General features: G+C 47.9%; 3 protein-coding genes across 3 annotated transcripts; 2 read left to right on the top strand and 1 right to left on the bottom strand.

Moving 5' to 3' along the window:
- Nucleotides 1–5,839: 5,839 nt before the first annotated feature.
- On the top strand, nt 5,840–7,218 carry LOC126035559 (DNA excision repair protein ERCC-1-like). Its single transcript, XM_049794202.1, has 5 exons — nt 5,840–5,851; nt 6,300–6,688; nt 6,772–6,871; nt 6,965–7,036; nt 7,144–7,218. The coding sequence occupies exons 1-5, from the start codon at nt 5,840–5,842 to the stop codon at nt 7,216–7,218; spliced, it is 648 nt and encodes a 215-aa protein (XP_049650159.1).
- A 3,505-nt stretch (nt 7,219–10,723) lies between these two features.
- LOC126035558 (relA-associated inhibitor-like) lies at nt 10,724–19,011 on the top strand. Its single transcript, XM_049794201.1, has 12 exons — nt 10,724–10,792; nt 10,921–10,987; nt 11,079–11,477; nt 13,199–13,297; nt 14,060–14,157; nt 14,275–14,638; nt 14,905–15,347; nt 16,206–16,343; nt 16,537–16,670; nt 17,311–17,477; nt 18,288–18,487; nt 18,973–19,011. The coding sequence occupies exons 1-12, from the start codon at nt 10,724–10,726 to the stop codon at nt 19,009–19,011; spliced, it is 2,217 nt and encodes a 738-aa protein (XP_049650158.1).
- A 13,837-nt stretch (nt 19,012–32,848) lies between these two features.
- Nucleotides 32,849–89,795, bottom strand: LOC126035262 (leucine-rich repeat and fibronectin type III domain-containing protein 1-like protein). Its single transcript, XM_049793638.1, has 3 exons — nt 89,569–89,795; nt 54,733–56,127; nt 32,849–33,734 (listed from the first exon to the last, which is right to left on the bottom strand). The coding sequence occupies exons 1-3, from the start codon at nt 89,694–89,696 to the stop codon at nt 33,224–33,226; spliced, it is 2,034 nt and encodes a 677-aa protein (XP_049649595.1). The 5' UTR covers nt 89,697–89,795; the 3' UTR covers nt 32,849–33,223.
- Between the last annotated feature and the right edge of the window lie 15,285 nt (nt 89,796–105,080).

The raw sequence follows: 105,080 nt of genomic DNA, 5'->3' as shown, positions 1-105,080 counted from the left end.
ATTGCTGCACCATCTAGGATGTTCCAGATGATGATGGTCGTACAAATCGAGCGGGAGTCCATCGTGGGCCTGTATCTGTGGAAACACAAGCATAACCTCACCCCCACGTTATTAATGGAAATGGACCTTCCCATTGCCCTGTTTCTAGATTCTTAACTAAAACCATGACCTTACCCCTAATTTTGGCTTTAGCTAACTTTTCTTGTGGAGAGAGATTCCCTACTCCCCCTTTTTGTGTTTCGTCAATTAACACCTGCTGTATTGCCCTTTGCAAATATCTATGAACACAAATAAACACAGTAAAAACAACATTATACCTAATAAAAGACACAAGAATAAAAGAAACTCCGATTTTTAACAAAGATACAAACCAACTCCTAAGTCCCCATCCCGCAGCTAAATGCTCTAAGCCGAAATGACAGCTTTCTTAATTGCGTTAAAGCTCTTGACAAACTGCAGTGATGACAAATGGGACAAAGTTGACCACTAGCTCTCATTGTCTTCCTTATCCCCTGGGTTGTCTGTTTTGGTGTTCCTCCCATTCACAGTGGCTGAAGATTTCCACGGTTTTACCCAGCGAGCTGGTACCCACTTTGGTCCAGAATCTGTAATGACACACATATATTCTCTACTGGTTACTTGTACTTCTGCTGGGCCCATCCACTGTCCCGTGTTCAAATCCTTATACATTACTTTAATTCCTGTTGTTTTTACTGTTGATAAATCATTGCTCAAGGCACTGCTATGAATTACCATGGGAGGGTTATCAGCGTTGCCTGCCAACCGCAAAAAATTGAGTACATATAAAACTTTCCAATTTCTTTCTTGTGGGGAGAGACCTATTTGCCCCGTTTTTTGTTTAGCTAACAGTCCTTTAATTACCTGATGTGCCCTTTCGATAATACTGTAAAAGCAAACTTCTCTTGATCTTCAGGATGTAACGGTATAGTAAAAAACCAATCTTTTAGATCAATAATCGAAATGTTCCAATCTACTGGAATCATTACCGGGGAGGGCAATCCAGGTTGTAAGGCTCCCATATCATGCATTACTGCATAGATAACACGTAGATCGTGCAACAAATGCCATTTCCCATTTTTCTTTGGGATGGTAAAAATTGGGGTATTTCATGGGCTAGTAGAGGGAACTATATGTCCTGCCTCTAGCTGCTCTTGTACTAACTCTTGAATCTTGGACAGCTTTTCTGCATTGAGCGGCCACTGATCAACCCATACCGGTGTTTCAGTTTTCCATCTCAGTTTTAGGATTGGCTGTCCTTCAATGGCCGTGATTAAAAACCCTGAGTTGTCAGCCTCGCACCCAGTTGACTCAAGATATCCCACCCAATCAATGCGATAGGAACGTTCAAAACGTATGGTCGTGTTTTCACCTCAGAGCCATCAGAAAAACAGAAATTTAAATGCTCTTTGCTCACACTAGTGGATTGCATCCCACCAATTCCATAAATCCCTTCAGTGGTGTGTATTAGCTGCCATTCATTAGGCCATTTACTTCTGGGAATTACGGTAACATCTGCTTCCGTATCAATGATCATTTTTAAAACAATGGTTTCGGTTTTTGGTCCCATAATTCTCACTGTCTCCTCTGGTTTTGACTTTTGAATATTTAAGGCCAATAGCACTGCAGGTGAACCAGAGGATCCAAAACCTGTATCTCCTCACAAAAGTTCGCCAGATTTTGGTACTCGGGATTCAAACAGAGCTAACTGTGTTATGCATGCACCTTTTGCAATATTCACGGGTGGCGTTATTGTTTGGACCATGATCATGATCACACCAGTGTAATCAGCATCAATTACTCCTGGTAAGACAAAAATCCCCTGTCGAGATGTTGATGATCGCCCCAACAATATCGCACATAATCCATGACCAAGAGGTCCTTTCATGTTTGATGGAATGCAATGCACCTTTGTGTCCAATAAAGTTACTTCTACTGCTGTTGCCACGTCCACTCCGGCACTTCCTGCTGTGGCGGAGGGGACGCTGTCCAGACACCTTGTATTTGTGTCGTAGCGCACGAGGATCTCGCGCTCAGTTGGGAGTTTCCCAAAACTCTGCTGCTGACATGATACTTCGATTTACATTCTTTAGTCACGTGGCCTCTTTTCCCACATCAATCGCATGGTGTTTCACCAGAGACTTTACCATAAACTTTATATTGCGCCTTAAAATGCCCTGGCTTTCCACAATTAAAACATTTCTTTTCTCCTGGCCTTTCCCCGCTTTTTGTTTGTAGCAGAGGTCGCATTGCTGTGGCAAATGCAGAAGCAAAAAGAGCAGCTTTCCCTTGTTCACCCATACGGTCACAAGCTTCTAACATCTCACTAACAGTAACACCTCGAGGTAACGTGCACAATACTCGCTTTGTTTTCGCATTTGCATTTTCAAATGCCAACTGATCAAGCAACTTAACCTTCATGTTACTATCAAGATCTGCGTGAGATTCCAATGCGGTATGCAGTCTGTCTATAAACTGAGCAAACGGTTCAGATTCTCCCTGTCGAATATTAACATAGGAAGGAGAAAATTTTCCTTGCTCGGGTATGCTTTGGAGAGCTTTAAATGCCAATTCCTGTGATTGCATTAAAACTTGAGTATCAAATTGAGCTTGCCAAGCAGCGTTTGAAAATGGTCCAGAGCCCATCAGCATTTGAGCAGTACATTGAGATAAGGGATCATTTTGTTGATGTCCCCTATTTTCTGCCTCTGCATCATCGCAGAGTTCCTGCCACCTATGGAAAAAATATAACTGTTGTGACGGTGACAACAAGGTTTTAGCAAACATTCATGAGTCATGTGGAGTTAAGGTTGACCCAGAAAATATATGGGACAAAACTGCCTGTGTAAAAGGAGATTTTAAACCATACTGAGCAATTGCAACCTTTGCTTCTTTTATGATTTTCCAATCAAATGGAACCCATTGATTAGGTCCACCCCCAGCCCCAGCAATAACTGGAAACGCTGTGGGAGCTGTTATGATTTCTCCCTCAATTAAGGCATCGCGAATAATTCCCCACCATCTATTCCGGGGGTCCGTTGTTTCTGGAAAGGTGGGGATCGGTTCCCTGGGAGGTGCAGAAGGCAGAGGTATAGGTGCAGGACAAGAAGGGGGCAGAGGTAAAAAAGGGTTTGAAGGAGGAGGAGTAGGAAGGGGGGTGGGGGGGGAAGAGGAGGAGGGAGTGCATCAAAGGATATGGCTGGCGGTTTTTCTCACTTCGCAGCAGCCTCCAACTGTGCCAGCTTTTCTATTACTGACTGCAACTGCTGTGAAGTGAGCTCCGGCCCCTCTTCATGCTCTTGAGACGACCCAGGCGTAGATGGAGGCAATGCAGGGTATATGCTAGGTATAATTTGTTCATGTTGAACGGTGGTATCTGGGGGCTGTTTTCTTGTAGGTGGATTTTTACTCGCTTCCTGATTCTCTAGGGTTTCCTTTAAGCGTACAGTTAGGGAGGCTTGGGAACTGTCAGATGGCTGATAAATATCGGCAGTCCCAGGGAATGGAACAGAAGTCAAGGGCACAGGAGCAGGCGGACAAGCTCCAGGGAAGCCAAAAGTCTCTCTCGCTGCATTATGTTTTTCTCCCCGCTTTTCCCTTTTGCTTGTGGTTGGAGAGAGAGCAGCAAAAGCAGCCGCAGCCGCTTTACGATATGCTTTCATTTCTTGCAGAGTTGTCTTAATTAATTTCCATAAAGTTGCAAGACCTTTAATTTCTTTAGACCCGTCACTAATTTCATCCCATAGGGAAGTTCCGATAGCTTTCCAGGTACTAAGCTCAAAAGCTGTACCCACACTAATTAAAAGGTTTCTGTCCTTGCTCCATTGTAGAAGACGCTTTAAACAAGCTTTATCATATTTTTTGCCTCTGAGAGTATATTTTGGAGGAGCTTAACTACCGCTTCTTCTTTGGAAAGCATAGACCCCATCTCCTCCCCTGACTGCTCACCTCCTTTATGGGTGAGTCCTCACCTCGACGGACGAAAAAATGACAGCGCTGTCTTATCTGCCTCTATGGGCACACCAGCCGGGGCAGCCGATCTTTCAGTCGGGATCCTCCCGTCTTCCTCTTATCCTGCCGTTCGTTCTCCAAACGTAGCGCAGAATTTGGGGGTTCCTGTTCGGGCGCCAATTGCGGGAGCATAATCATGGACTCAACGACAGATCAATATGATCATAGTTGAAGACTCTTTACTAGAGCTTCAGACATCATTTTATACATTGGTTATATCTGTACATGCGCTTAGCTATTTTACTATTGGTTACACACATTATTCACGCACTGTCTACGCGCCTAGTTACACTTAATGATTGGTTATATCAACACTGTACACGCACATAAACATAGGACATAATTGGTTATACTAACTAAAACACGCGAAACTTGTCTCAGTCTAATCGGTCAAGATAAACTGCCGAATTGAGGTTCTTTGTGCCAAGTTCCCTTTATCGTGGAATGCGCACCTGTGTTCTTCTAATTGGCATCTTTCTTTTTTTTGTCGTCTTGTTTATTCTGTTCAAGGCCTTCTAAAGGTGTCTGGAATGCTCTTGTGACCGTTAGCTAAATATGTGTCCACACCTCACTCTCCTCGTCTCTCTGTCCCCATGTGGTGGGTTGACCCTGGCTGGATGCCAGGTGCCCACCAAAGCCGCTCTATCACTCCCCCTCCTCAGCTGGACGGGGGAGAGAAAAATATAACGAAAGGCTCGTGGGTCAAGATAAGGGCAGTTTAATAAAATGATAGCAAAGGTTGCGCGCGAAAGCAAAGAAAAAACAAATGATGTTACTCTCTACTTCCCATCAGCAGGCGATGTCTGGCCACTTCCTGGGAAGCAGGGCTCCAGTACGCGTAGTGCTTGCTCCGGAAGACAAAAAATGCCCCCCACTCCGTCTCCCTTCACTTAGCTTTTATATCTGAGCTGACGTCATATGGTATGGAATATCTGTTTGGTTAGTTTAGGTCAGCTGTCCTGGTTATGTCCCGTCCCAAGATCTTGCCCTGCCCCAGCCTGCCATTGAGGGGAGGGCAAAAATGTTGGAGAGACAGCCTTGATGCTGTGCCAGCACTGCTCAGCAGTAGCCAAAACACTGGTGTGTTATCAACACCTTTCTAGCTACAGAGCTGCAGAGCACAGTGCTATGAGGGCTGCTATAGGGAGTACTAACTCCATCTCAGCCAGACCCAATACACCCCACCATCCCTGTCCTTGTGTTAAAGAATTTTAGTCATGGGTTTCTCTAGGTTTGCTTTATTAACAACTCAGAGTTGGGCCACCACTGCAGTGAATGGCGAAGGATAACTCAAAAACGCCTTCTATATATGTGATTTTACAAAACATTATGCAATTGATGTCTTGTCAAAAGTTCTTGGTGTTTTTCCATGAACTCTCAGTTCTCTATTCTCCAGTGGTTTCAAAAGTCCAATACGTTTTCCTGTCTCAACTGATTCTTATTGTCTCATCTCGGTTCTTATGAAGTTAGCGGTCATAGGCAGAAGGTCTCTGGTCACCACAGTCACTTATCTTCTTACACATCAAAGATCACCTTTGAATTTCTGAGAATCACTCAGGTAGTTTTATTACTTCATCTTACTCTGAAGTTAATCACTTTTATCTTTTCTTATGTCTTAGGTCTAAGACGTATGATCCTTTTTCTGTTGATTCAGCTTGACTGGATTTTAAGCCAGCTATGGTGAGGGCTACACAAGGGACAAACAAGCAACTTATGCATATTGTTTTATAAGCACCTGCATTCTATTAATCACATCTAAAACAATCTCTAATCATTAGTTATATGTCTGATATGAATAGTCTTAGAAACAATGAGGCTTAAGGCCTAATTCCCTTTACACCTTGTCCCTCTGTGCCCTCCATCCCTGTCCCCTCTGTCCCCGTCCCCTCGCTCTCCCCGTCCCTCTGTCCCCTCACTCTCCTCGTCTCTCTGTCCCCACCATCCCTGTCCCCTTACTGTCCTTGTCCCTCTGTGCCCTCCATCCCCATCCCCTCCATCCCCTCACTCTCACTGTCCCCTTACTGTCCTTGTCCTTCTGTCCCCTCCGTCCCTGTCCCCTTGCTCTCCCCATCCCTCTGTCCACTCCGTCCCCTTGCTGACCTTGTCCCTCTGTCCCCTCCATCCCTGTCCCCTCACTCTCCTACTCTCTGTCCCCACCATCCCTGTCCCCTTACAGTCCTTGTCCCTCCGTCCCCTCGCTCTCCTTGTCCCTCCGTCCCCTCGCTCTCCCTGTCCCTCATCCCTCTGTCCCTGTCCCCTCACTGTCCCAGTCCCTCTGTCCCCTCCATCCCTCTGTCCCCTCACTCTCCTCACCCCTCTGTCCCCTCCATCCCCTCACTCTCCCAGTCCCTCTGTCCCCTCCATTCCTGTCCCCTCACTCTCCCTTGTCCCTCTGTCCCCGTCTCTTCACTCTCCTGTTCACCTCCATCCCCTCTGATCCCTGTCCCCTCGCTCTTTGGGCTCCTCTGCCCCCATCTTCTCACTCTCCTGTCCCCTCCATCCCTTCCCATCCCTGTCCCCTCCCTCTCCTTGTCACCTCTCGTCCCCGTCCCCTCCTTTTCCTGTCCCCTCTGTCCCTGCAGAAGGACCCGCACCAGGCACTGAAGGAGCTGGCGAAGATCTGCATCCTGGCTGACTGCACCCTCCTGGTAGCCTGGAGGTAGGGACTGTCCCTGCATCACCCTTAGGGGTCCCCACTGTCACCTGTGGGTGGCCCTCCCCCACTCCCCGTGCCCTCCCCAGCCCCAAGGAGGCTGGGAGGTACCTGGAGACCTACAAGGCCTATGAGCAGAAGCCACCTGACCTGCTGAAGGAGCGGGTGGAGCAGGATTTCCTCTCCTGGGTGAGCTACGCATCCCCCCTCCCTGCCACCCCAATTTGGGGACCTTGGGGACCCCGAGGGTCCCCCGACACCCCCCACCCTGGTCACTCCCAGATGACAGACTGCCTGACCAGCATCAAGTTGGTGAACAAGATGGACGCGCTGAGTCTCCTCACCACCTTTGGGGTGAGTCACCCCTGGGGACGTGCCACCCTGGGGCACACTGGGGATGGGTCCCCAAGACCCTCGCTCACCCCCCCTGTGAGCCCCTCACCCTCCTTCCCGTCCTGCAGTTGCTGGCAGCTGTGGTGGACGTCTCCAGGGAGGATCTGTCCCTCTGCCCCGGTGTCGGACCCCAGAAGGTGTGAGCAATGAGGGGACATGGGGGACACAGCCCCTTGCCCCCCTCACACCTCCCCTTGTGTCCATGTGTGTGTATGTCCCCTCCTCCAGGCCAAGTGGCTCTTCGATGTCCATGAGCCCTTCCTCAAGGTCCCCAAATGAGCCACCACCCCCAAAATCTCCGGTTTTATAATAAATGGCATTTATTGGTGACACGGCTTCAGGGGGGGACGGGGACGATGACATGTGGGTCACTCCAGCTGTTCTCCCTTGTGCTGCTGCTGCTTCTTTTTGGGCACCTCTGGCCCTTTGGGGGCCACCCTGACATCTGGGGGGGGTCCCAGCCTGTGCTCCCCCCCCTCACCGGGTGCCGCCCTCCCCAGGGTTGACACCTCGGGTGCCTCCGGCGTCTCCATCATCATCATCTTCTTCCTCTTGGCTGGCAGTGGGTCGGGCACCGGGATAGTCACTGGCATGCCGGGGGGGCCCAAAGCTCTCGGTGATGGTGAGGCAGCCACGGGTGTGTGTGGGTGTGTGTGTGTGCAGGTTAGGTGGCTGGTGGGGGAGTTGGGAGCCAGGAGGAGGGTGCTGCCAGCCCCCCCGGGACCCCCCTGCAGCCTGTAGAGCTGCTTGTCACTGTCCCGGGGGGCTGGAGCTGCCTGAAGCTGTCCAGCAGCACTGTGCAGCCCTCCAGGCTGTAGGGACCGGGGGGGGGGGGGGGGGGGGGGGGGAACGGAACGGGACAACGACGACGGACGGGATGGGGACATGGCTGCTGGCACTGCCACCCCCCCATGGTGCCTTGCGACCCCCTCGATGGCACCACTGCCTCCCTGTCGCCCCCCTCTCATGGTGCTGCCACCTCCCTGAGCCCACCCTGATGTCACCAGCCCTGCCACCCCCCATACCCCCCCTCAATGGCACTGTGACCCCCCCCCAGTTGTCACTGCCCCCCCCATACCCTCCCAATGGCACTGTCAGCTCCTTGTGACCCCCCCCATGGCACGAGCCCTATCATACCCCCTGTACCCCCCAGTTGTCACTGCCACCCCATGTCCCCCCTGATGCCACCAGCCCTGTCACCCCCCTGTGCCCCCCAAATGTCATTGTGTTGTCATCCCCCCCCAGCTGACCTCTTGGGGCAGAAGTCGGCGGGGGCACGGATGAACCACAGTTCAGTGCTGGGACCCCCCAGGGTCGGCCCCTGCAGTCCCGGGGGGGGTGTGGGGTGTGAAGGGGCCACCGCCTCGAACTTGGGGAGAGGGGGGGGGCACTGGAACCGCACCGGCCCTGGGGACAGCCGGGTCATGGGCTGGGGGGGGGGGCTACGCTGCGACCCCCTCAACCCCCTCCTGTCCCCCATGTGCCCCCCCCAGCCCCCTATGTCCCCCGTGTTCCCTCCAGCTCCCCCGACCCCGTGTGCTCCCAGCCCCCTCTTGTGCCCCACGTCCCCCCGTCCCCTCTAGCCCCCCCACATCCCCCTGCCCCCCCATGTCGCCCCTGTCCCCTCTAGCCCCCCCCGACCCCATATGCCACCCACAACCCCTGCCTCCCCAGTTCCCCCACGCCGCCCCATATGTCCAAGATATCCCTCTGCCCCCCCATATCCCCCCACGTGCCCCCCCCGAGATCCCCCCGCTCACCCTCCATGCCGCCGCGTGCACGGCGTGACCCCGGCCCCGCCCCCTGGGCGCGTCCACCCAGCCGCTCCGCGCGGGAGCGCCCCCTCCCCCATCCCCCATCCCCGCGGGGCAGTTAGTGCGGTCCAGCGGCGGGAACGGGGGGCGGGCTTTAAAGTGGGGCTACGCCTTCGTCCCGCCCTTTAATGGGCGAGGCCTGAAACCCGTCGGCTTTTAAAGATGCAGAGACCCTCCGCGACCCCGCGGGGACATTGAGGGGGTCCGGGGGGATCAGGGTCACCCGGGCGTCGGGAATACCGGGACGGGACGGGACGGGACGGGACGGGACGGGACGGGGTGGGGGGTCAGGCCCAGACTACAGCTCCCGGTGTGCACCGGGACCCACCCGACCGGCCGGGACGGGGCGGGAGCGGGGCTGGGAGGCGCCGGGAGGCGCCGGCGCTGCAGGTACTGGGGACGGGGGGAGCCCCGGGGCTCTGCACCCACCAACCCACCCCCGTGAGCCCCCGCGTAGGATCTGACACTCCCCCCCGCGTGTGGCCCCCCCCGTGGGATCTAACCCCTCCCCCCGTGGGATCTGACCCCTTCTCGTGGGATCCCCCACTCGTGGGACCCGCCCCCCCCCCCCCAGCACCCTGGGGCGCAGGGTGCGGCCCCCCCCCCCTCCCCGCTCAGCTCCCTCCCCCGCGTGACCCAGCGCTCTGGAATTGGGCGTAGAGGCCGCGGGGACGCGGGTGCGCCACCAGCACCCACCGGCACCCCGACCTGCACCCCGCTAGGTACTGACTCCCCCCGTGGGGCTGGGGAGGGGTTGGACCCCTAAGTCTGTTTTGGGGTGATGGGGGTGCATGGGGAGCACCCTTGGGTACCCGGATGCTGGGGTCTGGTTTGGGGTGCTGAGTGGGGGGGGACAGCACACTTGGGTGCTCGGACGCTGGGGTCCAGTTTGGGGTGCTGAGTGGGGGGGGAGAAGCACCTTTGGGTGCCCTCCTGGATGCCTGGGTCGAGTTCAGAGTGCTGGGAGTGTTGGGGAGCACCCTTGGGTGCACAGCTCTGATTTGGGGTGCTGGGGGGGGGAAGCACCCTTGGGCACTTGGGATGGCTGGGTCCAGTTTGGGGTGCTTGGGGAGGGGGCGGGGAGCACCCTTGGGTGCCTGGGTCCGATTCGGGGTGCTGCGGGGGTTGGGGAGCACCCTTGGGTGCCTGGACACTGGGGTCTGGCTCGGGGTGCTCAGGATGGGGAGCACCTTCAGGTATCTGTATACCTGGGTCTGATTGGGGGTGCTGGGTTTGGGGGGAGCACCCATGGGTGCCCGAACACCTGGGTGCTTTCCCAGCTCCCCTCCTGTCTCGCTGCCCAACCCGGGGCGAGCTGGGGCTTGTCCCCTGTCTCCCCGAGGGCAAGGGCTGGGTGGGGCCGCTTGGGTGGGGCCATGGCCCTGGGTGGGGGGACAGGGTGCCCCTCTGACACCCCAAATCCCGCCCCCCCCATGCTGGCATTGGGGCACCCATAGTGGGGGGTCCCCCTTTCTGTGGGGGGCAGACCTTCCTCCACCCTGTTCCCCATGCTGAGTGACCCCAATGAAAAGGGGGGGTCCTGCCACCCCCCCCTTTAGCAGGGGGGTGCATCACCTCCCCCATTGCACCCACCAGGGCTCTGCCCCGGGGGGGGGGGGGGTTCGGGCAGCACCCTGTTCCTTGTGATGGATTAATTACCAGTAATTATGATGATGATCCCCGAAAGGCGAACGGGTCCCAACATGTCTCCGCTCCCCACATTCCCAGGGGATTGGGGTGCAGGGTGGGGGCACAGGGTGGAGATGGAGGGGTGCCCCCCCCATGGAAGAGGGGGGGTGCCCACCCATTGCCCCCCCCCCCCAAAGGTGGCAAGATGGCAAGTGAGCAGCTGCGCAGCGCCCAGGACCTGCTGGATCTCACCTTCCAGTGTGAGTGTGGGGCAGTGGGGAGGGGGGGATGGACACGGACCCTTTTGGGGTGCAGCCTGATCCATGTGTCCCCCCCTTGTCCCCCCCCCAGCCTTGGCCATGCAGCACATGGACTTGAAGCAACTGGAGCTGGACACGGCAGTGGCCAAAGTGGACGAGCTCTCCCGGCAGCTCGAATCCCTCTGGACCGATGGTCCTGGACCCCCCAAAGTAGGATCTGGGACTTGGGGGGGGGGGCACCCCATTGGTCCCCCCCACACCCTAATACCCAACCTGCCCCCTCCACCCCTCCCCATCCCCAGGAGACGTACAGCCCCAGCCGAACCCGCTCGCCCCTCGGCCGGAGGAGCCTGGCACTGGAGAATCTGGAGATGTTGGGGGACCTGCTGGGTCGCCCTGGTTCCCCCCGGACCCCCCATTATCTCCCGGGGGAGGATCGGGCCCCTTCACCCCGACCCAAGGTGCTGGCAGTGCCCTACAAGGGGTTGGCACTGCTCAGCCTGGGGGGTCGAGCCTCCTCCCCTCGTCCCCATCGCCCCTACGAATTCTTGGGGCTCGGGGGGTCCCCCAGACCGGGTGAGGGACCTGTGTTCTTCCCTGAGCGGGCACCCTCACTCCGACCCCCTGTGCCCCCCCCTTACGAGGTGCACGGGCTGTACCCCTCCGTCAGCAGCCCCGCTGTCACCTTCCGGGTGCAGGGTAAGGCCACCGCGGTGGTGGTGGTGGGGTACACACAGTGGGGACAGTCCCTGGGGTGGGGGGTGCTGGTGTCCCTGTCTTGGGGTGCTCCTGTTCCTCTTTGGGAAATCCCGCTGTGAGATACTGCTCCGTCCTGGGGTGTCCCTGAGCCACCTGAGTTGTCCCCATCCCTGGCTGTCCCCATCCCTGGGTGTCCCCCAAATCCATCCTGGGGTGTCTCCATCCCTGGGTGTCCCCAATCCATTCTGAGGTGTCCCCATCCCTGGATGTCCCCCATCCATCCTGGGGTGTCCGTATCCCAAAGTGTACCCATGCCTGTGTGTCCCCAATCCATCCTGGGTTGTCCCCATGCCTGGGTGTCCCCAAGCCTCGGTGTCCCCCAGTCCATCCTGCATTGTCCGCATCCCTGGGTATCCTCAGTCCATCCTGGAGTGACCCCATCCTGGGGTGTCCCCCAATCCATCCTGGCGTGTCCCCAATCCATCCCTGGCTGTCCCCTTCCCGGGGTGTCCCCAATCTGTCCTGGCTTGTCCCCATCCCGGGGTGTCCCCCAATCCATCCTGGGGTGTCCCCATCCCTGGGTGTCCCCGATCCGTCCTGTGGTGTCCCTATCCTGGGGTGTCTCCGATCCATCCTGGGGTGTCCCCATCCCTGGGTGTCCCCGATCCATCCTGTGGTGTCCCTATCCTGGTGTGTCCCCAATCCATCCTGGGTTGTCCCCATGCCTGGGTGTCCCCAAGCCTCAGTGTCCCCCAATCCATCCTGTGGTGTCCCCATCCCTGGGTATCCTCAGTCCATCCTGGAATGACCCCATCCTGGGGTGTCCCCCAATACATCCCTGGGTGTCCCCATGCCTGTGGTGTCCCCAATCCATCCTGCGGTGTCCCCATCCCTGGCTTGTCCCCAATCCGTCCTGGCATGTCCCCAATCCATCCCGGGGTGTCCCCATCCCTGAGCGTTCTTCAGTCCATCCTGGGGTGTCCCCATCCTGGGGTGTCCCCATTCCTGCATGTTCCCAATCTGTCCTGACTTGTCCCCATGCCTGTGGTGTCCCCAATCCATCTTGGCGTGTCCCCATCCCTGGCTGTCCCCAATCCATCGTGGGCTGTCCCCATCCCTGGGTGTCCCCGATGCATCTTGGGATGTCCCCTAATCCATCCTGCGGTGACCCCATCCCTGGGTGTTCCCCAGTTCATCCTGGGGTGTCCCCATCCCTGGGTGTCTCCGATCCATCCTGGGGTGTCCCCATCCCTGGGTGTCCCCGATCCATCCTGGTGTGTCCCCATCCTGCGGTGTCCCCATCCCTGAGTATTCTCTAGTTCATCCATGGGTGTTCCCATCCTGGCGTGTCCCCATCCCTGAGCGTTCTCCAATCCATCCTGGCATGTCCCCATCCTGGGTTGTCCCCATCCCTGGGTGTCCCCCAATCCATCCTGGAGTGTCCCCATCCTGGTGTGCTCCTGTCTCTATCCCAGGATGACCTCATTATGGGGTATCCCTCATCTTGGTGTGTCCCCAAGCTGTCCCAGGGTGCTTCTGTCCCCATCCTGTGCTGTCCCCATCCTGGGGTGTCCCCCAACCCTGTCACTGAGTGCTCCTGCCCCCTCCTGAGGTCCTCCCATCCATCCCCCAATTTGAGGACCTTGGGCAGGGGGGGTGGGGGGTGACTGGGCCATGTTGGGGGGGTCCCCTCAGCCCCCATCCCTGTGTGTCCCCCCCAGATGACCTCGTGATCAAGCGGCGGCCACAGAAGAGCTGGAATGAGTCTGACCTGGACGTAGCTTATGAGAAAAAAACCCCCAGCTCGGGGACCTATGACCGTGAGCTGGGGGAGCTGGGGAGGGGGGCACATGGGGGGGCTGAGGGGCACTGGGGGTGGCTTGGGGAAGCCAGGGCTGCCACCTGAAGTGGCTTGGGACCTATGACCGTGAGCTGGGGGAGCTGGGGAGGGGGGCACATGGGGGGGCTGAGGGGCACTGGGAGTGGCTTGGGGAAGCCAGGGCTGCCACCTGAAGTGGCTTGGGAGTATTAAGGAAGGTTTGGGGGTGGGGTGGACATTTTGAGGGGCTGGGGGGGATAGAGTTTCCAGTGGGGATGGGGGGGTCACGAGGCAGCTTCTGGGGTGTCCAGGGGCAGGTTGGCCCTGGGGCGGCAGATCAGGAGGGTCTGGGGCTGCTGGTTGGGGTACAGCGAGCTGGGGGTGGTGGTCCAGGGGTGCTGGGGGGCTTGGGGGGGCACCATGGGGGGGGTGGGGTCTGGGGCTGTTGGTTTGGGTGCTGAGGGGTGGGCAGGGCTTGGGGGGGAGGTTTAGGACTTTTAGTGGTGTCCAGGGCTTGGGGAGCACCATGTGAGGGTCTGGGGCTGTTGGTTTGGCTGCTGAGGGGGGTCTGGGGCTGTTGGGGGGGTTTAGGGCTTTTGGGGGGGTCTTGGTCTGCTGGGGGAGGGGAGTCCAAAGTTGCCAGGCTGGGTGTGGGGTACTGGGCGCTGAGTGTCGGAGTGCTTCTGGGGTGGGGGTCCTGTCCCGTTCCCCCCCGTCCCCCCGACCCCGGCACAGCACTGAGGTCTGTCGTCCCCCCTCCCAGGCACCGGTGAGGGGCAGCCAGGGCTGCGGCCGTCCCTGGGGCTGGCACTGGCACCCTGGAGGGAGTCGAGCCTGGATGGGGCCAGCGGGCAGAACAAGGTGACCACTCGGGGGTGGGCGTCCGGCCACTGTCCCCAGCCCTGGTGCCTGACGCCGGGGTAGATGGACAGATGGGCTGGCTCCCTCCCCGATGCCTTGTTCACCCCCCTCCTCCAGGATGGTGCCTACGGGGGGCACAGTGCCACGCTACCCCGTAACTGCAAGGTGTCCCCGCTGACGGGCGAGTGGCGGGCAGAGGCAGCCTTTCGACGCTCCGGACCCGGCACCCTGCCCCACAGCTGGCACTTCTCCCAGCAGCCCATCTCCCGCATCCCCGTGCCCCCCCAGGGCGGGCGACCCCCCTGCCACAAACCTTTGCCCCTTTCCATGATCTTCAAGCTGCAAAACGCTTTTTGGGAGCAAGGGGTCAGCGGTCCCCGGGGGCTTCCCCTGGTCCCCCCTGCCGGTCCCTGTGCACCCCAAAAGCAGCCCCAGCTCTGGGCACTACCCCAGGCCCCCCTGGCACTGACCGGGGGTGAAGGTGAGGTGCCCGGGGGGTGGGGTCCGGGGGGGGGTCCGGGGTGGGGAGACATAGGGGTTATTGGGGGGGGTGTGTCTGTGGGCAGCAGGATGTGGGTTTGGGGGGGACCAGGGGGCTGCAGCATGAGGGGTACAGAACTTGGGGGGGGGGGGGCAATGGGGCTGCAGCATGCTGAGATGGGGGGGTTGGGGGGGTCCATGGGGTTCCTGTGTGCTGACCCACCCAGGGTGGCGGGTTATGGTGCTGACCCCAGCCCCCCCTGACAGGATCTGGGCGCCCCGTGCCCCCTGAGACCATCCCGCTGGAGGGGGAGCCAGAACTGGAGCGGCTGCTTCAGGGTGGGGAGGCTGAGTGGTTGGAGCGGCCGCTCAGCCCCACACGGCTGCAGCCCCTGCTGCCCCCTGAGGCCCAGCGGGTCCCCGAGTTTGAGGAGTTGGCACGGGTGCTGGCCGAGGTGCCGCGACCCCTCAAGCGCCGCGGTTCCATGGAGCAAAGCCTGGGACCCGTGCTACCACCCACCCGTACCCGCCAGTACCAGCAGCTCATCACCCACCTCCTGCACCGCCCGCCCCGCCGTGATGAGCCCTTGGCTCCTGGTGACACCGGTGCCTCATCCGACCTGCCACCCCCTGCTCCAGCGGCTCCTGAGGCTCGGCCACCCCGCCACAGCCCCCCACCGCAGTCCCCCAGCAGCCCAGCACCCGCTCCAGTAAGTATCTGCAGTTCCCGGGGTGCCACGGTGTCCCTTGGAGCCCCTTGAGGTGCCACGAGGTGCCTGGCATCCCTTGGAGCCTCCTGAGGTGCCACATGGTGCCTGGTGCCCCTTGGAGCCCCCAGGGGTGCCAGGCAGTGGTTGCTGTCCCCAGGGGTTGTTCAGCCTGGGGAAGAGAAGCCTCTGGGGAGGCCTTATTGCAGCCTTTCAACGTATAAAGAGGGCTTATAAGAGAGACACGGAAAGACTTTTTACCAAGGCCTGTAGTGGCAGGACAAGGGGCAACAGTTTTAGACTGAAAGAGGCTAGGTTTGACCATAAGAAAGAAATTTTTTTATGAGAGTGGTGAGACACAGGAACAGGTTGCCCAAAGAAACTGGATGCTCCATCATTGGAAGTGTTCAAGGTCGGGTTAGATGGGACTTTGGGCAACATGGTATACTGAAATGTCCTTGCCCGTGGCAGGGGGATTGGACTAGATGATCTTTAAAGGTCCCTTCCAACCCAAACCATTCTATGATTCTATGAAATGGCAAGCAGTGCCCGGTGCCACCAGACGTGCCCTGCAGGTGGCACTGCGGTCCCCATGGGTGCACTGTGGTGCCAACCAGTGTCCCAGGAGGTGTCCCCAAGGTCCCTCGGGTGCTCCAGAGCACTGGGTGCACTGGGATGTGTCCCCAGAGTCCCCTGAGTGCTGAAGAGCACTGGGTGCCCCTGGAGGTGTCCCCAAGGTCCCCCGGGTGCTGAAGAGCATTGGGTGCTCTGGGAGGTGTCCCCAGGGTCCCCTGGGTGCCGTACAGCACCAGGTGCCTTGTCGGTGTCCCCCAGCCCCCCCTGACCCCCTGGCTGCCACAGGAGCTGCGCTCGGCCCTGCGCGACCCCTCCTCGCCCCGCAGGCACCCCGGGGCCCGTGTGCGCCTCAACCCCTTGGTGCTGTTGCTGGATGCGGCCCTGACTGGGGAGCTGGACGTGGTGCAGCAGGCAGTGGCTGAGGTGGGACGGGACAGCGGGGACAGGGTGGCAGGGACAAAGGCTGGGGTGGCGAGGGCTGGGGGACAGGGGGATGGGGGACAGAGTGACAAGGAGAGCAATGTGCCTGGTGCTCAGGGGTGGCAGGGGGGTGTCGGGGAATGGCAGTGGGGGTGGCAGAGGGTAGCGGTGTGGGGACAGGTGTGCGTGTCCCCAGCTGAATGACCCCAGCCAGCCCAATGACGAAGGCATCACAGCACTGCACAACGCCATCTGCAGCGCCAACTACGGCATTGTTGACTTCCTCATCGCCAGCGGGGCCAACGTCAACTCCCCCGACAGCCATGGCTGGTGGGACAGGGACAGGGACCTATCGACATGGTGATGGGGGGATGGGGGACCTCACAGCTGCAGCTGGTGGGACGGGGACCCACCAACATGGTGATGGGGGGACAAGGGACCCCACAGCTGTGGCTGATGGGATGGGGACGGGGACCCACTGACATGGGGTGGGGGCATGGGGGATCCCCAGGCACAGCTGGTGGGACAGGGGGTGGGACTTGGGGACCCCACAGACATGGAGGGGTGGGGACACCTGGGACCCCCAGACCCCCAGAGCCAGAGGAGGTGGGGACAGGTACTCCAAGGACCCCCAAAGCTATGGGGAACAGGGATGAGGACCCCACCCCCCCAGAGCCTGGGGTGATTGGGGATGGGGAGAGAGGGGGACAGGAACCCCAATAACCCCCCAACAACCCTGGGTGAGCAGGGACAGGGATGGGGACCCCAGTTACCCCCAACAGTCCTTGGTGACTGGGGACAGGGAGGGATGGGGGATCCTGATCCCCCTGTGACCGAGGGACGAGGACAGGCACAGGGGCTCCCTCATCCCTAGGACACTGGGGGGGTGTGGGTGGGTCGCAGGGGAACCCATCCTCTGCCCCCCCCCCCCCCAAAAAAAAAAAAAATTCCCCCATCCCAACGGTGCCAGGACGCCACTGCACTGCGCAGCCTCGTGCAATGACACGAGGGTGTGTGTGGCCCTGGTGCGCCACGGAGCCGCCATCTTTGCCACCACCACCAGTGACGGCAGCCTGGCTGTGGAGAAGTGTGACCCGTACCGGGAGGGCTATGCTGACTGCTACAACTACCTTACTGGTACCAGGGCATGGGGGGGAACTGGGAGTATATGGGGATGTGTGGGGTGGTATGGGTTCTGGGACAGGGTACTGGGCACATATGGGTACTGGAAGGGCATGGTACTGAGCAGGTATGGTTACTGGTGGGGTGTGGGTACTGGGAGGGGGGTACTGGAGTGGTATGGGTACTGGGAGAAGGAATATGAGGACTGGGAGGGGATTCTGGGGTAATATGGCTACTGGGAGGGGGTACTGGGCATGTATGGGTACTGGGAGGGGGTACTGGGCAGGTTATGGGTACTGGGAGGTGGTACTGAGAGGGTATAGGTGTTGGGAGGGGATATTGGGGGTATATGGGTACTGGGAGGGGGTTCTGGGCAGGTTATGGGTACTGGGAGGTGGTACTGAGAGGGTATAGGTGTTGGGAGGGGATATTGGGGGTATATGGGTACTGGGAGGGGGTACTGGGGTGGTATGGGTACTGGGAGGGGGTATTGCAGGTATACAGGTACAGGGAGGAGATACTGGGGTGGTGTGTGTACTGGGAAGGGGTATTGGGGCTATACAGGTACTGGGAGCGGGCGCTGAGAGGAGATATGGGGAGGATATGGATACTGGGAAGGGGTACTGGGAGGGGTACAGATATTGGGAGGGGATACCAGGATGGGGGCGGGTTCAGGGTAGGAGGGTGCCGGGGGTGCAGTGCCATGGGGGTGCTGGGGGGGTTACGGGCTGCTGGGGGGGGTTCAGGGCAACAGGGTGCTGGGGGTGTAGTGCCACGGGGCATGTTTGGGAGTGGTTCAGGGTGCTGACATCCATGTCCCGGCAGAGGTGGAGCAGAGCATGGGGGTGCTGAACAGCGGGGTGGTGTATGCGCTGTGGGACTACAGCGCCGAATTTGGGGATGAGCTGTCCTTCCGCGAGGGCGAGCCTGTCACTGTCCTGCGCCGCCAGCCCCAGGAGGAGCTCAACTGGTGGTGGGGGTCCCTCTATGGCCATGAGGGCTACATCCCCCGGAACTACTTTGGGGTGAGGGGGGGTGCCACAGCACCCACGGCCCCGGGGGGGGGGGGGGGTGTGTGTCCCACAGCCACTCCATAGCCTCAGGGGGGTACCCGTAGCACCCATGGCCCTGAGGGGGACCCGCAGCACCCACATCCCTCAGGGGGTCCCACAGGGCCCATGGCCCCAGGGGGGTCCACAGCCCCCACAGCCACCCCACAGCCCTGGGGGAGCACCCACAGCACCCATGGCCACCCCACAGCCCATGGGGGTACCCGCACCCACAGCCCCAAGGGTGACCCACATCCCTCAGGGGGTCCCACAGCACCCATGGCCCCGGGGTGACCCAGAGCACCCATGGCCACCCCACAGCCATGGGGGGGGTCCCACAGCACCCATGGTCCCCACAGCCCTGAGGGCAGATTTCATGTCCTCCCTGGCTCCTCCATGGCTTGTGGTCCTGGGGGGCTGAGGGGGGGCACCCTCCCCCTGACGCCCTCCCCCTCCCCCAGCTCTTCCCTAGGGTGTGGCCACAGCGGAAGAAGGTCTGAGGGGGGGCCCTAAGGATATGGGGGGGCCCTGAGCCGGCCCCCCCCAGCTGCTCGGATGTATGGGTCCCCCTTGCCAGCGGGCACCTCTTTGGCTGCCACCCATCCCATCCCCCCCCATCCGAGCAAGGCACCAGGGTGCTGCCTCTTCCTCCCCCCCGGTGTCATGTATCCCCCCGGCTGGTGACAGTGGGTGCCACCCCAAGGTATTGGCTTTTCTGGGGAGTAAAGAGCCTTCGGCTACACCTGGTTGGTTCTGTCCTCTGCATCACAGGGGGGTGGGTGGGGGCTGTGGGGACTGAGGGTGACATGGGTGGGGACACCCTGCATCAGATGGGGGGGGTGACATGGATGGGGACACTTTATTTGGGACCAGAGTGGGGGACACGGGGGGGGGGGGATGCCCTGCTTGGGACCGTAGGGGTGACATGGATGGGTACACTCTACTCAGGACTGGGAGGGGGTGACACAGGTGGGGACACCCTGAATCAGACTGGGAAGGGGTGACATGAGTGGGGACACCCTGCTTGGGACCAGAGAGGTGACACAGGTGGGTGCCATGGGCAGGCAGGTACTGAGCCATCCCCAGGGAAGCGGGTCTCCATCACACCTAATGGTGACCACCAGCCCTCCAAATGTCCCCTCCTTCCTCCCCCCAGCTTTTATAGCTGAGCATGAGGCCACATGGTCTGGGATGCCCCTTCTTTAATCCTGGCTGCTTTTAGGTAATTTAACTGCAACCTGTCATGAAAAGATGGTGTGGTGGGTTGACCCTGGCTGGACTCCAGGTGCCCACCAAAGCCATTCTATCACTCCTCAGCTGGACAGGGGAGAGAAAATATAACAAAGGGTTTGTGGGTCAAGATAAGGACAGGAGAGATCATTCACCAATTACTGTCACGGGCAAAACAGACTCAACTTGGGGAAAATTAACTCAATTTATTACCAATCAACCAGAGTAGGGTAATGAGAAATAAAAGCAAATCTCAGAACACCTTCCCTCCACCCCTCACTTCTTCCCGGGCACAACTTCACTCCCGGATTCTCTACCTACCCCCCCTCCAGCAGCACAGGGGGACGGGGAACGGGGTTTATGGTCAGTTCATCACACATTGCCTCTGCTGCTTCATCCTTCTCAGGGGCAGCACTCATCACACTCTTCCCCTGCTCCAGCGTGGGGTCCCTCCCACAGGAGACAGTCCTCCACAAACATCTCCAACATGGGTCCTTCCCACAGGCTGCAGTTCTTCACAAACTGCTCCAGCATGGGTCCTTTCCACGGTGTGCAGTCCTTCAGGAGCACACTGCTCCAGCATGGGTCCCCCACGGGGTCACAAGTCCTGCCAGAAAACCTGCTCTGTGGGCTCCTCTCTCCACAGATCTGCAGGTCCTGCCAGGAGCCTGCTCCAGCATGGGCTTCCCACAGGGTCACAGCCTCCTTCAGGCACCCACCTGCTCCAGCGTGGGGTCCTCCATGGGCTGCAGGTGGATATCTGCTCCACCGTGGACCTCCCTGGACTGCAGGGGGACAGCCTGCCTCACTGTGGTCTTCACCACAGGCTGCAGGGGAATCTCTGCTCTGGTGCCTGGAGTATCTCCTCCCCTCCTTCTTCACTGACCTTGGTGTCTGCAGGTGTGATGGGTTAACCCTGGCTGAACACCAGGTGCCCACCAAAGCCGTTCTATCACTCCCCCATCCTCAGCTGGATAGGGGAGAGAAAATATAACAAAAGGCTCGCGGGTCGAGATAAGGACAGGAGAGATCATTCACTATTACCGTCACGGGCAAAACAGACTCAATTTGCAAAATTAACTCAATTTATTACAAATCAACCAGAGCAAGGTAATGAGAAGTAAAATGAAATCTCAGAACACCTTCCCACCACCCCTCCCTTCTTCCCGGGCACAACTACCCTCCTGGATTTCACCACCAAGCCCCCCCAGCGGCACAGGGGGACAGGGATGGGGTTTATGGTCATCACACGTTATTTTCTGCCGCTTCACCTCCTCAGGACGAGGGCTGATCACACTCTTCCCCTGCTCCAGCGTGGGGTCCCACCCACGGGAGACAGTCCTCCACGAACTCCTCCAACGTGGGCCATTCCCACGGGCTGCAGTTCTTCACGAACTGCTCCAGCATGGGTCCATTCCACGGTGTGCAGTCCTTCAGGAGCACACTGCTCCAGCGCGGGTCCCCCACGGGGTCACAAGTCCTGCCAGAAAACCTGCTCCGTGGGCTCCTCTCTCCACAGATCCGCAGGTCCTGCCAGGAGCCTGCTCCAGCGCGGGGTTCCCACGGGGTCACAGCCTCCTTCGGGAACCCACCTGCTCCGGCGTGGGGTCCTCCACGGGCTACAGGTGGAGATCTGCTCCACCGTGGACCTCCCTGGACTGCAGGGGGACAGCCTGCCTCACCAGGGTCTTCACCACGGGCTGCAGGGGAATCTTCGCTCCGGCGCCTGGAGCATCTCCTCCCCCTCCTTCTTCACTGACCTTGGTGTCCGCAGGCTTGTTTCTCTTACATGTTCTCACTCCTCACTCCGGCGGCAGTTTTCTCCCCGTCCCAACTTTTTTCCTTCTTAAAAATGTTATCACAGAGGCGTTACCACTATCACTGATTGGCTCGGCCTTGGCCGGCGGCGGGTCCGTCTCAGAGCCGGCTAATATGGGCTCGCTCTCTCTCGAACACAGGGGAAGCTTCCAGCAGTTTCTTACAGAAGCCACCCCTGTAACCCCCCCCCCGCTACCAAAACCTTGCCAAACAAAACCAATACAGCAGGGTTGTTTCTCTTTCTTACATGTTCTCACTCCTCTCTCCGGCTGCTGTTTCTGTGTGTGTCCCAGCAATTTTTTTTTTTTTTTCTTTCTTAAATATGTTATCACAGAGGCGCTACCACATTGGCTCAGCCTTGGCTGGTGGCAGGTCCGTCTTAGAGCCGGCTGGTATTGGCTCTGTTGGACACAGGGGAAGCTTCCAGCAGCTTCTCACAGAAGCCATCCCTGTAACCTCCCCCCCCCGCTACCAAAACCTTGCCACACAAAGCCAATACAGATGGTCGAGCCTTCGATTGGCATTTTGTCTGTAGAGACTGTCGAGTTTTGAATCTGAGGGTTTGGCATCCAAGTGACAAATAGAGTATTTATGGGTTGGACTTTTAATATATCCATGCCTAATATATTTAAGGGCCTGAGCACTGCTGTGGGTCTTCGCGTTCTTCGATTCGACAGGGTTAACTTTATCCTAGCTTCTGGGAGCTCTTGTCTTTTTCTGGCAATTCCTTGTTAGATTGTAGGGTTTAGGGTTATTCCATGCGGGGTCCAGACGATAGAACACCAATATGATGATTAAAGTCGCCAGTTTATTGAGCCTAGCTGATCATTCTTATACAATTCTCTAAGTTGCTTAGAAGCTTTGATTGGCTGCTGCATGCAAGCATTTGGTGTCCACGCGCACAAACATAAAATGTGATTGGTTATATCGACACTGTCCACACGTATAAACATAAGATACAGTTAGTTATACTCACTCTGTACACGCGCATAAACACAGGACATAATTGGCTATATTAACTAGAACATGCGAAACTTGTCTCAGTCCAATTGGCCAAGATAAGCCCCCGAATTGAGGTTGTTTGTGCCAAGTTCCCTTTATCGTGGAATGTGCACCTGTGTTTTTCTAATTGGGATCTTTCTTTTTCTGTCTTCTTGTTTATTCTGTTCAAGGCCTTCTAAAGGCGTCTGGAATGCTCTTGCGACCATGAGCTACTTTCAGGCCCAGTAACTAAGTTCCATATAATTGACCCTATGTTAGATAAACCCTTTCTCAAGGTTTCTGGATGAAGCCAGGATCATCCTTCGCTTTAATCATCGATAATGAGACTCTTCTGGTTATGAGTAAAAAGAATATCTATTGGTCGCCACTCATGGTATACGAGGGCTTTTACTACTATTAATTCCAAAAATTTTGATCACATGGGAAGGGTCATTGGATCTGCCTGGGCCAGCAGCTGGGATTTCCTCCCTCATTTCACCTTAGTTGGGCATTCCTCCCTTAGTTTCTTATGATTCTGACCTGCCTTTGCCCTTTGGGACCATCCTTACCCACTCTTCCTTCTGATGGACTGCCATCTCAGGGGTTCCTGTAAAGGCCGTCCGATTCTGCAGCCCTTGAGCCATCGTGGTCTTCCAGTTGTGGCTTCCACCACGTCACACTGGGGCCAGGCTCAGTATCCACCCATGCAGCCCAAGGAGGGGGAAGGTTATAGCCCCATGGTCTGTCCAGTCATCTCACAGAACAGATTATTGAAGATAATTGAAATATTCTACTTCACTTCTATTCCATTCTATCCCATTTCTATTCTATTCTATTCCATTCCATTCCATTCCATCTCATCTTCTTTTATCCCATCCCATGCTATGCTATTCTGTTCTGTTCCATCCCATCTCATTCTCTTCCATCTCATCTTTTATTCTATCCCATCCCATCCCATCCCATCTCATTCTATTCTATTCTATTCTATCCCATCTCATGCTATGCTATGCTATGCTATTCTATTATCTCATGCTATTCTATTCTCCTGGGCACAGTGTGCTGGCCCTCCAGAGAAGCAGGGCTTGCTGGTGGCCAGGAGGGCTGGAGCTGCTGCTGGGACACTGGAGTGCAGCCCTCGCATGGTCCCTGCTCGGGGACAGCAGGAGCCCTCTCACCAGGGCCAGTGAGGCCATGCCAGCCCTGCTGATTCTGGATGCCTTTGCTGACACGAGTCCCCTGCTGATGGCAGGGACAAGAGTCCTGGCAAGGGGGAAGCTCATTACCTTGTCTTTGATGGTGGTCAGACGCAGCAAGGAGAAGATCACATCTTCCCAATGGAGCCATGGTGCTTTAGCCTTTAGCATTGACCTGCCTAAACAGCTGGGGACACACGGAAGAGTCAGTAAGGCACAGCAGCTTTGCCAGCAAGCTTACCAAATGGCCCTGAGATCTGCTTGCAAGATGGCAGGACAGAAGCAGTCAAGATTTCTGAAAGGTGTCAGGAACAGCTTCTTGCTCCAGGCACTGGAGGGGCCAGCCATGGTGATGCACAAATGGATCAGCTCTTCACTAACAGGGCAGACGTGGCTTTGGGACATGGTAATCAATGGTGGCTTTGGCTGTGGAGACCACAAAACAGCAGGGTTCAAGATCCTGAAAGCAGGGAGGAAGGAGAGCAGCAGAGAAGAGGTCCTGGACTTCAGGAGAGCAGTCAGCTTCTGCAGCAAAATGACAGCTGGGATGCTACGGGGAGCAGCTGTGAGGAGCAAAGGAGGTCAGGAAGAGAAGCAGATGTCTGTGTGCAGAGGGATGAAGCCCACCACAACTCTCCTTACTTTTTTGATTATGCATGAATTCATGGAGCAAAGAAACAGCATCAGAAGCCGTACAGCTTATTTGTTTCTTGGAAGATCGGAAAAGGAGACGTCCCAGCAGCTGTCCCAGGATTGGGATCTGGATGTCTCCATAGCAGACAGGGCCTTAAATGTCTCATCCAAAGCAGTGCCAAGTCTGGGTGAGGGAGGCAGAACAGCAGAAGAGTTGAGGGCAGGCAGCTGGTGCCAAAGTCCTGAACCCAAGAGCGTGTCCAGGGCTGGATCCCTGGTGAGTCAGGGCTTTGCAGGGCCATGCCGGCCACGGCTCCCAAAGCAGCTAGCTGGGCAGCAGCCCCACATGGAGAGAGCTGCAGGCTGCTCTGGTGTGCAGGGAGGGGGAGATGGCCTGGCTGGAGGGTGCCTGGCTCCTTACCTTCAGTGTGGAATTGTTGGCCAGCAAAAGGCTCAGAACCTTAATCCTCCCCATGGCCCTCTCCCACACAGCTGCTCTCAGAGTTGGTGAAGTTCAGCAGCATCTGGGAAGAGAGAAGCTGCTGGTGTGCCCACATCACCTCCAGCAGAAGCAGCACTGCTCAGCTCCCAGGCTGGACTCTCACAGTCAATCAAGGCTTCCTGGGATCTTGAGCAAAGCCTGTAGTGGGGTCCCTGCCCCTAGGGTCCCTTGCAGGCTTAGGACAAATCCCCTGGGCCAACCTTGTGGCCAGGCAGGAAGGCAGATGCCACCCTCTGCAGGCACTGTGCTCCAGAAGAGCCTGCTGGGCAGCCCCTGGTTACCCAAGGGAGGTGGGCACCCTCCCTGCAGTGTGCTCTCTCTGCATGGCACTGGGGTGGGGACCATCCACTCAAGAGTGGATACCCCCTTCCCCCCAGGGTGAGGAACAGCCCCTGTGAAGCCCCCCCTTTCACATGCCAGACCTGCAAGATATTCTGCAGCTCCTCACTGACTCTAGAGGCAGGACAGCTGAGCACCATTGTCTCCAGCATGGTGTCCATGGCTTGCAGGGTTTGCAAGGAGGACAAAGAGTTGTGGCAGTGATTCTGCTGTCCTTCCCACCCCCAGGAGACTGGTCTGAACTCCCAGCGCCAAGGGAGGACTCCCATGGTGCCTCGCGGTGCCCAGGAGAGACCCAGGGGCAGACAGTCTGCTGTGTGCAGAGCAGCCTGTGGCGTTGGACGTGGCCAGGCCCATGGGAAGGGCACAAATGGACAAGGGTGGGAAAGCAAAACTGAGCCCCTGCCCTGCCTTGGATCTCTGGTCATATCGCAGCACAGGGTGGCCAGGGAGCAGCTCAGAGGGACTGGGGGCTCCTGTAGCTCACCCAGCCCTTACCTGAACATAGAGGTAAGTGTCCAGGCTCCTCATTTCCTCTTCTGGAGGAAGCAGGAAGACACTTGTGAAGCAGGTGTGTAGGAAGATGTTCTCTTTGCCCTCCAGCACCGTCTCCACTGAGCTGCAAATAGAGAGAGGGGCCAGTCAGACACTGATGGTGGGAGCAGTGCCTCAAGGCCTTGTGCAGGTGGACACAGACCTCTGGGGCAGGGGTCCCCAGGAGGGATGGGCAGGTACCTCAATTTGGCGATGGCAAGTATGGCTTGCTGCTGCACTGCCGTGCACAGCTGGTCCCTGGGCTCCTCTTCCAGCAGCACCTGCAGAGCACAACCGGGATGGGACCTGGCAGCTGCCAGCACCCAGTGCCACCAGACCCAAGCCCTGCCCAACGGTTGTCCTCAGAGGGTGCTGGGGGGCCTTGCCCCCTTTCCCAGAGCCGCCAGGTGTCCCCTCACCTTGATATTCTCTGCCAGCTCCTATCTGTGGCAGAAGACATCCAGGCGCTGTGACAAGGTATAGTACTTGATGCTTGTACACAAGTTGCAAATGGACTTCAGGAACTTCATCTTCTGGCCCTCCTCCTGGCAGCCAGGGGACAGAGAGGCAAACAGGGAGCATGAGAGTTGGGGACACACAGCCAGCGGGACTGGAGCACTGGGGGTGCAGTGCTGTGTGGGAGGCCTGGGAGAAGCAGCTCTGCCCAGCCAGCACACCTCCAGCAGCCCGGCAGCAGAGCCCCTGTCAGCCGACTCCAGCACAGCCATGTTCGAAATGGCCGTGGTTACCTTTTCTGGGCTGCTGACAAAGGCCTGGATGACGTCCACGATTTCCTGTTCCTCTTCATACATGGGTAACCAGCTGATACCTAATAAAGGAGGAGAGCAGGGAGGGCTGTAGAGAGAGTCCAGCGGCAGGAGAGAGCAGAGGAAGGAGCTCTGCCCTCCATCCAGCCCCGTGCCCGGTCCCCTGGCGCAGTCTTCCCATGCGTGTCAGGGCTGGAGAGTGCAGGGCAGACAGGCTGTGATGCTGGAGCACAGTGCGGCGGGGAAAGGCCCCAGTGCACCAGGCTGAGGAACTGGCTTGCAGAGAGGCAGGAAAGGTCCCCATCCCACAGCATCGCTGCCTGCTGCCAGCCCAGCTGCCTCTCTCTGCCTGTGGCCCGGAGCAGGAGCTGGGTTCCCTCTGCTCTCTCCCTCCTTGGGAGAGGCTGTACTGGGGCCAGCTCCCAGCTGCTTGGGTCATTCAGGCAGCATCATGCCCACCACCCATGGGACCTGCGCTGCCAGCATGCCGGGGAAATGTGAATCTGACATCGAGCAGGGTGCGCTCGCTGGCCCCAGCCCTGCCCAGAGCATCAGGGCACCTCACTCACCGGTCAGCAGCAGCTGGACCATGCACAGCTCGTTGGGCTCTGGTGGAGAACTGCTCTCCTGGGGAGCCCCGTCCTCCTCCCAGGCCACACTGGGGGGGTCTCTGCGCCATCCTGTGGGACAGAGGGAAGGGATGGGCAAGGGGGAAGCTTTGGTGAAACGCCTTGGCCTCACCAGGGCTGCCAGGGGTGGCGGGGAAAGATATGGGCTGTGCTCGGGGGCTCCTTGCCGGCTCTGTGCTCCTGGCCTGTCCCATCGCTGTCCTGCTGGACACTGCAGGCTGGGGGCCACAACCGTGCTGATCACAGGCAGCGCAGTGGGGGGGTCCCACTGTGACCCACCACCCGGGCAGGGAGGGCCAGGGATTCCCCGGGGGGGGGGGGGGCACAGGGCCAGCTCAGCCCTGGGCACCTGGGGGCTCTTGGGGTGCCTCCAGGCCCCCCTTTGCCCTTGTCCCCTCAGGACCTCCCTGTTGCCTTCCGGCGTGTCCCAGAGCCCCATGTTCAGACACCCTGGCATGCCCCCAGGACATCCCTTCCCTTTCAGCACATTGCCGAGCCCTGCCTCTCCCCCTCAACAACATTAAATGTGTAAGATTCACTCTTATGCCAGCTCTCCTTCCCCAGGCTGTGGTGCCATCTCCCAGCTTCTGCTGCTCTGCAGGTCTCTGGGGAAGCCCTCATCACCACTGCGAGCTCCTCAAGTGGAAAGAGCTCAAACACCTGGTGCAGACACAGCAGACATGGAGGATTGGAGAGTGCTTGGTGAGGACAAGCCCCAGGACCTGGGGACCCTGGCCCATCTGGGCCTTGCAGTGGGATGGAGGGGTCTCAGCACCCCTTGGACCCTTCTGCCTGTGGCGCTCTCTCAAACTTACTCCCACAGAGCTCCTGGCTGGGAGACAGGAATGGCCTGGGGGGGACAGGGAATGAGGGGTGCCAGGAGGAGGGACTGCTCTGGCCAACTGGGGAGGCTCCGTGACATGCCCATACCCTTGTGCTCTCTCTCTCCAGCTGGTGCAGGACAGGAGCAGGGCTGAAGAATACTTGAGCCAGAGCCTGCCATACCTGGAGGATGCTCAGGCCACCTTGTGAGAGGTGGCAGTGAGGTTCATCAGTGAGCCACAGCCCCCAGGGTCCCTCTTTTGGCAGAGCTCCAGCTGCCCCACGCAGGGCCTTGGCCTCCCTCTCCTACCCCTGCCCACACAGGTGGGCTTGGTGGCCGCCTTGCGCAGTCCCACCCCCCTTGGCTACTGGCCTTCCCTGGGCTCAGCCCTGGTAAGGGGGAGGATGGTGTGCAGCTGAGGCAGCAGGGCTGGGGCTGTGCTGCTGGGAGCATGCTGGGGAGCGGGAGGTCTGACAGTGCTCTGTGCCTAGGGCTTGCTGCGTGGCCCCTGAAGGACCAAAGCAGGGAGAAGCTGGCTGAGATCTGCAGGGGTGAGTAGTGAGCATGGTCTGGAGGGGATGCCTGGGGGTCTCTGCAGACACGGGGCATCATCTCGGCTCTGTTTCTTTTGGTTGCAGTCCTTCAGCCCATGGAAAAAGACAGCGAACTCTCCATCTGTTCCCTGGCAGTTCAGACCATCCTCATACTGAACTCTCCAAGGGTGCAGCAGACATCGGGATGCAGCCTGTGAGCACTGTGCTGTGGGTGCTGCTGAGCCAGGCAGAGGTGCAGTTTTCCTTGGGAAAGAGGCTGTATTTTTAATAAAGCTGGAACAACAAGCCCAAACCCGTGGTATCCTTCAGCTGTGTCACGTGCTGAGCAGACAGTGTCATCCCTAGCCTGTCCTGCTGCCTGCAGGACAGCTCGCCCCTCAGCATGCCCTGGCCCCAGGCTTGTTTTACAAGTTTACCCCTCGGCAAGGCTTTCCCCAGAAGAAGCTGTGTTTGTTCACCCCCTGGGGAAGTCTTTTCTTTAGGGAGGCAGAGGGCAAAGGGGAAATGGCAGCCCCTGAAGGAATCAGGATTGCCCAGAGAGCTGCCTGACGCCCACACTTGCCAGTAGCCCTCCAGAAGTTCTCCTTTGCTTGAGTCCCAGAATCCTTCCCCACACACAGAACCCTGGGGTGCGGGGATGCTGCTTTGAACAACAGCCCTGGGAAGGCCTCGGGTCACAGCCCCATCTCATGGCCCTGCAGCAACCCTCCTCACGCTCCCACTCCCACAGCTCAGCCAAGACCCAAGAGAAGCAGAGGTGTGCCACAGGGGCCTGCAGTCCCCTCCATCGTGCAGTGAGGGTAGGGCACAGGAAGGGTACGCCCAGCTCTGGCCATCCTGTGGCTCTCCAGGCATCCCAGCGAGGCCCCAGAATCTGCTGTTGCTGCTTCGCCACTTCCCTGCACCATGATGGACTCAGGAGGGTTTCCAAGCAGAGTCCAGACGTGCTAAGGGGGCAACTGCAGGGGGACTAGAGGACAGAGTGCCTCCATCACCATGAATGCCTCACAAGTGGTCCTTTGGAGACCAGGGGCCTCCTAAGGCGGCTGGACAAGCAACAGAAGGCTCTGGGGCATAATAAAGACCAATGGAAGAGTGCCGAGGGGACTGAAGTGGTATATTGTAGAGTCTAGGGGACCAGGCCCCCAGTCCAGTGGGGCTTCTTAAGGTGCTAGAGGTCCCACAGAGGGGCCTGGGGGGGGGGGGCAATGAAGGCCTCAGGAGGGGTCCTGAGAGGCCTAGAGCGATCCTAAGACAGCTAGAGGGCAAATGGAGGAGTCCTGCAGTTGGAGTGTGCCTGAGAGCCCTCCACTGGCCCCAGTGAAGGTCAATGGTGGACTTTTGTGTGCAATGAGGGCCAAGGGCCAGTTCCTGAGGCTCAAAGAGAGGGTGTAAGGAGGCTGAGAGGGGTGCTGCAGGGACCAGGGGGCAAACTGAGGCTTCTAGAGCACATCAGAAAGGTGCATTGGGGTGCTGAGAGGTTCTGAGGGGGCAACCAGGTCAGGCTGAGGCAAGCCCAAGCCATCTTCCTCTCTTCACCCCTACAGAGGCCAGAGCGCAGCCCTGCCATGCCAACCCAGGGCTCCTCCACCCTGGTGGTACCCCACAACCATCCCCCCATAGGCAGCAGGCAGTCACGGCCGGCCTGAATGCGCATGTGTGCCAGTACCGGAGCGCTGAGGTGGCATTCCCACTAGCCCTCTGCCACCACAGCGCCTGGCTGGCAACAGCCACCATTTCCCCTGCCCTGCTGCCCTGATAAGCTCGGTGCCACCACCACAGCTTCCGGACTCCTCATGGAGCAGAGGGGAGAGATGGCAGTCCCGAGGCACAGAGTGAGGGGCAGGCTGTGGTCTCCTGTGGAAGAGTGACATTCCTCCCAACTTCAGCCACGTTCACCTGGAGAGGCCAACGTTCCGAACGAGAGCAGTGAGGGGAGGCAGCAGGAATGAGGGCAGGTGAGGAGGAGCATGGCCTTTATTGAGCCTTTCCCCCCCTCAACTACTGCTCCACTGTTGCCCCCTGCTCACCTAAGGTTATCCTTTACAGCACTGGTTATGACATCCCTCCATTTTTTCCCCCTCCATAATCTTTCTGAAGGAGTAATTGCTTCAGAAGCAGCTTCCTGCTGCTTTCCACATTTTTATGCTTCTGTTATAGAGACATCAGGAGTTAAGAGTCATTCTCCAATAACCTCAACCTCTTAAAACCTGGAGAAACACACCAAACCCCAATTCCATTTCCAAGGAATGCTTAAATCCAGTATGCCCCTGCTACTGCATGCAGGTAAGGATGCTGCTAGCACAGCTCATACTGGTTTGACGCTCTTCTAACGATAAAATGGACAACCTGGGAGCAAGAGAGAACAGCAGTTACAGAACGGACTAACATGCCGTCTCTGCCTGTGGTCCAAGGGCCAGCAAAAGGGGTAGGCTTGGCTGCTGTGATACCCATGTTAGGTACATACATGCTATGAAGTGTCAAAATAGACCATTTCCAGATACAGTCCCTGAACCCCACCTGATGCTGCTCAGCCATGCAGCATTTTCATATTTAACAAGTAGGAACCAAATAAAAGGGCACGGCAGAAAATAGCAGGATATTACCAATAAACAGATTTAATGTACAGGTGGGTTGAGCCACTCATGATACTCATAGCAATCAGGCTGCAGTAATTAAGAAAACCATGTTCAAATTCCAGCATTGAATTTTGTGTCTGGCCAAAGATGAGTTAAATTTGCTTGCTGGAAGAGGTGGGGATTACAAGAGCATTTCAAATCAGTGACCATGGGCAGGTTCAGGAGGTTGTACCTTAGGAGTGCCAGTGATGAGTCTGCAGCCCTGGAAGGCAGACAGAATCCAGAGGAAAATCCAGGAAAGCATGGACACAGTCATCATCTCCATAACAAGAAGCATCCATTTGCACAGTTGCACATATAGCTTTTTCTTTTAAAGAGAACTAACATGAGTGTAGCTGCATAGTCTTACCTCACTGTCACAAATATGCCTGATAACAGAATCCCTTCAAATTACTTTTCCCTCCATTTATGGTTGAGTATCAAAATAGAACATAGGCCTCAGCAAATCTGTGCATCACAGAAACATCAAAAAATGCCTTGTACTTCAGCAGTTTGCAAGACTAACTCTATTAAAAGATAGTACTTAATTGCCGTGTAGTTAAACAGCCTTTGGCTGTCTGCCAGGTAACTTTTCTTGGTCCATTCTTTCATATCCAAACAGGAGAAATATTTTGAGTCTGTTAAAGGGACAATCTTAGGAAAAATACTTCTCTTTCTGTTAATTGCCAAGTTGTGACACAATCACCTTAAAAGACAGAAGCCAGTCCCTCAGCTTCAAGCCTCTCCTGTCAATTGCTTTCACATTCCATTTCTTGAGGTTTAATAAATAAAAGGTATTCGTGTTTTCTCTTGTTTTGCTTTCAAAGCCAAATATCAAAACAATGCAAAAAAAAAATATAAAACACCAACCAATGAGGATGGCAGAGGGGACATTTTGTTTAGTTGAGGTCACCGGCTCCTCGTAGGCTTTGTAAAAGTTATTTCAAAACCTAAACTTCGGGCCCACCTTGATCTGACAGTATCCCTTGAAACAAAAGGAACATTTCATTATTCAATATGATGTGTTAAAATTACTTGACCAGACACATTCACATAATTCATCTATCAGCCACTTACATTACACTTCATGCATTATTACAGAAATAAGAGACTGATATAAAAGCCATCTGAAGATGCAGTGTCACAGTGAGATAGTGCAATGTGCCTCAGGACACAGAAGCTTTAATCTGTGGGTCCTCAATCAACAACTTTACCAACAAAAAAGAAAAAAAATATCTTTACCAGTATGCTTTCAGAGGGGGAGATTATGGCATGGTTTTCAGCATAGCAAAAATGTGCACAGTGAAACACATCTAATTTCAATCGGTTTGTGAAGTTTTACAATTTAGAAAGGACAAAACCAGGCCATCTTCCTGCCCAAACAAAGGTAAATCTGACTACCAAGAACAAGAGGAGGTTTCTCAAAGGCACAGTCTCAACAGATAACAGCTGTTACAAAGAAAACAATATGAGTTTGTATTTCTGTGCAACTGAATAATTGAGAGAATATGCTAAAGTACTTAAAGAACTTCAATTTTCTGTCTCCTTTTTTTAAGAGTATATATATATATTTTTTTCTCCTGTGGGCAACTTCTGCTAATTTTACTTCTTTTGTGAGCAGCACACATACAACATACCTATGGCAAAAATAACTCAGTATTGAGAAACTAGTAACTTCTTAGAACAAATCATTCCTTGAAGAGATGAGTAGTTTAAGCTGCTAAGTGACTCTGCCATGAGAAAGGAAGTCTGAGGATCCTGAGAGTACAATTTTGCTGCTGGTTGGTAACCAAATGAAAAAATAGTGCATTTCACCAAAGTCAAACCTAGTAGAATTTAGCTATGCTGCTGCCTTGATACCAGAGGTATATGCTATAAAAGAACCAGTAAAAAAATCTTGTAAATCACACACTTATATTTAATACATTGAAACAAAATAGTTAAGAATGCAAGAACTGTATACAGATTAAGAAAATATTTTTTAAACCATCTGATCTTAAAAATAGACAATAGTAGTGAAGCTTAAAATACAACCACTCACAATGTTTCAAGCAATACCACCTTGGTGTGTCCTGTTCCATCAAATGGCCATTAAGATAACGGATCAGTTGTTAAAAAGGTTGTGTTGGTTGGAGTCACTTTTTCACAATCCAAATCTACAACAGTTTTTCCTTTGATGGAAGAGCCCGAGCATTCCTGGTGCAAACTTTCCCACCTCTCTGCAAGTTTAGAAGTGGATTGAGCCATCGAGCCACTTTGGCTTCCATTGGTTTGAGAGCAGACATTATTAACTTTAGTAGTTTTATTTTTGTGGTGGTTGTTGTAGACTTTATATTTCATGAGGAGGATGAAGATGAAAACAAGAACTGAAGCCACAATGATACCCCCAATAATGATGATCATGGTTCCTCCAAGAAACTGCGCGTGAAGGGATCGGCACTGTTTGTATTCTTCCTGGGTTGTAAACTGCACGCATCCGATCACTCTGGTTGCGGTCAAAGATATCAATCTGTCATCATATACAGCAAGAACACAGAGGTTGTACTCGCGTCCTGCAACCAGATCAGTCAAGAAGATGGATTTACTAGCAGCTGGAATCATCCTGGAAGAGAAAATGAGTACAGTAAACATCCAAGTTGATTGAGCCTAAGGAGAGCTCTTTTGACTATCAATGCCACTTTGAGGAAAATAACAGAGCAGAAGATGAGCATGGCAACTGGACCAAGCAGCAAAAATCTAGCATTCCCTAGGTTTCTCAGTAGATATGGAAGATACAGATTTTAGTGATGGCAATATCTTTACCTTGGCTATTTCAAACAAACATGGACTAGAGTGCACATGCTTGCCAATGGCCAGAGAAGTCATGCTTGATCTATTGTTTTGATCTGCATTATCTTAAATTTCCATAGTTTCAGCATAAAAGGGAATAACATGCCCTATGCAGAATGGAATATGGTCAGCTTTTCAAAAAAACATAAAGGAACCAAAGCAACATAAGGACTTAAATGGCAGAAAAGGATAAAACTAAACACTGTAAAATGTATTTTAGTAATTTTATATACACAGGAAGCACATTTTGAAGATTAAGGGAAAAAGGCAAAATCAAACCTGTGGTCTACAGATTAACCTTATTTCCATCTTCTAACAGCTCTGTGATGCTCAGTGTCTCATAATCAGGTGACTGGTAAGAACAATCAGAGCAAAGCATACGCACTTGCAACTAAGTGGTATCTTCTGTAGCCCAATAACAGCATCTACTGAATTCCTTACCTTGATGCAACCCTACCATTGAGATTGTTCTATGTCAATTCCAAATATTCCCTTACCACAAAGTAGCACTGGTACTAAATCAAAATATGAGAAGGATCCCAAAAGAAGAGTATATGCTATGTTACAAATTCCCACAGACCCCAGTCATGAGCGTACGAATCGCATTATCTCATTGCAGACCAGCTCTCCATATGTTTGGCTCAAATTCCTCACTGGGGTAAAGTAGCACTGTTGCAGAGGAATCGGTGAAACTATATCCATTTATAGTGGGTGGGCATGTGGCCTTCTCCTGGCCACAAAGGTGGTGGTGGTGAAGACTAACCGCTTGTCATATGGTCTTTTCCAAGTAGTCATCCATGGGACTAAGGACTCTACAATGCTTAGACTGGAAAGAAAGAAGAGCTACACCTTCAGAAGACCATTCAAACACATGGCTGCTACCACTTCATTTATAACAACTGAATTTCTGTGACTATGAAAAACCCAAATCACTCCCTTATCGATGTACATGTGCCATCACAGATTCATAGAAACATTAAAGGAGGAGACCCCCAGCGATCTCTAGCCCAGCTTCCCACGCAGAGCAGTATCACAAACAGTAGATCAGGTCAACCATGCTTCTGCCTAGCCAACACTTGAAAACCTTCCATGAGCTCTCTAGGCATCATTCCAGCATTAAACTACCCTCCTAGTAGATATTTTTCCCCAAATGTCTGATTTGAATTTCCCAAACCACAACTCATAACCATTGCCCCAGCCTTAATTTATAACAGCAGCTTCACAACCTCCAAAGAATGTGACCACGTGCTGGGTTTTAAGGGTAATGAGATTTTTACTGCAGGAAAAAACAGGGTTTGAGAGGAAACTACACAAAGATTCATTTGTCAAATTGAAAGACCCAAACAACTCCTAGTGTGTACATAATGAGATATTTAATCCAACATTAATGTAGGAGGAAATGTGCAAAGCTAACAACTGCTTCAGACCAGCAGAACAAGCCCTTGAAATTCCTCATGGCCACTGTTACTCATTCAGAGTGCAGGCAATGCAGAATGAGGTCTCCCAGTTGCAATCATTAACAACAGACTCCTCCCTTCTCTGCCCTGCAAACATTAATTTATGGAACAAGCCCTTTGTCGTGATTTTTGCTCTGCAGATATACATCTCCTATACCGGCTGACCACTAAATCCTCAAAGTACATCGTGCTCCTTGCTCTTTCCTGTCTTCCACAAATTATTTCAGTGGTGTCATTACATAACGTTACACCATGTCAAAGAAAACACCGAGGTTGTGTTGTCTCACTGGACTAGGACTCCGGAAAGCAATTCATCGATACTTTGCTTTTCCAGGTACAACGTTTGGTAGTGTGTAGCCGGTGATTCTCCCACACTCACCACGTGAATGTGGCCCTCGATGCTCAGGTGTGGCTAGGGCTTCGCAGAGCACCACTCGGTTGGCTTGACATTTGCCTTTGTAAAACATATACCATTATCAATTATCAGACAAATATCTAATTAACTTTTCAGTCTTCTGTTCAGCCACATTTCACAGTGACCAGATATGATGAGAACACCGTGGCTCAGACTGGACTGCATTCCTCCCTGTCCTGGTTTCAGCTGGGATAGAGCTAACTGTCTTCCTAGTAGCTGGTACGGTGCTATGTTTTGAGCTCAGTATGCGAAGAATGTTAATAATGCTGATGTTTTCAGTTGTTGCTCAATAGCGTTTAGACTCAAGTCAAGGATTTTTCAGCTTCTCATGCCCAGCCAGTGAGAAAGCTGGAGGGGCACAAGAAGTTGGCACAGGACACAACCAGGGCAGCTGACCCAAAGTGGCCAATGGGGTATTCCATACCATGTGACGTCCCATCTAGTATAGGAACTGGGAAGTTGGGCGGGAATCACTGCTCGGGGAATAGCTGGGTGTCGGTTGGCGAGCAATTGCCCTGCGCATCATTTGTACATTCCAATCCTTTCATTATTGCTGTTGTCATTTTATTAGTGTTATCATTATCATTATTAGTTTCTTCTTTTCTGTTCTATTAAACCGTTCTTATGTCAACCCACAGGTATTGCTTCTTTTCCCGACTTTCTCCCCCATACCGCTGGGTGTGGGGGGAGGGAGTGAGCAGCTGCGTAGTGCTTACTTGCTGGCTGGGGTTAAACCATGACAGTCCATTTTGGCACCCAACATGGGGCCCGAAGGGTTGAGATAACAACAAACCTGACCAGAGCTTTTTAAAACAAATTTGTTATAAGCATTCATTATATTGGTCTAATAGTCGCTGGTCATAATGTTGATTTATGTGTTCCTAGAGTTGTTGCTCTGTTTTTTAAAGCTCTGTTATGTATCAGCTCGCTTGCTGTATATAGTTCCTCTTCTACTGCTTATCATCCCTGGGAGGTGGATTAAGGTTTTCGCTTTGAAGTATGGTATAACACTGGTTTATGGTATGAAAAAGTCATCAGCTGTGGGATTAATCCGGTATTTGCACTCAGCATTGTCACCTTTATACTTCGGGAGCCATCTGTGGGAAACTATTAATAATTATACCATTTACCTTTCCTCCATGGAAAACCAGTCTATGGGTGGGGTACCTTTCTTTCCCTCTCCTTTGTCCTTCAGTCCAGTTACAATGATGTTTGAGAATTTTGAAAAATGTGAATACTCTTGGGATGTTGAGACCAGCACGGTCCTAGCCCTACTGCTAGGAATTAGCATGCTCCTGAATGTGGTTCAGCTCTCGTTTAAGGTTAAACAGCTATTTAAGAAGATCACCCAGAGATGTGCCCCAAGGCTGGATAATTATGAGTGGCAGGGTGTGGGGGGTAGTATGGGCAAGTACCTAGAAAAGTGGGCACCTCCAATGTTTTGGAAATTCACCCCCGAAAAAGTGCAGGATCCAGAAGAACTAGTAAAATATTTGGAAAAGGTATGCTGTCACCCCAGCAGCTCCAGAGAGATACAAATCACTGCAACGTGCTGGGGCCTGGCCCATGCCTATCGAGCCCTGTTCGACACCACTCAGTACCCTCAAGGGGAAGAGAAAGTCTCTGGACCTAACAACAAAAGAATGAGCACCGTGATCACCCAAACCTTGGCAACAGGCACTGCGGTCACTGTAGCCCTGGCGATGAGCACTGTGGCTACCCAAACCCCAGCAAAAGACGCTGCGGTTATCCAAAACCCAGCGAGCGGTACTGCAACTGAACCAACGGAACAACCTGCACCAGTATCAGTTGCCCCTGTACAGAAAAAGAAATATACAAAAAAATCAGTTCACTTAGCGAAGGATGAAGGTGAACCAGGGTCATCACGGGAACCGGAGGAAGAGGCAGAACCAGAGGTAATAACCAGGTCCCTATCCTTGAGTGAGCTGCAGGATATGCGAAAAGATTTTGGCCGCCGTATAGGTGAGCATATTATCACCTGGCTCCTCCGATGCTGGGACAATGGGGCTAATAGCTTGGAATTAGAAGGTAGGGAAGCCAAGCAGCTGGGATCGCTTGCAAGGGAAGGTGGCATTGACAAGGCAATTGGGAAAGAGACACAAGCCCTCAGCCTCTGGAGGCGACTCCTGTCAAGTGTGAAGAAAAAGTACCCCTTCAAGGAAGATGTTGTATGTCAATCAAGCAAGTGGACCACCAAGGAAAGAGGTATCCAATATCTGAGGGAATTAGCCATGCTAGAGACAATTCATTATGACCCGGACAACCCACAATTACCCAAAGATCCAGACAAAGTCCCATGCAGAAGACCCATGTGGCAGAAGTTTGTAAGGAGCGCACCATCGTCCTATGCCAACTCACTGGCAATAATGACCTGGAAAGACGAAGAGGCACCGACAGTGGATAAAGTGGCTCGCCAACTGCGTCAATACGAAGAAAATCTCTCCTCCTCCCTACAAGCCTGTATTTTGGCTGTGGAGAAGCTGTCCGAGGATTTCCAGCAATTCAAAGAGGATATGCCCTCCTCCACACCTGTCAGGACCAATGTCTCCGCTATTAGGAGTGAGCGGTCTTCTGCCCAAGAGAAAGAATATAGAAGGTACATACCACGAGGTGTCCTGTGGTTTTACCTGTGTGATCACGGAGAGGACATGAGGAAATGGGACGGAAAACATACCTCGGTCCAAATGCACGGGTACATGAACTGCGAGGAAAAACCACCACAAAAGGGGATTCTACCAGGAAAAATGCCGCTCCAGTTTCCAAACAGAGTAGAAGGGCTGATCTTTTTTCTGATCCTCTTGAAGGGAATTCTGAGCCAATTTTACGAGAAGTGAATACTGAATACTCTGACCAGAATTAGAGGGGCCCTGCCTCCAGCCAGGTGGAGGAAAGGGATAACCGGGTCTATTGGACTGTGTGGATTTGATGGCCTGGCACGTTAGACCCACAGGAGTATAAGGCTCTAGTAGACACCAGCGCACAGTGCACTCTAATGCCATCAAGTTATAAAGGGACAGAACCCATTTGTATTTCTGGTGTGACAGGGGGATCTCAAGAGTTAACTGTATTGGAAGCTGAAGAAAGCCTAACTGGAAATGAATGGCAGAAACACCCCATTGTGACTGGTCCAGAGGCTCCGTGTATCCTTGGCATAGACTATCTCAGGAGGGGGTATTTTAAGGACCCAAAGGGGTATCGATGGGCTTTTGGTATAGCTGCCTTGGAGACGGAGGGCACTGAACAGCTGTCTACCCTGCCTGGTCTCTCTCAAGACCCTTCGATTGTGGGGTTGCTGAAGGTTGAAGAACAACAAATGCCAATTGCTACCACAACAGTGCACCGGCGGCAATATCGCACCAACTGAGACTCTCTGATTCCCATCCACAAGTTGATTTGCCAACTGGAGAGCCAAGGAGTGATCAGCAAGACTCGCTCACCCTTTAATAGTCCCATATGGCCAGTACGGAAGTCTAATGGGGAGTGGAGAGTAACAGTTGACTATCGCGGCCTGAATGAAGTTACGCCACCGCTGAGTGCTGCCGTTCCAGATATGCTAGAACTTCAATACGAACTAGAGTCAAAGGCAGCCAAGTGGTATGCCACAATTGACATTGCTAATGCATTTTTCTCAATCCCTCTGGCAGCAGAGTGTCGTCCACAATTTGCCTTTACTTGGAGGGGTGTCCAGTACACTTGGAATCGATTTCCCCAGGGGTGGAAACACAGCCCCACCACCTGCCATGGACTAATCCAGACTGCACTGGAAAAAGGTGAAGCTCCAGAACACCTGCAATACATTGATGACATCATCATATGGGGCAACATGGCAAAAGAAGTCCTTGGGAAAGGGAAGAAAATAATCCAAATCCTTCTGAAAGCCGGTTTTGCCATAAAGGAAAGTAAGGTCAAGGGACCTGCACAGGAGATCCAGTTTTTGGGAATAAAATGGCAAGATGGATGTCATCAGATCCCAATGGACGTGATTAACAAAATAGCAGCTATGTCTCCACTAACTAATAAAAAGGATACACAGGCCTTCTTAGGTGTCGTGGGGTTTTGGAGAATGCATATTCCAAATTACAGTCAAATTGTAAGCCCTCTCTATGAAGTGACCAGGAAGAAGAATGATTTTAAATGGGGGCCTGAGCAACAACAAGCTTTTGAACAAATTAAATGGGAGATTGTTCATGCCGTAGCCCTTGGACCAGTCCGGACAGGACAAGATGTTAAAAATGTGCTCTACACTGCAGCTGGGGAGAATGGCCCTACCTGGAGCCTCTGGCAGAAAGCACCTGGGGAAACCTGAGGCCGACCCCTGGGGTTCTGGAGTCAAGGATATCAAGGGTCCGAGGCTCGCTATACTCCAACTGAAAAAGAGATACTGGCAGCGTATGAAGGAGTTTGAGCCACCTCAGAAGTGGTTGGTACTGAGACACAGCTCCTCTTAGCACCCCGACTGCCAGTGCTGGGCTGGATGTTCAAAGGGAGGGTCTCCTCTACACATCACGCGACTGGCGCCACATGGAGTAAGTGGATCGCACTGATCACACAACGGGCTCGCATAGGAAACCCCAGTCGCCCAGGAATTTTAGAAGTGATCACGGACTGGCCAGAAGGCAAAGATTTTGGAATGTCGCCAGAGGAGGAGGTGACACGGGCTGAAGAGGCCCCACTGTATAATAAATTGCCAGAAAATGAGAGGCAATATGCCCTGTCCACTGACGGCTCCTGTTGCGTTGTGGGAAAACATCGGAGCTGGAAGGCTGCTGTATGGAGTCCTACACGACTAGTCGCAGAAACTGCTGAATGAGAAGGTGAATTGAGTCAGTTTGCAAAGGTGAAAGCCATCCAGCTAGCGTTAGGCATTGCTGAAAGAGAAAAGTGGCCAGTGCTCTATCTCTATACTGACTCATGGATGGTGGCAAATGCCCTATGGGGGTGGCTACAGCAATGGAAGCAGAGCAACTGGCAGTGCAGAGGTAAACCCATTTGGCCTGCCGCACTCTGGCAAGATATTGCGTCCTGGCTCGAGAATCTGGTTGTAAAAGTATGTCATGTAGATGTTCACGTACCCAAGGGTTGGGCCACTGAAGAACATTGAAACAACCAACAGGTGGATCAGGCTGCCAAGATTGAAGTGGCTCAGGTGGACCTGGACTGGCAACATAAGCGTGAGCTATTTATGGCTCAGTGGGCCCATGATACTTCAGGCCATCAGAGAAGAGATGCAACATATAGATGGGCTCGAGATCGAGGGGTGGACCTGACCATGGACACTATCGCGCAGGTTATCCATGAATTTGAAACATGTGCTGCAATTAAGCAAGCCAAGCGGTTAAAGCCCCTGTGGTATGGAGGGCGATGGCTGAAATATAAATTTGGGGAAGCCTGGCAGATTGACTATATCACACTCCCACAAACTCGCCAAGGCAAGCGCTATGTGCTTACAGTAGTGGAAGCAACCACCAGATGGCTGGAAACATATTCTGTACCCCATGCCACTGCCCGGAACACTATCCTGGGCCTTGAGAAGCAGGTCTTGTGGCGACATGGCACCCCAGAAAGAATTGAGTCAGACAATGGGACTCATTTCCTAAACAACCTCATAGACACCTGGGCCAAAGAGCATGGCATTGAGTGGGTGTATCCTATCCCCTATCATGCACCAGCCTCTGGGAAAATTGAGTGATACAATGGACTGTTAAAGACTACATTGAGAGCAATGGGGGGTGGAACTTTCAAACATTGGGATACACATTTAGCAAAAACTACCTGTTTAAGCCACCTGGTTAGTCAACACCAGAGAATCTGCCAATCAGGGTGGTCCTGCCCAGTCAGAATTTTTACATACTGTAGAAGGGGATAAAGTCCCTGTAGTGCACATGAAAAATATGTTAGGGAAAACAGTCTGGGTTACTCCTGCCTCAGGCAAAGGTAAACCCATTCGTGGGATTGCTTTTGCTCAAGAGCCTGGGTGCACTTGGTGGGTGATGTGAAAAGATGGGGAAGTCCGATGTGTGCCTCAAGGGGATTTGATTTTAGGTGAGAATAGCCAGAATTAAACTGTATGATATTAGTTGCTATATAACCCTGCTACAGTATGTTATCATTGCTATAATTGTTATATGCTATATCCATAGTACTATAGTAAGAATCACTTGGATCAAGCAAGAAAGAACTGATAAAACTGAGCAAAGTGCAGTAGTGATGGAACCAGAACTGACTCCAGCATGCAACAATACAACGGTGCACACCATCCTCCTGCTGCGTCAAATGTCATCTGCTTGTCACACTGCATTGAAGCCCAATTCTGCTCTACTGACTGAGAGGACTTTGCACCATCCCTCCTGACCAGACAGACTGGTATGACAGATGGAGCCCAGTCAGGAACTAAATGAACTCAATGAACATTTTATGAACATGATCCATAAACTAAAGGAATGATATCTCTCTGTGTGTATAAATATATACATATCTATATATATCATTGTTCATATGTCTCAAAGGGACGGAGAAGGTGATGATGATTGATCAGGATGTAAGTAAAGGCATGGGAACTAAGCATGACGTCAGTGGTATAGAATAAGGGGTGAATACTGTTCTGGTTTCAACTGGAATAGAGTTAATTGTCTTCCTAGTAGCTGGTACACTGCTATGTTTTGAGTTCAGTATGCGAAGAATGTTGATAACACTGATGTTTTCAGTTGTTGCTCAGTAGTGTTTAGACTATAGTCAAGGATTTTTCAGCTTCTCATGCCCAGCCAGCAAGAAAGGTGGAGGGGCACAAGAAGTTGGCACAGGACACAGCCAGGGCAGCTGACCCAAAGTGGCCAATGGGGTATTCCATACCATGTGACGTCCCATCTAGTATAGGAACTGGGAAGTGGGGGGGGAATCACCGCTCGGGGACTAGCTGGGTGTCGGTCGGCGGGTGGTGAGCAATTGCCCTGCACATCATTTGTACATTCCAATCCTTTCATTATTGCTGTTGTCATTTTATTAGTGTTATCATTATCATTATTAGTTTCTTCTTTTCTGTTCTATTAAACCGTTCTTATCTCAACCCACGGGTTTTGCTTCTTTTCCCGATTTTCTCCCCCATCCCGCTGGGTGTGGGGGCAGTGTCTGAGCGGCTGCGTGATGCTTAATTGCTGGCTGGGGTTAAACCACGACACTCCCTCAGTTCAAACACCAAGTTACACTGAAACTATGCAGAAGATTCTTTCTTGTCATACAAAGGGATGCGACTGAGAAGATGGAGAATTTAGTTTCTTGTTGAGGATTTCTTGGCTGGGCGAGGGCATGTGAGCAATCCAGCCGTTTGCTGGGAACGAAGCATAAGTTTACAAAGTGCTGGAGCAGACAAGGACGCTGTGTCCTTGTATGCTGAGAAAAAGGAAGATAAGAAGAGCCTGACAAACAACTCCTGGATTCCGAAGAATGAGATAAGTAACTGCTGGACACCTCGTGAAGAAGCTTGCACAGCCAATAGAGGATAAGATAGCGTTGCGTGAAAAGGGGTATTTTACCAATTAGAGTATTGTATAAGGCGTGTGCATAAGCGCATAAGGTATATAACTGTGCTAAAAGTTGTAATAAGGGGGCTTCACTTGATCACATTGCTCTGTGTGTGATGTCCCCTGTGGATCCTCCGCAACATTTGGCGCCCGAACAGGGACCCTCAGATCAGCACTTTATCGTCTCTACGAGAATTTCTGGTGCAGCTGAACCGACGAGGGAGCGGAGAAGCCGGCCGAGACTTTCCTGCTGCCCCGGCAGGATGGCATGATCTTCAGCTAAGCTGGGAAGAACGACATGAGCTTTAGCTGAGCTGGGAAGATGAGGAGACGTGCGCAAGCTTGAATCTCGCCCTGATCAGGTGAGCAGTCGGAGAAGGAGATGGGGTTGGACAAAGAGCAGGAAGCAGTCCTAAAGCTCCTTCGTTATTTTCTCTCTGAGAGAGGACTGAAATGCGATAATTCTGTGATAAAGGGGTTGCTTTTACGGGCTTGGAAGAGAGAACTTATTCCGAGTATAAATGTCGCATTTGAAGAAGCGACCTGGGATAATATAGGCAAGGTACTGTGGGACGCTATTAGCGGCGGGGGGGGAGGGGGGTAAGGCAAAGGAGGCAAACAAATACGCAGCTCACTGGAAGGTAATTCGAGATGTGCTGCAGGCAATGAGGGCGGACCGGCAGGCAGCCGCCGCTGTCTGCGCGGCGGTGACCTCTTCTGCTGCCTCCATGGCTGCCGCGTCAGCCTATCCCGCTGCGGTTAGGGGGACATTCTCTACATAGCTATGTCTACCCCCCCGAGCATCCATTTCTGCTAATGCTAAGACGCCTGCACAGACACAGCCAGGTCGCTGGCGCCGAAGATATCCCCCTGCCTGTTACTCAGGGAGAAGCGGAGGAATTGTGGGGGGCCGATTGTCGCCCGGCAGGTCCGGAGCCGACAGACTCGGAGGTGGTGAACCAGTTACAAAAACTGACAGTACGGTCAGAAGAACCAGAAGTGAGGGGGGGATATTCATCCTCCCGAAAGGGTGAGCCGAGAAGGCAAGACAACGAAAATTTTGGCCGTATGCCAGCCCCGCTTTCTTCCCCCGCCCGCCCGCCGCGGCGTGTGTCAGCCGGCCAGGGAGAGGCCGCCGCCAGAGCCGCCGCCGCCGGCCCTCGGGCAGCACCGTCCGCGCCCCCGCCCCCGCCCTTTAACCCATCCAGCCTCTCGAAGCCGAAGCCATCCGCGCCCGCGATAGACGCGGAGCCGCCTGTAATAGCCGCTGCAGACGAGAGGGAGAGGCATTGGAGGGGAGTAATAAAAAATGCCCTTATGGAAGGGACTATGCTCCAAGCATTTCCAGTTGTTATACAAAATAATGGACAAAAAAGATGGGAGGCGTTTCACTGGAAAGTCCTTGAGAAATTAAAGACTGCTGTGAGTCAGTACGGAATCCGCTTATTGATAAAGCCAGTAAGAAACCCTCGGTGGTCAAGTGTTTTAATTGCGGTAAACTTGGACACATCAAGAGCCAATGTAGAGTTTCTGCTAACAAAAAGACGGTGCAACAGTTGTAAGAAAGATAACCATACCAAGAATGCAGGAAGAAGGGAAACTTTACACTGAGCGCGAAGGCCCCTCGCGCGATGACACAAATGCAAGGGGTTTGGGCTGCCAGCCCTCAGGCAGCCTCGCAACTACCAGATCTGCCACTGCAGGAAGCTCCGGAGTGGACGTGGAAACCGCAGTAGACATTACGTTGGTGGATGCAGGGGTACACTTGGTGGATAGCAACATAAAGGGACCATTGGGGTTTGGGCTTAGTGCATTTTTAATGGGACGATCTTCAACAGCTCTAAGAGGAATTCTGGTAGTCCCAGGGCTTATGGATGCAGATTATTGTGGGACTGTGAAAATTATGATTCATGTTTTAATCCCTCCTGTTTCTATTCCTAAAGGTACCAGAATAGCACAATTAGTTCCATTTAGGTCGTGTGTTCCGAACCCAGGTGAAGTACAACGTGGAGATGGTAGATTCAGCTCCACAGGGAAACCGCAGGTATATTTTGCCATGGACATAACAAGAGGTAGTGCAATTGGAAGGGCCTGATGGAGTTGTCGTCAAGAAACCGATGACAATCAATGCAGGAGCTGATGTTACGATTATTTCACGATATATTTGGCCTCCATCATGGCCATTGATCAATCCAAATTTTGGTATTGCAGGGATAGGGGGCACACAAGCCACCTTAGTAAGTCGGCTACCCATTACCCATTTGTGTTCCCCGACGGTGAACACGTTACGTGTCCATATGTCATGACTACCCCAAAGGAATTGTTTGGCCTCATAGGCCGTGATTTATTGAGCCAAATGAAGGCAATGTTAATGACCCATCCTTTTTAGGAGCGGTCACTGAGGGGCAGCCAATCCTGAAAATTAGCTGGAAAACAGATGACCCTGTTTGGATTGATCAGTAGCTGCTAAATTCTGAAAGGCTGCTAAGAATACAAGAGTTAGTTGAGGACCAATTGAGAGCGGGACATGTTGTTCCTTCTACTAGTCCATGGAATACATCAATATTTACCATTCCCAAGAAAAGTGGGAAATGGAGACTGTTACATGATCTCAGAGCTGTGAATGCAGTCATGCACAGTATGGGAGCCCTGCAGCCAGGTTTGCCGTCTCCAGTTATGCTTCCAGAAGAATGGGATTTGTTAATTATAGATCTAAAGGATTGTTTTTTCACCATTCCCTTGCACCCAGATGACGCTGAATGGTTCGCCTTTTCGGTACCATCGATTAATAAGGCAGAGCCCTATAAGAGATACCATTGGGTCGTGTTACCGCAAGGAATGCGCAATTCCCCCACGATGTGTCAGGTGTATGTAGCCTGGGCATCAGAGCCTGTAAGAAAGCAGTTTCCTCAGTTAATCATTTATCATTATATGGATGACATTTTGATAGCGGGAAGGAACTTGCCACAGGATGAAATTTTAACTCAATTGCAGGACATCTTAAGCCATCGCGGAGTAATAATCACTCCTGAAAAGGTGCAAAAGGCAGCACCTTGGAAGTATTTGGGGTGACACATAGATGCTAGCAATGTTAAACCTCAGAAGGTTCAAACAACATCAGAAATGTTAACCGTGCATGATGTCCAGAAGCTTGTGGGAGATATCCAGTGGGTGCGGAATCTTTGCAGTATCACTAATGATGATATGGCCCCTCTGGTAGAACTCTTGGGTACGAGCACACGTGCAGATGAGAAAGGGGCAATGACAGAGCTGACCGATTGGTTGCAGCAGCATGGGAGCCTCCTCCAGGGAATTGTTTTCAACAAAGCACGGCAATCACATGCGTTCTTGCACCAACCCGCTAGGATGTTAGCAAAGCAATTTGACTTACCACTTACTGATGCCCAAGGTATCGTTAAAGCATGCCCCGATTGTCAAAAGGAGGGGCTGGGCTTGGGCTGTGGGGTTAACCCACGAGGTCTTTTGCCATTGCAGTTGTGGCAAATGGATGTCACCTATGTCATGTGGTTTGGTACAAAGCGTTATGTGCATGTGTATATTGATACCTATTCTGCTGCTATGTGGGCCACGGCACAAACTGGAGAAAAGGCCTTACATGTTGAACGACATCTTCACGCTTCTTTTGCAGTGCTGGGTGTGCCTAAAGAAATTAAGACGGATAACGGCCCGGCCTATGGTTCTACACGATTTGCTCGATTTTGTAATTTGTGGGGAATTCACCACGGTACCGGTATTCCACATCTTCCCACAGGACAGGCTATTGTTGAACAAGCCAACCAAACCCTAAAAGAGCATGCTGCAAAAACAAAAGGGGGGAACCCAGGGCTTACTCCCAGAGGAGCGATTGGCCAAAGCCTTATTTGTGCTAAATTATCTTAGATTGACAGGTGATCACAAAGACCCACCAATGGTAGTGCATCATGCTCTTTTACAGGTGGAAAGGATGCAACAAAGTACAGGAATCATGGTAATGTATAAGGACCCAGAGTCCGGGCAATGGTGCGGACCCGCAGAAGTAAAGCTTACTGGGAGAGGGTATATGTGTTTGCTTACAGATCGAGGCCTTCGCTGGATCCCAGATAAGTGGGTCAAGCCATGGCTTCGCACTGATGCTGGACCCGGAATCGTCCCAACGGCAACTGGCAACTGGCACCGGTGGGTGCTGGAGCCACTGATCCGACAGATTCTGACTAACAGAGTATTACACTTTAGAGGACTAGCGGACATTGAGTCCGTAAGAGAGGGTTTTTTGGTTAGGGCATTGTAAGGATTTATCGCTTGTAGAAGACTTAGAACAGCGTGCCTTATTGTATATAGAACTTGCATTAGGTAAAAAGTGTGTTAAGCATAATTTGATTAAATATAGTGTGATTACGGGAAGACAGTGTGGGGTAAACGTAAAAGTTATCTAAAGCCAAAATTAGGGGTAAGGTCTATTTCCATTAATAACCTGGGAACGAGGTTATGATTGTGTTTCCACAGATACAGGCCCACGACGGACTCCTGTTCAATTTGTACGACCATCATCATCTGGAGCATCATAGATGGTGTGGCAATATGAATATAGGAGCGCTGTGATTCTAAGTGGGGTAAAGCTTATCAACCTCTTAGTGGAATTATTCAATCTCAAACTAAGAGCTTGCAGCAATCAAAGTCATTTACTTAAATAATTAGTTTGCATGAAAGACATTTCACAATAGCAATACAGAAACCCAAAACCCATGTCTGCCAGGAGATTCTCAGATCTCCAGGGATGCAAAAACCTTTTACTTGGTTATTCTTTTGGGGGTTTTTTGATCTTTTTTTAATTCTTCAAGAAATGTTATTATGTTGTTTCACAATTACTACCCATCAGTTTTCTCTCGAAAAACTCTCTTCATTTACATTAGAGTTTCATCAGGAGTTCGCTTCCCATTACCTATAAAAGCTGCCAAAACTGTGGTGTTTAGACACAATTCCATCAAATCTTTTTTTTTTGTAGCTGAAAGTATACTACCTTTTCTCTTACGTCTCTAATGTCACAGACTCTCCATGTTGGCCCGCAAGCACCATCTTTCAAATGGATCAATAGCAGAACAGTAACTGTCAGATTTAAATGAAGAGTGCTAACGTAACTGGTTTAAGAGCATTAACATCTATAAACCGTAATCCATGCCAGTGTTTCCCCTGCCATCTGTAGTCAGCCAGTAACAAGTAAAGACCTTTGGTGAAAACTCAACTGTAAAATCTGCTCACAAAACTTCTGACAAAACATCATTTTGTGAGATTGGAAATATTTCCTAGCAACGTTGTCAACAACAACAAAATAAACTGAGCAGCTTGAAATCAAGATGGAGTCTTTTGTTTGGACTCTAGTTGATCAATGATGCTGCCCATAGGAAATTGTAATACTGTGGCCAGAGTGCCTCAAATTAATCACTTTTACTTTGGCCAACCCCTAATCCAACACCACCATTTTGAAGGTTTGAAAAACAGAATTTCTTTTCTGCCATTTCAACTGTTGAATTGGGAAGGGAAGGATCGGGATGAAAGGAAGGGATGGGGAATTTGACGTGTGGGAGGGACCCAGTGACAGGAGGTCTTTTTGAACTGATTCTGTCAACAAACTCCTGAGCACCCAATTTACTCAGCTGATTAAAGGGATTAAAAAGCAATCAGTACAGAGTCTGGTTTTTTTTTCACAGAAACACCCACTGAGACCCAAATATGATCTATGACATCTGTGGAGGTAAAAACAACAACCACTACCACCATCCTAAAACAGCATAAAATCCTAGACCGTTACTGAACCCAGGCTGCTGGCTGCATTTTTCAAAAGAATTATTTTCACATGGTTCATGCTACAGTCTGGAAACGAAATGACCGCGCACCAGAAGATACAGACAGTTATGAAGCATTGATGGCAGGTTTCTTATTTATTGAGCTTTCACACAAATCATGCCAAAATTTTTGATAGAAGCAATGACAGCAATTGATTCTTATTCATACTATTCTTAAAAAACCCCATACTTCTGCATCAACAGTACAAAAGGAAACAGGGATGTTTTCCCCGTCCAAAAAAAGCACAGCATCTTAAATGCTTGGGAAACAAGACAGTGATATTTCACGTTTGAATGATCTCTCCATAACGCAACAACTACCATCCATCATTTGCATCTGCAGGGTCTTATTTTGATAAACCATGATACAGCTCCAGCAGCGATCAGGTGGGCAGCCTTGTTAATAAAGATCACGGGGGCATGGGAAAGAGGGGAATGAAAATGGAGAAGTGACCTCTGTGGTTTGAGGAAACCAACTTCGTAAGGGTAATCCTGATTAATTCAGCACGCAGTCAACTATGAGAATGTAAGGTTTTTCCTCAGAAAGGGAAACCTGAAGAAGAGGTTTCCAAGGAGAAACTCCTTGAAGATGCCTGGAAACTGCCATGACAACTGCTACGTTGCAAGATAAGGAAAAAAGATACCAAAATTAAAGCCAAAGAGTGACAAGTCACGTGATATTTACAGATGTCAGATGGCTCATGTATTTCTGGACTTCCATTGGTATATCCTCCTTTTTGAGGAATGACTGCTGGCTAGGTGAAGAAATGCAAACATGACCAGTTGTCCAAGATTTCCTCCTGACAAACAGCCACCGCTCATGTGCAGGCTTGCTGGATAACCACGGCAATCCTGATGTACTCCAAAATCACTACAGTTACTGCACGCGCGTGCAGCAACTCCACTGGTTGAGAGGCATGTTGCACCCCCTGCAAACCTGAGTTCATCCCTACGGTGCACGTGCAGGGTCCAGTGTGTCAAGGGCACCCAGAAAGGAAACACAAAGTCTTATGGCACATGCCTGACCGATGAGGAGCTATAAAACCTCTTTCAAACTTCACTCTTTGAAATCTAGCACGGTCCTGAGGCTTTCCATTGCACTACACTGAACTAATTTAAGAATTTTTGAGCAGATGTAGCATGGCTGATTCCAACTGCTTTTCATGCAACAGATGTAATCATTGCTATATTGATCTGGCAATATATCACCTTTTCCCCAAGAGTGACAGCTCTTCCCTTTAAACAACAGTACTTTGTATTCCATCTTAAAAGTGGTCTGTCTCTCAATTTCCAAGTTTTTTTCTCAACAGAGAAAACAAGGACATATTATCAACAGTTTTATGCAATATATAGTCTCTCAATTATCTATAGAGAAGCATCACTATTAAATACTCATCTTCTAATTTATAGCATGTAGTTGCAGCTAATTAAAGTTAGATGATCACTAGCTATTAAAGATTAAATTCAATGCTTTGGAGACTGTTGCCTTTGATGTTATGAGATCCAGCTTCTAATTGACTAGGACATCAATCAGATTGTTATGAAGCATTAGTAATCTGCTGCTTATATCAACTGCGGTAAAAATTGTTTATCCAGCCTAGCTCAGAAATACAAAATCACTTTCTTTTTTTTTTTTTTTTTTAATTTGCTGGCCATTTGAGGAAGCACCAGCAGTTCCCTTCAGGGCATTTTGAGCATCAGTTGCTGCCCCACTTCTCTCTTGCACACCAAGCAAGGCTACAAGAGAGAGGTGGCCCAGGGTCCCGTGGAGATGAGCCTTTTATCCCATAACCTAACGCAAGGAGTCATCTTCATAAAGATACATATGAACTCTACCAGCATACAGAAGAGGAGCATTTTCATCTATACGTACACACAAACACGTGTGTGCATCATGACAAAGCAGCAATAAAATAGCATGGCTTCTCTCCCAGATTAATTTAGTGGGCATGGTTAATGGTTGGACTTGATGATCTTGAAGGTTTTTTCCAGCCTAAATGATTCTATGATTCTAATTATTGCTTTCTAAAGCTTGTATAATATTCATCACTACTATTTTAGTATCGAAAGGTCAGTTCTGCTGATATCTCTTCCCCAAAACTAGCACTAGAAACCTGGGCAGGACACTTGAGCAATGACAGTTAAACAAAATTATAGCATTGTGAAGTCCAAATTGCGCAGGAACTGTAATCAGCATCAAGACTGTAAGCTGTTTAAAGAATACAGATTCGTTTATATCTTGGAGAAGGAAAAGCTGCACAAAGTGGCTATTACGATTCTTGATTCACTCTATACATGGCTGTACAACAACAGTTTCTGACCTTTCTTCTGAAAACAAACAAGGCTCTTACTTTCAATACTGATGCTTTCCACAAATTGCTACCTGCACCTTAATTTACCAATTCTGGATTGTTGCTACTCATCTTGCCAGATGCTTCACTCTGATGCAATTTTCTTTCTCCATAGCTAATGTCTGCTTTCAGTTTTGCTAACCCCTGTCCCAAGAGATGGGTCAGTGTGATAGTTTCCATTTCACAGAAAGAGAGGAGTTAAGTGACTCACCTGAGGCAACAGTAACTGACGGAGTCAGAAGCACAACTCCTATTTTCCTTTCCACATTCACCACTGGGAAAATCGCTGTGTGGCCATGTGTTGTGAATCTCCCAAACTGGCAACAACAAGGAGCAATTATGGTGCACTTATGTGCAAGTGTACACAGGCAGTGTAACCATGTGCTGGGCAGGTATGTTATTCTCACATACACCAATGGATAATTTGTTTGCAGTCCAAAGGGAAAATTAGGAAGAATATCGTCTCCCTCCCTTCACCTCCATAGGCTCCTAGCACGGGCACAGATGAACATGCACTTACCCACACTTACCTATCCAGAGGGAGAAGGAAATGGAAAGGTGAGGAAAAATAAAGGAGTCAAAGGAGCAACTTAAATTCGCAAGATAAAGCAAAGTTGCCATAGCAACTGCTCTTCTCATGGTACCACCCAACTTGACAGAAGCGACAGGTTTCTGATGCATCCTGCACCGCTTAATAATTTTTTTCCAGGCAGCAAGCTATTGCCTGCCAGAAATAAATTACACAGTGTCCTCTAGGTAGAAGGAAGCTTTTCACCTTCTGTAAAACTCCTTTGGCAGCACTGAAGCATGGCCACTGCTGGGTATGCTACTGCACATCTATTTACATCTTCATATATCAACAGACTGACTCCGTGAAAGAGGTGTTTGTATATCTTACCAGAAACGGGGAGTCCGAGACGCATCTTGACCATGCAAAGGATCAGCAAACAAATTGGGGGGCTCCTGTTTCTCCAGTGCAGATTAACGCGCTCACCTTAAAAAACTCCAACATCTATAGCATAACTTGAAGTAGCAGTTGTTCAGATAACTGCAAATGCAGAATTGCTGCCCAATTACCATTCCTCTCACTTTAGCACAAAACTTCCTTTAAGGATCTATATTTGATGATTACTCACTGTGGGAACTGAATGAGAATGCACCCATTTTCATCTTTGAGACACTCATACTACAGTCTATTACATTGTATTATTTGAAATCACTGCTCTGTGATTTGAAGCATCAAGTATTTTATGGTTTTGTTACCAACCTGAGCCTTTTGGTTAACAGGAATCTGGGCCAAGAAAGGGGCATGGAAATATAGTATTCTTCCCCATTTCTTCTTTAGGAACGAGGCCATTCATCAGCAGCAGTATTCAAGTCTATAGATTTATTAACAAGTTACCATGCTAGTCACTCATTTATTTTTAGAGACTTTGGGAAGTTTAAAACTCATCAAGAATGAATTGCTGCAACTGTATGAAGGCTGCCAAGTCGTCTGAGCAGCTGTTATGGCAAAGGATGAAAAATCCCATTAAACTCCTCTCTTAAACTACTGGCCGTGCCTGCGATGCACCCACCAGCTCTAGCTGCTTCTCACTTTGCTTGCTTCATTTCACTTTCTAGTGGGAGAATTGAATAAAATCCCTTTAGAAACCCCAGTCACAGCTATCGAGACATCTCCACTTCACATTTCCCTTCATTTCGCAACTTTGCACTTCTCTCAAACAGCAATGTCACAAATGTTCTCACAGCTGACAATTAAATGAGGCTTCATCTTCCAGCCGGCTCCTCACCATCCCTGTCAGATCCCAACAAGGCATCCTCCCACCCCCTCTTAAGAGACCCTTGCTTACCCTGAGTCCTCCTGCTTCCTTTCTAGCTCGTAGCTGTGACAACGGGAGGATGGATGGCATCCTTCCTCAAAGAGACTATGGGGATGGGCATTTTAACATGAGACTTCTGAAAATCCCAAGTGACTGTAAAGTGAAACATCTGTTTCAAGGACTTCATGCAATTTTCATACACAGTTCCTTTTTTTTTTTTTACAAGAATTTGCTTGCAATGGTAGGCATTTGAAATAGGAATTGCAGCAGAACGACTATCCTACATTCCTTTCCTTAGGAGACTGCTTACCAAAGCACTAGATTTGAACCCAAACTTTCAGGTATATTTCTGAAGCTATTAGATATCATTCTCCTTTCGCTTACTCCAAACTTTAGTGCAACCAGTAGCATTACATTAGAAAAAAATCATTATCACTCATTAGAAAAATCATTATCACTCTGTTTAGAGAAGTTATCATCCTTACGAAGCACACAACTATGAAACACTAAATCCAAATCAAATGCTAGCTCCCACTTTCAAGTCATTCTACCCCTCCTTATCCCTTCCACCCTTGGTTAATCCCAAACAAAAGCCTATAAACAGAAAGGCAGATAATCAGAAACTCAACCAGCCTTGCATGAGGGAGCAGCTATAAACTTAATCTGCACGCTGTCCACTGAGACTTAAATAGTTATTCCCAAGTAAATTTTACTCCAGCAGACAAATGTGAAAACTGCACAAATACATAACCTAAAACTTTCCATGCGGTGTCCAATTCATACCAGTGAGTTTTATCCCTATGACACCACAAAAGTGGAGAAAAGGAACCATGCAGCAACTGATATGGGCTGAAGGTTTGGCTTAACATGGTAAGGCCATATCCATATAGGTAGAACATAGCTTTGGGCATCTCGCAACTTTGGGCATCTTGATTTCTTCTCTCTTCCCCATATTTTTAAGTAAAATAATTACACTTAATCAGCATAAAAGGTAACTAAAATCTCCATCTCAATTTCCTTAAATGTTAACAACTAAGATATTGCTCATCAGCTTCACTTGGTCCGTTAAACTGGACTATGAAACTTAATTATGTCTGTAAAGAGTTTAGAGATCCTCAAGAGGCAGCGCAGAAGCAGATGTATTATTAGTTTTAATAGTGTAACTCAAAAATGGGAGTATAACAAGCAAAGTCTAAGGCAGCCATTGCCTCCTCATCCCCTCATTTACAGTTACTCTTTGCAGGATAGCTCTCGTTACACAGAATATGTCAAACTATGTTCTCCTTTTTTCTTACTTCCACTACCTTCTTCACAGTGGTATGAGCATAGGAATGCGAGCAGTGTTACCTGTACACTAGTATGTCATCAGCAGAACTGTTATACTGAATCTGGTACATTCGAATCCCAGGGAGGTGATGCTGAGAAGGCCACTGGATAAGAGCAGAAGATGACGTCAGCTCAGCAACCATGACCACCTTCTCTTGCTGAGCCTTCGTTTCGTTTGGAAAGCTTGACTTGGCAGATATGAGAATATCTGAGGGGCCAGGCTCTGCATCTTTATCACAGTTGGTGTTGTTAGCAAGGTTAGGGTACGGGGTAATGAGGAGTTTGACTGGAGCCGTCAACTCTCCTGCAGCATTTGATGCTATGCAGGTAAACGTGCCCTTGTCAGTCAAAGAAGTAACCAAAATATCCAGAGTACCATTCTCATAAGAAATCATCCTAGACGTGTTAGAGACCAGCTTCCCATCGGGTGAGATCCAGCGAACGTAGGGATCTGGATCGCCAACAGCTTTGCACTTCAAAGAGACACTTTGGCCTTCCGTCACTGTTAGTTTTGGGGTTCGGTGTGTTATCATTGGGGGTTCACAGACAAATTCCTCCTCTTTAATAGACCAAAAGTATTTGCCCATCAGTTCTGGTGGAGAGGCGCAGGTTTCTAGATCATCTTCTCTGGTGAGACGTCTCAGCCACACGAGTTCACAGTTGCAGTGCAAAGGATTCCCGCCAAAGCTAAGCACCAGGGACGAGAGCGGAGATCCTTTAGACTTGGCATACACCGGTATTCTGGAAAACAAAGGATCAGGAGGGATCTTTTTCAACTTGTTGGAGGTCATGTCTAGACGGGCAAGTTTGTGAAGGTTTGAGAAGATTCCCTCTGGCACAAACTCAATGAGATTATGATCCAAACTGACTGTATTGACATTAGAAAGTTTGGCAATTGTTTCCCAAGGAAAGTTAATGAGATTGTTGTAGGACAGATCCAGGTCTTCAATTGTTTCAGTAAAGTCATCCAATGACCCAGGAGAGATATAGTTTAATTGATTGTTACTGAGTATTAAATGTCGAAGGTTAATTAAACCTTTGAACTGATCTTCATTGATGTAGGTCAGTCTATTACTATCCAAGTGTAAGGCGTGAAGGCCTTTAAGATCAAAAAATGCATAAGGCATGATTTGACTTATTGTATTCCTCGATAATGTCAAATGAATTAGATTAGTCATGTTTGCAAAATCTTTTCTCCTAAGTGTAGTGATAAAGTTATCCATTAACCTTAGTTCGGCTGTTCTCCTGTCAATACTGGGGGGCACAAAGAGAAGCCCCGTCTTCGTACAGAGAATTGTGAAGGATGGAGACAGGTTTTGACACATGCATCTTTTGGGACACATCATGGCCTTCACGGCTGTGCTAATAACCAGTAGATAGACAACCAGCCTTTCCATCGTAAGAAAAATAACAGACCTAAAGGGGGGGGGGAAAGAAGAAATCCATGTAAATGTATTTTAATTTGGCATTAGAAATAGGTTTACATTGAAGTTTTCATTACAAGTCTGCCTGTGCAAACTGGAAACACCTTCCAAGACAATAATAAAATTACCTGCTAATATTAACTTGGATGTTTTTAGAGCTAAGAGCTTCTAGTTCTGTGCTAGTTTGGCTCCATTTTCCTCCTGACAGCAACTCTTAGATTGACTGTGAGGCAACAGTCCATCACTACTGCTTCTCCAGGATGCACTAACAGGGTTATCTACCTACTAGCAGCTCTTCCCAACCAATGGTGTTAACAATTGTACTTTAATAGGTGGAACAAAGCAAGATGTGAAGCTGATACTTGGTGAGAGGAATGCGAGGGGGAAAAAGCAAATAAATATATGAAATTTTTTAGGTTAAAAATACCATCTACATAACTTTCTCTACACACATCTGACTGTTTGCTGGGGCTAGAACCTCATTTCAACCTGCATATCACTTCCTTACTTTGTGATTATGCTCCCCTCACTTTCTTGCCATTACAGATGTCCAACAACTTTTTTGTCTTACCCCTCAAGCTCATCTATGCCCCTCCTCAGTCTTACCTGTACTGAGCAGTGAGCTTTTTGCAGACGTGCATGTTTTAAGGACAAGGGTTTTTTTCCCCAGGAGGTGGCAGGGGTCTAAAACTTCTACAGCAAATAAGAAGGAGAAATACATTCAAAGGCACTTCTGAAAAGCGAGGCTGTGCTCAATCACAGAAGCAGGTATATATTTTTTGTTCTGTGCAGCACAGGTAGCAGCTTTAGAAAAATAAATATCGTAATTGCACATGGGTTTGATCAATGAAATTATCTCTGCGAAATCTCATGTATGCCAAGTTATTTCCCATTGTACTTGAAGTGCTTGCCTGCTATACCAAGGGTAGATTTTAATTTCTACTTTACCTCCAGCTGGCTGGAAAATTGCTAAGTGTGGTGACTCAAGCAACCACAAAGGCTAAAACTCCCAATCTGCAATGTAAAGGACTCAAACTATGTGTTTTGTGTGAGTACCTTGGTACAACCCAATTCCAAACTCCAGCTGCTGAATCCTACTCCAAAAGAAGGGCAGTGGTCATTTTGCAAATGAGCCCATGTAGTTTTACTTCACGTCTAAGTTCTAGCACACTAGAGATCACAGCTGATTAAAGTTAGTTCCATGTGACAATTCCTTCATATAGTGGGTAAATGCAGTGTAAAAATAATCAACTACTGCCTTTGAGAACAAGCGATGCAACACAAGACATGGTCCTCAATTTAGCGCAAAGTTGGGGACAACATGATCTGCTGAGTCAGCTATCTGTAAAAGAGACTACCAAAGCTTTTGGTTACAAGAGCACGATTTGCTGTAAGTCAGCAGATTCTTACAGTATGTTTGTGGGTTTGGGTTTTTTTATTTGTTTGGTTTTTGTTGGTTTGGTTTGTTTTAATGATTTCCATGAGCTAGAGCTCCTTTACAGGGCAACAGGTCTTTAAGATACAGAATTACAGTATTGCAGTTGCAGAGTCTGGAAATTAGTTTGGTTAGATCAAATTTAAAGCTCCACAGAGGGGAAAAAAGTTATTAAAATCAACCCATTGCTTATACAGTATTATTACTTCAATTTGGAGAGCATGAAACTCAGTCTAAACCTCTTAACCATTGCTACGTATTCATTTGTTAGAGGTTAATCTTTAGTTGTATACAACCAAGTCTCTGCAAAGTATTTTGTAAAAAATAAACGAAAAAGGGACAACCCAATCAACCAAACCCTCTCCAAAACCTCGGAATGGTTAGAACACAGACACTATGAGAGGCTGTGAGGACAGGGCTTAATCAGCCTGGAGAAGAGAAGGCTTTGGTGGACCCCATCATAGAAACCTTCTCGTAACTCTGAGGAGTTTATCAGGGAGATGGAGCCAGGCTCATCACAGTGGTTCGTGACGGGAGATCAAAAGACAAGGGACAGAAATTAATACAATTAAGGTTCAAGCTGGAGATGAGGAAAAAAAATCTTCTGGAAGCAGGTTGTCCGGAAAGGTTGTGGGACCTCCATTTTGGGATGGGGTGACTGGACAAAGCTCTGATCCCAGACCTGACCCTGCTTTCAGCAGGAGATGGGACTACAGACCCTCAGACTTCTTCCCACCTGTGTTATCCTGTGACCCAATAACCACGAGCACCTCCATATTTTTCACATTTCAGCTGTAGCTCTACAAACCGTAGCCTCTGCCTGTCTGATTTTTAGTGATGGTTTCAAATTCCAATTCCAAACATCACTTTTTATATTTAAGAGTGTCAGTTTTAAGCAGAAAATGATACATTTTCCGTTAAGAACAACAGAGTTAGGAAAACAAATCCTACAGTAGAGTTTACACAAAGCGAGTTCACTTTATACTTACAATTTTTTCCTAATAAGCATCCTCTTAGTAATGTCTTGCTTCCTGATCATTTTTTTTTCTCAACAGCTTTTATAATATTTAATATAGTCCACTACAAGCTTCATCTTCCAAGTATTTGCTTATTTAGGAAACCCATTTCCACCATCACTCCGTCCTGTGCTCTGAAACCTTCTTGCCTCTAATGGCTCCATCTTTTCACTCATGCTAGGTACAAATGATTAACGGATGTGCAACTATCCAAAACCAGACTGCTGTGCAATATTGTAATTCCCTTGTTTTGTCATTAGCAAATATTAATGCAACATTAATGGATTAACTGCCATCTGGACTGTAAGAAACCAGGACAAAACCACATCATTTAAACTATTATTCTGTTAAAAAAAAATAAATTAAATGTTACTAATGTGAAACTGTGGCACTAAAATTAAAGCCAACAACAAACATAGTACAATTACTCTTACAGACTATATAACCATCTGTATTAGTTTTGTGTGGCAAGGTTTTGGTAGCGGGGGGGGGGGGGGGAGTTATAGGGGTCGCTTCTTTAAGAAGCTGCTGGAAGCTTCCCCTGTGTTCGAGAGAGAGCCTATACCAGCCAGCTCTAAGACGGACCTGCCGCCAGCCAAGGCCGAGCCAATCAGCGATAGTGGTAACGCCTCTGTGATAACATTTTTAAGAAGGAAAAAAAAGTTGAGAGGGGGAGAAACAGCCGCCGGAGCGAGGAGTGAGAACATGTAAGAGAAACAAGCCTGCGGACACCAAGGTCAGTGAAGAAGGAGGGGGAGGAGATGCTCCAGGCACCAGAGCGAAGATTCCCCTGCAGCCCGTGGTGAAGACCCTGGTGAGGCAGGCTGTCCCCCTGTAGTCCGGGGAGGTCCATGGTGGAGCAGATATCCACCTGTAGCCCATGGAGGACCCCATGCTGAAGCAGGTGGGTTCCCGAAGAAGGCTGTGACCCCGTGGGAACCCTGCGCTGGAGCAGGTTCCTGGCAGGACCTGCAGATCTGTGGAGAGAGGAGCCCACGGAGTAGGTTTTCTGGCAGGACTTGTGACCCCGTGGGGGACCCACTCTGGAGCAGTGTGCTCCTGAAGGACTGCACACCGTGGAATGGACCCATGCTGGGGCAGTTCATGAAGAACTGCAGCCCATGGGAATGGCCCACGTTGGAGAAGTTCGTGGAGCACTGTCTCGTGTGGGTGGGACCCTACACTGGAGCAGGGGAAGCGTGTGATGAGCCCTCACCCTGAGTAGGTGAAGTGGCAGAAAATAACGTTTGATGACTGTAAACCCCATCCCCGTCCCCCTGTGCCACTGGGGGGGCTTGGTGGAGAAATCCAGGAGTGAAGTTGTGCCCGGGAAGAAGGGAGGGGTGGAGGGAAGGTGTTCTGAGATTTGGTTTTATTTCTCATTACCTTGCTCTGGTTGATTGGTAATAAATTGAGTTAATTTTCCCCAAGCTGAGTCTGTTTTGCCCGTGACGGTAATTAGTGAATGATCTCTCCTGTCCTTATCTCAACCCACAAGCTTTTTGTTATATTTTTCTCTCCCCTGTCCAGCTGAGGATGGGGGAGTGATAGAACAGCTTTAGTGGGCACCTGGCGTCCAGCCAGGGTCATCCCATCACACCATCGCAAAGAAAGGGTAACTCATAAAGAAAAACTGCACATAAGTGAATTACTGCTGTTGCTCTGGATTCTTGGTAAAAGCAGGTTTGGCACTATCACCTAAAAACCTCATCAGGAACATATCTGACTGCATGGTAATACAGTAGTGTTTTTAAAGACAGTTTAATCCACACCACCTCAACAGAAGGCAGTAAGAGAAATAAATTCCATGCTTATAAGACTACCCACAGATCTAGGGCACACAGGAAAAAAAATTTCTCTGAACTGTTGCTTATTGACTCATTTCCTCAGTTACCATCTGCACGGTTGTAGCTTAAAGTTCATGCAAAAAAAAAAAAAAAAAATCGGTTGAGGTAGTCATTTAATTTCAAAGTAATAAAGACCTATAGAATAGAATACTTCCAGTTGGGAGGGACCTACAACAGGGGGGTCATGTTCAAAATATGTGCAGAGACAGGTTTTTTTTCCATTTTCCTACAGCAAAACATTACTAGGTGATCGCTGCCTATCATTTGTAGTCAAAATGGTATTTAAAGGAAGGGATATTTAATTCCAGCAATTCGCAGCTATGGGCCTATTAACTTTGTTCTGTTGGAAAGAATTCAGGTTGCCTTTGCTGTAAATACAACATTTTCAACAGCTTTAAATTGGTACCATGGTACAGAGATTTCTTACGCTCTGCAAAACACGCACACTGTGTGAATAATGATGCGTAAAGACACTGTTTTACCAGCTTTAAGGAAGAAACTCCATCTTCCAAAAAATGGTCCTTTGTCAAGTGCCTTTGCTGGGAACAGCACCTTTCTCCAATGCAATGCATATTTATTTCAGCATAATCTGTTTCCTTCTCTTGCACCCAGCTATTAATTTTACTGGAATTATTAGCAAAATATATTAAAGTACATGGTTTTCAGCCTATACTTGTTTACGCTGCATCTTTCCATGGAGTTTAAGGGATGTAGCTATGTCCATTTTTTTGGTTCATTCTCCACTGAATGGGTTCCTGACTCACGTGTCAAACATCATCACCAACCATTCTACATCTAATACCATCATCACCTCCACCTTTGCCTGTTCAAAGACATGTCTTCCTGCTATTTTTGAGCACGCACTAAAGGCTTGCTAAATCTGTTATTCTCTTATCTACACCATTTAATTGCCTGGCACTGGCCTCACACAGTACCCTGAATACAAAAGCTGCAGCTGCATCAGCTTCTGATCGTACTCAGATCTGTCCGGGAGAGACCTTGGCTCCCTATGGCACAGAAATTTTGATATACAGAGGATGGCAAATTAATACTAGGTATTAGAAACAGCTATTTCATACCTTATTTCTTGCACCCTCATCATGTGGAAACACAGCCCGAGATATTTCATCCACCCAAGCATTACTTTTCCAACAAACAAAATTAAATCTGATACAGGAGATATTTTAGCAGAGGCTATCCACTGCTGAGTCTGGCCGAGATGAACAGACTGTGCTCTGATATATTTCAAACATAGATTGTTTGACTGTCAGACTGCCGTGACAACCTGGTCGCTGCACAAGACAGGGGCTCACCATCGGCATCCTTAGAATTAAAAAACCAAAAGCTTTTTCATGAGGGAGGCTTTATCATTACCCTTTTCTGATCCAGAATTAACCACCACATTGGAAAAAAAATCTTTTTAATTTACCAACAATTAATAATGTGCTTAATTTAGTGTCGCTTGCCTCGCCTGTAGGTGAACAAGAAACACTTCCAGTAAGTGTTTAAGAAGTATCTTGCTAATTTTCCTCCTTTTTTCTTTTTCTTTTCCAAGACCACTGGGAGTAAATCTCTAGACGCACTTGGGCACAGAGCAGATTAGCTGCAAACCTGGTAGCCAGTGTTTCTCCAAACCATAATTAATATTAATACTATGGGTTTTTGTAGTTTTTTTAAATCTAGTTCACAGCATAATAGGAAACCCAAACCATTTAATGTTAAAAATAACAAAATATAGAATATTTATTTTTTCCTGGCATTATTTTTCAGACATGTCAACTATGCAGGTGAACTCATTTGCCTTTTCCTTTATCACCAGAAGGTGGCACAAATAACATCCACCTGTCTGCCACTTGGCACTGGGGAATTGTATTTATAATACACAAAAATCACATTTCCAACCACCACTGTAGAGGTGCAGAATAAGAAAACCAGAAGTAAAGGCACAGCAATAACTTTCATCTCCACGTTCATTTTTGCCTCGCCTACTTCAGTCATCTGTCAAGTGTGTTAGCAGACCTGAAAATAATTTATTTTTTTTTGTTTTGTTGTTTTGTGGTTGTTGGTTTTGTCGTCCCCTTGCCCCCCACCCAAAAAAACCCCACAACAACTAGTTTCTGTCCCATTTCCTAAACTTTAGTGCATACTGTATATTGAGGAAGGTATAGAAGGAATTACCACCAAAAGGTTAAATGCTTTATGGATTTATTGTGTGAGTATCTGCACTCCCTCCCTCTCTCTTTCATTTCGCTAAGGGCCAAAGAGCTCATGATGAGCTGTACTAATCTTCACCCACCCCCACCCCCCCCAAAATCCTGAACTGGAGCCATTTAATCTGTGGTTGAGGTAGCCAGGACACCAATGTAAATTAGGAAACAGAAATAGATCCTGTAGGTTTTGATAAATGGTCCAAGGTCTCCTGAAGATGTACTTGATGAAAAGCAGAGAGTGAATTACATATTGATGTTTTATTTAAGGGCAGAGCAGCTTCTGGTGCAGAGAGTGTGGAGGTAATGCTACTTCAGAGTTGCCACACTGATAAACGAGCTATTCTTAGCCAGGCTCTATATCTTCCACAGAGGCTACACTCAAACACAGCCAATGTTAGCAATTAGAAGCATTCATTCTTTATTGGAAGATCTATTATGAATCGCAACACATCCCACCGCCAAGTCCTAGCACATTGTACCTAGCAAAGTGTTTCAGTACACGTAAAATCATATTGTTTTTTAGCTCCCTGGCTTCACCATCTGCTGCTTGTACTGGGGAATTTGGTGGACAAACAGTTCCACCTTCAGCTGATCTGAATGTCATGCTGCAGGTGATGCTCCGTTAGCAAGAGCAGCACCTCCCTGGGCATCGCTGAAAATCTGCAAGAATCACAGAGAATTTTCCTATCATTCCCACTTGTGCAAGGACTGTTTGAGATTATCTGACTCTTAACAGCCCCTATTTGACAACAAAACTCTTGGAAATATATAAAGCACATTGTTCTGATGGACAGTGAATTTCAGATGAACACGCATTTTTTTTGGACATTGATTCTTTCAATTCTTAAGATGAACAGACAAGCATAATTAATGTTAAAGAACTGAGAGAACTGCTCAAAAACATTCCTTCGAGGGAAGGACATAATGACCAGAGTAGAAAAATGCTGTACAGTTTAGATCACACCTTCTTACTCAGGAAAGGCAAATTAGATCCCTGATGGAACAGGTCCTTGGCCCTGTTGGGTCTGGTGGATTAATGCCAGCAAAATCACCAAAAGTTTGTAGCTCCGTGTTAGAAAATGGCTCCTGGTCAGAACTTCCCCACCAGGAGATGGAAAAGTTGAGGCCTGTTATCAAAGCAAAAATACTGCTCTTTGAGTGTCTGGAAATTTGGGAAAAGAGGCATGATAGAAGTAGAGGACTGCGTAAAACACCATGCACCAACCACCAAAGAAAATTGCAGCTCCAGCTTTAAGACTCTCTCAACTCCTCAAAGAGGTTGTTGGAGTTTTTATTTTAGGACAGTCTTGAAGCAATTTGGTGACATATTTTACAAGACTATAAAACCCACAAATGGCTCTTTACAACACTGAAAAGGGAAACTTTTGCTGCTTAAACCAAAACCATCTTATTAGAAGGGCCTGGGTAGACATTTTGTGGATAGTTTCTAGACATACTTTAACCTCTTGTCGTGGTTTAACCCCAGCCAGCAACTAAGCACCACGCAGCCGCTCACTCACTCCCCCCCATCCAGTGGGATGGGGGAGGAAATTGGGAAAAAAAGTAAAACTCCTGGGTTGAGATAAGAACGGTTTAATAGAACAGAAAAGAAGAAACTAATAATGGTAATGATAACACTAATAAAATGACAATAGTAGTAATAAAAGGATTGGAACGTACAAATGATGCGCAGGGCAATAGCTCACCACCTGCCAACCAACACCCAGCTAGGCCCCCAGCAGCGATTCCCCTGCCCCCACTTCCCAGTTCCTATACTAGATGGGACGTCACATGGTATGGAATACACCGTTGGCCAGTTTGGGTCAGGTGCCCTGGTTGTGTCCTGTGCCAACTTCTTGTGCCCTGGCTGGGCATGAGAAGCTGGAAAATCCTTGACTTTAGTCTAAACAATACTGAGCACCAGCTGAAAACATCAGTTATCAACATTCTTTGCATACTGAACTCAAAACATAGCACTGTACCAGCTACTAGGAAGACAGTTAACTCTATCCCAGCTGAAACCAGGACACCTCTGTAACATAAAATGCCATAAAATATTCCTCTCGGTAGAGGATGGGAAGATGAGTCAAGGGTCTTAAGTCTCCATAGCGTATAACTTCATTCTGTTACGGACAGTTAATATTTGGAGTAGGGTTAATTTCCCATCAGTTGTTTAACATCAAGTATTTGGATACGCAATGAGGCATCCCTGCACATTCTGCAGTCTTGCCTAATATGGTCGCTCCAGCATGGTCCTAATTTCTAAGGTTAATTTAGTTTCCTGTCATCACAACAAACCATAATGCCTTCTAAAACAGTTTTCCGAACAACAAGGAAGGCAGAAAAAAAAAAAAGGAAGAAAGGCAGAAAAAAGAGGGCGGAAAAAAAAAAAAAAAAAGGTATGCAGACTTGCATGCTGTCCTGGTTTCAGGTGGGGTTAAACCCCGCACACACCTATGTAAAACCCTCAACATGAAGCTTTGTTAATGTACTCGCTGTTAACACCAAGGGAGAAGGGATTGCCCAAAGCTCCACAAATCTCTGTGTAGAAGCCAGCGATCTAAGGCACCGATGCTAAAAATAGCAAAAAGGGGCCAATTACGAATAGCATGCTGCTGCAGTGCCAGAAGCTGTGGCATCCCGAGAAATGTACCTGTGAAAGACAGTGCATCTCCCTGCAGGCTTCAGAGCCAGATACCGCTGCTTTGCATAAAAGACAAGTGACAGGGTTGTCTGACTTCCACTGAAGCGCTGCTCACAGTAGCTGCATGAAATACAATAAACTCAACTTTGTGGCAGCCCTCAAAGAACTTTGTGACAAAACTCTTAGCACTGAATTTGCATTTCCTACTTGTGGCCAACAGGTTGAGGGAGGGGATTCTGCCCCTCTATTCCACTCTGATGAGATTCCAGCTCTGTAGTCCTTCGTACAGGAAAGACATGGACCTGCGCGAGCGGGTCCAGAGAAGGCCATGAAGATGATCCGAGGGCTGGAACACCTCTCCTATGAAGACAAGCTGAGAGAGTTGGGGTTGTTCAGCCTGGAGAAGAGAAGGTTCCAGGGAGACCTTATTGCAGCCTTTCAATACTTAAAGGGGGCTTAGAATAAAGATGGGGACAGACTTTTTAGCAGAGCTTGTTGTGATAGGACAAGGGACAGTGGTTTTAAATTAAGAGGGTAGATTCAGACTAGATATAAGGAAGAAATTTTTTACGATGAGGGTGGTGAGACACTGGAACAGGTTGCCCAGATTGGTGGTCAATGCCCCATCCCTGGGAACACTCAAGGTCTACGATCATTCTATGATGATTCTATGATTCTACTTATGCTGGTGTAACGTAGAGGTGATAGCCACTTTCTTCCATCACAAGGCTGCTTTCAAGAGGGGTGTGCAACCATTGCAAGGGCTTATAACGGCCTCATGACCACTTCAGCCAAACCTGCACGAAACTCCCCCAAGATCACTCCTGTGACCTTCCACATTTAGGTTTACAAACTGCACACACAATGCAAATTGTGCTGTGCTCTATGATCTGACACAGAGGGATCTCTACAGCCCACCAAAGTCTGATATTAGTGCATTTTTTCAGTGAAAGCACTCACACAAGTATCAGCAAGGACAATTCACTGTGTGTTTACTATATTAGCTATTGTAGTATTTTCAAAAAAATTAACAAATTTATTTATGATTTTTCCCTTTATGAGCTATCTACTCCATTCCAAACAATGATTACAGAACACAAGCAAGTTCTGGCATTTCTATCGATTAATTCAGTGCAACTAGCTGTTTATCTCGACAGGCTGCAGAAATAGGCTGACAGTTCTCATGCAGTTCAACAAGGGGAAGAATTGCAAAGTCCTGCACCTGGGGAGGAACAACCCCCTGCACCAGTCTATGCCAAACAAACCTAGGGAGAACTTTGTATGAAGAATTAAACCCAAGTATTCTACAGCTCACCGCAAAAGCTTTTCTGACTCCAGTCTTGGTTGCAAGAAGAAACTGTCCCAGCACTTAAGTTTCATGGCACCTCTTGGATGATCTTGCCTTATTAGTCAAGACTGCTGGAACAGCATTTTATTACTGCGTAGCAACCCCAAAGGAATTACAGTATTGCCACTAAAGCACTACACACTTTTCATAAATATTCATGAAGTTCAACAAGGCCAAGTGCAAGGTCCTACACATGGTTCAGGGCAATCCCAAGCACAAATACAGGCTGGGCGGAGAATGGATTGAGAGCAGCCCTGAGAAGGATTTGGGGGTGTTGGTTGACAAGAAGCTCAACACAACCTGGCAACATGCGCTCGCAGCCCAGAAAGCCAACCGTATCCTGGGCTGCATCAAAAGAAGCGTGACCAGCAGGTCAAGGGAGGTGATTCTCCCCCTCTTCTCTGCTCTCGTGAGACCCCCACCTGAAGTACTGTGTTCAGCTGTAGGACCCCCAGCATAAGAAAGATGTGGACCTGCTTGAGTGGGTGCAGAGGAGGGCTACAAAGATGATCAGAGGGCTGGAGCACCTCTCCTATGAAGACAGTTGGGGTTGGGGTCTGAGGGAGTTGGGATTGTTCAGCCTGGAGAAGAGAAGGCTCCAGGGAGACCTTATAGCAGCCTTCCAATACCTAAAGGAGGCCTACAAGGGCATGTAGTGATAGGACAGGGGGTAATGGCTTTAAACTGAAAGAGAGTAGATTTAGATTAGATGTAAAGGAAAAAATTCTTCACAGTGAGGGTGGTGAGACATTGGAACAGGTTGCCCAGAGAAGTTGTGGATGCCCCCTCCCTGGAAGTGTTCAAGGCTAGGTTGGATGGGGCTTTGAGCAACCTGGTCTAGTGGAAGGTGTCCCTGCCCATGGCAGGAGGCATGGAACTAGATGATCTTTAAGGTCGCTTCCAACCCAAACCATTCTACGATTCTGTAGGAGGAAATATATTGAGACAGCTCTATGATGCTGTTAAAAAGACTCTCAGATTCTCTTAAAGCAGCCTTAATGAAAGAGTGGAAACAAGCAGTGGCAGGAGGTCAAGCGAATGTCAGACGTGAGGAAGGGGAAAAAAAAAACCCTTAGAAATTTATTACTCAGTCTTTGAATACAAGACGGTTCTTCAAACCACAAGAACTCACCCACTTTCTCTGCAAAACAAATGGAAAAATGCATTTACTGTTCACCAAACCATGCTCAAAGGACTGACTTATTAATTGTGGGATTTCGATAGCACTTAGGCCTTCTGCAAGCTATTTAAAAGGACCGATTTCAGTGCACTAAGTCCTGTATTATTCTCTTCCAGTGATGATTCATGAACTTTCACATTTGACATGTATTTGTATACCTTTGAGTGAGGTGTTGGCTGTTGGCAACAGGCAGTAGAAAGGGACAACACAGCCCTTTCCCAATGCCTTGAGGAGCAGAATCCCCGTTGCTATTAGCTGGGGATCCACCTGCAATGGCAACCCCTAATTGCATGGCTGTTACATGAGCTTTCCTAGCAGAACTGTGAAAATCCTTCTGAGTTCAAAGCTGGAAGGCAAATGTTTGGGAAGTACCTGGAAAACTGCAGAATTTTCTCTGCAGAGAAGAAACCAGAGTTCTGCACAATTATTTACTAGCTTTATGAATTAATAAACCCTCTTGCATAGGAAAGAGCTTTGGCATTGCAATTGGAAGTGGCAGTGCTGTGCCTGTGCACTGGGTCTCTGTTACAAGGCTATAAAATGAAATCTTGGGTGTGCAGCTATGATTGTACAACAATACATGCATAGTCCCCAGTAAGAAACTGCTCCAGAATAAAGCAGAAGAAATAACAGCAGTTGGGCTTTACTTGCTTACTACTCATATAAACATTCATATTGCAAATAACATCAAACCATTGAAATGCAAACTAAACAAACACCACCAAAACCCACCACACACTACAGCAATTTCTCCCCACATAATATTACTTTCTGAAACCACTTCTGCAGGCTTTCCTATTCTTGCAATCATTACAGACCATTAATTCACACTAACTGCATCACAGTCATTATGCAACTTGATATTATTTGGAAATATATTCAGCTGCGACATTAAGCAAACTGCATGGAACAAGCTGTAGAAGATTGACGCCCTAAACCATACTATGATGGACTGAGCAGGGAACACAAAAAATATTGACCTTACTTGCAGGCTCCTTCAGTGGCATTAAAAATCCTGAAGAATCATAGAATCATTTAGGTTGGAAAAGACCTTTGAGATCATCGAGTCCAACCATAAACCTAATACTGCCAAGTCCACCACTAAACCATGTCCCTAAGCGCCAGTCACGTTTTGCACCACAGATGCTATAAACTGCTACTGCTGCTGGAAAAAGAAGAACCTCTACTTCTCCCAGTACCATCTGCTGCCTCTACTTAGAGAACATTTCCCAGCCTCCTCTTAAAATGTCAGCACAGCGCCCGTCCCACATGAATTGCGACCTCAAACCAAACAGCACTGTCTGCAGGCCAAGCCTGCATGGGAACCCACCGAGATGAACATAAGGACTGGCTGTAGGAGATGCTGTGGATGACTCAGGTTGGAGTGTTTGCTTTGAGTCACTGTTGAATCAACGTTGGATTGTGATACTAGGTGTTACGGTGCTGCCTTCTTGAAAAGAAATCATTATGCATCAGCTCTTCTCTCTTGCATTACTGAAAGAGGGAAAAGTGGGATTTTTATGAAGTGAAACAAGTAATGAAGTGCCCACCTACTACTATTAGGCATTTACTATGAGAAGATGTTCAACACTAAGTGTTAGCAACTCTACTGTTTCCACTCTTTAACTAGCCCAAAACGTTTTACAATTGATGACAGCTAATAACACTTATAACAAGGCTGGCAGACAATAATTTCATTACAAATCCCATGCCACCACTGTTCCCACCATTCAAAGTCTAACAAGCATAAAATTGCATGCTCAGTATGTATGCAGGCAGGTATGTCATTACTCTTGACAAAGAAATGATAGTATTTGTACACAGTATGTTAACAAAAGAATAATATTCATATGAAAATCACCTTTGGTTCAATATGAAGAAAGTGGGTTGCATAGAAAAACATGTCTTTTTTCTACAGAAATATTTCATTCTTCTCAAACTTCCTTTCTTCCCAGTAGTTGTTAGCACATTGAAGACTAATCACTGAGCAATGGATTTCAGCGCAACCATTGTAAAGCTAATCGCTCTCCTCCTTTCTAATACTGTACTAGGGAGCTGAGATCAACTTAACATCAAGGGGGTTTTTTCCCTTTATGCAATTCCTTTCACCTTTACAAAGTGCAAGATAAATCAAGTTACCCCTCTGTGGGTGCCCAAAATTTAGTCCTTAATAACAAGGAGGCTGCTTTAAACTGTTTCAGCAAGACTTTAAATAAATGTCTTTGCTTAAAAGGAAAGAAAGTACTCTACACTTAAAATGCAGTCCAGCTCATTTGCATTTGAGGAATTAATGGGAACATTCTGATTGGTTTAATATTAATGCATTTGAACAACTCATTCATTGCTGGCACTGACAGAGGTATACTTGAGACAAATCAGTCTACTGGGATGGAAAGACTCTTCTGTAATCCAGTAAAGCGTGCTTTATCAGCTGATCTCTGCAATGCATCACTGAAAGCCATTTTATTAGCTACTGGGAAGTCTCTCTTGTTGAAAACTGGCAGTGATACTTCCTCACGCTCCCTCTCAATTGCTGTTTCATCTCTGAAGAGCATGCAACTGCATTTATCTCTGACAGCTCTGAGCATTTATAAGGCAGCAGTACTTAGAGAGAACAACTATTCCAGGCTGCAAAGGGTATCAGGTAAAAGCTAAGCATGTTCCTCTGAAATCTGATGCACACCTCACTTTGGGACAGGGCTTAGGGACGACCAGCCCAAAGATAGGCAAAGATTTTGACTATAAGCAGAGGACCGCTTGGTTTGCACCACTTGACACCTTCCTTTTCTGTTTAAGAAAAAACACATTGTAATGTCTTTATCAAAGCAGCATCCCAAATTCCAACTCATTTGGTGGGGCCCACAAGCTCTACCGCTGTCACGAAGAGATAATCCACCATCTGCAGATAGCACGGCAAATAAGGCAGGACGAAGAACAACCAACAAAATGCAATCAACACATGATAGGGCTCTGCTTTTGCAACACAAGCACAACGTTCAGGGGTTTTTTTCAGTGTTTCCCTGTAATCTCTACCTTCTGCCCTGCTGCTGGGACTTAAATCCACAGCAGAGATGGGGGGGGGGAAGCCATTCTTGGTGTGATGAGTTGACCCTGGCTGGATGCCAGGTGCCCACCAAAGCCGTTCTATCACTCCCCCTCCTCAGCTGGACAGGGAAGAGAAAAACATAACAAAGAGCTTGCGGGTCGAGATGAGGACAGGAGGGATCATTCAACAAGTGTAGGGTTATTCCATGCGGGACCGGACGACAGGACACTAATATGATGATTCAAGTCGCCAGTTTATTGAGCCTAGCTGATCATTCTTATACAATTCTCTAAGTTGTTTAGAAGCTTTGATTGGCTGCTGCATGCAAGCATTTGGTGTCCACGTGCACAAGCATAAAATGTGATTGGTTATATCGACACTATACACATGTATAAACATAAGATATAATTGGTTATACTAACTCTGTACACGCTCATAAATATATGTCGTGGTTTCAGCCCAGCCGGTAACAAAGGACCACGCAGCCGCTCGCTCACTCCTCCCGCCCCCCTCCGGTGGGATAGGGGGGAGACAGAGGAGAGAAAAGAAAAAAAACCTGGAACCTCGAGGGTTGAGATAAAGGCAGTTATCCTGGTTTCAGCTGGGATAGAGTTAACTGTCTTCCTAGTAGCTGGTACAGTGCTATGTTTTGAGTTCAGTATGCAAAGAATGTTGATAACACTGATGTTTTCAGCTGGTGCTCAGTAGTGTTTAGACTAAAGTCAAGGATTTTTCAGCTTCTCATGCCCAGCCAGGGCACAAGAAGTTGGCACAGGACACAACCAGGGCACCTGACCCAAACTGGCCAACGGTGTATTCCATACCATGGGACGTCCCATCTAGTATAGGAAATGGGAAGTGGGGGCAGGGAATCGCTGCTCGGGGGACTGGCGGGGTGTCGGTCAGCAGGTGGTGAGCAATTGCCCTGCGCATCATTTGTACATTCCAATCCTTTTATTACTACTGTTGTCATTTTATTAGTGTTATCATTACCATTATTAGTTTCTTCTTTTCTGTTCTATTAAACCGTTCTTATCTCAACCCACGAGATTTACTTCTTTTTCCCGATTTTCTCCCCCATCCCACTGGATGGGGGGCAGTGAGTGAGTGGCTGCGTGGTGCTTAGTTGCTGGCTGGGGTTAAACCACGACAGTCCATTTTGGCGCCCAACGTGGGGCACGAAGGGTTGAGATAACGACAAACCTGGCCAGAGCTTGTTAAAACAAATTTGTTCTAAGCTTTCATTATGTTGATTTATGTGTTCCTAGAGTTGTTGCTCTGTTTTTTAAAGCTCTGTTATGTATCAGCTCGCTTGCTGTATATAGTTCCTCTTCTGCTGCTTATCATCCCTGGGAGATGGATTAAGGTTTTCGCTTTGAAGTATGGTATAACACTGGTTTATGGTATGAAAAAGTCATCAGTTGTGGGATTAATCCGGTATTTGCACTCAGCATTGTCACCTTTATACTGCGGGAGCCATCTGTGGGAAACTATTAATAATTACACCATTTACCTTTCCTCCATGGAAAACCAGTCTATGGGTGGGGTACCTTTCTTTCCCTCTCCTTTCTCCTTCAGTCCAGTTACAATGGTGTTTGAGAATTTTGAAAAATGTGAATACTCCTGGGGTGTTGGGACTAGCACGGTCCTAGCCCTACTGCTAGGAATTAGCATACTTCTGAATGTGGTTCAGCTCTCGTTTAAGGTTAAACAGCTATTTAAGAAGATCACCCAGAGATGTGCCCCAAGGCTGGATAATTATGAGTGGCAGGGTGTGTGGGGTAGTATGGGCAAGTACCTAGAAAAGTGGGCACCTCCAATGTTTTGGAAATTCACCCCCGAACAAGTTTAGGATCCAGAAGAACTAGTAAAATATTTGGAAAAGGTATGCTGTCACCCCGGCTGCTCCAGAGAGATACAAATCACTGCAACGTGCTGGGGCCTGGCCCATGCCTATCGAGCCCTGTTCGACACCACTCAGTACCCTCAAGGGGAAGAGAAAGTCTCTGGACCTAAAAACAAAACAATGAGCACCGCGGCCACTCAAACCTCGGCAACGGGTGCTGCGGCCCCTCCAGGCCCGGCAAGGAGCATTGCAGGCACCCAGACCTTGGCGACAGGCACCGTGACCCCTCCAGCCCCAGTGACGAGAACTTGGGCTACCCAAACCTTGGCAACAGGCACTGCAGCCCCTCCAGCCCCGGCAATGAGCACAGCAGCTACCCAAACCTTGGCAACGGGCACTGCGGCCTCTCCAGCCCCAGCGACGAGCACTGCTGCTACCCAAACCTCGGCGACAGACACTGCGGTTATCCAAAACCCGGCAAGCGATACTGCAACTGAACCAGCGGACCAACCTGCACCAGTATCAGTTGCCCCCGTACAGAAAAAGAAATATACAAAAAAATCAGTTCGCTTAGCAAAGGATGAAGATGAACCAGGGCCATCACAGGAACAGGAGGAAGAGGCAGAACCAGAGGTAATAAACCAGTCCCTATCCTTGAGTGAGCTGTGGGATTTGCGAAAAGACTTTGGCCGCCGTATAGGTGAGCATATTATCACCTGGCTCCTCCGATGCTGGGACAATGGGGCTAATAGCTTGGAATTAGAAGGTAGGGAAGCCAAGCAGCTGGGATCGCTTGCCAGGGAAGGTGGCATTGACAAGGCAATTGGAAGAGGGACACAAGCCATCAGCCTCTGGAGGCGACTCCTGTCAAGTGTGAAGGAAAGGTACCCCTTTAAGGAAGATGTTATATGTCAATCAAGCAAGTGGACCACCATGGAAAAAGGTATTCAATATCTGAGGGAATTAGCTGTGCTAGAGATGATTCATCATGACCCGGACAACCCACAATTACCCAAAGATCCAGACGAAGTCCAATGCACACGACCTATGTGGCAGAATTTTGTATGGAGCGCACCATCGTCCTATGCCAACTCACTGGCAATAATGGTGTGGAAAGACGAAGAGGCACCGACAGTGGATAAAGTGGCTCGCCAACTGCGTCAACACGAAGAAAATCTCTCCTCCTCCCTACAAGCCTGCATTTTGGCTGTGGAGAAGCTGTCCGAGGATTTCCAGCAATTCAAAGAGGATATGTCCTACTCCACACTTGTCAGGACCAATGTCTCAGCTATTAGGAGTGAGCGTTCCTCTGCCCAAGAGAGAGACTATAGAAGGTACACACCGCAAGGTGTCCTGTGGTTTTACCTGTGTGATCAGGGAGAGGACATGAGGAAATGGGACGGAAAACCTACCACGGTCCTAAATGCACAGGTACGTGAGCTGCGAGGAAAAACCCCCACAAAAGGGGATTCTACCACGAAAAATGCCGCTCCAGTTTCCAAACAGAGTGGAAGGGCTGATCTTTTTTCTGATCCTCTTGAAGGGAATTCTGAGCCAATTTTACGAGAAGTGAATACTGAATACTCTAACAAGAATTAGAGGGGCCCTGCCTCCAGCCAGGTGGAGAAAAGGGATAACCGGGTCTATTGCACTGTGTGGATTCGATGGCCTGGCACGTCAGACCCACAGGAGTATAAGGCTCTAGTAGACACCGGTGCACAGTGCACTCTAATGCCATCAAGTTATAAAGGGACAGAACCCATTTGTATTTCTGGTGTGACAGGGGGATCTCAAGAGTTAACTGTATTGGAAGCTGAAGTAAGCCTGACTGGGAAATGAATGGCAGAAACACCCCATTGTGACTGGTCCAGAGGCTCCATGTATCCTTGGCATAGACTATCTCAGGAGGGGGTATTTAAAGGACCCAAAGGGGTATCGATGGGCTTTTGGTATAGCTGCCTTGGAGTCCGAGGGCACCGAACAGCTGTCTACCCTGCCTGGTCTCTCTCAAGACCCTTCGATTGTGGGGTTGCTGAAGGTTGAAGAACAACAAAGAAGTTGGCACAGGACACAACCAGGGCACCTGACCCAAACTGGCCAACGGTGTATTCCATACCATGGGACGTCCCATCTAGTATAGGAACTGGGAAGTGGGGGGGCAGGGAATCGCTGCTCGGGGACTAGCTGGGTGTCGGTCGGCGGGTGGTGAGCAATTGCCCTGCGCATCATTTGTACGTTCCAATCCTTTTATTACTACTGTTGTCATTTTATTAGTGTTATCATTATCATTATTAGTTTCTTCTTTTCTGTTCTATTAAACCATTCTTATCTCAATCCAGGAGTTTTTCTTTTTTTTCCGATTTCCTCCCCCATCCCACTGGATGGGGGGGAGTGAGTGAGCGGCTGCGTGGTGCTTAGTTGCTGGCTGGGGTTAAGCCACGACAGCAGTTTACTGGGACAACACAAAGAAATTACAACAACAACAACGGTACTAATGAAAGAATATACAAAAAGAGTGATGCACAGTGCAACGCTTCCCCCCGCCAGAAGTCGAGCCCCCCCCCCCCCCCCCCCCCGGCCCACTCCCCATTTATATACTGAGCATGATGTCACATAGTATGGAATAGCTCCTTGGCTAGTTCAGGTCAGCTGCCCTGGCTATGCCCCCCACCTCCCAAGTTCCTGTAAAAATTAACTCTATCCCAGCTGAACCCAGGACAATATAGGACATAATTGGCTATATTAACTACAGCATACGAAACTTGTCTCAGTCTAATTGGTCAAGATAAGCCCCCGAATTGAGGTTGTTTGTGCCAAGTTCCCTTTATCGTGGAATGTGCACCTGTGTTTTTGTAATTGGGATCTTTCTTCTTCTATCTTCTTGTTTATTCTGTTCAAGGCCTTCTAAAGGTGTCTGGAATGCTCTTGCGACCATGAGCTACTTTCAGGCCCAATAACTAAGTTCCATATAATTGAACCCTACATCTCCCCCTTGTTTGTTTTTTGTCAATTAACACAGCCTTACTTGATCTATCAATTAATTTTTAAACACATTGCAACATACAAGGATGGACCATCTTTTACATTCTTGTGCCGTCTTGCTCCGCAAACTCAGCCCAGCAATCAGTAGGTGTCAGCTTTATGTGGGCGTCCCCACGGAGGCAACAATGGCCTTGCCATACACCAGCCCAATGCTCTTCGGAAAATCCTGGTATTTATACATTTGCAGAGGAATGGATTTCAGTACATGTGGCCAATGGGTGCCAAAATCCACCTCAGTTGCAACCTATGACGCATGCGCTCACTGACCAGGCGCACTGCATGAGTCATAGTCATCCTGTGTATTGGTTCATGGGCTTTGTCATGCAGTTGCAATGCAGAGAATCTTGACCTATTATGTTAGCCAAGGTGACCTACACGTTAGTTTTTGGCTGAGGTGGTATTTATATTGCTGCACCATCTAGGATGTTCCAGATGATGATGGTCGTACAAATCAAGTGGGAGTCCATTGTGGGCCTGTATCTGTGGAAACACAATCATAACCTCGCTCCCAGGTTATTAATGGAAATGGACCTTCCCATTGCCCTGTTTCTAGATTCTTAACTAAGACCATGACCTTACCTCTAATTTTGGCTTTAGCTAACTTTTCTTGTGGAGAGAGATTCCCTCTTTTTTTCTTTTTTTTTCTTTTCTTTTTTTGAGAGAGCATTAACAGATCTAGTCATCATAATTCATGAGCATTGAATCATACATGGGATAATAGCTGAGTATGAATATAGGAGCCACCAAGAAAATCGACCACTTTAATATTTGCCGTATCCAAGGCCCAAACTCCAATGATTCTAACCAGTCACTAAACGGGTCAGTATAGTATCCGATCTTGTTTAGGTTCTCTTGTAATTGATTTAACTGTTTGTGAATGCTTATAGAATGGTCCAACAGGTTCATGCAACACATTCCTTCAAACTCTTCACACCCATGTCCTATCTCCACAAATCAAAAACACTCCTGGGGGCAACAACTTTCCACCCGCAGTATTTACTTCCAAACTTGCAGTATCAACATCAGGCCATAAAGGTAACCCTGTTATATTCTGCCATCTTATAAAGTCTGACCCTGATCACTCTTTCTCCTTCTTTACCAAAACGGTGTCCCCCCCAAAAATATCACTCCTATACCATTATATGATTGTACCATGAGCTGTAAAATGTAGGGTTAACGTCTGGATACCCAATTAGACATATGTGAAAAGGATCCCCTGGTGTAGCTAAGGACAGACAAAAATCAGTCAATTTTAAATACAGACCCCGTGACTAAGGTCATCGCAATCATTATCACTACCATTTGCTTTTCCAAATCCCTTTTTTTTTTTTTTTTGGTCTTTATCATAAATGACTACATACTGGGGTATCTTAATACTACTTCCACACTCGGCTCTTATGAGTAATGTTTCGCCAGATGCCGATCAACATTAAATCATATATATATTTGCTGCAATAGCTCTAAGCTGCTTATTCTCTATACGATTAGTAGCATACACAAAGCCAAAATCAGTAAGCGATCTATTGAAAAATCCTCTGCCCGCTCACGCAAGGTTAGTTGGTTAGTTAAATTTCTATCACAATGATCACACAAAAAATTTTCTATCCCTTTCACCCACTTGCACTAAGATGCATATCCAGGGCCGGCACCGTACTCCTTGTTTTTCACACGTGTTCTTAATTTCCACACTGACTGCCGGTCTCCGTCGTGATTTGTCTAGGCAGTCTATCTAGAGCTTCGGGACCTGCTGAAGTCTCTACTGCCTCTTGTTCTCAATCTTCTGAGTTGTTTGTGATATCTGATTGCTCAATCCATGGCTTGACCAATTTCGCCAGTATCCAATGGGGCTGTTCATTACCTGTGGAAACACAAGCATACCCTCTTCCCCACGTGAATAACTTGCAAGGTCCCTGCCATTGCTGTAAAACTGCATTGAATATTGAAACTTGCGGCTGGTTTTTAGCAACATTTTTGCTCCCACACATATGCCTAGTAATTGGGATCTGATCCTCAGTACCATGTGGCTGTAGCCAATTCAAAACATACAGTGCTTTGCTTATTAACTCTTGGGGGGTACAATGCTGCATGTCTTCCCCCGTTCTTAAAATGTTTAAACGATCCTTTAAGGTCCGGTGTGCACATTCAACGATAGCTTGACCAGTAGAATTATGGGGTACGCCAAAATTATGAGTTACCCCCCATAGCTGTAAAAATGTTTCTAATGACTGTGCGTAATATTCCGGGTCATTGTCCGTTTTAATTTCTGTTGGCACTCCCATTGCAGCAAATGCTGCCAAAAGGTGCTTAATTATGGATCTGGCATTAGTTGATACATGAACAATAGCCCACGTAAGGTTCAAATATAGATACATGAAAGTATTTATATTTCCCAAAACTGGGATACTCCGTAACGCCTGTTTGCCAAATTTGCAACGGTGATAGTCCCCGGGGGTTCACCCCTTGTGGTTGTAAGTTTGGAATGTTCGCACAGTCAGGGCAAGCAGCAACAATAGTTCTGGCTTGCTGCAATGGGAGATCAAATTGCTTACTTGGCGCTTTTGCCGACTGATGATAAAATTTATGGGATAGCAGTGCTTGTCCAAACAAGTCAGGTTTGGATGTATTAAAACAGATGTCTGCATTGGCTACTACCAGTTGATCCACGCGCGTGTTACCTTACACAATAAATCCTGGCAACGTTGTATGGCTACGAATATGATCGATAAAAAATAAGTCTGTTCGTCTTTCTAATAACGTCCATAATTTCAAAAGTGCCATAAACAGCTGCTTATTACTTACAGTTTTTCGCAAGGATCTATGCATAAGTTTGACTATCCCAATGACATATTGAGAATCCGAAACAATGTTGACAGGTGTTTTATCCCATTTTTTGAAAACAGAGCATACGGCTAATAGCTCAAGCACCTGTACTGACCCCTCTGACAGAACGACTTCGGATTTCCAGGATCGATCCTGAAGATATACAAATCCCGCTTTTTTGGTTTTTGTCAATTAACACCTGCTGTATTGCCCTTTGCAAAGATCTATGAACACAATTAAACACAGTAAAAGCAACATTATACCTAATAAAATACATAAGAATAAAAGAAACCCCGATTTTTAACAAAGATACAAACCAACTCCTAAGTCCCCATCCCGCAGCTAAATGCTCTAAGCTGAAATGACAGCTTTCTTAATTGTGTTAAAGCTCTTGCAGCTCCTTCTTGCCTCTGCAGTTCTGTTATCTTGTTTAGTAATTGCTCCACCATCCAAGTTCCTTATGTCCGTTGTTTTTCAGGTGGTTCAAAGTCCATTCATACTGCAGCTGTCACGTACTCTGGCCCACTCATGCTAACTGCAGCCTACTTATGCTAACTCTAAATAATCAGGCTCAAAGAAATGTCCCCCATTTTCCATGAAATCTCCTACAATTCCCCCTTTTTGATTTTTGCGTAAGCCAAGTTACATGAAATGCTTTTGCAATCATATGTTCAACTATTTTTATGATACATGGTACAATCATTACAACTGCTAATATTACAATTAAAATAACTAAGCCATGCATAAGCAAATCTTTCAACTATCCCGTAATTCCCAAACTTGCTAGCCATCCACTTAACCCTGTGTCAGTTATCATGAGGCTTTTACTCTGAATCATATTGATATCGGGTGTTAGTAACATAAGTCGTCCAAGGCTACGTGACCTCCCGTTCAGTTTTGCTGGAATTCCCCCCCATGCTCTATCCCCACAAATTAAAAACATCCCCGCAGGTAAAGCAGTTGGAATAGAAAAAAGAGCGTGATATTCTGCAATAGATATAGTTACACCAAGCTGTAGCATTTCTATACACAGGCAAAATAGCATTTACATTCTGACCCTTTCAGGTGGTGTTATAGGTATAATTAAAGATCACACAGGCATTCATGATGACTGATCCTAATAACTCTTGAGGTTCTTGTATTACTTGAGGCAGGTGTGCATACACACCATCCCAATTATCGACACAGGATTGTGGGTTATTACAAAGGAAAAATTCAGGCATTGGATCTGGCCAGGTGTCTAGAGGTAACCCCACCAAACAGGTAGAAAAAGGATTTTCAGGGGTAGCGACAGAAAGACATATAGCTTCTTGATGCGTTATGTTCGCCAAAGTTACCCATACATTCTGTTTTAGTTGTTGGATCATCCACTCTTCACTTATGTGTGTCACCCATAATAGGCCGAATGCAACGAGGAGGAGTCCTTTTAGGTTCAGTGTTTTTCCAAGGATGTAACAACTGTCCAGGGTTTTACCCACTTTGCTGGTACCCATCTTGTTCCGTGATCTGTAACAATACAAGCATAACCTCGGCCCCACGTTGTTATCAATGCTTCCTTGGCATCAGCACCATCTACCTGGTCTTCAATAGCATCTCGCAGACGATCAATAAAGGACATATAAAGTTCCGTATTACCCTGCCTTATACTTGTAAATGATTGTTCTGGCTTTCCAGCTTCAGGCAAGGTTACCATTGCCTTCAGAGCGAAGGAAGCTGACTCCTGCAATGCTTCCACCGGTAGCCTTGTCCGCCTATTAACATCTGCAAAGTCACCAGTCCCCATCATTTGCGCAGCAGTGATCACATATCGCAGATCTCCTTCTGGGTGGTTGAAATTTCTTAGTGCCGCTAAACCACATAATTCTGCCCGTTTCACCTTCCATAACAGATGCTGAGTCAGAGTTAAAATCATTGTAGCCAATTGTGTACAGTCAAAGCCTGTTAAAATTTGACCAGAAAATACATTCTCCAATAACGCCTGACTAATGGAGCAGACAATCCATTAGCCATTACTGTTTTCTGTACTTCTTTTATTAAATCCCAATTGAAAGGTTGCCACACGTTTGGGGCATTCTGCCTGACTGTAACTGGAAAAGCCACAGGATTAAGATCTTCGGTTAACATTTTATCATTTATGTCCTTCCATTGCTTTTTTATAGCTTCTCCTGGGGATGTATCTGCCTCATAGGGAGGTGCAAAGGGGATAGGTCTCTGCTCGAGAGGCAGGTTACTTAAAGGTTGATCGTTGCCTCCATTAATGACATCTCCCTCGGTGTTTTATTCCTTATCACTGTCCAAATTATTTACCACCTCGCCACACACGCTTTTCTTTTTTTCCGGGGTATCTTCAATTGAAATTTTTGCAGCGGCAGCCACTTCCCCCTCCGCCTTAAGGGCCTTCAATGCCTCCAGCACCAATCTCCATGCAGCGGAGACCCTCTGAGCCCTCACATCCCCACGCAATACAAAGTCCCAAATTACTTTTCCCATTTCTTCCCAATTTTTAACTTCAAAGACTTCTACATTCGAAGTGGGGGCACCACGGTCCTTAAGCTACTTCAGCATCATATGTAAAGTATTTGAATCATACTTAATCCCTCTCATGGACAGGATATGCGAAAGCATTTGTACAATTCCCCCTTCTATCCATAGGCATCTGGGCACCCATTTTAATCCTTCTAGCCGCTCACCTTACTTCCAAATGAGCAGGGTGACTGATCTCCTGGGAGAAGGTTGTCCGTGCAGTCCAGCTGGCTAGACGATCGTTTGGCTAGAGTCTCCTCTGGACGCACTTCCAGCAATTCCAGCATTTTCTCTTTTTGCTCTAGTATTATAGTAGCCAAATCCTCATTTGCATTATTTGAATCAGGGTATATGCTAGGTATAATTTGTTCATGTTGAATGGTGGTATCTGCGGGCTGTTTTCTCGTAGGCGGATTTTTACTCACTCCCCGATTCTGTAGGGTTTCCTTTAAGCGTACAGTTAGGGAGGCTTAAGAACTGTCAGATGGGTGATTAATATTGGCAGTCCCAGGGAATGGAGCAGAAGTCAAGGGCACAGGAGCAGGCGGACAAGCTCCAGGGAAGCCAAAAGTCTCTCTCGCTGCATTATGTTTTTCTCCCCGCTTTTCCCTTTTGCTTGTGGTTGGAGAGAGAGCAGCAAAAGCAGATGCTTTACGATATGCTTTCATTTCTTGCAGAGTTGTCTTAATTTCTATAAAGTTGCAAGACCTTTAACTTCTTTAGACCCGTCACTAATTTCATCCCATAGGGAGGTTCCGATAGCTTCTCAGGTACTAAGCTCAAAAGCTGTACCCACACTAATTAAAAGGTTTCTGTCCTTGCTCCATTGTAGAAGACACTTTAAACAAGCTTTATCATATTTTTTGCCTCTCTCTGAGAGTATATGTTGGAGGAGCTTAACTACTGCTTCTTCTTCTTTGGAAAATGCAGACCCCATCTCATCCCCCGACCGCTCACCTCCTTTACAAGCGAGTCCTTTTTAATACCCATCTCTGTTTTTTCAACCAGCCTCATAAATGTCTTTATGGCTGCCTTTTCCCTCACAGATGCTGCGAAACCCATGCAGCCGTTTATCACGTAAGCTTACAATTCCTGCCTCTCTTGAGCAGCCTGGTGGTTCTCTTCTAAGCCCACCAGCAATTTCCCCCGCCTTTTCAGTCGTTAGCGTTCACCTCTTGTTCCTTACCGGATCATGTCGGAGATCGCCAGATGTAGGGTTATTCCATGCGGGACCGGACAACAGGACACCAATATGATGATTAAAGTCGCCAGTTTATTGAGCCTAGCTGATCATTCTTATACAATTCTCTAAGTTGTTTAAAAGCTTTGATTGGCTGCTGCATGCAAGCATTTGGTGTCCACGTGCAGAAGCATAAAACGTGATTGGTTATATTGACACTATACACGCATATAAACATAAGATAGAGTTGGTTATACTAACTCTGTACACGCACATAAATATAGGACATAATTGGCTATGTTAGAGCATGTGAAACTTGTCTCAGTCTAATTGGTCAAGATAAGCCCCCGAATTGAGGTTGTTTGTGCCAAGTTCCCTTTATCGCGGAATGTGCACCTGTGTTTTTCTAATTGGGATCTTTCTTCTTCTATCTTCTTGTTTATTCTGTTCAAGGCCTTCTAAAGGCGTCTGGAATGGTCTTGCAACCATGAGCTACTTTCAGGCCCAGTAACTCAGTTCCATATAATTGAACCCTACAACCAAGTACCATCACGGGCAAAACAGACTCAGTTTGGGGAAAGTTAACTCAATTTATTACAAATCAACCAGAGCAAAGTAATGAGAAATAAAAGGAAATGTCAGAACACCTTCCCTCCACCCCTCACTTCTTCCCAGGCACAACTTCACTCCCAGATTTCTCTACCAACCCCCCCCAGCGGCACAGGGGGACGGGGATGGGGTTTATGGTCATCACACATTATTTTTTGCTGCTTCATCCTCCTTAGGGGGAGGGCTCATCACACTCTTCCCCTGCTCCAGCATGGGGTCCCTCTCACGGGAGACAGTCCTCCACGAACTTCTCCAACATGGCTCCTTCCCATGGGCTGCCGTTCTTCACAAACTGCCCCAGCATGGGTCCTTTCCACGGTGTGCAGTCCTTCAGGAGCACACTGCTCCAGCATGGGTCCCCCACGGGGTCACAAGTCCTGCCAGAAAACCTGCTCTGTGGGCTCCTCGCTCCACAGATCCTGCCAGGAGCCTGCTCCAGTGCGGGGTTCCCACGGGGTCATAGCCTCCTTCGGGAACCCACCTGCTCTGGCGTGGGGTCCTCCATGGGCTGCAGGTGGATATCTGCTCCACCATGGACCTCCCTGGACTGCAGGGGGACAGCCTGCCTCACTGCGGTCTTCGCCACAGGCTGCAGGGGAATCTCTGCTCTGGTGCCTGGAGCATCTCCTCCCCCTCCTGCACTGACCTTGGTGTCTGCAGGCTTGTTTCTCTTGCATGTTCTCACTCCTCTCTCCGGCAGCTGTTTTCCATCTGTCCCAACTTTTTTCCTTCTTAAAAATGTTATCACAGAGGCGTTACCACTATCGCTGATTGGCTCGGCCTTGGCTGGCAGTGAGTCCGTCTTAGAGCCGGCTGGTATAGGGTCTCTCTCGAACACAGGGGAAGCTTCCAGCAGCTTCTTACAGAAGCCACCCCTGTAACCTGTAACACTCCCTCCCCCCTCCCCGTTACCAAAACCTTGCCACACAAAACCAATACACTCGGTCACATGCTGCACAAAGTAATGAAACCATATCACAAAGGCAAGCATTCTTGCCCAGCATGCATCAGTTTCCAAAGCGACTTATAAACCCCTTGGCATCAAGATTAATGACTTTTTTTTTTTAAATTGCAATTGTTCAGAACAGTTGTGCAAAGTTTACTGTGTTCCTTTCCTCTCGGCTCGCAATTTCTTCTATTAGCTTGTAGCAGGATCTCTCTCTACCACCTTCCCTGATTAATGCAGAAAAATCAGGAAGCCACAGATGCCACGAAATCAGAAGTTTGTAGGAAAATACTTCTTGCTGAGCGCACGTGTCAGGGGATGCCAGCTTGATCAGCATAGCAATAAGAAACAAGCCCACTGTAAACACATATACAGCAGATATAAAGACTCTTTACTGTGCCTTGCCCAAAGGTCCAAAATTACACTTTAAAAAGCACAAATTATTCCTGAGCCTTTGTGATAATTGCCAGCTCATCTATTTTCTCCTCGATTGCCAAATGGTTTAGCTTCACAGCCCAAAACCGCAGAGGGTCAGCGAATAGCTTCTAGCAATTGTCCTGGCATTACCAAAAAGCAACTTCTTTGGTTCTCCTACAACCCAGAAGTCCCACTCTTCCCTTTGCCTCAGACCAGTCTGATATCAAGAAGCCCTTTAAGATTGTTGCATTTAATTGCATCTCACCACATAACTGCACCGTGCAAAGAAGCAATGGAGTTTTTCCCTTTATTAACATAAAGCTATAGAGACCATTCATAATCCAGTGTGCTGCTTATTAATCAGCCCATGGTACACATGGAAGTTATTCAACAGGCTCTACCATAGTTCTTAATTTGCCTTAATAACTGGGATGGTGTTCAAGAAGCATATTTGTGCTGCAGATAGAAAATTCTTGTAGCAAGGCAAAGATATGCTGAGAACCAATTTGATCCAAATGGAGCTTGCTGGGTATATATTCAAAGATGACATATTAGTTAAAAAAATTCATCAAGACAATTAACACATACTTCAGACATCCATACAAACCAAAACTCTTCAAGAAGGTGGTTAATGTACCACCATGTGGTGGTGTGCACCAGTTTTATTCCAGTTTGAATTGCATTTGTCGCTGGCTAGAGTACATTGAAAAGCTGATATGCTGCCTTTGAAGGACAAAAAGGATGCCAAAAGTTAATCTAGACTGACATTATTAGTCAAAACACAAAAGATACAGCAGACTGGGGAAATAAAAGAAACTAGCATGTTAAGTGTCACTTTGACCTTTGTAGATAAAGGATTCAGAAGCATTTGGGGGACAAAAAAAAAAAAAAAAATCCAAAAAAAACATCAAGCTCCTCAAAGGTTGTAGCAAACTGAGCATCAAAAGTTACCACCATTCCCTTCAGAAATAAATGTTAAATATTTAGTTAGAAAATAATCTGCCAAGCAATGCTTAAAAAGCTACTCTTTTCCTTTTTGAAACATGAACCCCATGCAAATGACCCCTCTACCACAAAAGAGACACTTTCTGTATCAATTAATTCCTGACCACTAAGCATCCCTCGGACTCAACACCAAGTCTGGCTTTGCAGTTGAAGAGCAGAATTAAGAGGTTTTTGTTTGGTGGGGGTTTTTTGTTGTTTGTTTGGGGGTTGGGGGGTGGGGGTGTTGTGGTTTTTGTTGGGTTTTTTTTTCAGTCTTCCTACACAGGAAGACTCAAGTGCTCTGGCGAGACAATTTGGCAAGATCTGCAGCCTTCAGCAGAAAGGGAACAAGTCTCTATAATCATACAAGCATCTGCTATAAAGGAGACAAAACCCAATACTGGCTAGAAAAGCAACTCACTCTTGGCCCCTAGAGAGCACCTTGTTTGTGAAATGCTCATAAATTCTCCAAAAAGGACTGAAGTGGAGACTGATGTATGTAAAAGTTGAGATTGCCAGATGGTAAGTTTGTTTTTATCCTGCAGATAGGATAAGATGACAATGGAGTCCTACAACAACATAAAAAACCAGAGGGGAAAAAACTAAAATAATAAGAAAAAAAAATAAATCACTGAAATGCAATCTAAGTCTCTAGGTTTTGCTTGTTACTAGAATTAAAGATGGAGGGGGAGAGGATTTAAAAAAAAAGGGGGGGGGCAAAACAAAGCCTGCGTTTTAAGTTTTGGTGGGATTTTTTGGTTGTGGTTTTGTTTGGTTTTTTTAAACTATTTTGAATTGGATTATAAAACTACATAATGTCTTCTTGCTGCTGATACGCATAATACGCTGCAGGAGCTGTCAGCAAAGGCAGACTATTTACGAGGGCCAATTAACTCTGGTTGTGTAGCTTATCTTGATTTCTGCAGCAGAGAATGGCAGCCTCTTCACAATGAGGTAGTTTGTCATTATGACCCCAGCAATAATAAAGAGGCTTCCATTTCAGAACAGGGCTAAGAAATACCAAGTGAAACACACTTGCTCTAACACAGAGTTCTTGACCCTTAGCAGGAGCACGATGTGGATTCAAACAGTTGATTAATCACCCACCATCTATCTACAGTGGCTGTTTCTGGAGAGCTCTGGTGTAGCTACAAAGCATCCCCCCCCACACTGGAGAAATTCCTTAAATGACAATGCTTGGAGACAAAGTATTTTTAGAAGTGAGAAGTGTATTGCTGAATATCTCTGCTGAATGTTTAATCAGTGCTCAGTGAGCCTGGCTGAATACAGTTTAGAAATGTTTGTATCCAAATATGGTTTTGTTTTATTTATTTATTTTTAAACACATCCTATTTCTTCTCTTCATCTGAGGTCAAGCCTGTGACTAGAAAGAGGTGGAGGGTGCCTCTTAACATCACCAGGTTGTATAATGCCCCACATTGTTGTTCTAGAAATTAGCTGTAGGTACACATCCAAGCTGTTAATGTTGTGCATAAATAAGTACATCTACATAATCTCCTTTAAACACCTTATTCCAGTTAAATTGGAACAGATAGTAAACACCACCAAAAAAATCCATAACATTAGAAAAAATAATAATACACAGTGATTTCCAACACTAAGATCTTACCTAATCCCAGAGGAAAGTGAGCTGGTGTTTCAGGGCAAGAGCAAGCACCACTATAAATCTTGAATAAGGGGCTCACCACTCCCATTCTCTCAAAAGACTCTACTGTATGTGAATTAATATTAAAAATGGAAAACTATTTAGAATTGTCCAGCACACTAAGACTACCTGAGCACCAGAAAGCTCTATTTTTTCCTCCAGCATCTGGCAAGCAAAAGGGAGTCCAGCTCCACAGGCATCATTATTTAGCACAATTCTCACACACATAGAACCGGCATTTGTTGGGAAACATGTTTTTCCTTCCATATAACACACAGCACACATGTCATACCTCTCAGCCTTCAAGTATACTGCTGTACAGCTCTCATGGTATTTGTAAATTCTCTCCCTTTTCCCATAAATATTTTATTAAACTGGCAAGGTCTCATTTTATGCATGGGAAGGATCAACTATGCCTGAATCATTCCTGACAGGTGTTGGTTTTAATCTTCAAATCCTCATTCATCATAGGAAACCTCTCTGCACTGCTCTTGACACCATCACGTACCCCACAGCAGCACACCAGATCTTTCCACCCACTGAATTAAGACAAATGGGACCCTCTGCTCAGTCCCTCTGCCTTCTCCAGGGAGATATTCAACCTCTCTTGACTATATTCGGCATGGAGATGAGCAGGATGTCAGTACAGGAAGGACACGGACCTGCTGGAGTGGGTCCAGAGGAGGGCCACAAAAACGGTCAGAGGGGTGGAACACCTGTCCTATGAAGACAAGCTGAGAGAGTTGGGGTTATTCAGCCTGGAGAAGAGAAGGCTCCAGGGAGACCTTATTGCAGCCTTCCAATACTTAAAGGGGGCTTAGAAGAAAGATGGGACAGACTTTTTAGTAGAGCTTGTTGCAATAGGACAAGGGGTAGTGGTTTTAAATTAGGAGGGTAGATTCAGACTAGATATAAGGAAGAAATTTTTTACGATGAGGGTAGTGAGACACTGGAACAGGTTGCCCAGATCGGTGGTCAATGCCCCATCCCTGAAAGCATTCAAGGTCAGGTTGGATGGGGCTCTGAGAAACCTGACCTAGTTGAAGATGTCCCTGCTCATTGCAGGAGGGTTGGACTAGATGATCTTTAAAAGGTCCCTTCCAACCCAAACTATTCTAACAATTGATGATTCTGTGATTCCAATGCCGAATTAAGGTTTCTCCTTTCCATGGAAGCAGGCTTTAAAGCACAACGCTTTGTACAGGTTTTTCTGGAGCACCGAATAACTGCCATATTTACACCACCACTTTGTTAATCCTCACACTGGAAAGCATAAAAGGGAAAACCCCACACAACACAAACCCCTTTCTTGCAGAAATGTTTTAGCACTTCAGAGACTGGCTATTAAAAGCCTACTTCATCATAACCTTCCTCCCCTAATTAAAACAGCTTCTGCAGGCTGAGGAATACAAGGGTATGGTTGAACTTAACCGCAGCTGCCTCCAGGATTTTTTTGACCTTCCAGAAGCCAGGGACTGCTCTTGAAAGCTGAAAGGTTTCCAAATGTTACTACTTAAAACATAAAGAATATTGTTGTTTCTGATGCTGCCTTTAAATGTTAGGCCAGAGAATCGCAGCATTAGCATTACCAGTAATTAAATGCTTTGCAAAGTGCTACAAGATGTTCTACATTGTGAAAAGCATTATGGAAACCCAAGTTACTTGCTGCTGTGAGATAATCAGAAAGCTCCAGCCCCTTTTTATTCTATTCATGTAAAACTTTGTTGTGCTATTCCAGATAACTCTAGTTTAGCAGACGTTAGAAATTAAAGCATATCTAACACTGTCCTTACCTTGGTGACCTCAAAACTTTAAGCTTTTTCACAGGTTTCTAAGCAAATTTCCTAAATATTCTCAAGAGTTTTGACTTACGAAAAAGCAACTGATGAATTAATATTAAATGCTCTGTGGTCTTGGAGGCTACATTCCTTCCCTAAAACCGCTCCTAACCCTCTCTGCAGAGCAGAAATACGAAATGCATTACAAGCAACAAACAAATGCACAATTGCCGAGATTAAACTGGAGGAAGAACCAGGAATTGAAGCAATGCACACTCCCAAGGGGTCAGAAAAGTAGCAGCAACAGCAAGTTAAAAAAGCCGAGTGCAGTGAATTGCAGGGTGCTCATTTGGGAATAAGCCTAATGAACCCTTTGCTATCTTTTTATCTCATTTAATTCATTTCTCCTTGATCCATCTTGCTTTGAAATGGAAGTCCAAAGAACTACACAGTACTTCTGCAACAACTGCCAGTGTGAAACTTGTAGATATATTTTACTCCCCGATGGAATATGTTACCTGCAGGTACCATATCTGACCAGAATCACTAAGCATACATAAACTTTTCCTCTTTCATTGATGCTCCAAATTCTGTAGGATTGCAGATTTTTAACAGGATGTTTCAGAGACAGGACTGACATAGCCATTTTTCTGGTGGTTTATTGAAACAATCTATACAATTAAGTCCATTCTGGTGAATTAATTATCCCAAACTGGAGTAAGCTATTAATAATAAACTGAATTATTCATGATTCAATTCCTTTGCAGTATCTAACACATACACCCTCCCAGGTATTGACGAGTGTGCAGGAAAAGCATGTAAACCATTTGCATAAAAAGCCCCCAGAAATGCAAGTAAAAACAGAAGATGGGAAAGAGTCCCAATATCAACCCTACCTTTCAGTCACTGGATGCATAAACTTTTCCTGGTAGTTCAGCTGCAGGTTGCAGTAGTCGACCTCAGCCTTTTTTCTATTCACCCTCAGCATCCTGGAGCATTTTCTTTGAAGAATTACAATATCCATATCCAAGAGGAGGCACACAGGACTATATATAACACAGCTTCATGTTGCTGCTGACAATGTGCCCTTGCAACTGTGCCCATTTGCTCACTGCTAAGTGGCATTTCCCACAGAGACCTGCATACACTGGACAAGATCTGCCCAACAAATCTGGCAGAGAACACAGAAGGGGTTTTAGAGTTATTTTCTGAATCATAAAACCTACTGATAACTTCCCCAAAACCTACAGTGCCAAACTAAGCAACGCTGTGAGCACAGAAAACAAATATTAATACCAAATCTAATTACACAATGGCAAACAAAATAGTTGTAGATAACCTTAACGCAGTATTAGTCTAGGGGACTATTCATACTGGCTGTAGTGGCTATTGCCTTTTCTAATTGCAGCACTTCATGCGTTCCAGTTGCTACTTGGATCGATGCCCTGTTCTCCAAAAAAACCGCTTTCTTACTCTAAAGAAAGATTGTTTGCTTTCATATGAACTTAATTCTGAAACACCCATCTCTGGAAACTGAAGAAACGGTAGTTCAAAAAACAACGGAAGCTCAACCACCTTTTTTTTTTTTTTTTTTTTTAAGGGGGATTTTACTGTGATTTTAATTTGTGTGAATGACCAAATACAAGAATATAGCTCTAAGGTCTTAATGAAATATAAAAGGGCCCCTATCCTGATGGAAAAGCAGGGGGGATTAAGCTGTTCTTCCTTCAAACTGACCTTCGAGTTGAGTGTCAAACCTGTACCACTCTGTGCTGCTTTTTGGGAGTCTCTTGCACTTTCATTAACGGTTCATTTCAGTACAGAGTCCTCAAGGTAATGGATTCTCCAGTCAGATTCACAACGTAGCATCGTGGACATCACGAAGTGGCCATCCATCCTGAAATTAAGAAGTTATGTTCTCTTCCAGAATTGCACTTTATCAGAAGCATTAGGAGTGAATATCACAGCAGAGACAGCAGCTGCAAGGATTGAATACCAAATGGTACAGCAACCTAGAAAGGGCAGCCAATCTCAACATAATCTTCTCTTCTAAAGCTCCTCTTCTAAACCTGCCAGAAATTGTTACGAGACTGTTTTTCTCCAGAAATTAAAAGTTGTAGACAGAGTAACACAGGCTCAAACATCTAGACTGGATATAAGGAAGAAGTTTGGGGTTTTTTTTATGATGAGGGTGGTAAAAGACTGGCACAGATTGCCCAGAAAGGTTCTAGATGCCCCATCCCTGGAAACATTCAAGGCCAGATTGGACTGGGCTCTGGGCAACCTGACCTAGTTGAAGATGTCCTTGCTCATTGCAGGGGGCTTGGACTAGATGACCTTTAAAAGGTCCCTTCCAACCCAAACTATTCTATGATTCTGTGATCTACTGCATAAAACAAGGTAATGTACCCCAAGTGCCCAAGGAGAGCGCTAAGGAAATAAAATTAATATAGATCTACTACACTGTGCACCCTAGTGCTCATAAACCAGCTCCAAGTGTCAGGCTATTAATAGGTCCCATTCACATTAGCAGGAATTATATTATTTATCCTGCCTGTACAAAACCACATTAGATTGACTATATTTCAAACTAAGCAGTACATGGACATTTCCGTCAAGAATCCATCAACTTGCACATGTGAGAGTCTCTCTGGCCCAAAATTCAGCATCCTGCCAGGTATCATGCAGCAGCAGCACATTCTGTTTGACAGCAAAACTGGACCAAAAATCCCCAAATACAGGAGTACTGGCCCAGTTAAAACGCTGTACCTATTTAACAGAAATTAAATCATACTCGAGATTTCTGCAAAGTTGGTTTCTAATGAAGCAGTGGCCCTTGAGATGGGAATTTCCTCATTTAGCTGCAATTCTGTGCAAACGAGCCTATCCCTTCTCCTTCCTCTTGAGTGATAAGCACTCAGCACAGGTGAGCAGCTGTAGTCACACCTGGACCTGATGGTGTGAACAGTGGCTCAAATTTTGGAGACTATTCACAGCATGCAATAGTTTCCCTATTTCTTTCCCACCTTTCCAGTTGTTCTTCCTTCCCACTCCCCTTGAAGCCATTAAAAAAACCAGAGCTCACCCCTCCGCTTCTATTTATTTTCACATCATGTGTCTTGGTAGGGCAACATAAAAAAAAAATGCCTTAAGAGTTATAAACTGTGAAGTTACTGGTTGGATTAATAATTTGATGCTTGCCGAGAGCTGCTTTTAAAATCAATACTAAGAGAGATCCCAAGCAATGAGATTTTAGTGTTTGTGGCAGGCAACAAAACCTTCACCTTGCCACCAGCAGACAGAGCCATTTACCATATTACAACACAGCAAGACAGATACACTTTTATTTACAGACCCTGGAAGTTGTTCTCCTACTGCCTCATAGAATCACTTAGGTTGGAAAAGACCTTCAAGATCATCGAGTCCAACCATTAACCATCTCGTTCTGCATATAACTCTGGCAATTTATGAAGTGATTTTTTTAGTTTTATGCTACCAAGAGAAATAAAGAATTCTCCAGGAAAACACAAATGTGCCAGAAACATTAAGATAAACTCCAATACTTCATCATTATGGGACAGAGGTGGTGGAAATCTTGGTTCTAGATACCTACAATCTATTCATAAACAAAAAGCTGTAGGGTGAGGTTGTTCAAAAGCAGGAAGCAATGGGCAAATATCATCCCAACCCCAAAGGGTTTCAGAGTCAGGTCCTGCAGGTCTTTCAGGGTTTGCCAAAATACATGACTTGATCCTTTCTGTTTTCTTGGGGAGGAGGTGTCCAGACAACCAAAACAGTCCTGAGATGAAAAGAGGAAATTTCCATCCCCCCAAAACTGCTGACAGCCTCCTGCAAAGGTTTAGCATTGGGGATTTTGTGCCCTTCATCTCTTGCTTTGGTTTAGAGTTCTACCAGTAATGAGAGTTCAATGCAAGGTTAATTAGTGTTAAGATGCCACTGCAGGGGATCATTACCATAGACGTATTAAGAGTCACAATTTTGAACTTACTTTTGGCCATATTGCAGCTCCTTGACACTGAACAGCTGGTATATGTGGTATATATTTTTAAATTGCAATATAACTTTGACATTTCACCATTAAGCAGACACAGAAGGGGTTATCATGAGTCAACAGCTGGGTGGCAACAAAAACCACCGGCACAGGAAAGTGAAGAAATGCTGGGGAATTTTGAAACCTCTTAAAAAAAATAAATTCAAACCTGTCGTTCTCAAAACTCCTGACAAATCCCAACAGGGTGAAATTTCAGCTAAGGCCTTTCTTGAAATCTGATAGACAGTTTAATTGCCTTGATAAGGAAGCCAATAACTGCAGTGGGTGGACTGAGTTGGGAACAGTAAGTCAGGAACAACTGAGCGGCAGTAAAATTTAAAGCCCAAGATTCAGAAGAACAAACAAGACCAGGACAATATGGAAGAGGACACCTTAAGCAGACCAACTCCTCCACATCTACGTTGGGTAACAAGACCAATGTGAGGAGTGTATTGCACCCTGGCTGAGCTCACTGAAACTTCACCTTACTACCAGCAGTAGTTCAAATGTTATATTTGTTGATCATTTTCAAACCTACAGAGCCCATAATAAATCACCTTGACTTCACAGTTTGAACGATGCAGCTCACTAAGTCAGCAGGAAATAATGCAGCGTACGGCATTTCCCAACCTGCTTGTGAACAAGCTAAGCAGATGCAAAAATGCAAGTCACCTTCTAGAAAATGGTGGTTATCTCTAAGATCACATTCAGGGGGAAAGAGTTATCCTCTGATCAACAGAATAGAGTTTATCCTTAGGGCTCCCAGTGTGGCAGTACACACACACACACACACACCCCAGCAGGAGACAAAACTTCTCCAGGCAGGGAGAAGGGGGAAAAAACCCCCTAGAGGCCACAAATTGAAATTTGGACTGGCCAATCGAGATGCACCAGGTACACTGAGGTGACCTTTTTGGCCAATAGGGATTAAATGACCACAGGTCAGATTCGACAGGGGTATAAACAGGGTCCCGCCGGAGGACACGTTGGAATCAGTCCTCCTCGGAGTAGTGGGTCTGCAGTCAGGGCACTGCCCGAGGTAATTCCTTGAGGGAGAGCGCCCTCAGCTTTTAGGTGAGTGATATGCATGTTTTGGAGCCATCACTTTAAATCTTAGGGATTCTTAAGTCGGCTGTGTAGTATTAATTCTCTTTACATCATTGAGCCTGTGGTTTTATAAAACGTTACCAGAGTTCTAACTAACTTTTTACTGAAGAATAAATCTGAGTTTTAACACCTGTTGGATTTGGTTGTACATGCATCCATAACAACCAGCCCACAGGCAAATCATCTGCATGTTCTCTGCGCTAATTCTCCAAAGATAAATTGCATTCTGGTGTCTGCTGCTAATATTTGGTCTATGCTGTCCACCACTCATATCTGTTTAGGCGGGATTCACAAGATGCATAGGTTATAAGTACTGTCACTAGGCTTGTAATGTCTCTGTAGATCCAAAAGACCTGGACTCTAATTCTGTTAGAAGGATTAAAATGAAGCAAGAAAACTCACACAAAACAAATCCTTTGACTGCCAGCAAGAAAAGTGAAATGTTTCAGATTAAGAGCTCGTAAGAGCTTGAGCAAAATATACTGGGTTTGAGGTCCACAGTGAGATGAGATTACAGAGGAATTAAGTAGCACTAAAGGTGATTTCCTTTCCAAAAGTCATACTCAAATCCAGAAATACTTTGCACTAATGCATCATCTTTTATGAGCACCATAAAAGATTTAAGACAGTCAAAGTAAACCAACAGAATTAGGGGGCTTTCAAACCAAAATAACAATTTCCTTCTAAAACTCTTCTCTTGGAGAGACAGCAACCCAAGCACACAAAGAGAAGTTGGAAATTATGGAGAAAGTCTGAAATAACATTAATGGTTGGCACCTAACAAAGTTTCCCCTAAATGTTGTGCACACTCAAGACAATGCTCCTTTGCTGCACGATCTTCAGACCTACAGCCTTTATCTGTTGAAGCCCTGCTAAAACATTTCTCAAAGCCCAATGATTTCATGTTCTTTGCTTGTCTTCTACTTTGGTAAGCAATAATTCCCCAAGTTTTAAAACATAGAGGAAAATGTCTGCCTGTCAAAGTAGATGGTCCTGAGAAGCAAGGATAAAATCAGGGCACAGCTAAAGAAATAAGAATCCAAACTTTTAATATTAGGAACCTAAGTTTTTCACAGCTAGCAGGTTTGTTGAGGATCTCTTACTGTCCCCATTGCCCTCACACCCCAAGGTAAAGTTTTCTGGATGCGACGTGTAGAAATTTGCACTGAGATTAGAGAGCTGACTGTACAACTGCTTAGGTGCTTGAGTCCTGCATATGGCACAGGTATTTATCCCCCTTCCTCACTCAGATGGAAAAATGCCTGGGTTGGTCTTCTGTGCTGCAATAGCCTTGTTTTATCTTTGATGCCTGCATCTTCTGTGCCTTTTGTGCATACGCAAGCACAACCTCACAGCCTTATCAAAATAAGTAACAGTAGTGTAGCTTGTTAAGGGAGTAACTTGTACTAAATTAGTCTGAAGGCTCATGTCTCAATAAGGAAAAATAAAGTAGCTACAATTCCAAGATCAAGCAAGATCAGACCTTTTCATCACATCTTTACGCTCTCAAATTCAGCTATTGGAAAAACAGGGGCTATTTCACCAAGCACTCTATCTTAAGGGGAAAAAAAACTTTTGATGTTTTCATGGATAGAACAGTTTATCTTCTGAATTGTTTCTGGCAGAGAACCCATTCCTGATATTATGCTGAGTACAAACAGAACAATAGACAAAATCCCAACATGAATTTAAGGACCTGCACACTTAGACTTAATAAATGGCTGCACTGCCCCAGTAAATCTAGGTTATTGCTGTAGTTCTAATTGTATTGAGTATCTCCTAGACGTCATTTATCTTCTAACAGTATCTTTCACAAAAATCCACACATGGCACAATAATAATAAAATCAACTCCCTGTGGTTAAGAGTCAGAGGAGATGACAGCTCAGGCCTAACAAACTAAGCTCAACTCTGCAAGCTGCAGATGTTTAAAAATCCTGGGGAGGAGCATTCCTCTGAAACGCAAAAGCAACTGCAACCACCATCTAATTAACTGCAGGCTTAGCAGAAACAAAACAAGAAGTCATCCACTCTCAAGATCTCTGGTGGACCCTCGTTTAAGGCTGACCTAGCCAAAATCTCCAACATGAAGTTATTCAAGATGCAGCTTGCACAAAACTCCTCTCCTACACAGGGACTACTGTAAGTTCAGATGGTTTGCTTGGAAGCAGAGAGCCTGCTACATGTGCAACCTGGATTGCTATCAAGCCTCCAAAATGCAAAAGCCAGACATTGTCTGGGAAAGAGATACCCGTGCAGCTTTGCTCTGTTTGGGTGGGGCTTTACTCTGAGCATGCAACCAAAGCTGGATTGCAAACCCACTGCAATGTCACACAAGCCATGTTTTTCTTGTGGTGACAGAGAAATCATCGTCCCTCTGTTGAGCAATGCTTACACATCCTCAGTTCCGAGAGCATCACATTAAATATCATACTGCCAAGGGCAAGATGAACTATCTAAATACTATAATGGATTAATGATCCTGAAAGCAGAGGGTAGTTCAAAGGCCAAAGTGGGACAGATAGACACTATCTCATCATTCTGTTTAGAGAAATAGCCAAGCCACATCTTTGACCAAGGCAAAGAAAACATGTACTAAGCAAGGAGGTCACAATTTGCAATTCAGGGCATATATTTACTGCAGCTGAAGAGGGCGAGGATATAAGCACATGAAGAGGGCAAAACAACAGTCCTGGAATGTATGGAGGGTGCTACAGCTGAAGGTTACTCATGAAATGGGAAAAGAGAGGCGTGATGCTGTAGGGCAGCATATGCTGAGCGAGCATAGCAAATCCACACCTGACTGCTCAGCACAGAACCCACACCAAGCAGGTGAGCCCACGCCACAGGTAACCCTTGCCAGAAAGCACTGGGTGCTGTTCTGCTATATTTTTGTAGTGCAAAATGACCCCTCAGCTCACAGCTGGGTGCTAATTTGGGATGGCAAGTGCTGCTTTAACACATGAAAAGCACTATCCAGGCTGCAGTCCTATGAAATTACAGTGGAGAGGGCTCATTAAGAGCCCTTTAGCAAGTTCTCCCACTCTCACATAAATTATTATATCACCTTGAGAAGCATTAACAAAACTCTTGAAGTAAAATTCTTCTGTTCTCCCAGGCAAAGAAAACAGTGCATCAGGTAAAGCGAAATCCTTTATCTTTTAAGGACATAGTTTACCAAACAACCTGTAACAAGGATAAATGAGAGCCATTTAAATTCTTGACCATCACCCTCTAACCCCATGGTACCGGATGAAGCCTGCACTGGGGTGGCAAGGGAAAACCATGGTCTCTTCCAAGCCCACATACTTGTGACAAGTGCCACCCACTGGGGTTAAATAGACTGTCTCAAAATGGAGAGACTGCACAGTTTTGCTAAACATCATAAATCTCACAAGCTTGCATGCTTCCTCTGAATAAACATGATGACAAACTGGTGTGTCATCTGGCCGTCTCTCAACACATCACTGCAGGTCATCATGGTTTATCCTTGTTCTGCAGACACCACCACCCCCCAAGAAATCTCTGAAGCTGGTTTAAAACCAGCACATCCTAAGCAGAAAATGAATCAGAAGACAATTAAGGAGGCTGCCAAGCATACTAGATGTGCACCAAGGCAAGTTTGGGCTCTCTGTATATGTGTCAGCATCAGCAATCACAGCATCCCTCCATGTGAAATGGAGGGCAGGAGTTCTGGGGCTCGGGAAAAGTCACTGCACTAGAGAAAAGAAAAAACCCCATACCTATGGAAGTGAATACTTCCATATGACATACATTATGGAGCCTGCTAGGAGATATCATTCCAGCTAGAAGGACAATGGTCCTTCTAGGAAGGTCTTCTTTCTAGGAAGGTCCTCTCAGCCTGAACTCCCAGCAAACCCACTGAAGGCATCTTTCTTGGGCAATTCTATCCCCATTCAGTCCCAAAACACTTGCTTTTCTCATCTTACTTCACCATCTGTGTGGGTGAGTAATGTCCCATTATTGCATAATACAGTTTCAAGCACACAGAACAATACCTTTTTTTCTGGTTTATTTACTTACACCCCACCCCCCACCACAACCAAAGCTGGATTTTAGATTATCTAATACATTGAATATTTTCTTTATAAATGTCATAGTTTTACAGTGTAGGGAAACATGGAATGAATTAAATACACATCACAAAGCACAATCTAAAAGGAAAGTAAAAAAACCAAAACCAAAACACAAACCAAACAGAACCCAAAAAGCTGCTGGGGAATGACTGCTCAGTTTGTGACTTACAGAAGTGTCTTACTTTTCATTCTGGAAAAGGAAAGAAAAGAGCACGCCACACAGAGGTGCCATAATCCAAACCACACTGCCTTTACAAAAACACAAGCTATTTAATCTGAATTACATTCCTAGTAGATTGTTTAAACTGCACTTAATCCTCGTGTGACCACTTTTAATCCCAGCTGCAAATCAGGATTAGCCAACTCCACTCATCTACAATGAATGAATGAATGCATTTTAATTCTGAACAAAATTATCCACTTGGGGATTTATTTTGCTTTAATTCCCTCAAAGTTAAAGCCAATTAGTTAATGCCACAAAGCTGTTGGTTTACAGAGAAAAAAAAGTGACAAGGGAAAACATCTAACCTCTATGGGAATCGCTGTGATTTGCCTAGCTGTGAAAGTTGATGTTGTAAAGCAGGATAAGTTTGCATCAAGACAAGCAGCTCTGCCTTCCTGCCTCTGCTTTGCATACATCACCTGTGTCAAAGCTATCAATATTCCAAATTCCTGGCACATTTACCCAGTTGAGACCTTTACTCCCGTCTACCCCATTAAAATCCCAAACATTTCCATTCATATTCCTGCATGCAGACTGACATAATTCAGTCATTCTCAAACCACCGAGAACTCTCTGAAAAATTGTATCATGTTTCAATAAGCGACTGCGCACACCTAGAGAGATCCCATAAAGAGTAAGAAAGGACATATTGTGTGGACTGTCCGGCTCATAGTTCACAAACAAGTTTCACCATGTCTAGTTGTCCTGGGTTCAGCTGGGATAGAGTTAATTTTTACAGGAACCTGGGAGATAGGGGCATAGCCGGGGCAGCTGACCTGAACTAGCCAAGAAGCTATTCCATACCATGTGACATCATGCTCAGTATATAAACGGGGAGCGGGCCGGGGGGTGGCCTCTGTTTTCGGTGGGGGAAGTGGCAGAGCGTCAGGTCCCGGGTGGTGAGCAGTTGCACTGTGCATCACTCTTTTTGTATACTTTTTTCATTAGTACCGTTGTTGTTGTTGTAATTCCTTTGTGTTTGTCCCAGTAAACTGCCTTTATCTCAACCCTCGAGGTTCCAGTTTCTTTTTCTTTTCTCTCCGCCGTCTCCTCCCCATCCCAACGGAGGGGGGCAGAGGAGTGAGCGAGCGGCTGCGTGGTCCTTTGTTACAGGCTGGGCTGAAACCACGACAGTCCTTTTTGGCGCCCAACGTGGGGCAAGAAGGATTGAGATAACGACAGATCTGGCCAGAGCGTGTTGAAACAAATTTGTCAAACGCATTTCTTAGATAAATAGATGTTAGTCACAATGTTGGTTCATTTGTTTACATGGGGGCGTTTTGTAAGCTCTTATATGCTCTATGTATTGCCTGTAGTTGTGTATCTCATCTCTGGGAGAGTGATTGGGATTATCATTTTGCTGTACTGGGCAATGTCGATTTGTGAAATGATTACATCACTGGTCATGAGGTTAAGCTGGTATCTGTATGAGGCAGTGATATCATTTCCATACTTTGGGCACCTTCTGTCGGGTTTTATTGGTAATTACACCCCATCCATGGGGAAGTTAGGGGGGGACACTTTCCCCGTCCATTCACCTCCCTTTTCTCCTTCTGACTAATTACAACAGCTTTTGAGAATTTTGAATCTCCTTGGGATGCGCAAGCCAGTGTGCTGTTAGTGCTATGCCTCCTGAATATGTTTCAGGTCTTGTTTAGGGCTACAAAAAGGCTCTTTAAGAGTACCACTCAGAGATCTCCCCCAAAGCTGGATATTCATGGGTGGCACAGCATGTGGGAGGATGTGGGCAGGTATCTAGAGAACTTCTCACCTCCAGTGGCTTGGAAGTTCACTCCCAAACAACTACAGAACCCTCATGAAGTGGTAGAATATTTGAAAGAAAAATGCTGTGGCTATTCCAAAGACGTACAACTCACTGCACTGTGCTGGGCCCTGGCCAGTATCTACCAAACACTGCTTGATATTAGGCAGCACCCTCAGGGGGAAAGAGTTGGAAAACAGGACAACATGCACCGTGGATACCCAAACCCTGACAACAGACACCGTGGCTGCCCCTACCCCGACAACAAGCACTGTGGCTGCCCCTACCACGACAACAGGTACCGTGACTACCCCTACCCCGGTGACAGACACTGCAGCTAAACCAGAGAACCAACCTGTGCCAGTATCAGTCGCCCCTGTACAGAAAAAGAAACACACAAAGAAATCAGTTCGCTTAGTGAGAGATGAAGATGAACCAGGGTCATCGCAAGAACAGGAGGTAGAGGCAGAACCTGAAATAATTACCCAATCTCTATCCATGAGTGAGTTGCGTGACATGCGAAAAGATTTTAGCCGCCACCCAGGTGAGCACATTGTTACCTGGCTGCTCCAATGCTGGGTTAGCGGGGCTAGTAGTGTGGAATTAGAGGGTAAGGAAGCCAAGCAGTTGGGATCTCTGTCTAGGGAAGGGGGCATCGACAAGGCGATTGGGAGAAAAACACAAGTCCTCAGCCTCTGGAGGCGACTTCTGTTAGGTGTAAAGGAAAGATACCCCTTCAGGGATGAAGTTACATGTCACCAAGGCAAGTGGACCACCATGGAGAGAGGTATCCAGTACCTGAGGGAATTAGCCGTGCTGGAGGTGATTTATAATGATCCAGGAAATGCGCAGTCACCCACAGATCCAGATGAAGTCCAATGCACACAACCCATGTGGTGGAAGTTTCTACGAAGTGCACCACCAACCTATGCCAACTCGTTGGCAGTGATGTCCTGGAGAGAAGGCTATGGACAAACGGTGGATGAATTGGCTGTCCAACTCCGGCAATATGAAGGAAGTCTCTCTTCCTCCCTACGGGCCTGTGTCTCAGCTGTAGAGGAGTTGTCCCGAGAGTTCCAGCAATTCAAAGTGGATCTGTCCTCCTCCTCACCTGTACAGGCCCGCATCGCAGTTATTGGGAGTAAGCGTTCCTCTGCCCAAGAGAAAGGAGAAAGAAAGTACACACGACGGGCTAACCTGCGGTTTTACCTGCGTGACCATGGAGAGGGCATGAGGAAGTGGGATGGAAAACCTACCTCAGTCTTGGATGTACGGGTACAGGAGTTGCGAGAAAAACCAACTAGAAAAAAGAATTCTTCTTGGAAAACTGCTGCTGCAGTTTCCTGTGAGCAGTCCCCCAGACGCAGTAGATGGGCTGATCTCATTTCTGATCTTCTTGAAGGGACTTCTGATTCATGTGTGCAGAAAGTGAGTAACGGATATTCTAACCAGGATTAGAGGGGCCCTGCCTCCAGCCAGGTGGAGGAGAGGGACAACCGAGTCTACTGAACAGTGTGGATTCGATGGCCTGGCACATCAGACCCACAGGAATATAAGGCTCTAGTGGACACTGGTGCACAACGTACCCTAATGCCATCAAGTTATAAAGGGGCAGAACCCATCTGTATCTCTGGTGTGACAGGGGGATCCCAAGAGCTAACCGTATTGGAAGCTGAAACGAGTCTAACCGGGAATGAGTGGCATAAACACCCCATTGCGACTGGCCCAGAGGCCCCATGCATCCTTGGTATAGATTATCTCAGGAGGGGGTATTTCAAGGACCCAAAAGGGTACCGTTGGGCCTTTGGTATAGCTACATTGGAGACGGAGGAGACTGAATAGCTGTCTACCCTGCCAGGTCCCTCCCAAGACCCTTCGGTTGTGGGGTTGCTGAAGGTTGAAGAACAACAGGTGCCAGTTGCTACCACGACGGTGCACCGGCGGCAATATCGCACCAACCGAGACTCCCTGATCCCCATCCATAAGCTGATTCGCCAATTGGAGAGCCAAGGAGTGATCAGCAAGACTCACTCACCCTTTAATAGTCCCATATGGCCCGTGCGGAAATCTAATGGGGAATGGAGACTAACAGTAGATTATCGTGGGCTGAATGAAGTCACGCCACTGCTGAGCGCTGCTGTACCAGATATGTTAGAGCTTCAATATGAACTGGAATCAAAGGCAGCTAAGTGGTATGCCACAACTGACATTGCTAATGCAATTTTTCTCCATTCCTTTGGCAACGGAGTGCAGGCCTCAGTTTGCTTTCACTTGGAGGGGCGTCCGGTACAGCTGGAATCGACTGCCCCAGGGGTGGAAACACAGCCCCACCATTTGCCATGGACTAATCCAGACTGCACTAGAAAAAGGTGAATCTCTGGAACACCTGCAATACATTGATGACATCATCGTATGGGGCAACATGGCAGAAGAAGTTTTTGAGAAAGGGAAGAAAATAATCCAAATCCTTCTGAAAGCCAGTTTTGCCATAAAAGAAAGTAAGGTCAAGGGACCTGCGCAGGAGATCCAGTTCTTAGGAGTAAAATGGCAAGATGGGCGTCATCAGATCCCTGCTGACGTGATCAACAAAATAGCAGCTATGTCCTCACCGACTAATAAAAAGGAAACACAGGCTTTCTTAGGTGTTGTGGGTTTTTGGAGAATGCATATTCCAAATTACAGTCAAATTGTAAGCCCTCTTTACCAAGTTACTCGGAAGAAGAACAATTTTAAATGGGGGCCTGAGCAATGACAAGCCTTTGAACAAATTAAGCGGGCAGATGGACTATATCACACTCCCACGAACATGCCAAAGCAAGTGCCATGTGCTTACAATGGTGGAAGCAACCACTGGATGGCTGGAAACATACCCTGTGTCCCATGCCACTGCCCAGAACACTATCCTGGGCCTCGAAGAGAAAATTTTATGGCAACACGGCACCCCAGAAAGAATAGAGTCGGACAACGGGACTCACTTCCGAAACAACCTCGTAGACACCTGGGCCAAAGAACATGGCATTGAGTGGGTATATCGCATCCCTTATCACGCACCGGCCTCCGGAAAAATTGAACGATACAATGGACTGCTGAAAACTACACTGAGAGGGATGGGGGGTGGAACTTTCAAGCATTGGGATACACATTTAACAAAAGCCACCTGGTTAGTTAATACTAGAGGATCCGCCAATCGGGCTGGCCCCGCCCAACCAAGAGTTCCACATACTGTAGAAGGGGATAAAGTCCCTGTAGTGCGCATGAGGAGTATGTTAGGAAAGACAGTCTGGGTTAGTCCTCCCTCAAGCAGAAGCAAACCCATTCAAGGGGTTGTTTTTGCTCAAGGACCTGGGTACACCTGGTGGGTGATGCAGAAGGATGGGGAAGTTCGATGTGTACCTCAGGGAGATTTGATTTTGGGAGAGAATAGCCAGTGAATTGGGCTGTATGATATTTAACTGCTAAATAACCTGCCAAAGCATGTCATTGTATCTATAGTGTCTATATGCCATATCAAGGGTATTATTGTGAGAATTATCCAAATGACTACAGGATGGACTTTTGAAACTGAGCCAAGTACAACAGCGATAGAACTTGAACTGGCACCCAGCAATTTCCTCAAGATCAACATCTTCGACCTGCAGACCAGGGGCATGAGTTACACCAAATGTACTAGCCACAAGTTCCAGAGGCAGCGTACAACAACCCAACATCTCACACCATCTCTCTCTTATCCTGAAGAACTGTTACAACAGATAGAGCCCCAAAATCGATGGACACATTAGAGGGATAGCCCATAGGCTAAAGGAACACCGTGTGTGTGTGTGCGAGGTCAGGGGGTGGAGTCCATATACTTATATATAAGACAAGGAAAGTTGTAGTGGTTGATTGGAAAAAAAAATGTAAGATCTGGGCATGATGTAGATGGTATAGAATAAGGGGTGGATAATGTCCTGGGTTCAGCTGGGATAGAGTTAATTTTTACAGGAACCTGGGAGGTGGGGGCATAGCCGGGGCAGCTGACCTGAACTAGCCAAGGAGCTATTCCATACCATGTGACATCCTGCCCAGTATATAAATGGGGAGCAGGCCGGGGGGTGGTCTCTGTTTTCGGTGGGGGAAGTGGCGGAGCGTCGGGTCCCGGGTGGTGAGCAGTTGCACTGTGCATCACTCTTTTTGTATACTTTTTTTTTCCATTAGTGCCGTTGTTGTTGTTTGTCCCAGTAAACTGCCTTTATCTCAACCCTCGAGGTTCCAGTTTCTTTTTCTTTTTTCTCTCCTCCGTCTCCTCCCCATCCCACCGGAGGAGGGCGGAGGAGTGAGCGAGCGGCTGCGTGGTCCTTTGTTACCGGCTGGGCTGAAACCATGACACTAGTGCACACAGGCCACTCATGGGGGGGTTACAAAAGTGACCCAGCCTTGGATTGCCTTGTGGCCTTGTCGCTCTGCAGAGACAACTCCCGAGGAGCTGTGTAGACAGCTTAGCCCTGGGTTGTCTGATAAACCCTAAACTAAACAGGGCAGTGGCTGTGCCATTCAAAGAACCAAAACCTGAACTGAGCCTTGAAATCCCTTAACAAATAGTATGCCCTGAGTCTCAATCCAACCACTATTCAGTTGCCTGAGGAAGCAAGGTAAAAAAAAAACAAAACCCAAACCTGGAGGGTTTCAGCTTCAGTTTCAAATGACAACCTTGTGTGTCGGGGAATGTAACGTATCTACGGAATTCCTGACAGTTCGAGAACAGCGCGACCTCAAGCAGCTTGTAGTATATCCTTGAAGAGTCTGGAAAGATCCGAGAAGACCGGTACAAAAACAAGATAGTGATAAGAAGAACCGTCCTAACGAACTCACCAATCATGAATTGTTAGTTACTAACCAAACCAATCATATACTAACACATACTCTAAAGAAGGGTATAAAAAGGTGTGTTAGAACAATAAAGTAGCCATTTTGTGTGATCTATTACTTGTCGTGTCCGTCTCTACCGCGACAAATGGTGACCCCGATGCGCCTGAGCGAACAGATCATCTAACTGCGATAAATCCAGCACTGGAGAGAAGTATACCAGCGGCGATGAGAGCTGCGAGAGAGTATACCAGCGGCGAGAAAAACGCTGCGGAGACGGAGCCCGGTGAAGCTGAGAGCAGTTGAATCTGCCTGGTCCGGACCTGA

The sequence above is a fragment of the Accipiter gentilis genome, chromosome W (assembly GCF_929443795.1).
Source record: "Accipiter gentilis chromosome W, bAccGen1.1, whole genome shotgun sequence".
NCBI classification, from domain to species: Eukaryota; Metazoa; Chordata; class Aves; order Accipitriformes; family Accipitridae; genus Astur; species Astur gentilis.
Note: the sequence above shows the minus strand (reverse complement) of the source record. Positions and strands in the feature narration are given on the sequence as shown.

Coding starts and splice junctions, on each gene's coding strand:
- LOC126035559 (XM_049794202.1), top strand. Junction 6,689..6,771: donor ACCCTCCTGGTAGCCTGGAG/GTAGGGACTGTC, acceptor TGCCCTCCCCAG/CCCCAAGGAGGCTGGGAGGT. Junction 7,037..7,143: donor GTCTCCTCACCACCTTTGGG/GTGAGTCACCCC, acceptor CCCGTCCTGCAG/TTGCTGGCAGCTGTGGTGGA.
- LOC126035558 (XM_049794201.1), top strand. CDS start 10,724: ATGGCAAGTGAGCAGCTGCGCAGCGCCCAGGACCTGCTGGATCTCACC. Junction 13,298..14,059: donor CAGCTCGGGGACCTATGACC/GTGAGCTGGGGG, acceptor CCCCCCTCCCAG/GCACCGGTGAGGGGCAGCCA. Junction 16,344..16,536: donor TGCAGCAGGCAGTGGCTGAG/GTGGGACGGGAC, acceptor GCGTGTCCCCAG/CTGAATGACCCCAGCCAGCC.
- LOC126035262 (XM_049793638.1), bottom strand. CDS start 89,696: ATGGATATTGTAATTCTTCAAAGAAAATGCTCCAGGATGCTGAGGGTG. Junction 56,128..89,568: donor ATGCATCCAGTGACTGAAAG/GTAGGGTTGATA, acceptor CCCCCCCTTTAG/GTCTGTTATTTTTCTTACGA. Junction 33,735..54,732: donor GATGACATACTAGTGTACAG/GTAACACTGCTC, acceptor TTTCTCTTCCAG/GATGATTCCAGCTGCTAGTA.